Genomic DNA, 144,179 nt, shown 5'->3' with positions numbered 1-144,179 from the left:
GCTATTCTCAATTGCCAATTTTCGAAGTATCACATGGACTACAACATTGAAATGAGTGTGATTGAACATATGCACGCATTTAACAACCGCATGCTTCTAAAAAAATGCGTTCGAACAATAAATAAATGTGGTGTGTGTGTGTGTGTGTCTGTGTGTGTGTGTGTGTGTGTGTAGTAGTAGTAGTAGTAGTAGTAGTAGTAGTAGTAGTAGAAGAAAGAGAATGTGCTTTTTAATGTGTATTTGCAAGTGCGCGGGTTTGTGTCTGAAAAACGTAGCTTGCCATGATGTCATATTGCGTTGAAAGTATTCTGATAATGTGTGTTATCATGTGAAACATCGTGCGTTTACACTTGGATAAAAACTAAAGTTTGCATCGACAGCAGCGCTTGTTCCTCGGACGAAAACGCAGGTGTGCTGTTTCATGAATGTGAATGCGACACCGGTGCGAAATGGACACGCGCTCAATAGCAATGAACTCGGCATTCCCTCACAGGTGTTTCTCCAGTGCACGCCATAGAAATGCCTGCGTGCATCTCTGCGTTGAACGTTGTGTGCGCATGTTAAACTTTGTGCGTGCATTGAGCTGGCGCGCAGTTGTTCTTTTCAATGGGCGTTTTGTTTCATGAGCGCGGCAGTATTCGGTTCTCGATTTTGAAGGAAAGACGCTTACTCGCGTACTCGTTGATAGTTTTTATCCATGCGATGTTTTCGCTGCTCGACAACGATGTAATTCATCGCGTATAGAAGTAGAACGCAGGCAGAGCACGGGACCAGCCGTGTCCAAGTTTTTTACCAGCCCGTTCTTGACGGTCCAAGCAAGCAATGTTAGTAACAATGTGTCGAGGTAAACATTGTACCGATTATCAGCGCCATATGATAAAGCGAATGGCTGCTGCTGGCATTAAGCGCAAAAGGATCGAGTTCGTAATGGAACGATCGCGCACTTTTGTGGCAAATGCGCTTCGGACAACCGAAACGTGCTTAGACAACTGAAACGCGCTTGGACAACCGAAACGCGCAAGTCAACCGGACGTCTTCAGAAGACCACGCCGAAAGAAGACCTTAAAATTGTTATTATATCGAAAAAAAACTGATCGCGAGGGCAGTGGTCCTGCTTATTACATCAAAAACCAAACCCAAAACACAAAAAACTACTAACAAAATTATCCGAAACGGCCTACTTGTGAAACAAACACACACACCAATACACATTCACACATACATACATACATACATACATACACACACACACACACACACACACACACACACACACACACACACACACACACACACACACACACACACACACACACACACACACACACACACACACACACACACACACACACACACACACACACACACACACACACACACACACACACACACACACACACACACACACACACACACACACACACACACACACACACACACACACACACACACACACACACACACACACACACACACAGTCACACACACACCAACATACAAACACAAACACACAAACCACACATAAACCTGTCCCAACGGGACATTCGCTGTCGGGACGTTGACGTGATCGGGCGTGTTTTTTGCGCTCTGTGCTCGTTTGTGACCTTGACGATTAAAGTGTGTGGTGTGCTCTGCTCGCACCAACACATGTGTAAATGAGTAAGTGGCGAACTGTGCCATATCATGCCGGCCCCGCAGTTCGAAAGAAAAGAGTGAAGCGTACGCCGGATTTACTTGCTGAAATGAGAAGAAGAAAACGCGAGGAGGCTCAAAGAAAAAAGGGGAAATAAAAATCACGCCGGCGACAGCTGGCGACGTAGCTGTTAATGCAGCGATGGAAGGTATTGATGTACCAAATACTGCGGAGGAAGAAAACCACCGCAAAGAAAAAATCCCGCCAATTGTTGTCTCGGGATTAAATGAGGAGGAATACGGTTCCCTTTGTGATGCCACTCAGTCAGGTGCCATTAAAGCCTCCTTTAGTTTCGCTTCTGGAAACACGTGTCGCATAAATGCGGCATCAAGAGATGACCATGATAAGGTCAAAAAGTTACTTGAAAACTACACGAAAGAATTTTATTCTCATGAATTCAAGGCTGATAAGCCTTATCAGGTAGTCCTGAAAGGACTACGATTCGGCTCGGCTGAGCAGGTTACCGTAATGTTACGTGACGTGAAATTACAACCATCGCTTGTACGTAAAGTTAAAATTGGTGAGGGCCGGGGACTCTCATCAAAACTCTTTGTTGTCTCCTTTCCAAAAGGAGCAATCAGCCTAGAGGAGTTGCAAAAAATAACCCATATTAACTACACCACCGTTAAATGGGAACGATTCCAACCGAAACACAGAGATGTACTACAGTGTTTGAACTGCCTAAACTTTGGACATGGTGCTAAGCACTGCGCAATGTCACCGCGATGTGCTAAGTGTGCAGGAAATCACCGCTCAAAGCAGTGCACAAAAGAGATGGGAGATGTACATACGTGTGCAAACTGTATGGGGGACCATAGCCCCTATAATCGAAACTGCCCCTCGCGTAAGCAGTACCTGCAGAAGCGTTACTCAACACAAAATGCTCCAAGACGATTAGTCCCGGCGCCAATACCAACTAGATCATCGTGGGCGGAACCATTACCTTGGGTTGGACAGTACCGTAAAGATTCTGTCTGCACTTGCCACGGTTGTCCGCATGGCCATCAGCAACAGAACCAACAGCTTCAGCAGCAGCAGCTGCAACAGAAACTGCAGCAGCAGCAGCAGCAGCAGCAGCAGCCGCAGCAGCAGCAGCAGCAGCAGCAGCAGCAGCAGCAGCAGCAGCAGCAGCAGCAGCAGCGGCAGCAGCAGCAGCAGCAGCAACAGCAGCAGCAGCAGCAGCAGCAGCAGCAGCAAAGCCTACAGTGCAAATATCAGATTGCATCTGCTAGTTGTTCGTATTCAAATCCACGAAAAACCCATCGGCAACCAGCCCAAGATAAGCTGGATCAGCTGCGATCCCGTCTTTCCGATGAGGAAGATGAAGAAATAAAATCACAGTTTGGTGACATTGTCCGCTTATGGGTGGAATTCAAGCGCTTATCAAAACAGTGCCCGCGTGATCAGATTCTAATGAAAATGGTCGAATTTATCACAGCCAACTTTTGAGATGATTAAGTGCGCAACGTGGAACGCTTGCTCCGTCCTTCCAAAAAGGCTGGAGTTGATTGACTTTCTGAATCATGAAAAAATCGACCTGCTTGCTGTGACTGAAACGCACCTAAAGCATAACAAATCATTTTTTCTCCCTGAGCACACTGTAGTTCGACTGGACCGTCCTGATCAGCCAAAAGGGGGAGTTCTAATTGCTATCCGTCGAACTTTAGCGTTCAAAGTACTCCCCCTTCCTAACACCCATTACATTGAAGCTGTGGGAATCGAAATGCTCAGTGCTGAGGGCAACTTTCATTTTTATGCGGCTTACTGCCCGAGACAAGTAAGCGACACTAGTGGTACCAGCAGGCTGTTGAAACGCGATCTTCAACTGCTCACCCGGGCCTCAAGAAGATTCATTGTAGCTGGCGACCTGAATGCCCGTCACCAGGAGTGGGGAAACCTTCGCGCCAATAGGAATGGAATGATTCTGAGAGAACTCACACAAGCCAGCGCATGCTCAGTGTCATTTCCATTTCAGCCTTCGTTCCAGAATGGCAATTCCTACTCTACGATTGACATATTCATCTCGAATATAACAGATCGTCTTGACGTCCCTTCCACCATCACGGCTTTGTCATCTGATCACTTACCAGTGGTTATGAACATTGTTTGCCCGGGGACGCATGCCACTAGACAGCAGCGAAATTATCGAGAAGCAGACTGGCCACGATTTGAGCGGTATATAACGGAAAACATCAGTTCGGCACCTCCTCTTCTGACCATCGAAGACATTAATACAGCAATCATTAATGTCGAAAGCTGTATGAAGGAAGCAGTAGATCGTTTTGTTCCGCTGATCCAAGTACGACACAAGGTAACTGAACTCGACGCAGATACAAAACGGCTTATTGCGTCAAAAAACTCGTTGAGACGGACATACCAAAGGACGAGGAACAGGACTTACTATTCTTTATACAGGCAGGTAGCTAAGATTGTTGACGCCAGAATGGTTGAAGTAAGAAATAGACAATTTTCAGATCGTTTAAAAACACTTCCTAAACACTCTCGGCCCTTCTGGCGTCTAACGAAGGTGCTCAAAGATAAGCGTCGACCGATACCAGTCCTAATTGATGGTGGAATCCCTGCCTTTACACCTAGGGAAAAAGCAGTGAAATTGTCAGTCAATTTTGCTCAGGCACATAGATTGAGCGAATCCATGACTAGCACATATGAGAGTAGGGTTGCTGACAGCATCAGTTCTCTTGTTTCAGAACCTATTGAAGCGACAAATATTGAGCGTATCTCCAGCGGAGAACTCCTAGGAACCATTAAGTATCTTGTTGGCTACAAAGCACCAGGAGCGGATGGTATCTTTAATATTATGTTGAAACACGTCGGACACAGCACTGTCGTGTTACTGACCGACGTGTTTAACAGGTGTCTGGAGCTAGGCTACTTTCCACACTTGTGGAAATATGCAAAAGTGGTTCCTGTTTTAAAACCTGGTAAGGACCCTAGCTTAGGATCAAGCTATCGTCCGATTTCACTCCTTGGTGCCTTAAGTAAGTTGTTCGAAAGAATAATTTACACTCGTATGATGGCTCACTGTGAATCGAACAATGTCATCAGTGAAGTTCAGTTCGGTTTTAGAAAACATCGGTCGGCAGCCCAGCAGCTTCAGCGCGTTTTGGACGTTGTCGACTCTGCCAAAATGCGTGGAAAAACCACTGCCATGGCTCTTCTTGATGTGGAAAAGGCGTTTGATAACGTCTGGCATGATGGTCTTATACATAAGCTGAGGGTGCAGGGCTTTCCTCTGTACATTGTTAGGCTTGTACAAAGCTACCTAAGTGGACGGTCTTCGGCTGTCTACATTGGATCAGAGAAATCTGACCCATACGAAAACAATGCTGGTGTGCCGCAGGGGAGTATTCTGGGTCCCCTGTTGTACAACTGCTACACTGCTGACGTCCCTACATTGGGGGCAAACGCGAGCCTGGCACTGTATGCAGACGACACAGCCATCCTGTACTCGGCAAAACCTCTGAGATTCATACGAGCAGGTCTCCAACGAGGGCTTGACAGTTATGTGAATTTCCTCAAAGAGTGGAAGATTGTGGTTAACAACACCAAAACCCAAGCATTAATTTTCCCATATAAGGTTGGAATGACAGCATCCAACATAATCGCTAAAGTGGGCAGTTTAAAAATGGAAAATAACATCATTCCATGGGCTTCAGAAGCTCGCTATCTAGGAGTCATTCTGGATAGGCGTCTAACTTTCAAAGCTCACGTAGGCTATATAAAAACCAAAACAGGCCATCTTTTTCGAATGCTCTACTCCCTCTTAAAATATAATTCAGGATTATCGATAGAAAACAGATTGGCCATTTACGGTCAGATTGTTTTACCATCAATAACGTACGGTAGCATAGCTTGGGGAAGGTGCTCTCGAACAAATATGCAGACTATACAAGTCATACAAAACAGATTCCTGAAAACCATTATGGGACTGCCAAATAGATATCCCACCAGGGCCCTTCATAGCGAAACAGGTTTTGTTCCTATAAAAGATAAATTAAGTGAAATCATTGAGTGCCTAAAGCGCAAATGTCGAGACTCGGAAGTTGACATAATTAGGAATTTATTTAGCAGTTAGGAATACGATGAAAATACCAATGAATTAGATTAAAACAAAAATAGATTTTAAGTTAGTTAAGTGCCTTGTAAATAATCTAATCCTTTCCCATAAAATTCGGTAATATTAAGCCGATAGAGAATTGATCTCAAGTCACAAGGCTCAGAAGCCTTGTAAATTTTTTGCGAAGGACTGCTTGTTCTTCTGCTCCAAGGAACTATAAAGATACATCTCATGTAACATGTACCTAGTGTAAGCGCCAAAACGGTAGGAAACCTAGCGAGGATTAAAAACATCTTGTCTTTCAACAAATTTATATGAATAAATCATAACATCTTTTTGTGCTTAAAAAAAAAAAAAAAAAAAAAATGTCCCAACGGGTGCATGCTGCGTTGAAAACACTAGGGTTCTATCATTCTGTCCGATACTGTATGAATTAATTTGTTTGCATTGAGACATTTGAAGAGCTCAGAAACCCTGACAGGCAGCAAACTTTTTTTGTATCATTTAAAAAACCTTGCTGAGGTGGAGAGGGTTTGGAACAACAAAAGCTCTTACTCTCAAGACGATTAGAGAAGATTGTGCACCGCTTGGTACTGCCGATGATCTACCGTTCGCAACAGTGCATCAGAGTAACGCTTCTCCTAAAGCCCTTGGCGTTGGTCCGTTCTTGGCACCAGCATCGTGCAGTGAGCTTTTCCATCCAAGTTCGATGCGGTTTAAAAATACACCATCTACTTGATGCATGGAAATTGGTTCCAATTAGGCATGAGCAATTCGGTTCGCTTCCATGAACGTGAACGTACTAGTTCTTTCATTTAGATGAACTGAACGTGAATCGCGATTCATTCGTTCATTTCAGTTTATAAAAATATGGCAAATGGTTTCATTTCACAAGAAGGATTACTTTATCGCACCTTGAACTTTATTTGGCAGACCAGTACAGTCTTTATTTCGACGGGTAGAACGTTCTTTTTGTGAAGGATCTTGTCATACGGTTCACGTTCATATTTGTATTGGATGAGATGAACGACCTGGAGACGTTCTTCATTTCGACGGATAGGTCGTTCTTTTCATGAACGTCCTGGTATTATGGCTCACGTTCATATTTGTATTGGATGAGATGAACGGCCTGGCTTTGTAGGACGTTCTTTATTTCGACGGGTAGGATGTTATTTTCATGGCCAACTCAGTACACTATGATTTTTAAAGAACCGATGAACGGAGATTAGATGGACGTAGTTCGTTCGTTCTTTAGGATGAATTGAATGAATCGTACAGTTCTGGTTCTTGAGGCACAACTCTAGTTCCAATCGTACTGGCTCTAGCTCACGCAAAATTCACATACACACAACACATACATAATCGCACAGTTTGGATCTGGTTTCCTGTCCTGCCAGTTCTCTTCGATGCTCTCGCCTCAAGGGCAACGATTTGGCCATCTCTCGATACTTGAGCAAGTAAATTCCTATCCGGCACACGGATTTTCAATCGGGCGAATGGTTTGGACAGAAAATTTCCCTACAGGTAACGTTCGATGGTTTGCGATTGACAATGCAGCGTTGAGCAGAATGCACATGAGATCTGGTAAATCTCTAACTGAAATCATTTCATCGTGAAATGAGATTTTTGTTCTCTCTCCTTCTGTGTGTGCATATGAGACTTATATTATTAGATTTTGTTCTATAAAGTTATCAAGTCGTCTTAGGCTAATATAACAATATCAATTGATTACATTTCAACTTAAAATATCTAGACTGGTTGCAAAGGAACAATATATGACTGAAAAAGACGATATTGAAAAAAATGAAAATATCATTGCATGTGCTACCATCAAACAAAATGCGCATTTTTCATTTATTGAAACTTAAACTGAAATTGACATCACTTTTGAATGTGCAATAAATATTGACCATTTCAATCAAAGAATCATTAGTTAAAAACTTGTTGTTCTGAAGTCCGAAGACTGAAGGGCTAAATAGAGCCCTGGGTCTCAGTACGTTTGTACATACAACGTCACGAATAAAACGATGTTTTGTGGCTCTTCAAAATGCAAACCATTCGAAGTTCGAAGTTCGAGAAGTAAGTGTTTTGGTGGGAAACGAGATGTTTTTTCACCACTGTAACATTCCACTGCTATTGTAGTAATTGGTTTATTTCTCGTCTTTCCCAATCAATCCGTATCGTTCATAAAAGCTGCATAGATAAGTATGGCGGAGATAACGTTTGAAAAAAGACGGGTAGCAGCAACCATTTCATCCTCTTCAGCACAGTGAAACGTGTCCCTAGGATTATGGGATGAAAACGTGGTAAAAGTCTATGCAAAAGAACATGTAACATTTGCAAACAAGGAAAGCAAAGGTATAGCACGGTTGAAAAACAAACAACTTTTCATAAACTAGTTTAAGGGGTTTTTTATATATAGCAGTATCGTTTTGAGTGCAATACATGTGAAATGGGGAAGAGTTAGGGGAATGTGCGCGAGCGAAGGAATGTGCGCGAGAAGGAGATAATAAAGAGAACGTTTGAGAATGAACTAAGAAGGAGAACGCGGGTACGGCGGGTAACGCGGAGCGAGATGGAAGATGGGCAGAAACTATAAAAGCGGTGCGCGCTTTGAGAACGGGGAGTTAGTTTGGGGAACGATACGGGAACGGTTGAATGTGAACTACGAAACGAGAAATAAATCGTGTAGAACTAAATTTTCCGGTCTTCTTATTCACTTTCCATAAACAGGCTAACTTCACATACATTCTTTTACGATTTGTGGTATTATCCCGTGATCTATACAGCTGGACTAAAAGCCCTTGCGATATTGTTGGCACTTTATGTTACTATGATGCAAGCGGAAAAAAGGAATGATCGTGCTTCTTTTCCAAGTCGTATTTAGCGGTATGCAAAATGAATCGTTTTGAGCATTTCAAACAAAGTAAATTAATGAAAAAAAAACTCAATTACTCTGCACAATCGATCCATATTTCGATGAAGTACAATATTCATGCCGCTGGAAGTAATAAAATTAAGTTTAGGTTCGCGTTCAACTCGAAAAGCAAGTAAGTTATTATGTTTATAAGCAAAAAAAATTGAAACAATGTGAAGCCCTTTGTTTTACTAATATACTATTGAATCTTGTTCTGCGATTTTTTATACATAAAATCGGATTTTAGCATTTATTTCTCGTTACACTGTTTTTAATTTTGAATAAAATTGTAATTGATACGTCATACTAGAACTGATGCTATGGGAACATTCGAATCAGCCGGGAGGCGCCATTTATTCGAGCACACCGGAAACATCAGACAGAATTTATGACATGATTTTGAATGATCTGTACATAGTGTCCAATCCGTGGCGTTACATTGCTTCCACAAGCACAACAGACTGTTCACCCGCAGCACGACAAATAGAGCAAGATGTTGCAACCAGTGTCTCGTGAGCCGGTAGATACTTTGGTACAGCAGTTTCAGCTTCACTGGAATTGAATCAGTGCCACAACTTGCACGGTACCACACCATGGGACAACGAATACAGGCATAAAGCAACTGTTGTCATTAACACTTGCTTTGCTCTCTCCCATTGTTCCATCGATGATCAGGCTTCAAAAGAAGTCGTTAGGTATGTAAAACAGTAAAGCACTAAAAATCGCAAATGGTAGTGAAAAGATGATTTTTCATTATTAAAAAGTTTTACAGATTTTTTTTCCATTGCGTTTACTTTGGTGAAACATACTAGTTCTTTCTTTTGTGTTCTGGTAGCAGCCAGTATGTGTGAGTATGCTTAGTATGCTTAAGCAGCTTTTTTCTATTCTGAGTCAAATTAAAACTAAAAAATCAGCATTGCATGTCAGAATAACCTTTACATATGAAGAACCTTAAAGGAATAACCTGAATAACCTTTCTATGCAAATTTTCAAGCTTTTCCCTTGCGTTAGTCACATTGTGCTCGTTGCGAACATGTTACCATTAGTGCGAAGCGTGACAATGATGATGTCATTTAATTTAATTGTGGTTCCTCACTACCGGACTCAAATCTACATTCGCTGCGCATAGACAAACCATCCTAACTGTATGTGTGAAACGTTTTATGGGGCATAGGATCAATATTCAACGAAACTAAAATAAAGCTCATCGTTGGGGTCACTGAAGCAATGAGGCAAAACGAACGCAACATCATCCTGTGCGGGTCACATTTCCGTGCCAATGGTGGTTAAATGGCAGAAAGTTGTCGTGCCATTCTTAAACTCTTTCAGTTGCATAACTTTAGCGTGTTTAATACACGGTATGTGCCATTTAATAAACGATGTCATGGATTCAAAAGATATGATGGTTATCCAGAAGCCCGCGACATGAAATGAGAGTTGTTGTTTGGGTGCATTTACTGCGGTATGTTGTTTTAATTAAAAGTCTCTTTAGGCCGTCCACAAGGGCAGAGGAGGCGTGTTGAGCCCAAACTGAGATGGCAAAATGGCGTGGAGCCATCCGCCATTAAGGCCTGGATATCGGACTGGCAGACGAAGGCGCGAGACCATGAGCGGTTTCGGACACTCCTGAGGCAGGCCAAGACCGCAAAGCGGTTGCAGCGCCTGATAAGAAAGAAAGTAAGTTGTTTGAATTAACCATGGTCAGGGTCATCCTATGCTTCGCATGTCATCGGAATTCAACGATGAATTAGAATTTTTCGATTTCTGTTTGCCCACGTCAGCGTACAAGGAAAGATTGCGGTTTTGTGATGTGTAATGTATATGTCTGATGTATGTGTAAATTATTTTATAAACGATTAGACCAATAGGTCCATCTGTTTTTAATAAATAAATAAAAATAAATAAATAAATAAAATAAATTGTGAAATGTAGGATAAGATAGGATAGGATTAATAATAAATTCAATAATGCGATAGAATCAATAATTGATGAATTGTGTGTATTGTGCATTCTTCAGCCATTCAGCATGTCTTTTGGGAAATATAAACTTTATAAATTCAATCAAAACAAAAAACATGGTTATTCGAACCACCGTTGGCAACACTCTTTGTGTTTCTTCAGTTTAATTGAATAGATTGAAACGACAAATGGTTTCTATACTTCTGAAAATTGCTATTAGGCCGCATGGTATTCTATCCGATTAATCAAGTGAAGAGACCTTTATCACCTCACTTTGAAGGATTCCACTTGAGGAATCTGTTTGATGAGTTGACGACAGGGACTTGTTGACCGACCAGAGCAGATAGCAAATCCCCATAGACTCATCTTGACAATGATATACGCATCACCTTCCTCATCGGGTTGTGTAGAAGATTTCTGTAGTGTGTCATAAAAAATAAGCAAAACAATAAGTTACAGCCGTTGTATGTGTGTACCAGGTGTATTCTGCAAAGTTGGTTGATTTGAGGCATACTTCCATATAAGTTAATTATCGTAAAAATGAAGTGGGCCCCGGAAATGGACAAAGAAAAGCTAGCAAACCTAAACCAGGAAAGCTCTTAAGCTTTGTCCATCTTTCTGACCAGTTGTAAGATGTCATTGATCATCATCGCTCAGCCGGGTCGGGGGTCGGACACAGGAATGAATCGGTGTATCGGCAAACAGAATTGTGGTTCTACAGAAGTAGTATTCATTCGTGCAATATATGGAAGGATATCAATTTAGTCCAAAACCAGAATGTAGCAGCACCGAATTGGAAACATTGATATTGATTCACCGAAAGCACACAAAGGTAGATTTTCCTGTGCATTAGACCAATAAATTTTCCTCTGAGAAAGGTTGCTTTTCAATTGATTATACCCTGCAATTAAAAAGGGATGAAGATTTTTCTTTGTTCATTGCTCGTTATTATGGATAGGAAAAAAATTGCAAATATTAGCGTAACCGCTTCGGTGGCAATGCTATTTTGGCCCGAGGTGAAAACATGTCAAAATAACTTAACCTTTCTTGGGAAGTCAGAGCCGAATAAGTGGAAAGGTCGCTGCACAACTTTTCGATCTTTTCAGCAGTGGGCTCGGTTGGTTGGTTTTCCATTTTTGCCTCTCTTTGGTCACCAGCATCCTTAGCCATGGCCATTTTGCATCAAATCATTGTGGTATAGAGAGGAGAAAAACATCCGTGGGTAGACAGATGATAAAGGTGAGTTATCGATGATTCGTCCGACTACTACCCAACATCCAACCAAATGAATGTTACGTTGGATAAATTGAATGATTAATGAGCGAACATAGGTATCCGCAGGATGGACGAGTAATCCCATCGCCCTCTCATTCAACAGTAGGTTCTCCTAAAAAAAGTACACAAATACCTTTCTCGTACGGTTTCCAATACCGCTGCAATCCAAATGACAGGTCTGAAAAAGGGAACAATTGACGGAGAGGATAGGAGCCATCCCAGAGAGCAAAAGTTACACAACAAACCCTTCGTACCGTTGCGATGTTAGAGCAAGAGACAATTCATTCGAAAATATAAAATTCGATTTAATCATTATCAGCAGCAGCAGCAGCAGGGACAGCGTTTCGATTCCTAAGAGATAGGTGGTCACCGAAATGGTTGGTGCGGTATCGTAAAAATTTGACTTTTACTGACTTTTAATAAGAGTAGCTTTAGAGGAACCACTTGAAACTTCCGTTTGATAAAAAGCCTACTGGAGCATCGTCCAGGGACCAGCTGATGTGTGTGTGTGTGCTTATAAAAGTAGGGGAAGGTAGGTAAAGACGGACACGTTAAGGGAAATGTTAAAAATCTAGGGATATATAAGTGCAACGACCATGAAAATGTGCATACATTATCTTACACTCATGTTTTATCAGAAAATGTTTTAAAACTTTTAAGTTTCCATCGATTTTTGCGTTTTTTCATGAATGAAAAACATTTTTTTTTTCGTGCAGTTTTGAAATGTTCAAAAATGTTTGAAAACCTCAGTATTTATGAGGGACTTGTTAATAGTTTAATCCATTTTCCACCATGTCAAAATTTAACATTGGATTTTTGTAATCCCATAGAATTTCTCATCTATTCCTGAACAATGTCGTATAAATGCCTCATCTTTTTATTGCTTAAAGTTGTCCAAGTCGTGAGAAGATATTGGATTTCGTGAAGCGCTTCATCAGCTTCGAGCGAGTAATAGCATAACGAATGGCTACTATTTTGACCAGTGTTTCATTTCTCGCTTATTTCAATACTTTCTCAAGTTGTTGATTGGTTTATAGCTTCGGAATACCCGTATTTAAGGTATTTGAAGAAATCTATTCATCACCAATTGATATAAGAAGTAAAAACATCAATAAATTCGGTGTCCATCTTTCCCTACAACAAGGTGTCCGTCTTTCCCGCTTTGGTGTCAGAATGTTTAAACCACCAGAAAACAATATTTTGTTTTGCTTTTATTCTAGTTCTTTCGCCAGTTTTTTCATTAATGATTACGACAACCCATTCATGAAATAAAACTTCCGGAAATATAAACAATACAAGTTGTAGAGCTTAAGATCGGCAGTAGTCAAATTAGATCTACAAGAGTGCACATGATTGAAAATTTGTTTTGTTCGTGGATTTAACCAATTTTATATATATTATGCCAAAAATGTTCTCAAATGTGTTTTTTTACCTTCAGTTTGGATTCTAAATTGTTGAATTACTCGAAAATAACCTTTTTCATGCATTTATGAGAAGTGTCCATCTTACCCGCAGTGTCCGTCTTTACCTACCTTCCCCTACCATTTAACACCGACATAATCGTAAAAGAAAGACCTGTCAAACGTTGCTCACTGTGTGTAGTGAAACAAAATGAGGCGATGAAAATTTAATGTTTCTCTGCAATGTGTTTTAACGCTTGAGCGTGTTTGGCGTCCTCCGTTTTTCGCAATCAGCAGCATTGGAAATGCAGAGGTTTTCTAAAACAGCAGCTGGAATCATGGAGAGCTGGTAGTGCCATGATTGATTTGTACCTGCATGCTTTAAAGATTGGAGTGCGATGATGTCGAATAGGAAAAAATAAAAAAAGCTACATATAAACAACAATAACGGAAATTCAAATTTCAATGACCATAAATTATTCGAAAATTATCTCGTTGGTAATGCTGACACTTGCAACAGTTTGACCGACTAGAGAAGTTTCAACCATATTCTTTAACGAGCAATTCTCGGAATAACACATAACACATATGTTAGCCATAAGTATACAATTAGAGCAACAAATGAGAATAACGATCCTTAAAACAGCATATGCAGCATCTAGGAAAATAATCACGTATCCGGTAAAGGAAAATTCATTTTATAACACACTTAAGCAAAGGAGCTGGTCTTTTAGCCGGGCTTCTGCTACAGTCGTCAACTCGTACAACTTAACAACATGCCTGTAATGGGTTCAAGACCCAAACGGACTGTGCTACCATACGTATACCTACTTAGGAATAAGAAATAAGTAAGGAAATCAATAAGTCACTAAAAGCCAAACCCACAAGTGGTACAGGCAGGCCTTGACCGGTAACGGTTGTTGAGCCAAAGAAGAAAAAAAAACATAGGAGAATTAAAGCATTCGTGAAATGCGTCAATCTAAAATAAAATCTAGCGAGCAGAAACATAATAGACACAACGCACTATCGTCCCACCATATGAGCGCGGTGCAATAAACAGCAACTTTAAAATTCAAAATGTAGTACATAAAATTTTGAGCGACAGCACATCTCGCTCGTTCCATCGAAATGGAACAATTACTAACGTGCACAAATAAATTTGCTCAAAACTATCCCTCTCACCCTCAATAAAATAAATTTTAAATTGATGATAAAATTACATGCACAGCTATGATATTACCTCTTCAATAGAGTAACATCACCGCCTAGTTCAGGTTGATTAAGTTTTTCATTGCGATCGACAACGTAAATGTTCGACATTTAATGCAATTTATAGTTTCAACCCGTATTGCGCTCGATTACAGTAATGTGTATCGTAGCTTTTTCGGCGGCTGTATGGGTACCTGTTTTATGTATGGAGGAGCAATGCTGCTAATGCACTTAAAAGGGTAAAGTGCATTTTTTGATACTCTCATATACTCATAGGCAAAACAAGTGAACTTCAGTGAACTGATTCAATGAAATAAAATTGAGTGAAAGCAAAGCATGAAAAGGGATTGCTTTTATACATGAAACATTGTATGTGGCAAGGACATGAATGTCAAATGTAATAGCCAAGCGATTGAACATACACACAAATACAAACCAACCGAGTTAATTGGATGGTAGATTCTTATAATCTGAAAAATATTGCTGCCTGAATGGGTTGATCAATTGCGATCCTATTCAATTCGCTGGGCATGAAATTAAAAATTTGATTGCATGCAGTACATTACTCCTTAATTCCATGGACTACTCATCGCCACTCTGGTTGAGATGACTTTTATTTATAATCGATGTAATTAATGCTAGCGTGGAAAAGAAATGGTATTTTTAGTGTCCATTAAACAGTTCAATGCTTAATTTGATAGGATTAACTGTTTATTTTTCATACGTGAAGTGCCACTAGCATCGTTAAGAGAGTAAACATATATGAATAGAACTTTCGCTTTAAACTTTTTTTTTTCTTCATAAAACAAATAAACCAAAATCACACTTTCTGCTACAATTATAATAAAAAAAACTTTCGTATGGAGGGTTGTATACAATGCTTCAATACTTCATATATCTTCGTCACTTTCACCATAAAAACCCCAAAATAGGAAAAAAGAGGAGAAAATACAATGCTTGATTTTTTCCACATATCTTCGTCAACTGCACCGTAAAAGCACAAAAAGAAAAAAGAGGATAAAATAAACAAATAAATGTAACAAAACATTAAATCATATGCGAAAAGATACCGGCAATTGCATTTGCTCAAAACGATGCTCAACGAAGAACTTTTACTGACATTGAGCGCGTTCCGAGACGGACCGTTGCCTTGCGCGTCCCTTGATCCACTGGTTTGCGTCGGTTAAAGCTTTTTCTTCATCCGTCATGTACAGAACCGAATGTTCTTGCCCGTGAACCGAATAATATAGCATGATGAATTATTCATACATTGATTTCAATACTGGTATGGTGACGCTGAATCCTTTTTTTGCTCTTTTTTCCCGGATGCTGTAGCGTATAGGTTACGGATAGCTCATTGCAACCCTTTTGCATCTACAGCATTTTTGCAAGAATACGAATACGTATATGTATACGAGTGTGTGTGTGCTGTTTGCTGGAGCGGAACTCTTCTAGCATCAAGCACCCTAGATCTCTATTCTCAGCAGTAAAAACTCTGGTCTGCTGGAGTTGAAAAGTTTTGTGATAACAATAAATTTAGCAATAATATTCCACGCCTGTATGTGTTTGAATTGCGAGAATAGTGAGCGCGATAATACAGAGAAGTGAATGGCGTGTGTATGCAATGTAGCATCAAGAATGATAACAAAGGTTCTAAGAGCACACTCCGTCCGATGCTACCTTTGCATATTTAAATAAAGAAGATTCCTAGCTCTTCCAGCTTTTTCTCGTTTTGAAAAATTATTTCGTAGCATTCTTTCCTACACATTACATTTGACTGAGAATATTCTGTTAGTGATAAATTTCATCTATTTCTTACAATCATGTGCCGAATGAGAGTTTTAAGGATGTTGAGGTGTAAAAAAACAAATATTTAAAAGATTTGTACGATTAGCGGTTTTCTCAGACATAGGTTGCCTCGTGGTACAGTCGTCATCTCGTACGACTTAACAACACGTACGACTTTCAAACTGTGTTCGTGTTTCACAATTATTCATTTGTGTTAGGAGTGAATGAGGAAAACAATGTAGCTAAAAAAATATTATGATACAAACCTGCATTATGACCTGTTTCAATATCTTAACTTCTGTTTGAATAAAATAATTTTATTTATCTTACTCATTGATATGAATATTTAAATATTTCAGATTGAACGGTTATAATTTCTATTTAAAAAAGGATGCCTAAATGTTATGTTACTAACATAAAAAAGTTATTTAAGCATCGTCAAAAAAACAAAAATGCTGTCTCCAGTTAACTGCTTTATAGTAAGACTAGATTATTTACTCAAATTTTCCTCTTTTGATTGTTTGAGAATAATTAGTTGGATTATTTACGCTTCAGCAAATTCTAAAGCTCATACTTTATTTGCTTAAGAAAACTACTATTGGATTTTCCCTGCATAAATAGAATCAAATTGGTTCAGTCGCGGAAGTTGTGTGTTATTTTTCAATGTGGTTCGATCAAAAGCGGAAACAGTTTCTAGCGCTACAAATCAAATCAAAACCAAGCGCTCCGTTGCTTGCGGATGGCTGCTAATTTTTGAGCTGCCAGCCCCAAAGTAGGAAAGGGTCGTTAAGAATATAATACTAATAATAATGAACATAACACTAACAACGGATCAATTTACACCGAAATGATTTGGCTCCCTGACTCTTGAGTCAACAGATTCTGTTCTAAACGTTATTGTCGATTTTGTTTCGGATTTCAATGAATTATTGCCATTTGATTAATAGTATTGTGTGCGCGACACTCGAAAGATCCATTTACTCTGCATTCTATAGTAATAATGCCGAAAGCTAAGATGCTCGGAACGATAAGATGTGAATCGCGAGAGGAAGATTAATGTGCTTACTCTTATTCATTTCTATCGCTATCATTCAATCAACTTCTTGTTTATTAAGAAAATTTAAAATTGATTGTATGAAGCATCATCCCTTCCCGCACGAAACAAGCTCCCAGGACGCGATTCCATGAAATTACTTGCTCGTACATAAAACATACACCCACTTTGATTTCTCAAGTGGTCAGATGGCCTTTTCTCGTTTCGGTAAATGTTTGCATATGTTTGATATAGCGCATTGCAAACAAGGGGATGTGATATCAAATAGCATGGTTGAGCTATGAAGAGGAGATGAAATAATAAGTTTAACTTGGAAGGAAGAGGAATGAATTTAATTAGATGGTTTTTACATCACGATGATCGTTGATTGGAATCAGAAGCGAGTACCATTTCCCTTGCAATGTGTGTTTTATGCCAGCTGTGCTTTTTTATATTATTTATAATTTATAGGTTATGGTGTGCTTTTTTTTTTTAATTTGCGGTAAAACAACTCGAAAGAGCTTCCGTGATTGGTGCTCATGATAGATATGATCAGATGTATTGGGAGCCTCATTGCTATAGCAATAGGCAAATCATTTTTCAAGCATAGATGTAAGAATTGTGGCAGGATAGTATTGTCTGATGCACGCAAGTAAATTATCATAAAGGGGAGAACTTTGACCACGTAAATAATGACCACGAGAACTTTGATGGGTGATTTCTTGTTTGCTGTGCGCGAATCTCCGTGCTTCCGTACGTTTAGCTTGGTAGTAGAACGTTAATAATGATGCGCCCTCTAAACGTCCTTTCACAGAACATGGCCCAGCAGAGGAAACAAATGGAAATATGTTTGTGCGTGTCTGCCGTGCCGGGAAGTAATGTTGAATTTAGCGTTTGCTGGAAATGTAAACAGGAAATATGGCTCGTTGTTCTCTACGTTTCACTGACACGGTTGCTTTCAGCATCAATTTCATTTTTTATTTATCAGAAATCATTATTTATGGTATGGTATAGGTAGGATGCTTGATTTATTGCACACTGTGGGAGTTCTTTACACGTATAAAAAAAAAACAACATATAAAAAAATCGAGGAATTGTCATTAAAACGAGCGAGGAAAAAAATGCCCAAAACAGACAAAATGTAGCGTCATTCCATCGTTTTATTTGATTTTGCATCAACAGTGTTTGTATTTATGGTTTATATTTGAGTTTGAACAAAAATTGTCAGCTTCATTGTGAGCAATCAATTGTCATCATACACGTTTAGTCCATTCGTTTTCATCCAGTTGATTATTTTCGGCTTTTTACAATAAGTGTGCTGATAAATTAGAACACAATTCCTTTTTTTTTCTTTCTGAAGGCTGTAGGCATATCAGGAAATGGAAACCATAACCGCAAAAGTGTCGTTGTGGTTGCAATTTTTTGTTTTCACTAACCCTCTCCTTCTTTATTTTTTTTATTTTTTTCCTCACTGTTTGTCTGTATTTCCTGCCCTGCTTTAGTAAATCTGTCTTCCACATCAAAACTTCGCTAAGTAATATTTCCCCATACTTCATCGTCTTTTGTCTTGGTTTTGATGTGGCAACAAAATTGGACACCGGAATCAGGAAAGCTCAAGCCGGAAAGCGTTCAGCCTCCTTTGTCATACTAGATACTTTCAGTCATCCATCTGAAAAATTCATTTTTCTTTTCCCTCTACACCCGCATGATTGCGCGTTGGGACAAATAGTAGGTGCGTTCGGTTTGCAATCCCAGCCCTTCAAACGGTCTCGTTAGCAGTCGTTGACAATTAACACCAATATTAAACGTGCTGAGATCAATACTAAATGATTGTTGTCTGTTTTTGGGAGCGAGCGGAAAAGATTACATACATTGCTCGGTGACTTGGCTCAGTGTCAGAGACGATCGTCAAGGCGGCGTTTTGTGTCATATCAGTTATCGTTTGATATTGTCAGAAATTCATATATGCGGAGAAAGAATAATATCCCTTGCTTAACATATTGAAGAACGGCAGGGAATTATAGAAAGTAAATGTAGGAAGATTTAACAAGGAATTTAATATGTACTTGATGTATGTGTATCAATCCAAAAAAGAATTGCATTTGGTCTATTCCAGTGGTGGGCAAACTTTGCTACCGAAAGAGCCACATTCTACAATAAAGTTCGTAGAGTTTCACGTGAAGAGTCAAAATGTTAAACCAAGAGCAAAAATGTATGAATGTTCTATGAAATACATGAACTGTTAAGGGCCGCCATATCAGTACCAAAGAGCCGCGCTTTCCCAATCGCTGGTCTATTGCATTACGTTAACATTTGTATTTTTTACTTTTGATTAATTGAAGCGTGTAAGAGTTTTCAGCGTAAACAATATCTTTTTTGAAATTAGCGGATGTTACTTGCTTGTATTTCTTCGTTTGCTTTCCATTGTCAGTCTTTTCAAAGTCCTTTTAACATTAAAATTTCACATAGAATTGATCATCCAAGCGTTTGAATATTCATGATTACCACAATTCTATTGGCAACCCAACTATAATCGAAAAAAAAATTTGAAAACAAAACCCTGAAACAACCGATAGCCACCTGAAATGGACGGTTTCGTGGTCGTCGATTATGATGTGACAAGGACATTACCCGCGCATGATTAGCGCGTCCGTCTTATTCGTATCACAACTCAAGGAACGATCCACTTCCGTTGTGGCACTTTCGTTCCTAAAATTCTGACCAGGATAGCGACCGTTTTTGTGGAATACGTCGAGCTTGTTCGGATGAAAATCGCTGCTAGTTGGAACGAAAAAAAAACACCCTGGACTCGTTAACCATGTTACGAATGTATGCTGGTACCGTGAAAAATGTCAAGGAAAAAGTAGAAATCAAACGGTAGAGCCCGTGTTTGCGCTTCAGCTCCCGCAGAAGCACAGCCGAGAGATTGCTCCGTTAATTGATTACGTCGTCATCAGGAAAGATTAGCAGCGCGGGTTGCTAATTTATGGAAAGGGGAAGCCGCGTTTCACGAACCAACTGTGTGCTACATCAACTACCGGTGCTAGTAACGTTCTGGGCGTTGACCTGTGCAGCAGAATAAAATGAACCGTCCATATTCTGTGCCGTTATAGCTGCGGTGCGTCCGAAGCGGTAACACGCTCGCTCTGCCTTTCAGTCAGGAAGTTGTCCGAACCAATCGTTGACTTTCTGTGCGGACCAAAACTGGTTCCAAAACTGGTTAATGAAGAAAAATAAATTGGTTCGGTGCAACAGCGGGATTTTTGGGTGTGATAGATAGCCTGCCCGAAAACCGTGGTATTAAATCTCAATTTAACGCTAGTTTATCATTAGAACTGTTTTCCACATAGCACTGACTGGTAAATCCAATGCAGATATTTTAAGGGTTCTCGTTACACACCCTCCTAGAAGTTGTTCGATTTCTTGACGCATTGTCTTGCACGTGTAAAGATGATACAAGATAAGACTTTCGCAGAAATGGTTATGTTTGATTGATTAAAGTATATGGATATTCTTCACTTTTAGAAAAGCAGCGGAGTAGCTTGCTTAGTATGAATCATGAAAAAAATGAATGAGTCAATTAACCTACGGTTCGATCTCAACCTACGTGGTATACATGTTGAGTTCATTCGTATTCCTCTTCTCGGTAGCTTATGTTTTATTTAATATAAAAAAACGGTAAGTAGCTTAATCCTCAGACATTCTGATTCATTCGTTTTACTTAACCGAAACCCGAACCGTAAAACCCAGACAAAAGACTTACATTTAAATCCGGCTATTGGCGAGACTGGAGACTAAGTAAGTGCACACGGTAAAATACAAAATCAAATGAAGTAATCTTTTCAGGTCGTTCGATGAGGACGGATTTTTGAGGCGGTTTGGCCGCCTGTTTTGTGTGCACATTTTTGTTCACTCATTTTTTTTAGGCGACTTTAGGATCACCGCTGAGGCTGGAAAATTAAAATTTATGTGAAACACATGCTCTTGGTGAGGATACTTGGATAGAAATTAAGCATTTTTTACGTGTGCATCTTTTTTCATGTTTATGCGGATTCAAAGCAGTTTCATCCCGGGTTTTAAACGAAAGATACCTTTCCAGACAAAAACATTAACGAAATAGAATTCTCGGAACACTTCTTAGAAGAATGGTGCGCAATTTGTTGATTTGTTTCCGTAGCATCAGATGAGCGACGTTTTGGTTGTTTTTCGCCAAAACTGACTGTATGAAACTGTTTCCATGAAGTAGTTAGCATTTGAAATTCTTTCCCATGAAAATGGAAGCTCCAGTGAAAACAAATTGGAACCAGAAAAAAAAGACAAAGTTGAACAATGGAAACATTAGTATGAAAATTAAAACAAACGAGAATTACGTAAACATGAGCGAACCGGTGTAAAATTTTTATATTTTCACGAGCGTTTTCCATTCGCAGAAACATCCTTTCATGTACTTGCGTGAGATATTTTTCAATTTTTATGCACAATCGATAAAACGGTGGTGTTCATAAATATGTTATCAATTGCGCTTTGGGATGGGGAAATTATTTCGCATGACTTATGGTATATTAATAATTAACAGCGTTGAAAAAGTACTGGTTTTCCTTCCTGTATTGTGGATTGGAGTGAGCTGAAAATTGAGCTTCAACTAAACGCTAAATCTTTCACACAAACGATCTCCTATTCGTGGGCAGTTAATCTTGTTCGGAAGTCTACACATTGCCACCGTCCCCGGTACTCTATGCATTGCAAAGAGCGATGGGAAGGCGGATCTCGGTTGATATACTTCGCTTCTGAACGACCGATAAAAGCTAAATGATCGCAAACATCATCAGGCATTAGCTTGACGTCCAAGTGCCCTCGCAGGACCGATCATGGGAAGGCAATGAGCTTTCGGCGTTTGGCTGTAGCGACATGCGTTCTGTGTCATTGCACCACGTTCGATCTACAGTGCGAAACCAAAATTTGCTAGAAAGTAAATTTGTTCTCCGACGTTCAAAAGTATTATAGTGTAAAGTATGTGAAAAAGTGCTGAACAAAATATACACAACGTGCAGTGGTCGCTTCAAATCAGTTCGGTACCAAAACCCGGCGCTCACCCGCGCCTCGTCTTGTGTCACTCGATTCTTCCGCAGCTCTCTCCCATGAGTGTAGGCTTGGGCAATTCGGTTCATTTCCATGAACGTGAACGTACCTGTTCTTTCATTTAGATGAACTGAACGTGAATCGCGATTCATTGGTTCATTTCAGTTGAAGAAAATATGGTAAATTGTTTTATTTTGAAAGAAGAACATAATTAGTGTATTGCATCTTGAAAATTATTAAAGAGACTAGGAAGATCCTTATTACGATTGGTAGTTCTTTTCATGAACGTCCTGGTATTACGGTTCACGTTCATATTTGTATGGCGGGAATGAACGACCTAGCGTACTAGGACGTTCTTTATTTCGACGGATAGGTCGTTCTTTTCGTGAATGTCCTCGTTATACGGTTCACGTTCATATTTGTATGGGGGGAATGAACGACTAGGACGTTCTTTATTTCGACGGATAGGTAATTCTTTTTGTGAACGTCTTGGTATTACGGTTCACGTTCATATTTGTATGGGGGAAATGAACGACCTGACGTACTATAGCGTTCGTTATTTCGGCGGGTAGGACGTTATTTTGATGACCAACTCAGTACATTATGATTTTTAAAGAATCGATGAACGTTGATTAGATGAACGTAGGTCGTTCGCTCTTTAGGATGAATTGAATGAATCGTACAGTTCTGGTACTTGAGGCACAACATTACATGAGTGCAATAAATAGTTGTGCAAATGGGTTTTCGCTCGGTACACACGCACACATACATTTAAAGCATGCCTTAACACGCCAACTGCATGCGATGAAATATGTTTCCCGTTAAACTTTCACATCAACCCACACCATAAACCGACACAGGATGTACCCATGCAAGCATTTTTGGTGCGAATAACAGACGTTAGCTCTCTCGGCTAGGGATTGGAGGCTGTTTTTAAGGATGACGCCTCTGTCGCTTCGCGTATTCCACATCGAACCGACCGGTTCGATAAGACTTTTGGAGGTGATAAAATCTTAAACCGGCGACAAAAAATATCACCCTGCATTGTGGCAGCGTTTCGGTTTTGGACACAAATAAACAAGAATAGGAAAAAAATGAAAACAAAAACGAAGCATTCTCACTCTCAGGAAATACATTAGTGGCGCTATTTTCTCCAGACTAAGAAGCAGAAGTACCAATGGCTACGAGAAGCGTAAACTCGCACAGAAACACAGACGGAAAAGAAACAGAAAACAACTTTCTAAAGGGAAGACCTTCCAGCTTTAAGCGAGCATCGTAGGGAATAGAGCTGTTCCAGAACATGTCCGTTTAGCGCTCTATGAAACAGCATTGGAATTTTTATTACATCCGTTGATAAAGTTTTATCAGCAGCAGTGCCTACTGATACAGCAAGAGAGCGAGATAATGGGAAAGAAAGGAGAGAGGTGACAGGAATGCACTTACAGCTAATAGTTTCCCGTACGGGTGGAAATAACTTGGTGTCGGGAACATGTGAGGGAAAAGATTGTTTGGAAAATACGCGAATGGATAAAGTAATATGAACGAGTGGGAAAGAGTTGCTTTGGCCGGAAGACTCTCGAGCAGCGGCACATCTTGCAGAAAATTTAAAGTGTGTGTGCAGTAGTAGTAGTAGCAGTAGTAGTAGTAGTAGAAGTAGTAGTAGTAGTATAAGTAGTTGTAGTAGTAGTAGTAGGAGTAGCAGCAGCTGTAGTAGTAATAGTACTTTCCTTTTATTTCCTTTATTTTTGTCACTCCACCCATTTCTGTTTTTTGAAGAAAAATTTGTTTCGCAGCAACGGATAATCGTTAACCAAATAATTAAATAAAAACATCGTTTCTGTCGTCGTCACCGAACGGGCTCAGAGTTTTTTGGCGATAGCTGTTGATTTACAATTTCAATTTAGCCATTCTTGGCCGATCCGTTGGAGCTAGTCGGCTGTGTTGCTGTGAAAAAGGAAGGCAGAAGGATGGAAACCCATCAGGCGTCAACGACATGGAAACAGATGCTTTCATTTCAAGCCAGTTCGAAGCTAAAGCGGGCGATGGAACGGATTCGTCCACGGTCCACGGGATGGGTTGAGCCGATTATTGAAAGATTCGATTTCCAACGGCCGACGGCAGTTCATCTGCTGTTGCGTTTAAGTTGGGTTCGTTGTTGTCTTCAGTTGTTGTTTTAAAGGATGTACTTTGATATTTTGAACATCGACAACACTTGAACGAATTATGTAGGAGCTGGTCAATGCTGTTTCCTTTCGCAGATGCTGAATAGAAACCAATTAGCATTCCTTTTAGAAGCACTGACAACGAACCATGCTGAATCAACCGGTACTATATAAATACGAGACAGTTTGACGAATTGAATTTTGTAAAATTTCGCGCCAACATATGCCAACCGCAATCACTTAATCTAAAAGGCACATGGATGCTCGTTTGAAAGCAGCAGCACCCTTGCTAAATCAGTTGTAAGCTCAACCATGAATAGATTTGCTTCGGGAGAGTGTTCTTCATTTATGAAGTACTCCCTGCATAAGATTTTAATTAATTTTACTTACAAAGTAATAGTTAATGAAGTAATTAACATTTTAAATCAGTTTTCTAATTTCTATTCGGTGAACCGCAGTTATCTTCCCTTGATCTCTCCTTCCCTCGCATGTGTAATAGAATCGGGAACGAACTATGCCAACGTTCTATGCCAAGAACAATGGAAGCGTTCATAAAAAGTCGGTGGAGTGATCGGGACCAAACGAGCGATGGTAGAAATGCCCCAATGGTGTGTCACTGGCGTTTTTATCACTAGCTAAGTTTGTGTGAAGGTATGCTTGTCTTATATGTCTATTATACGCTTTCTGTTGAGAGAAAACTGTGTTCACGAGGAAGAGTATTTGCGCTAGCTTTAATTTTTCTGGTTAGCATATCAACGAACCATTCGTTGACAAAGGAAAGTGTGCTTTTTAGGATAAGCGCGAATCTCAATTTTCAGGTAGGTAGAAAAGCGGAAAAGAGCACGTAAAAGCTGATGAATAAAAAAACCGTGTCGCTGAGAATCTTGTTCTCTGTGATATGATGAGAATAGGAAGGAGAGTCAATCTGTGCCTGTGTGTGATAAAAAAGTGTTATCGTTAGCACTTTACCTTTACGGGTGTCGTTTACATTGCGTGTAATTAAATTTTATAAAATACATACATACTGCCCGTATGGCATGCCGACCATGATAGAAGGACAATTATGAGACTTTTTGGTAAATATTGTGAAAAAAAGTCGCCTATTAATACTTGATACATTGTCCCTTGCTATTGGTTAGAAGGTAAGACTTACATTTTTGTAGATGAAAACGATCGTTTTGTGTTATTCTTGAAGGTATACAATTCACCAGCATGCATTATGTGATATGTGTTTTCCTTAAAAACAACTAACTGAATAGCCCATTTAAAGCAAGGAAAGATGTGCGATGACATGCCGATAAACATTTGCTCGTTATTTCGAACCACGTGTTCATCAACAAGCTTTTCATTCCAAGAATTTATATGTATGGACTCTTGTAAGGGGTGCATACAAGGCATGTTAGGCATGTTTTTGTTTTTTACTCCTGCAATGGTTATCCACCATTTGCTTTTAATTTATACCATGCATACCTCTGCTATCAGGCTCCTCTTCTACCCGTGCCCAGTTTTAACTGGTTTGTACAAACGTGATAGTGAAAGAAATGCCGCATGGGAACGGAAGCAAAACCAGGGGCTTCAGTAGCCAACGGGCGCTACTAATTGCATCGTCTTTTTCGTTTCGAGTGGAAGGTGGAGCCTTGTCCGCTCCAGGGGCCATCATCCTTTTTCCTCCTTTCGGAGATGCGTTCGCATGGCTCTGAGGGAGTTCATACAGCTTTCGTAATTATAAACATTTCGTAGTTCAAAAACGGACCCGCTCAGAAATATGGCAGACAGACGCTTACCCAAGCCATCCAACTCCTGCTTCCGATGATGGTTAAAATGTTTTGTCTGTTTTGTTCTCTTCACCGGAAGACGGGCAGACCCGAATGAACGCCGCAACTTCCCACTTGAGACTATAACGTTTAATCTACTAAACCGAGCTGAGATTTTGCCCAGCACAAGAAAGTAATTTTCCTCGATTCTTTCATGGAATTATCCAAAGCGGTACCAGTTGGCATAAGAGCGCGTGTTTGGTACATGGCAAATTAGAATCCCAGAATCGAGCGGAGGCCATGCTTGACCATGAAAACCATAAGCGTGTTCATGTGCTCGAAGCGGAAGTTGTGGCGAGGCAACCGGTTTCTTCCTTCGGAACCGAGTTCCAGTGTACTACGTGGACAATTCTTGCGCAACCGGCACTGGTATCCTACTTCCTACCAACTAACAAACTTCCAAAGATTACAAGTGGTACAAGAACTGATACGATTACTCTAATGACATCACAAATGCACAACTTTTGATGGCAAAATGTTATAGCGTAAGTGGATGTGACGATTATACTAGGGGAAGTATATGGGAATTGATACTGCTAGGGTAGGTACGATGCTGAGCAACCTGATCCATTTCGAATATGACCCACGGTTCCTAGAACACCAAACCGAAACACCGGTTTGGTGATGTTCCGAGGTGTAATGAAAATCGAAATGAAAATTTAGGTACCCAACCTGGGACGGGCAAGAAGCAAGACAAGAGTTAGGATAGAGTCGAAATATCTGGTATACGTCTATCGTAACACCTTCCAGTTTTGCTTTGAACCTTTGCCCCAACCTGTTCAAAAACATCAAGACTCGACATTACTCTCGACAATGATTTGTTTGATTTCTTAACGGTGGATGGGTTTGCAGCTAACGAGCAGAACACGGACGAGGATATTTACGGCAGCACTCGATGTGTGTATGCCTGTGCTCACACAAACACGCTTTGAGGTGGTGTACATGCATATTCCTTAAATCAACTGAAAATACAATTCAAAGTACACCATTGCAGACGGGTTCACTGATCAAATGAAATATGACGGTGGCAGTTAAGTTGAGGGAATATAGCAAACTAATTATGATGTAAGGTTGCAGGAAAACTTTCTCCAGTGCAGGATAACAACTATGACGAGGGAAGTTATTACATTCAGTTTAATTAAAATATGCGTCCATCTTCCGCATGAGCGGAGATGTTTGTATACGTACCGTGAGACTCATTTCATCGGAAGCAAGCACCAACGCATTCAGTTTCCAGCAATTCAAAAGCCGGTGACGCTACCTCTTACCTTTATGCACAAAACTAAAATTACAGCCAAAAGTACCATCAGCGGACTTCAGTGTTGTATCGAAGTAATTTTATTTAAGCTGATACTTAATTCTTTAGTTACCATTTTTCCCAAGCTTTGCTTTCTGGCGTGAGCATCTTCACAGAATTGAAGTGTGCAAATAAGAAAAATTTGATATTTACAGAGGGGAGCTTAAAAAAATGCTCTGTAGCTGTACTATAGCAACTTTTCGAGCTTCTTTCGCTCTGAGATGTTGCTACAGCCAATTTGGGCATAGCTTGTGAGGGTGTTTGCTTTACTTTCAACTCGAATGCTTGGAACAATCTGAAACATACCACTACAATACTGGTACATAATTAATACAACCTGCGTATTAATGTACTGTGTTCCGAGTGTGTGCTTCCTTGTGAACTGAACATGCTTTGTACATCTTTGTCCCTCTACTCAAGTTTGTTTACATTATCTCCCTTTGCTCTGCAAAGCGCTGCAGAACGGACTGTGCATTAACGACCAGAACCGCGTGTATACGCGCATACCATCTTCGAGTCTGCCTTTTGCGTTCGGCAATGAAAACTTCTGGCATCTAGGAAGCTTGTAGTGTGCTAAAATTATCCACATATCAGGTTTACTTTTGCTGATGCTTTGCACATATACATGTCCGCTTCTCCAGGTACTGATTTGCCTTGTTGGAAGTTGATTGGATGGGTTTAGCGTAAGCACTCCGGTTTCTGTACTGTGCCTTAAAGGCAAGGGTCTTTTGAGCAAAACTGATCGTACAGTGCTAGAGCGTGTGTGTGGATGTAGGTATTTGTGTATGTGTCAGCTGCCTTCATTGCAACCTTTTCACCCCATAAAGTAAAATGATTCCACACTTTCTAGAAGCTATTACATCGCAAACAAATCAGATAAGCGTGTTTGATGGCTGGTACGTTTAACAGGTTGTAAAGCTAAGATAAGATCTGGTTAATTATACGGTCATTAATTTGCGTCGTTCTATGCACGCACGCGAGCTCCAACACAAAGAAAATGGTTATAGGTCAAAACGCTTCACAAATTAAGATATTCACCTGTCACAAAGCATACAGATCAAAACGGAACCTTACTTGTCTCGTCGCGAATAGACAACTTGTTTGGATGGCCCATACAGGCAGGAATTCTCACCGGTCACACCCATTTCACGTTGCGTGAAATGATAACTGTTACAGGATTTTGTTTATTACCAGCGAGGAGCTCGTACTACGTAATTACATTTTAACCCATCCCTTTTCCCAATTTACGCACCAATGCTCTGTACAACCGCGACAGGAGAAACGAAGCGATGCTTGGCATCAATTTTCGTTATTTCCTTTGCATTTATTCGAATCACCAGCAAATTGGTTAAATCAGCCAAGCTTAACCGAGAGCCGACGGCACATTAAATCGCTGGCTCTGTAATGGCGGTGAAGTGGATTGAAAAGCTACACTGATTGAAAAATCAGCTTGTTTGCTCCTGCGTGCACACCATGGTCATGGCCTTGAGCGACTTTCGTAAAGGGATTAATTTATAGAATTGATACTAATCTTAACGAGCACCCCACTCTTGCTGGTGAAAACGGCACCGTTTCTTTAATATCGTGTCACCAGCTTGATTTCATTTATCGATTTACTCTTGTTTCGTGTTTGCGAAAGGAAGGCAAGCAGCAATACTACGGTTATTACCAGAAGGTTTTGGTGATGGTGGAAACACAGTCAGACCGGTATTGGAAGAAATTGTATTGCTGGCTGGGTGACATTTTGCGTTCGAGTTTTATGTGGTTGCACTAGCCTGCGATAGAGCTGGTGCCTTCTTGGTATCAAATTGAATCTTGTTTCCTTGTAACCCGTTCTATTGCTTACTAGGGATAAAATCCAAAAGGAAAAAAGTCGGTTGAAGTGTATTTCTCGTTATACTTGCGGGCGTGAGGTAGTTTGTTAGCTCAGCGTAGGAAAGTTGCTCCGAAATTCAAATGAAATCGAAATAATTTGATTCAAGCGCAAACGAATAAAAGCGTTTTTTCGTGTAGCAGTTGTGCCGTTATCCTACAAGCAGCCTTCATTGACGATTCGATTTAGCTAAATTACTTTTCTAGTCTGCTTTATGTTTATAAGTTTTTCTGTTTATCAGAACTGAACAAAAACCTTCTCGTTCGTTTGCATTTGTGGTCGGTAGAAAGTATGAATTGTGTAAGCATGTGGCCTACTTTTGAAATCGATTCGCTTGTTCAAAACTAGTTCATGCGTAGCGAAATGAAACGTTAAAGCTTAAGATACCAGCTTCTACGCTAGCAGAAACTGTTCTTTTAAATAGCAAAAAAGGATTCCTCAGCAAACATTCTATGCAACTGATTCGCAGGTTGTTTGCGTGCAAGATGTCTCAGCGTATGCTGTACCCCTTGGAAGAAGTGGAAATTGCTTCTTTTTTCTTCTGAGATAAATATTTGCCTTTCTTTTTCTGTGGTAGTGTAAAGAATGCTTTTCAGAGAACAGTTTCTGTCTTGTGGCTTTTTTATTTCAGAAGTCAACGGATAACCTTTGTTTTTCCAGCATAATATGTAAACACTTGATGCATATTTCACTTTAAAATCTTCATATGTCAAGGAAGCGTCTGGCATTACGTAGAGAGTGTTTGACTTTCAGCTATTAGGTATCGTATTTGCGGATGATGTTCGATGCAGAAAGGATAAGGTGAACCACACAAGGTCTGTCTGTTGTTCACGGTTCAACAAAAAACTTCAAGTGGTCAAGTGGCGACGGTTTATGTTAGTGAGATAGAAAATGTTTTAATTGACAAGGCTTTCAATTAGCTGGCTTGTATGATAAGAAGCGAGAGTGTAATGATAAACTTTAAGGGGTGATAACGGGTGACATGATGGTTGATCCAATGCTTTTTCCCTAAATTTGTTACAGTACCCGAGAGAGAAAAATAACCTTCTAAACATGTTATTGTGCTTTTACAAACAATTGGTTTGATGCCAATAACATTCAAATAATAAAATGTGTTTCAGATGAAATCGTAGGGTTTTTGTACAGTTTATCTTCGTTACAAAGTTCACAACTAGAAACATCACAAAAACAAATACGATGTAAAAACACTTCCTTCTCCAAATTGCTTTGTTTTCCTGTTCAAGTTCGTTTTTATCTGGAAAGAAACACCACCCACCCAAAAGGTTTCAAGCTTCGACCATTTAAAATGCGTCCAGACTCCGAAAAGTGAGGTTCATTTTGGTGGGGAAAAAAGTAAACATACTGTTGAGACACAGGCACGGAAGCCCTGTCATTTAATCGTATTTATCGAAACACGAAGATTGCTTTGTTGAGCTTTGAGCTTTCGGCTCGGGCGATTAGTTTATAAGTATAAGTGTAGTTTTTCAAATAAACTCTCATCTAATTATGCAACTGAACAAGCCACAACTGCCGGTAAATATCGAACGCTAGAAAAGTTACACCGAAACACGAAAGAAAAGATTATCCGAAATCGTAAGATCGAACACATACGAAAAGATGTGTTTTCTTACTACAAAGTTTTTTATACTTGCGAAAACGGTATGTTACCTTCGCACACATATCAATAAACAAATCCACATACATACCTACACATACATCCACACAAACAGAGGAAAGTGACATGCATCATGTAAAAACAGACGTACACGATTGCATTACTCCTAGAGGCTAATCAGGAAAACGGTTTCAAGAGAAGAAAGGTGCATACAAAGTGTAAAATAACATGACTTCTTGCACAGGTCGGTCTTGTGTGGGTACGAGAAAACCAACGGTATTTGAGATAAAGTGAGGTATGCTTTTTACTGAGACTGAGGACTCTCCGTATATGTTCAAGGTTTCTTGTGTACATGCGCTTATCAGAGTCAATAATTATGTCAGAAGATTATCTGAAATAATAAATTTATATTTGATATACCATTTTTATGTGATTTTTCCCATATCTTTTCAAGATCATGCCTTTATCTTAAAAAAATAAAGAATAAAATACAATTGTTTTGAAAATGAGTCTAATGGTTTCAAGTGCCTAGGTTTGGGTTGAGGAAAATTTTTAGATTTGTTTATATTATTTCATTAGAACAATAAACAGCTGTTTATTTTTATAAGGACATTTTTTGAGCAATCCAGTATGTTGTATGATAGTACTTACCCTCACTGTACGTCTTTGCGCTGACGTTGAGAAAGTTCTGATTGATTTCCACATTCTCGTCGATGTCCACCTCATAGATAACCTTCTCGAAATAGAGTGGGTATTCGTTTTTGTCACCGACCCCTGTTTTGATGAATTTAGAAACTGAAAGAAAAGTAAAACACACACAATGTACTTTTTATTTAGTTGTTTAAAGTAGTGCTCATAAACTGCGCGCCTAAAATACAGGTACCGATGCATTCACTCAGAAAAGTGCTATAATATCAGATTTTATCAGGAAATAGCAAATTAAAAGGAAAATGAAAGAATGTTCAAATTATGTTCCTAATGGAACACCCATCCAGCATCTAAACAGTAGTCGCACAGGTCACTCATGCAACCGGTTATGGACCGGACGCTCCCGAGCATCAGTGACCACTAATTGAGAACCGGTCACAATTAATTTCGGTTTTTCTGCTTCCATTACGGTCTCCAACCACGGTAATTGCAATGCAAAGTTACACAACGTATAAAAAGTGGATAGACCAAGATGTCGCATCAGCCCCGGTAAAGAAGGCAAACATGCATAAGAAAAAAAAGCTCAAAGTAGGAATGGAAAAAACCACATACATTGTTCACTAGTTACCAAAACCCTTACCGACCCAGCCCACCCACCTCCCAACCAATCCAATGGCTCTCTTCGGTTTTCGGAGGAAATGCATTATAAGACCTCGATTTTAGATTTTCTCTTGTAGTGATTTGGAGAGGCAGAAAGCCAAAAGAATGTATGTTTGTATGTATGCGTGTGAGTGTGTTGGCGTCCTGAACAAATCAGGAATCCAAACATGGAATCGTGAGCGAATGGAACCGTCGCGTGTTCCGACTGAGCTTGTGATTTGGTGCAATTGCAATCGCCGCACGGAAGCACCACGGTACCATAACACACAAGGTTGTTTTTGACCTCCCGCTGCCCTCCTCATGGACACTGTGTGCTGAGAAGTGTAGCCGCCAGCACCATTTGAAGCAATTTAAAATCCATTTTCTACTAGCATGATTTCTGACTTCGATTCGTACGTTCGTTCGTACGCTGGCCATGTACGCCATACGATACCATCAAGTGAAAAAATAGTACAAAGCAAAGCTCGACGGTAAGAAACCATCACCATTCGGGTTCAATTTGTACCATCTTGTTTTAGTTTTTCTTAAATTTTGATTTTGCGGTTAATTAATTTACCATGATTTTTTGCAACTTACTACAGTTTTAAATTTAAAGTTAAAAATATTTTCCCCAGCACCGTTTGTTAAATTTTTGCTACCGAATTGTTGTGTTCTTAACGTCTTGAGGTCAGTTTTACGCAAAAAATACTACAAAAGCGATCATGTGTAGAAGGATAAACACATCTTGAGGAATTAATAATTGTTTTGGTATTAATATATAGATAAAATATATGTTATGGTATATTTCAAACTGTTTTGTAATCTGATTTTTGTTATATTATGAAAGTAAGTAGCCCACTTGATAGTGATTTTTACACTTTCTTTTTTAAGGCGGATTGATTGATTTTTTTGAGTTTACAGTCTTACAAAATAAAATATGGATTATGGTTATAACTCTGGTTAATTAAAACATATTTTCATCATTCATAACATATCAATATAATTCTGCCTCGTGATGCAGTCATCAGCTCGAACGACTTTGAAACATGCCCAGCATGAGTTCAAATCGCTCTTATGGACTGTTCACTCGTAACAAGAACTAATTATCTGGCTGTGTGTTTCGAAATAAATCTCAAAAATCTATATAGATCGACATGACCTCGTAGACTACTACACCAAAACGAAGAAGAGTAGGATGAATTCTTTTTATATTAAATAAATTTAAATTTAAAATATATTAACGTTTATTTAAACTTCTTAATACATTGAAAACTATTCCGATTTAAAGTGGTTATTATTTGCAGTCAAATAAAAGTAAAACAAACGATTGAGAACGAACTTCCACTTTTTTTATTCTTCTTCTTTGTCACAACAACCGTTTTCGGTCTAGGCATGTCTGTACTCACTACTTCACCAACATGGCTTTCAGTGATTTATCGTTTCCATAGTACGATACTCAGTCCTACGTACAGGGACACGGTCTATTCAGGGCTTGAACCCGTGACGGGCACGTTTTTAAGTCGAACGAGTTGACTACTGTACCACCAAGCCGGCCCTAATGTATACCAAAAAAAAACGACATAAATTTCATAAGAATGTTGATATTTTGGCCTTGAATGATGTGTTAAAAAGGACATTTTTGTAACATTATTATCATATAAAAAGGAACATATCAAACCAGCAAACATTTCAATTGCTTTTCCAATTCAAACTCTATTTGAAACTCCTTTCTGAAATTAATGCCTTTACGAGATTCTATCACCAAAGGAGGAGAAAAGGAAATTGGGAGTTTCATACAGATGCTATCAAAACAAGTGTGAAACGATATAAACCGTTCTGTATGTTATTGATTCTTCGGTATCTCTTTGCTCGCTGTCACATTCCGATCGATTGAACAGCGCAATGCCAACATCGAGGGCACTGTGAAGGATTGGTGAAATAGTTGCACCAATCCGAACGTACGGTCTAAAATGCAATTTATTATTTCGTCAAATATGACTTCGTTTGCTGTATGCCTGCTATTTTTCAATTCTTCCTTTAACTCGAATCCGAATGGCAGGTATGCATAAACGTATGCAAGTGCAAAAACGGTATTGCTACCATTCCAAAACTTTTGGCTTCCAGCAAGCCAGGTTAAAATGGCAAAATTGATTTACTCGCTTTTTATCGCGGGAGCCAACAGGATACGTTTGTATCGTGTGTCGTTTCTCTTATGCATGCGATGTAGAATGCTAGTTTTTTGCTAAAACCATACAAACGCTGACTGCATTATGGAGTCAATGTTGAAAGATTTGAATAAATAATGCATTGAAGTGGAGTCAAAATAATTTAGTAAAGTCCTAAATTTTCGAAAGTTGCTTTGAGGCATGAACTTTGTACCTCAACGGAAAAGAGTATTATCAGTTTATAATGTATATAATGTTTCGGATATAATTGTTGTGCTATTTAAATAGTATGATAAATTTCATTAATTTTACAATGGAAATTTTACTCAAATAATTGTTAGTTTGGTACAGAAATAATCTTTGTGAAAGATCATTGCTTGTATAAATTATTACGTGTTAAATATATCCTTCTGCGAGCCATCATGAAGCTTCTACTTTTAGCTCAAGTTTAATCAAATAAATGGGTAACAGCAAAAGGTGGTGATTGGTTTTACAGAATTCCATGAACCATTCCACGACGTTATGAAAGCAAGACCTTCGCTATTCGTGCAATATATTGCATTAGGCACGAAACATTGAAGAACCATGTATTGCCAGTCGTTTGCATTGAACACAGGGTTATTACGTTTTCTTTATTGTCTCTCCACATACACCATCCATTTCCTTTTGCATCGATTTACTATGTTTGCTGTCCGCGATGGAACCGATCGGGGGAAGCAATACACCCATCACCCGTATGTGAGGATAAAGCACCAGGCGCCTCCATGACGCTATAAAGTAATGACAATCCACAGACAACGCTATTTGTCGCCATTGTATCGTTCGTTGAGCACGAAATATGAGGACAAAATATAAAATTGTCACAGGAACAATCTGCCATGCTTTCTGAGTTTTCAATCAAACCACTCATACCACAGCCGGCCCCATCGATGTCCTTTATTTCTTTCGCAATGTAGCAAGGATAGCTGTGTTAATGGTAATAAAAAGCGTGATCTGGCAGATAAAGTACCTATATAGGCGGGTGGTCGCTGCACGTCAAATTAGATAAAAATATATCTTGGCCAGCAGGGCGAATGATAGCGATGTGTGCACCATGCCTTATGGCCACCCGAAACAAAGACATTTTATTGACGCGAGATAAAATCGTTTTAGACCATTCCTGGATGATGATGCTATTGAACGGCGGGCAGTACACTCTCTGGTATGTTTTAAGTGGTCTTGCTTGTCAGCACCCTCTATCACTTTCGCTGTTTCTTGGATTATCTTTCACTTTCTCTTTTTCTCTCCTTATGCTTTCTGAAAATACGGTTCACCAATTATTGAAAATGGTTCCCTGGGTGGGCATAGTCGATTGGCCTAAAACTCATCTCCTTCCCTTCATGCCACCAATGCAGAAACAAAACACGTCGAGTTCGAGGCTAATTGATTTTGGGATGGAATAATATTTTGTTTTACGACCATCCATTAAAACGAGCCCTAGTGGCTGTGTCTGTAACTTGTGAAGTGATGTGTGCTTCTGCACTTGCTCCCTTGCTGATGAAGATTTTTAAGGAGTCCCTGAGATGTGGAACCTTTCCTGCCACTTGGAAATCTTCCTGGATGACACCCATCTACAAGAAGGGCTGTAAGAATGATGCTGTAAACTATCGTGGCATAACCTCACTCAGCGTGTTTGCAAAGGTGTTCGAAATGCTAATCTACGAGCCATTGTTGGCCTCGGCCTGCAACTATATTAGTGTGAATCAACATGGTTTTGTACCCAGGCGATCTACAACGACTAATCTACTTGAATTTGTTAGCAAATGCCATAAATCTTTCGATAACGGTTTACAACTAGATGCTATTTATACGGATATCAAGGCAGCATTCAACAGTGTATCGCACTCCATCTTGCTAGCGAAACTCGACTTACTTGGTCTCCCAAACCCTATGATAATGTGGCTTAGATCGTACCTTACAGATCGTCAATATTCTGTGAAGTTAGGCCCGTACATGTCAAGTCCAGTGCATGCATCTTCTAGAGTCCCGCAGGGCAGCAACCTGGGTCCTTTGCTGTTCCTTCTTTTCATCAACGACGCGACATTGATCCTTCCGGCTGATAATCATCTACTGTACGCAGATGACGCGAAAATTTTTCGTGTTATTCGTGAACCAGAAGACCACGCCCGACTGCAAACTTCCTTGCATGAGTTCCAGTGTTGGTGCAACCGTAATGCTTTATCCCTATGCACACATAAATGTGAAGCCATCACTTTCAGTCGTTCTCGCTGCCCATCATTGTATGAATATGCGCTTGATGTACCGTTCATGGCGCGAAAACTATGTGTTAAAGATCTAGGTGTTTTGCTCGATACAAAACTATCATTTAAGGATCAGCTGGATCACGTAGTAGCCACCAGCAATAGAATGCTAGGACTAGTTATCAATATGACTCGCGAGCTTTATGATATACCTTGCACCAAGGCGCTCTATTGCTCATTTATCCGGTCGTTGATGGAATCGTATAATGTAAATATCGTGCAAATATCGTATGGTGGCCAACTGCAGCGCGTCCGTTAGCTCGATTGGAATCAATCCAGCGCAAAATTTCACGATTTGCACTTCGCTCATGGAACCAAAGGCTCGTTTACCGGACTAGGTGTTTACTACTCGGGCTACCCACCCTAAGTGAGCGAATACGAAAAGCCAGGTTGTCGTTCATCACGGGACTTCTCGACGGCCGTATTGACTCTCCGTCACTACTGGCTGCCATCAACCTGTACGTTCCGGCCAGGCCGCTCCGGACTCGGGCAATGTTGGCTCTCGACGACCGTAGAACGCGATTTGGCTCCTCTGACCCGTTCCTACTCATGTGCCGTGCTTTCAACGCAGTCAGCGACGCTTTTGAGCCGAGGATTTCGCCAACTGAGTTTAATGATCGTGTTTCTGCGTTTAATTTGGTTCCATAGTGCAAATTTTTATGTTCTATGTTATTGTAATCCATTGTAAAGAACTCATTGTAAGACATTGCTAAAATGGTTCGAGAGGGCATTATTGTCCATCTATAGACAAATAAACACAATGATAATGATGATGAAACATAATGATAGTCGGGACTAGGATTAAGATATAAGAAACTTTTTGGAAAGACGGCAATCTTCCAAGTTCGTTGGGATTTAGTTTTTTAGGCCCAACTAACCTTTACAAAATAGCAAAATTCAAATGATTTTTACGAAGCACTAACAAAAGCGTTCACTATCGTTCCCTGTAACTTGATATGATGGTTATAAATTTCAAAAGCATCTAATCTAGGAACTTAGCCCTAGGCACCTCGTAGCAGTCCGCCAATTGTTCTTTAGTTTTCCGTTTTGTCGCGAGATAAGCCACCGTCCAAGAGCCTCCAGTTTAAAAAATAATAACCGAATCGAGCACAACGCTCTCCCACACGACAGCTGGAATTAAGACATGATTCTTTATTTTTATAAGCTGATGCTGTGTGTGTTGCACACCGCTACAGCCAAAGAAACATTTTCATTTTTGTTTGCTTAGCTCCCCACAACAAAGATGCAACGTCGTGTCAAATGGAACAAATCGTTCAGAAGAGGGAGAAAGAAAAGAAAAGAAAAATATTCTTAAGCTTACTTTCCACACCATGGCAATCCCTGGGATCCATGCTCGGGGGTTTTCATATTGGTCACGGAACACCGAGTGGTTGTTCAACCAGCGATGACATTTTTGTGCAATAAACAAACATTAAGTGGAATTAATGAAATAAAAAATTGCATCAATTTGTTGCAGGCGTGCACAGTTTCGTCCGGTTGAAAGTTGGGATGGAGTTTTTGTGCCATCTTCCTTCAATTTCCCGAAACTCCACCGTTTTGTTTTTGTTTTCATTTTTTGTTGAACCAGGCGTCCCAAGAGTGGTCCTCAATTTGTGTTATTGTAGTGTTTTCCGTCTTTATATTTCTTTATTAGCTACCGGTATGGTGGGATGGGTTTCTTTTATCGCGTCCTAGAGAAATGAGCATAGCCTTGAGGACGAAAGAAGAGAAATACAAGGCAGCCCCTGAGCCCTGGGGGTTGAAAGCATCCTTTACCATGGACGGGAAATAGTCAGCGGGAAAATATGTTGCCATTCTGGTAGTGTTTCCATCACTGGTCGTGAAATGGTGCGATGGTAGAAAGAAAAATGCGATGAAGAACCTACCAATTTCCTTTGGTGTGAGAGCTTTTTGGGTTGTTTTTTATCCTTACTTCCCTTTGCTCCACTTCAGTTTAGAGCAAAGGAAGAATATATGTTCAACTTGTGCTGGTGCAATTGGATTCAGATGCAATCATGTGCGAACGAAAAAAATGCCGGCGAATGCTTAGATCTGGTTTCTGGAAAGATTGCTTTAATGACATGGTACCACACTCCTGGTTTTGCTCTTTTTGTGCACAGACTTTCTCTCTCTCTCTCTCTCTCTCTCTCTCTCTCTCACACACACACAAACACACACAAACACAAACACACACACACACACACACACACACACACACACACACACACACACACACACACACACACACACACACACACACACACACACACACACACACACACACACACACACACACACACACACACACACACACACACACACACACACACACACACACGTTAAATTTGGTACCGTAGTGTGACAACGACAGACTGATGCTTCTCGACATTTGTGTGGGCGGTTTTTATTCACTTGCTCAGACGATTTTCTCCTAGCTCCGGGTGCTTTCTTGTCACAGTTTTTAACCATACGGTCGGCAACAACGTTTGAATTCACCGCGAGCCCTTTCGTTCAATTTAAAGAGGTCAGGCTAGGGTGAGAAGAAACATAAACGGGCAGCTCATCATTCCTCCCAGGAATAGGTAGTGATGAGTGGGTGTACAGGATGAGAATCTGATTGATGATGGTGATTTATCTTCTGACGGTAATTTCAATTTGGCTGTTGGTATTTTTTTCCCTTTTTGCACAAATTGTTCTTGATTTAATGCACTGTAGTGCCATCTCTAATAACAGACGGAAATAAGTTATTGGTGTTCGGGACTTCGGTCAGGTTGTGGATGCTTTTTATTAGACGAGTCATTGCTTTCATTAGTAGATATGGAACTTTTTTACGCAAAATTTTAAGCAAATGTTTACTGTACATGTACTTACTTATCTACTTCATTAAACTTAAAAAATAAAGAATGTTTTAAAATATGATAAGACATTTAAAGGAAATGGAAAACATTAAATTACATTGAAAAAATAAAAAAAATTAGTAAAATTGCATAACATAGCTCTGTGGTGATCAGCGCCACCTACATGTGAAACACCATGCGTCAGAGCTTTAGAGCTTTAGCTTTAGGTTGAGAGCTTTAGGTTAGCGCAGGCGTAAGTAGTGCAGGTGTCAGTTAGTAGTAAAATGAGTGTCAAGGAATGAGAGACTAGACGAGCGAGTTAGGCTAGTTAAGAAAGTCAGGAGAAAGGGATTGTTCTATTTGTGCTAGACCGCCAGGCCGAACGGACGCGAGGAGCACAATAGCTCCTTTGGAAAATCCTTAAAGTATAAATTTAAACCAAAAATTCGATTACGAACGAAGCCTCATTCGAGTGGTCTCGGGAACGACATACATAAGGTTGCCCTGCACAACGAGTATTTGTCTCAGGTCAGATTACTGGAAAACACCAACCTCGAGTGGAACAGTGGAAAGGAGGATTACTAATTAAAGCACCCGCATAATCTGGTTTCATTTTGATCGGTACAGAGGAATACGTTAAAAAAACGAGAAGAGCGAAGACAACTATGCAGTTCGTCCGATGGTAAACAGAATCCAGCAGATCGTCACCGATGAAACGAAACAGCGAGTGAGAAGACACGGGCAAAAGGCGGGCTTCGTGATGACAAGCTGGTGTTAACTGCCCAGGGAGCAGGGATTTATTTGACGGCTATAGCAACAGTACTGAGTCGTGGCTGTGACTTCATTCTTCCTCATCTCATTCGTCTACTCGCATCAGAACAATAAATGCGGGTCGATTGGTAGGTTGCTTCCGAAATGTCAATAGCGAAGCCGCTCCGAAGAATGTGGCTCGGCAATTTGCAACTGTGGAAGGAGTCCCCAAGAGTGGCTTGGGTGACTGGATTTTTGAATACAACCCAGGGTCAAAATTCGCCCGAAAAGGTCGGCAAGGATCATTTGGGCTCTGATTTACCAGAGCGGTTACGGTCGTTGGTTATGCATGATGAAACCAATGTCGATGTGCGGTGTGGAAACTTTTTTTTGTTTGTGTGTGTGTGATATTTATCTTCTTCTTTTCTGTATCGACTTTAAAGCAATCAGTTCAGTGGCGCGTTAAACGGTGGGCGGACTGGGCGGCCGCCAGGGGCCCCGTCGATCTAGGGGGCCCCATCATTGTGATGTTCGACTTCGTACTGATTCTACCCCCCCCCCCCTCTGGATGGGACTTTTACCATCTATTGCAAAAAGACACATTTTTAATTAATTCATTTTTCCCATCGCTTTACTCACTGTATTTTGTCGAGGGCCCCGAACTGCAGAAAACCGGGGCCCATACTACTCAAAGCAGCACATTAAATGTTCTAAGAAATCTGCCAATACTTGCATCAAAGCTGCGCTGCGACACGCGCGCACAGCTCAAATCAATACCTCATCATCGTTGGCGCAAAGTATTGGACAGAGCGAGAAACCGTCAATTTTTGCTGGTGTGGGTGGCCTGTGCACGAGACACCCAAACCCACAACCACGCAGAGCAACTTGCTGCTAAAATGGAATGCACAGAACGCTGCGCTTAACTACCACCGAAAACCCGTTACACAACACAAGCATACAACACACCCAAACAAAAGTTTAAAGGCCCCGAAACACAATATCAATACATCGGCTCGTAGCCGGTAAAATTAGCAGGAAAAATTGACTAACATCAAGCAAGCAACGGTGCTCCAGTGGGTAGAGGTTTCATTCGAGAAACGATTCCATCGATATCGATGTGTGCGCTTTTCAATTTGGCTGGGATGAAACGTGCCTGCGCTTGTCTAGGGGCCCCTATACTTGTTTTGCAGATGTGTGCCGAAAACAGACAGCTGTTTTCACGCGAAAAATGGTATTCACATCTCAAGCCTGAGATCGTAGAGCGTGCCTGCTTTTAACGCAAAACCTTAAATTTTCACGCGGGGCCTTACTCAACTTTTGTGGTCAACTGACAAATAGGGGAAATCGGGAAGGGGTGGTATTTATATGTCCAAAAAGAAACTATGCCATGTTAATATTAAAATGATGTTTTATCACTATTTACATACAACTTTTTGCGTGAAGACAAGATAAAAAACCGTTACAGCTATGCTGAAACTAAAACTCAAAGGTGGTTTACGAGGCCCCAACTATTATGTGGACTCTTCGATGAAGGGGCCCCTTCGGTAAGGGCCCCCGTCGGTAAGGAGGCCCCGTCGATAAGGGGCCCCGTCTATAAGGGGCCCCGTCAATGAAGGGCCCGTCCATTTGGTGTCTTGGTGTGGATGGTCGATGCACGAGCTCACCAAAAAAAAAACGCGGAGACACTTGCTGCTAAAATCCAATGCACAGCACACAGAACAGAACGCTGCGTTTAACCACAAAGAAAACCCGTTTCAACAGCCACAAGCACACATCATACACAGACAAAAATTTAAAGGCCCCTAAACAAAATTTCAATACACCGGCTCGTAGCCGGAGAAATTAGCAGGAAAAAATGACACCAAGCTCGCGTCGCTTTAAAAAGCCTAGGAAGGTCGTTTGGTCAACGGTGGGTTCAGTGGGTTGAGGTTTCATTCGAGGAATGGTTAAATCGATGTCATTGTGTGCGCTCTTGGCTGGGATGAACCGTCCTGTTGTTGTATACGGGGCCCCTGCTACCGCTTTGCGATTCTGTGCCAAAAGCAGACAGCTGTTACACACGAAAAATGGTATTCACATTCCTGGCCTGGGGTAGTGGATTGTGTGTGTCTTTTAATGCAAAAACTAAAATTTTCATTCTTGGCCCTAATCGAACACATCCAGTTTGTGGACCGAAGAGAAGGGGAAATGGGAAAGGTTTCAGTTAGAAGAAAGGGGGGGAGGGTATAAAAATACTCAAGGAACCTATGGAACATGTTCATTTATATATGGTTTTTATCGACTATTTCAAGTTTTGCGAATACAACAAGACCAAAAACCGTTACAGATGCATCTACATACAGCCATACACAGCTATAATACGAAGAACAATCTCCATTGCCGCGTCCATTTGGGGCCCCGTTGATGATCCCGTCGATTGAGGGGCCCCTTCTATTTGGTGTTGTCAACCCAATATACCTCCATTTTCCCCCCGGGGGTTATGTTTACAATCAGATTTATTATTACTACCAGACCTATCAGAAGCATATTTATTTTATTTATCATAAGCATTTTACTATCAGAAGCAGAAAACATTTGCCTTTTTAACATGTGCAATATTTTTATTTAACACGTGCACCTTATTTGGAAGCGTAGAACGCTGCGATACATGCCCACAGCTCAAAACAATATCATTTCATCATCGTTGGCCCAATGCATTGAACGTTACGCGCGAGTTGGGTAAAGCGAAATCCGTTACAAGAGATGCCTCACGCAAACTACTTGCACATACGACATTAAAAGGCTCCGAAACCGATCTCAACACAACGGTTCGTAGCCGGAGAAATTAGCAAGAAAAATTGGCTGACACCAAGCACGCTCTTTTTATCTGTTGAGGTTTCGTTCAAGAATCGATTCCGATGTCGATGTGTGCGCTTTTTAATTTGGCCTGTTTCTATGTTATCACGCAAAAACTAAGAACTCGTGCCCCTGCTATCTTTTGGGGACTGGACGAAGTGATGGTGGAAAAGCAAGCTGTTGAAGGGTTTGGGTCAAATTTGGAAGGGTCGGCGGAAAGGAAATATCGATATGAATGATCGCGTAAAATTTGACGGCAGCGGTCGGCAAAGTCCGGCCCGCCACAATATGCAGTCAGGCCCGAGAAAATATTTGCGCGATTTTGAAAGATAGGAAGATCCTATTCATTACAAATTAACTGAACATATTTTAATATGACAATTCATATCGTTGAACTATTCCAAATTTGATCACCATAATATGGATTGTCGGACCAATTAATATGGTCAAATTTGAGGAGCAATTAGAAAATAGAAACGAATAATTCCATAAAAACCTGACTGTTGATTTTACGAGAACAATGGTTACACACTATTGCTTTTTAAGGATGCAACGATTTTCTTGGAGCTTTTTTTAAAGAAATGCACTATCAATTGGTCTGACCTGGCCTTACTTGTCCGTGGCCTCATAATAGTACTGAACGATTGTACGTTTGTCTCGATAATTTTTCAGCTGTTAAGGTTTTTGTACCATCTTCAGATATATCCTGAAAACATTTTGCAACATGGAAGGAAGGATACATTCAGAAGCGATATTGCGATTTTGCTTAATTGTTTTGAACTTTTTATGACTTTTGCACAGTATGCTGCAGACTCTTAATTGAAGAATCTTTACAATCAATTTTAGTTATTTAATAAAATGAATTTGAAACTTGCTTGGATGATATAATAATTTAAGAAAACCAATAACCAATCGCATTGTTTAATATCATAAACCAGTTATTTGGGTATTAACTGTAATAATATAATAATATATGTGTAAAAAAATGCATTCTCCTGGCCCTCACCGCTCGACCTGTGGTCCGTGGATTACTTGAGACAAACATACTGCAATACAAGGTATTTCCAGTTACTTTCGAATGAAAATATTGTTTTTCCCGCGTGCAACAAGTTATCGCTCTGACCGATTGAAAATGAAGTGGCCGTAATTCGAAGCAAGACGGTACTTCAGTATTCATTGTAAAAGTAAACACCAACGTAAAAGCAAAATATTGTTTTCATGTTATGCTCACGATGACGATTTTAAATCAAATCGTCCGTATTATGAAACACGAGCTAGAAACTGTAAAGTAGGAAAGAAAATATCGTTTAGAACCATCGTTCTTGTCAATAAAAGACAAATGTAACTAGCTTAGCGAAAACGATAACTTTCCGACCTTTAACTTCTTTTGAGTATAGATAAAACCAACTCCGATCATGGCAGGTCAGATTTGTTCGGATTGTCAGGATAGGACTAAGCCCATCCATCATCTATCGACTTCTCATTTAAGGAGTTTAGTTATGTCCTCCTACCCAAGGTAATCCCTCTAAACTCCAACGTCCGAAAGGTTTTTATGATCGCCTAGACGATCAAGTGTCGAAAGTCCGCTTCGAAACAGTATCCACAGTACCCAAAATTTGAACATACTACAAAGCCTTTCTGATATTACTGATTGTTTAGTCATTGATATCGATTAAAAATTGGCGAAAAAAAGTATTGAAATTGGAGTTTTTATTGATGCGCGGGTGGCAGTCCATGCTGCTCTTGTTCATCTCTGTTTCATAAAGATTTATACAGATGTGAACTGTATTTTGTCGAAACAAGTTTGTTGATTTGGTACGCACTCACGGTTATCATGAAATTTCAGCAAGAACAGCAAAGTGGTGTGAAGATTTTTCTCAACCAAAACGTTAATTCCGCAAGCCGAATACGCACCTAAAATTTATCGGGGTGTAAGCGGTTACCAAATCAAATGTTTGTTCATCACGAGCAAGTGGGCATCGCATTATGTTTTCTTTTGAAGCTCAGAAATGTCGTTTTGACAGAATAAATAGCTGCATTTTCAGTAATTTGTTTTACTGATATTCAGTGAAACGAGAAAACCATGTATTACTCAATAGCTTTCAGTAAAAAATGTAACTGCAGCAAACTTATAAAATTTGCAGTGTATGATTCGTACACCAAACCCCCCCCCCCCCCCCCCCCCCCGTCGATGGATTTGGTGAAGGGGCCCCGTCTACCATAACGCCTAGGGCCTCGGAGAGGCTTGACCCGCCGCTGAATCAGTTTCATTTTGCTTTTGTTAGTGCTTGCCTGGGAGCCGAAACTGGATTATGTAAATAGATAAATTTCTGGGGCGGTGTTTACAGAGCCCAATATGTTTGACATAATAATAACGGTGTGTGGTCCGGCCAAACCTGGGCAGGGACGGAATGCTAAGATATCCTGGAGGTGTGTGCCTTTGCTACACTAACGACCTTTGCATGTTATTTATTTTAGCGCTGAGCTTACCGACATGTTATTGAAAAAATCATCAGTAGCTCCAGTATGGTTGATGATATTTTACTTCAAGAAACCACACCCTTACTCTTAGCAGGTAAGGCATGAGTTACATATCATAACATATCGTTTGGTTTGCCGACGGCAATGGGATTTAATAAATTACAGTTTATGGCGAAATGGGTTTAAATGGTTTTTAAATGCGAATCTTCGTGCAATATTACCTTAAACATGGTTTTAAATGTAGAAAAAGCGTGTTACCCGTGATGTAGAGTTATGGCAATAATTAACCCAATACACAATGCAAAATTTTAGCTCAGCTCTTCTACGAAGGATTTTTCCCATTCCCGGGGAAAAGATAATTACCAACAAAATATTCGTTGGATTTTCCTTTGCTTTGAATATTTGAATACATTAAATATCGCTTAAACTACAAAGAATTGCAACAATGGACTTATAGTAACTTTCATTCCCGGCCGGTCTGTGGGCATGCTGTTAATTACGACGGTGTTAAGCTTTGACCGTCGTTGTCAGATACCACGGGATTTTAAAAGCAAATGTGTCTGAAAATCGTTCCGCTTACCACATTTGCTTTTGACTATTGTTGAAGATTTTGAAGCAGCTATCTAAAATGTAGCATAACATTTAGGGAAATCTTTTATATTTTAGATTTGCATGGCTTATATCGTACTTTGAATCGTACAGAGAACATTAATACACGTGGGGCTGAATATGCTGCGTGATCCTTTGAACAGCTCAAGAGTGACGATGAATCTATGCCTCGGAAGTGAAGGTTTAGTGTGGTCGTTGTTTGACCCGGAAATTATTGCACACAATCTTAACGAGGAACATCCAACCCTTTTGCGCGATACTGTACTTATTCTCTAGGAGCGTTCGTGCGCGACTGAATGACATATATTTCAAGGCTTGAAACGGACCCGAGGCTAAAACGAACAGTGTTATATTGCTTTCGAGATTTTGGATTCACTTCTCGCCATCAAATAAAATAATTTTAATGTTTGTGTATTGGCTAAAGTATGCTCTAAGCAGTCGGCATCTGCTAGGCGTACCTTCGAGTTGGTACATGCAATGAGCAGTGTACTAAGCTTGTAGGGTGCTCGGAGTGTATTGATAGTGGCCTGTTAGGGAGCGATATTGGGTGTATTAACGGAGATGGGTGACGAATTGCAATAAGCTATCCAGTTCCATTTTCCTCAAAGCTTTCCATCCCATCAAGCATAAAATTAGCAAACTAGTCGGGCTAGGAGGGATAGGTAGGGATAGGCGGATTATATCCGGCTAGTATGAGAATTACTCGATCGATCGAGAGGACACCACTCCCTGGTTCGAAGATTGACGGAACAAAATGGCAAGAGCGCTTGCATGACGTGAAGAAGCAATTGAAAAAAGCGCTATTTAATCCTTGCGAATGTACACACGCGAACATGCATACAGTGACTAACTCGGACGCAGGCACGCACACATCCCTTCTTACATTCCACTTGCCTAGGGAAGAATTCCTCATTCATCGGACCACCATTCAACCTCATTTTTCAGAATCGTCAATCATTCTTATGTCGGTGCGAAAACCGGGCAGACGCTTTCTCGCTCATCGATGGGGCTCAGTGGTAGTAATCCACGGTACTGTAATTGAATTATGTGCGCTATCGTTGTTGGTGCTGGGAATCGCACTGTCTGCACCGAGTGGGAAGTGGATGGGAGGAGGCACTGCTAGCTGCTCATGTCAAAATCATAAAACAAACAATCATTTCCAGCTCATTCGTTATCTCACACCGGACCGCATCGGAAGTCCGTTGTAGAGGTCAGGGTTGGACAATCATTGCAGAGGGTGATAGTATAATGTCGATTGAAAGGTTGCTCGTGACCATTGGCCGCCGCTGCACGCTAAAGCTACGCCAGACTGGCAAATGAATTATGTGACGCCTGAACCTCCGGTGATCCATGGCATCAGCGAGAAATACCCAGATGACGATAATGTTGTAGCGCCTGCTCGCTACTAATCAATCATTTGACGTTCATGGGGTCAGGTGACTTTGGGATAGCTTGTACTGTGCTGCTTAGTGGAAAGTAGAGCAAAACCAGAGGCTTTCAAGAGGCTTTCAGCTGTAGTCGGCGGTAAAGCAATGCTACTTAAGTTCATGCTCCTTTTAAGAATGCTGCCAGCGAAGCTAGTTTCTAGCTTCCATTTCAAAATAAATGTAATGCAATAACTTTAACGTACACTGCATTTAAGTGAAACTTTCGGAACAAGATAATACCTGGGATTAATTTTGATCCATCAGTTGATTTGTCGCTTTAACATTTCGTTAAATTTGACACTTTTTACCAGCAAGCATCATCTTCTTTCTATACATCAATTCTTTATCCATTATGATTCTTAAAATTCTTCATTCTTCTTGACCAGGCATGAACAACGTCCAACAGCATTTCTGTCATGAAATTTCTATTTTTTTTATTCCTGTGCTTGAGCTCACTACGAACCCTTTTCCACATAGCCGTTAACCGTATCCTACTCCATACACCATAGAAATATAGTGAGGCACCATAGAAATAGAGTTCAATCGAACACGATTGTACTGAAAGATGCAGCCGATGTGTGATGTGTGTGTGTACGTGTCTGGGTTTGCCCGGAGTGTGACTCTTATCTGTTTTCTGATGGATTTATAAACCAATAATACTGGAATGCACGGTAACGGACAACACATAATGATGATTGATTATTTCGGATAGCAATGCGCAGGGTAAAGTATGTCTTCGCCTATCACCGTCGACCTGGTTATTTTGCAGCTTGTCATTTTCCAAATCCAGTCAAAAGCGCTCCAGCAGACGCGTCGTCGCTGTGCGAATGAGTGGCCCAGATATCATCAATCAATAAGGCGAGACAGAAGTCGGTAAGTACGCCAAATTTTCAAAGCAGCATAAAATATTTGCCCATAGTTGACAGGCAGACAAAAGAAAAGAAAATACATTCGTTCAATGAAGTTTTACGAAGTTTTACGTACACATTTTCGTTAGCATAAAATATTACATCCAGTGTCCTTACAGTGCAAGGAAAAAGGTATTAAGATAAGTGTTAAATATTTCGTTGAGAATCTACTCCACTGAAGCAAATACTTTCTTTGATATAAAAACAGGTTTCCAAAACGGCCCCAAATGAGTGCAGTATAAGATGTTTGTAAAAAAATACACTGGCGAACGATTGGACCTTTACATTTTTCCGCATCCGCCATTTGCGAATAGAATCCGCATTTTCATCAGGAACATCCTGTGATCCGAAAATGTTCTTCCGAGCCGAATGACAGTGATCGATGGTGACGAGATGCCTAAAAAAAGGCAAAATGATAGTATTTTCTATCGAAAACAAGGAAAATACTAGTAATATACTAGTAATACTGGATTTAGTGATGCAATCATTTATGGAATGTCCCAGGAAAGTGTGACTTTCCCAAAAATAGTCATTATAATGGTAAAGGTTATATTGGGATGTTAACGTAGAACAGTATCATTAATGGTCGGCAGCCAAGTATACCTTACATTCCTAACGAAATTTGTGTTTTTTTTTGAAATCATAGGCCACAGACAGGCAGAAAGGCAACGGATTGGAATGTTCATAATGTGATCATTTAACAAAGGTCATTTTTCCTTTCGTTTGCACAACTTTTTCACCAGCTGGCCGGTCTACCGTTCTTCGCAGCAAAACGATACACAAACTAAAGCGAACGCATCACTCCCTAGTCCGTACGCTTATTTTTGGATAACTTTCACAGGGAAGCTGTAATCTGCGTGATAATCGGACAATCCTGAGAGTTGTGTTTCTTGCCCAAGAGCCTCACCAACGATACAGGCCGGCCTCAACGAGAAACGATTACGACGAATCTTCTCATTGAAGTCGTGTGCCCGAGTTGTGGGCTGCATAAATTTGCATAAAATCAATCGGCTACCGTCGTCTATTTCAGTGCCTTTTCTCAGATTGTTTGCGCTCGTCTCCCATTTTTGCCAGATGGTGGAATGGAAAGATCCCAAAAAGTACATCTCATTTGTGTCCAGGAAACGATGTGGGAGAGGAAGAAGGATTGACCAAAGCCATTGCATTGGAAAAGCAGACAAGGACTACAAAATGGCCAACACACATTGGTTGTTCGAGCAATTTTCCTTCGACCATGCGTTGTGAATTGATGAGAATTTCATTTGTTCCATACGTCCCAGTGAGACCTGAGCGTTTAAAGAGTCGCATATCCAAATGGTTTACTGCTCTTAAAGTATTGTGTAGTCCGTACTGATACAAATTTATTTTTATTTTTTTTTTTTTTTATTTTTACTACAAAGTGGTGAATGAAAATGGAAATCACGATCACGAGCACCACCCTTGTGGTTCGAAACACAAACCGATTGTTCCTTCTCAACTAGCATTTCTCGATTTTGCAGTAGAAAATGTGGCATGAAAAACGAAACAGACTCTTCTCGCAAACTCATTCGCCAGCTGCTGGTGATAACTGCCACATGGAAATTGTGGACTCGTAACACGTTTTTTACGCTTTTGTGTTATTCAGCAAGTGAATTTTAACTGGAAAAGTTGCACAATGTCACAAAGGGGAAACGGGTATTGGTTTTTACCTGATTTTTTGTAGAAATAGATCGAATCTGATATTTGATCATTTACCCTCCAGTCATGCTATGCAAGCAATGCAGAAGTCAAAATAAATGGTTGAAAATTAACCTTGTTTCAATTTGATATATGAGCCGTGAAGTAGGCGTTTGATTGAAAATCAGCAATGATAGCAGTTACCATGATCCCCAAGTAGCAGATCAATGGTCGGTGTCTAGTTAATTGAAAGTTTATTTACGTACGACAAGTTATTTTTCATTTTTTGAACTGCGAATAAAATGATTTAAATTTGAGGGAGGATGGTACTAAAATAGGTTTTTTGATTGAATACTTTCTCTGTGATTGCTGTAAACAATAATGTAAGCATACTTGTTTTCACACAATTTAGTCTCAGAAAATACCCATCTCAGAGGACATCGATGACGAATGCACTCAGACATTTGTTGATTTTTGCCGGTGTTATTAACACTCACAATTTCATAATTATATTGCTGAAGGTCTAACAGTTATCTTTACCACAGTGCAACTCCTACGCATTCTCTTATACATATGATTCTTGCTGTATTCTTATTTCAACTCAAAGCTTTGACCGACGAGTGTAAAAAAGGAAGATTAAAAATTGGAAAAGAAAACACTCCCTATCCTATAACCACCATACATACGAGTGTTAGAAACTGTGCAAACACAGAGCCAAATCATTAAAAATGTAACACGTAACACACAAACGATTTCACGCCGGGCGTTTCCTCCTGGCTGTGATGATGTGTATATAAGTGTGGCAAAGTGTTGCCAATATGGTTACCTTTTTAATGCTGTGCTGAATGGTTACTAAATAAACTAGCTTCCTGTTGAGATGGTTCATGTTTTTGCGTACCATGTTATTTTGTGTAAAGCTGTTATAAGCTTATCTGCTGCTTTGCTTGTTTTTGTCGTCCGAACGGACAAAATAATCAAATCGAAAGATACAGAACCCGAAAGCTCATATCTCCTCCATCTAGGAAAAAATTTTCAATGGTACTCATACGGTGGTAGTGGTGGATACAAATTATGCGTACCTTACAGGATAAAATGTTACATACAAGCGTGAAAAAAAGCACACGTACTGTTCAGCAAAATTCAATCAGTGCTGGTTGTTGTTTTCGCAGCGCTAGAGCTCTCTAGGCCGGTGTATCTGCGCGGTACTTCAGAACACCGCAACCGTTGCGTACGGCACTCTTTGCTACTGATGAGCTAATGTTTGTAATGGCTCTTATGCCGTCCGTTACTCACTCCCTTGGCGTTCAGTGGCATTCCTTCTCACGTCCCACATATTGTTCTCTCCTCCTTCTGATAGCTAAACGCACGGCTGATAAAGAACTTCAGTTCGATTCACTCACAAAAACACCGGTTCGCTCCAGGTGCTTTGGAACTTGCCTGTGGCTGCTGTTGGACGCAATGCTTTGACCAGCTTTGCAAGGTTGCTAACATCAATGGCAGATGTTTCGATCTCTTTATCAATATCAAACCCATCAATCGGTGTTTTCGAGCCTTCTGAAAATCCTACTTGGCATGCCGCTCGTACGCGTACTGTGAGTTGCATGGTTTCATTTGAAAGAGGTTTATCCAGTTTCTGTTCAGCAGGCATTTCTGCGAATGAAACGGTGTGGCATCATTTTCGCAGCGAAACAAAACCCGCTTTTTAAGTGTTTTCCATAAAACCTGTTCCTGTTTTTGCTCGTATCAAATAGACTTTCTGCACACGCAAACCTTTTGCTAGAATGCCAAACCCTTATCATACAGCTGGGATAGGCGTCAAGGATATACATGTTATGACAAAAGAAGACGCAAAATGGTGCTTGTTTTCTTTTCTGTGTATCGCTGTGTGTGTATTTTGGGCATTTAGATATTCGATAAACGTTTTCCCAATGGTATTGACAAGATAAGAAAATGGATTTTAGGAGACGCTTTGTTGCGTGGATGTAGCTTTTAAGATAAATTATTTATTAATATGAAATGGTCTATTTCGGAAGAAATCCCCTTGGAACACACCTGAAGGCATACGAGTTTCCTGTTGTCGTCCGATTCGCTATTTTTTATACCGAAACTAGTTGCTGAAAAATGCATCAACTTCGTCAACTTCCTAGATGTGTCTTCCCTTCTTGTTGTTTTTTCCCCAGAATAAAAGTCTGTTGAAATCTGAGCCACATCTTTTCAGAACCGCGTTTACAGGTCAAGTTAAATGCTGCTTTATTTCCATTCCATGGTACTAATCCCTTTTACCCCTACGACGGTCGGTTGTTTCCCAATGAATTGTCATCTCATCTAAATGTTAATGAGTCGACAACTTCTTCTCCATTTGTGTGTTTGTGTGAGCTAAAACGCGCCATCTTTCGTATCAATTGACACGCCTGACAGCGGTGGCCTACCGGGTTTTTTTTCGGAATGTTTTTCCCACCGATAAAAAAGCGGGCGTGCATTAGAAACAGCACCTGGGTCTACGTCACAAAAAGAGGAAAATGATACAAAACAATATAAATAGATTATAGGAAAAGCAGGTTAAGTATTGATCGGTGTTCCGGAATGCGTGTCACAAATTCCGTGTTTCTGTCACGCATTCCCCATCCCTGGTAATGTTCCGGTGAGCGAATTCCAAATGCAAAACCCACCCAATCGTACTTTACTCACTCACTGTTTCACTCGCTCGCATAATCAAATCAAACATAAATTCACCGACGTTGCTGTGTTCCAGATTCAATGGTTTTGTTGCCTTCCATTTTCAACTCTGGCTTTATATTTGCGATTCCGCGCACCACATTACCTGACTGTACCAAATAAATTGACCACAACATAGAAAACTAGGGATTCGTTTGACATCTACCGCACCACCAATGTAGGGTCACGGTGTGCTGATTTTGGTTTTGCACTCTTTCAATCGCGTTCAAACAAAACTTACCGTGAAGCTAACAAATTGTATGTTTTTGTACAAATGTTGGGTTGTGTCATCGTGGAATAATATTCAAAGCTGTCATTAAACCTCAAACACACATAGCAGGAAAGGAAGAGAGGAGTCCCACACAGTGCCTGAAGGCATCGGCAGCGAGCATCGTAATCTGGCGCCACATATATGAAAATATGAGATCAAAGTATCACTCTTTTGTTCTAGATTGTTTAGTTTAAATACTAGTTATTAAGATTAACGAATGTTATTCTAAATTGAATGTGAGAAACATTTTCAGTACCTTAATCGGCGTCAAGTCGAGAAAAAACTTTGGTTTTATTCCTTATCTAAACAATAAAGGTACATTTTCCCAAATACTTACAGATATTTGAAAGACTGTCTCGACAACCTTAACTAGGCTAATGGGCTAATGGGATACCACTAAAACTCATTACCGTATGCGGTTCACACTGTGTTGTGAAGTAATTTTAATTAATGCATCATAAATTTGCACACTGTTACGTGCACATTCTGTCACCTTGGTCGACATGCTTTGACTTTTACACCCTATAAAACGTTGGTTGTGGAAAGTCGAGGCAGTTAAACACACACGATGAAAACTGTTCCAGCCGCAGTATGTGCAACTTTGCGGTTGGGTCTTGTTTAAAGTTGACCGAGCCGCGGAAATGTATGTTCTCGTTCATCTGCACACCGGCCAAATTTACTCGCAAGTGGCAGTTTTAACCTCTGCGACATGGCTCCGAGCACGGTGGACATAACACGGTGTGACCTGTATCGGTTACCTGGAGGCATGAGATCATGACGTCGAGTGTGCTAGCGAAAATCAGCTGCCGTTTGCGAGCGGTGTTCTCATCAGGATTGTCCTAAATTTCATCCTAGTTACGGGATACGGCCCGAGTAAGGAGATCTTTCCGTTTTCGGTCGGTGCCGGTGTTGTGAGATACGTTTATTGTTTGTATGGAACACGCAAGCATCCCTGCCTTGGACAAGACATTTGTGAGAGAAATTCTTTTGAACGTGCATTTTCTGCCAACATGATATCCGGATTCTAGATGCTTTCGGAAAATAATGTTTTATGGCCGCAATGGGCTTGTGACCGCAATAAGCTCAACAGGACACACCACTATAGTTGAAGAGAGGAATGGCCGTTCCTCAAGGCGAGGACAGACACGACTGATTGCTTTTTGGATATACTTTTTTAGTATTTATCACAACGTCCATTTTCGCCATTTTATGTGCTCTTTTGCTGTAGGTATATCTTGTTTTTGGTAAGCCGATTAATTTTTGTCATTTATATTAAACGGAAAACAAACAAAAGAAAGGCCGAGACAGGATGGTTTCTTGAGCGCATGGTGGAAACCTAAGCAGTGCTGGACTTAACAATTTCACGGTGATGTTCTCGGATGACCTAAGCGGTACAGTGCTATGCTTATATAAGATCACTTCTCACAACAGCAACCTTTACTATTGGGCCTCGCCTCGGGGGAACTATCTTTGTGCCATTTTTCCTAAATATTTTCTTCCCACCTTGAGGACGTTTCATTCCATCCTCAGGGGTATAGATACTCTCACTCATCCATCCACATACCTTCACAAACGTGCCTTAGAAGCAAGATTGAGCGGGAATCGTTTGTTGTTGGTTGTGGGAGTAATTTATCACCATGTCACCAGTTAGAGGACTCCCTGAAGCTGATCGGAAATGCACGTGATCTGCGTTAGGTGACTGATGGTTGGGAACCGATCCGTCCTGTCGGACATGTTGAAGAGATTTTTTATTTGAATTCTACAACACTTCATTGGGCAGACTTGGTGATGGTGGTGGTGGAAGTGATTGGTTTTGTAAAATTTTTTAGACCGAAAGCCAAACTGTGAATCTGAAAGCGATCATAAATCTTAGGCTAATCAGTTCGAAAAACACTTTACACTTGTTGAATGGGCCAGTTTGGGTGCGTGCTTTGCATTAATAATCGGTCTGAACAGGGGTGTGTATAAGAAATGTTAAGGTGCCATCGTCGGTGTCACCTGGCTAACACAAACAGGTTACGCGTAACGGCAACCACAGGTATCGTATTCCTTAGAACAAGAGTAATTGCTGGTGGAGTCAGATTAAGAAGGATGTATTTTTTATTGATGCTCATTTTTCTTGATCTTTGCTACATCATCGGGTGCTGCAAGGACTTTTGATAGCAATATGAAACTTTTAGAGCAATAAATGGAGGTACGCGATAGCAATGACGCACACAATCTTGAATTACCAGCGCCTTTACTCTAAAGCAATAAGAAATAAAAAAGAAAAGCATAGGTATTTTCCATTCCATTGCATTTCATTCCAAAAATCATTCAAAACGCACAGGAATTGAGAATCAAAAATCAACATTTCCGGCTAGACCGAAAAGTTTGGCACTTGGCATAAATTTTGAATTATACTACTTTTTTAACTCGGCATTTTTACTTTGAGGGTCATGAAATGTAAGCACGCCGTCTTCAGGCTATGCTAATAAACTCTTTTCCTAACGATTTCAATTTTAACTTTCACTCGTTCCTGCGTTATACGCAGGAGTATTACGGCGTGGAGCTAGGTGTATGTCTCTTTTTATTAAAAAGGTGACCTGTAATTGAATTCGTAGCACCTTCCACACTCCATTGTGTTTTTCGATCATAAGGTGTGTTTTGTAGAAATGCTGTGTAAAAACGTTATTTCAACTTTTGCACCGGTTCTTAATTTTCATTCTATTTTTCACGCTTCAACGGCAATCGTTTCTCAGTAGTGTAGGGAATTTTATAACTTTCATGGGGCCGTGATAAGAAAACATCATGTCTAGCATTTCTAAAATTTCGGGGGAATACATTGTCATAAGAGAAAAGGGAAACTGAATTTTTGTTCTGCAGCTTATCAGTCTTTTTGTAAGTTGGTGTGTGTATTATTTCGAAAATTGCATTTTAGTTCTTTGGTGTGTTTTTAAGCAACAAAATGAAATTCAATTACCGTTTGCACGGAGTCGTGCAAAACGGGACCACAATTTATTTGTGATAACAGCAGTACCGAAAGAAACGCCGTGCGACTCGTTTCAAAAGTCTATTCAAGTGGAAAATCCTCCTGAATTCATTCACGAGGAGATTTTTGGCAGAACATTCATAAACATTATTTAACTCAACAAGCAGTAAACAAATTTGATGCCTAATTGACAAACTCAATATTTTTTTCGATACCAACCAATGTCATACCGTGACCAACTTTTCAAGTCTGAAGAGAGCAACTGAACTCTCTGTTTGGCTGTATGAGAGTTCACACAACGCATGAAGATGTTACATAATTGCTTAATGAAGTGGATTTAACAAGTTGCACGGATTCAGGCGCTGATTTCAGTGAAAACAAATTGGACGTGGATGCAGATGAGAAATATGGCATCGGTGTCCAAACTTTTGAATGGTAAGCTTCGTTGAACAAACAACACAAGCAAAAAAATTGTCTTAATGTTTGCAGTTAGAGATAAATTTGATCGACATTTACCGAAAACATTAGCTGCCTGTTTAAACGAGAAAAGTGTGATTTTTAGTTTATTTCCATCCTTTCGACTCCACCCGTACCGGTAAGGCAAAATCACGCTGTACTCGCAATTTTTTGCACAAGACTCATCCACTTTCCGTTTACTAAATTTATGCTGTGCACGTCTCTTCCTTGGCTTCGGTGACGGTAAGAGAGCGACGAGGCTCAGTGGCCGCGGGCTCGACCTTTAGAAAGCTGCCCCAGGTTGCAAACGTTTTCCTATTCCTTTTGGTTCGTTTCGTTTGCCTCCATTCTTTGCCGACGCGTTTAAGCACGAACCTACATTTGTGGAGCCGTTGGCACTGTAGATGACCTTCAATCCCATGCCACATCGCACACACGCTCCCAGCGCTTACCCGGTCGCGTAAATTGGGAAGCTTGGTATGAGAGAGTGTGAGAAAAATGTGCTTGCTGGGCAAAAATTCGATACGGACACTTTGAACTCTACCACACCCGTATAGCCCACTTTGCCACCGTTAGTGCACCGATCGAAACCCATTTCCCAAAAGACGATTAAGTCATGAAGCTGATTTCAAGTGGTAAGAAGGGAAGCGAAAAATTCAATTCTTGGCATGCTCTGGTTTCCCCTCTAAGCAGAAGGAACAACGAAGGAAGAGTGAACAATTTATGGTCTATTTCATACAGTGGTTGCAACCTAATAACCGCAATGAAATGAATTCCTCGGTACAGCGAGGTAGTGTTTCGGATGTTAAAGATGATGTTTTGTGGTAAGAAATGTCATATTGTATCGCAATATTTCAGACGTAACGATAGTCACTGGCACAAACCTAAAGCAGCGAGATGAATGGCACAGTGTCAAAGAGCGACTATCAATCCGGCAATGTTCCGAGGTTTTCACATTTCGAGCAAAACGTATACATGAACGCAATTTTTTTAAGGTATTGATGGATGGCTTTCAAAAACACATTTCAAATAAACTTTCGGTGGAACAAAAGATTAAAAACAGTTGCCAAAAAAGCACTAGTATCCGGACTCAACTGTACAGACGTAATTGCACATTGTACCGACATTTAAAGCTTCTTTTCTGCATGAAAACAATTAAACATAAAATAATTACAAATATTTCAATCAATTGCCTTCGGAATCAGGTACATACATTTAAACGCATAAATCCGGCATAGCAATTTATCAATACGAGCAAATATTTCAGTTTATTAATTTATTTATTAATTCACGATATTTAGCATACCAGTTGGCCGGTCTGGTGGTACAGTCGTCAACTCGTACGACGAAACAACATGCCCGTCATGGGTTCAAATCCCGAATAGACCGCGTCCCCATACGCAGGACTGACTATCCTGCTATGGTAACAATAAGTCACTGAAAGCCAAGCTCACTTCACTAGTGGGTACAGGCAGGCCTTGACCGACAGCGGTTGTTGTGCCAAAGAAGAAGAAGATTTAGCATACCAACACTTGCATCTCCATCCAAAAGAAATACGGAAGAAAAAAGTTTTTAAATTAAACTGACACATCTAACTGAGTATAGCACGCGCTAGAGCGTTAGTTATTTTTTAAGTTATTAAATGTTTAAATTAATATCTATGCCGAATTCTTGTATGTTCTGTATACCCATTTAAAATGTTGTTAATGAAAGTATGAATCAGAAATAAACGTGTACCATACTTAAAACTTTATAAATAACTTGCATCATGTTACACATATTTAAATTGGACTTTTGTTTTGTGATCTACTACCTGAGACACTATATCAAGTGTATATCAAGCAATACGGTTCCCCACCACGCAACTCATCGGAAGAATGAATCGGAATGAAGCACTCCAGTGTCAAACCAATTCTTCGCCAGCGGGAAACCTTTCGACCGTTAGATGCGATTTTCCCAGGGATACAGGTATTTCCCATTGATAGTGTGTCGATATTCGAGCGTTTCGTCTGGTTTTAGAGTATCGCGTAGTAGTTTTTTTTTAAAGAGGCTATCAAAACGGCGCTGATAGTACAATCGATGAAACGATGCGAAATCAAACAAAAGAAAAAACTGCCATTGAAAATTCTCGCGACGCGGGACGCAAAACCATAAATCAACATTCAGCCAAGTTGCACGTTGTTGATTTTTGTTCTTTCCTTTTGCTGACAGTATGTACATTGTGTGCAATGTTGAATTGGTGGATCTTTATTCTCCCCTTGCAATTTCTCCCAGTTTCGGTTTATCACACATTCAGCATCCACGAATAAATAGAGACGGTTGTCAGTGAATTATATCGATACCATTTAACAGCTATCTAATCCCTACCCGGGCACACACATTGTCGACAAAAAGCTGACCTAGTATACGGCTGTTGGGCGTTGATAAACAATTGTCGATGGCTGTTAAAATTGGTAATACTCTTATAAAATACAACACAAATCAAGTAGTTTGTATTGTGTGCGATCGACAGGCAACGGACAAACTGTGAGAAATTGCAGCTGTTTTCCGGCATTGAAACTATATGAAGTCTATGGAATGCTTTTCCTGTTCACCTACTAGAGAAAATGTCCATGTGTGTGTTATTGTTTTAATCTGAATATTCATTAATACCAATATTTGAATTGGAAAATATTCCTCCCCATCTGCGTTACGAATTCATTGCTTCCGAGCACAGAAAATAGTAGAATGCGATCCTTCCGCTTTCCGAGGCAACTTCTTGAACAAATTGATTCAAAAAATTCTAAAATCCCAAACGGTTAGTCACTTGCACTACCCACTGTGTATGTTCTTGTGTGGATTCATCTGAGTCTACGGCAAAAAGGTCTAACAAATCCGTTTCCATACCTCAAAAACAAGTGTATTATGAATGTAATATGGCTAAGACCTTAGTATTGGTTCTTAAAGAAGGTAAGTATTAAAACATGCCATTGCATTTGAGATGAAAAACAAAAGGCAACAAAAAGCATTAATATTTTAAGCTTCAATAAGAACTAAAGTTACGAGAAGAGCTAAAAAATTTTCATCTTAATTAGTTTTCCACATCTTGCAATGTGCAAAATATCTTGCATGGTCTAAAACTTGCACCTTGTCCGACATCATCACCATTGTCAAGACAGAGTGAGCGCGCGAGTAAAAGAGAGAGAGAGGAAAAGATAGAGCGCAAAACCATAGAGGAAAAAAACTACCCTTTCGGATGTATTTGATCATATAAATTGGGTTCTGATAAATGGAATTGTCTCGTTTCGGAAATAAAACGCACGGATCCGCACTCATATCCGGCAAACATCTTGTGCACCACAGTGCGACTTGCGCTGGGAAGGAGACAGCAAGGAGACGCTACGCGTGCCTGGCTGTGCGTGACTGTACTACCAACAAGCGTCGGAAGAACAAGAGTCGTCACAGATACCACACATCACCCCTTTTGTCGAACGGCACTGAAGGATGAAACTAAAAACAAAACACCAGTACGCCCGTTTTGTCCGTTGCGTTCCTTTTGATTGAATGCGAACACAAAAGGCCATGACGACGGCCATGTTTCCTCCTTCCTGGGTGTGTGTTTGTGAAGGTTGAGCTTTTGTGGTAGTCCTTTAGAAACCCCTTTAAAAGCAGCTATCTCCACCACTTTCACGCCCTTCTAAGGGCTTGTGTGAGTTAAGCTCAAACGACAATCAGCAGAGGACGCCCCTTGACGCCCTCTAGAGATGATTTTTGACATTGCCATGGTGGTGCTCTCGCCTGGCGCCTGGTTCAGCGCCTGGTTTCAGGGTGGCTGATTTGTCTACTCTTAGGCAGCGAATGAACCTTTCGTTTGAAAATGGATTTGTTTATATAAGTGCCTCCATCTTTGACCGAGGACGTATTTTTTTCCAAGTGCCAAGGTAATTGTAACCAAACGCTGAACAAACTGGCAACAGCCAGCAGTATGAGTAAAATCTAAGGCAACAAAACCAACCTCACTTCCCTCACTTACAGGACACCAACAATAAAACATTTCCTGCTCTACGTACACATCTTTTCGATACAAAAGCACATCCAAGGCGCAACATTGTTCTCTCTTTTGTCGACATTTTGTGTTTTTTTTTTCACAACACACAGTGTGTTTTTTTCACATACCCTTTTGGCCCGGCTCCTTTCATGGTGTCATTTCTGGGTTCTGGATTCTAATTTTCACCCGAAACAACAAAAAGGCTTCTCATCTTCTGATCATCTTGGGGCGTTTCGTGTGTTGTCCCATTAGCTTGCCATCTTCTCGCATCCATTATCTGACGGTACAAAAAGGCACAAACATCAAGCGAGTGGATTTTGACACAAGAATGCGTTGCTGATGTTTTTTTCGTACTTCTTCTGTTTGTTCGGTCATTACCTTTTTGGTAGATTTCGAAGCCTCTTCGTTTGGAAGAGACCCGGAGGGGAATACAAATGGGCTTCTCCGCCCGATCGCATGCGTCCACAAACATCAGCAACGGTTGAGTTTTTGTTTGATGTGTCATGGAACTTTTGTTCGGCAAAACACACTGGATACGACGCATTGACTAATGGAAGCGGCGCACATTAGTACTTAGTTTCAACCGCCGCACTGCTAGCCTAATGCTTTAGAAATTAGTACTTCGGCCGATTGTCCGTACGAAGGATTCTGTTTCTTAGCTGGTCAGGCCGGGTTTGAAACAAGCTCAATGGAAAGTAACCAAAAAAGCTTATTGCAGCAATTCTTAGTAATTTTGAGAGGAAAAACACACATCCACACCAATAATTAATTTGGAAAAGATAATCGACTGGTAGCATTCATTAGTTGAGTAAGCTTTTCCGGCAAAGAAGCATTTGTTTTAAGAAAAGTATCGCTAAATCGTTTTACGGTTTGCCATGTACCCAGGCTGTACGATATAGAGGGAATAAAAGAAAACAAGCCAACACACCTGGCAGTTACATGATTCCTGGAATAGATGCTGTGAAGATTGCTTTGATAGGGTTATTTTGCATCCGATCCGAGATGTTGAGCAATTTACAATAACAGTTCATGCAATGCTTCGATGTCTTACTAATAAACGCTAACCCGCAGACCAACCCATCATTACCTTCCATTTTGACTTTCCACCCACGAGATACGTTTTTTGTGAACATGCAAAAGCGAAATTTCATGAAGACCGATGGATTTATTAGTACTAATTACACGGAGTGTAGTTGTGGTCTTTTGGCTTTATATGAAACTGAACCCATATTGTGTGCTGAAATGCAACATATCCACAAGAAGCTGCAAAATTTTCGTTTATCTACGCTTATACATAGAGAGGAAGTTTTGAGCTAGCTAGCGATCTTCTTTCGTCAAACAGCAACTTGGCTATCAACCACCATCAACGCCACGTTGGATTCGCCAAACACTGACGGAAGTACTACTTGAGCCGAAGGTAGTCTTGGAAAATCCGTCAGTGAATTGGCGGCTACTTTGGCGCAATATTCATCGTTCCTGTTTATCGTCCCTTCAACGCAGCACACACTTCTTGCTGGTAAACGGCAAGATCAGCCATGGAGAGCTGCTGCATCGAATGAACCGCGTCCCATCTGCGTCATGTTCATTTTGTCCTGCAATAGATACCCTGGAACACAAATTCGCTGCCTGCAGAAGAGTTGTTGATGCTTTGCACATTCTGCACCAGCGAATTAGCGTTGTAATTTCAGGGTGTCCGTCTTCGTCAACGTTATTGTTCGGTTTGTTGCGTTTGCCTGTACTAAATGGCATTAGTGCAGATAAACGCAGCCATATCCTAAGTTTGTTTGCGAATTATGTCATCCACACAATTGGAAACAATGATGCTGTGATTGACATAGAATTTCTGCGTTGTTCTTTGTAAATATTAATGTTAAATAGAACCTAAGCACGTTTTCAATAAAATATTTTATTTAAAAAAATCTCATTTCTCGCAGATGCAGGCTTCTTCCCTGCTTCTGAATCCCTAGGACCTCCTTACCATATCATATCTCACTATCAGTGTTTGAAATACGTACCTCGCCGGCACGATTACAGGAGCAATCCATGAGTGTGAGTCAATCAATATGCAAATGATATTCAGAACGCGTTGATTGGCAAATTCCGCGAAACCACATACTCATACTTTGCACCCATAACTCTTGTTCTACGCGGTCATTAGTGGCAACACACACAAGCTCGCACTAAAACATCGATTGAGTGATGAAAAAGAAACAATAAAACTCCCGTGGTTCCTTTTTCGCGTTTAAAAGGATGCTAAAGCCCTCCCGCAACTCGTGGCAGGTTTTGACTCTGCTCTTCTCATCACCACCTTTGCCTCAGTCATCCCGACAGTATTCTGGAGTTGAATAATTAATACCGTTATTGTCATTTGTTATTTGGCGATTATCGTGTGACGATCGTTTTTCGGTCGGGCCGATAATTTGAATTTTAAAATTTGCTGCATTTGAATTACACGTCGGATAATTGCGCTTGTTGAAAGGGCGTACAGAGTGTGAAGTTGTCTCTCGCTTCTTGCCCCGTTTACGCGTGTGGTTTGGCAAAATTTTAGGATTTCAATGATAGCTGTCAGTTGAACCCAGTGTCAGGTAACGCAAAACCTCAAAGTTTTAGGCCCAACTTGCTGTGTAACGTCGTGTTTTGTGAGGTCTGGTACTGATAATGACACATTGAGACAGTGCCTCCGAGTCAGCCGAACTATGTGATGGGATAAAATATTCACCACAAAATAATAATGATAATAAGAGATTAGGTAAATTTACTGTAACGTTGAACTCCAGCTTCGGGTTATCTGAGCGCTTTTCAATGATTTATGCAGTCAAGGGGTTTCCTCACCCTTTGTGTGAAGGGCGTAAGTGTGTGAGGAGGATTTGTGGTTGAAACATTGAAAACAACCCATTGTCGTTATCATTCTACAGGCTGAGCTGGGTGGTGCACAACGTCAGTTATGTGCTGCCAAGTCATGTGCAAAGAGTATTTCACCCACAATGGACAGCAGGTCCTTTGCTGGCGAGATACGCTGGGCGCTACAAATTGTTTGGCATTACCATGGTCCAACACTGAAGCTGTACGACCGCAGATGGCTAAATAAGACATCTCGTACAGGGGACAAGAAGCAATTCGATACTCGGCATCCCAGCCACAAAATATCTAGCCTGACCTCTTCGGAGATGCTGGGGCATCGATGGTGTCGCCTGCTACCAAAAGTTATTGTGATTTTGGCGGAGAACACTTGCGAACCCTACGAAGCAATAGTTAAGTTTAAAGGCTTTGCTTGTTCGTTCTTCCGTTTCTGAACTATTATGGAATCATATTCTGATATTCCAGCCCTACCATGCCTTTCTGGGCTCGATATGTACACTGAACGCAATACACCGCATGGGAAGAGCACATTATCATAAACATAATAACCAATCTTCCGCAAACAAGCTTCCCATTTTTCGTTCCACCAAAACACCCACCATCCTACACCCTTCTTCTCCGAGGGGCCGTGTCCAATTGTCGACCGGACAGCAATGAATGTGCAAGAATAAATTACCGATTTACCTCCGAAAACCATTTCATACGAACCGGTTTTGAGCAAGTTCTGATCGAAATGCTGCGCATCCGGACCTCGTGTTGAGGAAGATACAAAAAAAGAAGCAAGAGGCACGTTGTTTGTGTGTGAGAGAAGTATTGTTCAATACCCACGACACGTACACACATCGCTCCTGGCTTAACAATATGGAAAGAAGGCCATGTAGAAAGCATTAAGTTTCATTTTTGTTTGGCGCCTGTGTGTACGTGTGTGCGCACACAGAAATGAAAAGCACCACGAATTTCGGGAGTAAAATTTTAATCAGTGCCCCGATCCGCCATTTGCTTCCGCTTCGATTTTAAACCACTCTCCCACAACTCTCCACCGATCCGGTGCGGAAGATCCTGCAAATGCTCTCCGGATGACAAAAACCGCTGGGAATTGATAAGCAGGTATAATAAATGGTACCTCACTGTTCGAGTTTCATGCGGATCAGGCACGAGTGACGTTACGACTTTAAATAAGGTAAAAACGCACAAAAAAAACTGCTCACTCGGCTGTTAGGGAATCATATAAGATCACGTCAAACCGTTTATATTACTGTGATCATTTTTGTATGTGTTAAATGTTTGTCCTTTTCATTTGTAGAAGTGGGATGTTCGCGACAATATTGGATACCGTTCCAGTGGAAGTTAAAGTACTTTCTGATTGGAGATATGCAATGGATTGCGACAAGAATATGTAATACAGCAATAAATCAATAGATGTACAGAAAAAATATCCAGTTTTGTGAACAATGAGTGCATCGTACGAACATTTATAAGTTGTATTCGATAACTTTTGACGAAACTTTTCTGTTATCAATCTCATCGTGGTTGTAATACGAAAGAATATCGAACTACGGTTGTAATTTTGAAAATTCGGCCGAAGCCGTTAGAATGTAAATTTAAAAAAAAATGAATATTTTAAAACCCGTTTTCAAACTTCCATAAGAAAACCCCACTGGTTGGTGACATTGCGATTGTCCTCGCCTGTGTTCTAAATATCAGTAATTTGTTTAAAACCAAAAGATGGATCGAACTCAATAAAACGAAAGATGCGGATTGTGTTAAGCGTATTTTCAAACCATATTCATTTCTAAACAAGAATTATGGTTTTGCGGAAGGGAACTTTAGCGGAAGCTTGCAATTGCTTCATATTTTACTCATACTCCCACCTGCCTCTTGGAAATGGAATTCTGTCATTTCCGTTTCGTTTAATTTTTTTTCTCGTCTACCGAGTCTAGTTCTAGTATATAGAAACAGCAGCAGTAGTAGCAGCAGCAGGACTTTTCTGCTATTGATATATAAGCTTGGGCCTGGTGTCGGTGCCGGTACCGAAGAAGCATAAAACCAAAAACGGGTGAGAAAACGAAGCCGTGAAACAAACGTAAGAATGCTGCTATAGAGCATAGTTTGTCTCGGCCTAACTTCGGTTTCCCTTAGTCAGGGATGGCAGATTCCTTAGTAAAGTGACAAACGGGGTTTACAGCAAGCCATCTCGTTTTGGAGGAAAATAAAATAAAAATTTCAACAATTAAGAGCACAGAATCTTCCTGTAGATAGATAAATTTGCTGGTCTGTTTTTGTGTTTTAAGTTATATGCTGTTTCTTCGTATAAAATTTTTTTAAAAAAATGGTACTGATCAGAACAGCGCATACGTTTGAGGAGAGAAGAAACACCATCCAACAACAACTGTTTTGGTCACGAAACGAGTTTATTGCAGATCGATAAAATATTTATAATCCCCCAGTGAAGGACCCGCGTTGCAGTTGTTGCTTAAAAAGCAGTTCCGGCCCTCTCTGGTGAGTAATTAACTTGGGCGCCACTTGAAGAAACTATCTTGAGATGGTGGAATTTGGCTCCTCGATCGCACAAAGTGAGACCTTTTTACTTTGAAATTTCATTTCGACCCAAAAGCCGGGTTTTTATCAATTTCATCCAGTTCTCCAACGGCCTTACGCGGAAAAGGTTGTGAAATTCGTTTCGGTCCGATAGCACCGAAGCATTTCTCTCTCTTTCTCTTTCTCTATCTCTATCTCTCTCTCTCTCTCTCTCTCTCTCTCTCTCTCTCTTTCTCTTTCTCTCTCGTTCTCTCTTTTTTATGGGAACTTTTAGGTTCGGAAAACGTGTTAAAAGACGAATGAAATCAATTACACTTTCGGATACTGCCGTAAAGGATCCTTTTCACGTGAAGTGGTGACGTTTTTGCAGCTTTTTAACAATTAGCTGACCGTAGAGCATGAGGTTGTCAGGGTGACAGCAGAATAACAAAAATGGTAATATACGCGATCAAATAGCTAGGTTGAAGTTAATTTAAAAATGCTTGAAACTATGAACAGGTCGCTTTTGTTACGTTGAATAACTCGGAGCTGTGTGTGATGCATTGCGTTACACTGCGGGCGGTGCTTTTGCTACAGCAAAATGAAGTGTCACTAATACGCTCTGCCGTTTTGAAGTTGGTATTTGGTACTTTTTTTTAAAAACTTGTACTTTTTGGCTGAATTATACGCTTTAGGCACAGTGCTCCAATCATCAAATCAACTCCAAGCGTTTTCATTTGAAATTCATTTCCTCTTTTTAGTGTGTTAGCGATAGATGAATGTGAGAGCTATTCACTGTGTTTTTCATCTATTTTTTCCAATTTGATAACGGTCTAAGAGTGAAGGAAAGCAATACCAGTGGAAGCCAGTAAAATCTTATCGAGGCGGGTTTCTCCAGAAGTTTTCGCTGTTGTCCAATTCTCGCTTCCTAGTTGCGTTGATCCTAGAAGTGGCATGATTCATAATGCAGACAGAAGCATCCGTTTTCCGCACCATCAACTCTTGTTTTGACGTAATGGTTTTGCTATATTTTCTCCTCCAGTCTATCCTTTCCTGCTCATTGCAAAACCAGACTTAAGTCTCCAGCAAAAAGGTTCAGTAAGTGTTTCACACTTAGGTTAAATCCCATCTCCCCGGGGATCGTCATTTCACCAGTACAAGAGAATGTAATAATCAAACGCACCCGGGTCCTTCGCATACCTCAGCCGAGCATGGAGGCACCGTAAGTTGTGTAAAAGAGGTAGCAATGGATGAAAGAATTACATCCTCGATAAGATAATGTCTGTAAGCACCTGGATAATTTTTATAAATCGTCTTGGATCTATTGCAGATGGGCGTGGTGTAAGGTGTACTCTCCAAAAGGTTCGGTTTCCAGGACTATAGCCTTTTGGCTTTGGCATCCCGTTGCCCCCAAAACCCGGCTCAATGGAACCTGATTGCGGTCGAACATGAATCACGTTAATGGTAGTTTTTGGGATGTTTTAACTGTATTAAATACTGTTAGCTGAAGCATCGAAATGGGCTTGTTTAGGGAGTATTACCATCCAAAAAGTGCACGGACGCCCTCACTTCATCACTCATTACGGATACGGATCGCTGTTTTACGTTGAAGTGATGGTAGTCCTGGTGAAAGGGAATGTTTTGACTTGGATGAGGATGAGAGTACCCAATCATACTAAAGTGGCAGATTAGGGATTAGAAGTGTCTTTATGTTTTCGTTCCAGAAAAGACAAACAAAGAGTCATAGGAAAAATAGAAACAACTTTTCCCATCGGTACAAACGGCACGCGCGTTTGCACTTCCCGCGCACGTCTCGTGCAGTGTGTTATGGTCTCCATCAGGTGAAGCAAAGTCACAACCACCACTGGACAATGCCAGCGATGACAGTGTGGTAGGTTGGGCGCGCACTTTGCTTACCAGAACCGTGTGCGGTAAGTCGAAGCGAGGAATGTGGAGGAAGAGTGCAGAACGAGGCGGAGTATCGAGGCAAGAACGAGGCAATGAATTGTATCATTCGTTCACTTCGTTAGGAAAAGATGGTCAAGTTACACTTATGCAACGGACGGGTGGAATTACGGAACTTTACATGCGCGATGGATCGGATTCCAGGTGGCATTAAAACGCTGCGGGAGTATTAACCGATTAAGGTGCAAACTTTCCCTTCTTCCGTAGAAGGGGTAATGCTGATCGGTCAACCGACTGAACAGCTGATAACCAAACGTGGTTACCAATTGGGCAGAGCCTTCGGCGGCATCTGCTAATGGGGAGAAACACTAAACACGAGTGATCTACGTGTATGAAACTAGTGAACTGTCTCACTGTTTCGAATAAGCTTTATTTATAACGCATTCTTAAACAGTGATGACACCATGTCTTTTTACACTTATTTTATGTTTACGACTAATATTGACCTATTTTCATTATGTGGTTGCTAACCTTCCTGCTTTGAGGTTCGTTCATCAAAATATAAAGTCAATGTCCGGTTGTTTGTTTGTCACTTTTTTTTTTTTTTTTAATATAAATAAGCAGTTTATTAGTTCCAATATTCATTCGTTCCCAACTGCTTGCGCCTCCCAGTGGGAATTACCCGTTAGGGATTTACCCACCAGGTTTAACCGTCCATACAGACCTTCCTTTCTTTATTATTGATAAAATTAATTTAACTCGCAAACAAATTAAACGATACTGTGTCGTATTCCTTCGATTTTTTTTTTTTTTCCCGTGAGACCTTACTGTCCTTCCGTAACTCTTCTAACCACCCTACCTACTGCGGATTGTTTAACGCCCCGATGTTGCCTCCATGCTGATAGCAGCTTCCTCATCTGCTGTTAGTGTAGATCTCCTTTCTTGCATTTCGTCCGATGGTAATGGCGAAAAAGGGATCGTGACGGCCTGACTATCCCTCGCCCTCCGCTGCCGTTGTCGTCGGGCTCTCTCCATTTCTCGTTGTCGCTGGCGACGACGCTCCAGCTCCTCTGCAGAAGGCACTGCTCTACCATTCTGTTGTCTGCCGGGGGGCATATGTGCTCTGGCCTGCCGCTGCGCTTGTCTCCGACGTCTGGGAGAGAGATTTGGTGATGACGGTGATGACGGCGGCGCCATTCCGGTGGTTGCTGAAAAGGGTGCAACCTCAGCTGCTACTCGTGGTGCTGCCGCAGCTGCCGATGATGTTGCTGCTTCTGCTACTGCTACGGCTGCTGCTAATGGTGTAGGGTCTACTGTTGCTGTTGCCTCCAATAGCAAAGGCACTGCTGCCGGAATTGATGATGTCGCATCGCTGGCTGCTGGACCGTACAACTGCCTGAACGCCGACGCCAATTCCACGTCCCCAAGCTGCTCCACGCGTTCCTGCGCTCTCCGGGCCCTTGCTTGACGGTTACGGGCCGCTCGTCGGGCTGCAGCCGGGTCGTCCTGCATCTGTTCAGCGTTGACTGTCGCCTCTGCGGATGTGGAATTAGCAAGCGTATTCAGCGCCGCCTCATCTTCTCTCCAGCGCACTTGCAGCACCGTGGTGATGCGGCATGCTACTTCCTGAATGCGGATCCAAGAGTCTGAACTTTTCAGCAACATTTGTCCGAGGTTCTCCTCTGTTATAGAACCGTCCACTCCCATCTCCAGTAGGTCGCGCCGAACCTCTGCAAACCTCGGACAGTGGAACAACACGTGAACCACTGACTCAACCGAGCCTGTACATTCCGGGCATTCTGGAGATGGAGCGAAGCCGCATACATGCAGAAACTCTCGGAAAAATCCGTGTCCCGAGAGTATCTGGGCAAGATGAAAGTCCACCTCACCCCGCTTCTGTGCCATCCATGAATGCACCTCAGGGATCAATCTGTGTGCCCAACGTGCGTAACGGCTGGCTCCTGGATTCGATGCGTTCGCATCCCACTCCCGTTGCCATACCTCCAGCGTCACCGCGCGTTCCTCACGTCGGATGACAGCACGGCTTGCTTCCGGGTCGGCGAAGTACCGTTGGTGGCATCTCGCGTCTTCCTTTATCAAAAGGTGATGAGGGATGAGCCTTGCCATGAGTACAGCTACGCTGTAGCTCATGGATCTGAATCCGCATACGACTCGCTGCGCCAGAGGTCGCTGGACGCTTGCCAGCATCCGCCGGCACCACTGGCGATCCGTGGCCTCGGCCCAGATGGGTGCACCGTAGCGAATAATCGCTTCAGACACCCCGGCAAGCAATCTTCGCTTAGCTACCCGGGGCCCGCTGTGGTTCCTCATTACGTTGGTCACGACCTTCACAACGCGGTTGGCCTTTTCCACTGCCATCGTCACGTGTGGTCGCCAAAGAAGGTGGTCATGAATCATGACCCCCAGATAGCGGATCGCCTGCTTGGAGCGGATCTCAATTCCACCAACCCTTATCGGGATCTCTGGATGCCCTCGACGGAGGCTGGAAATCATGACGCATTCCGTCTTTTCTGGTGCTAATTGCAGGTGATGTTGTCGCATCCATGCGTGCACTCTTTCTACTGCCTCCTCTGCAATTGCTGCCGCGTGTTCTGGCGTGGTTCCTGCCGCCAAAATTGCCAAATCGTCTGCGAACCCCACTGCCTGTGCACCTTCAGGAAGCTCCAACCGTAACACGCCGTCGTATCCGACGTTCCAAAGCGTAGGACCCAATATAGATCCCTGTGGACAGCCGGCCGAGACCCGACGCGTTACGGGACCATCTGTTGTATCGTACGTCAGTTCCCTGTCAGTGAAATAATCCTGCAGAATGTTACGCAATTGCAGGGGAACTCCTTTATCCCTGAGGGCCTCAGCAATACATTGCCAGCTGGCGGTGTTAAACGCGTTGCGCACGTCGAGCGCGACAACCATGAGGCAGCGCCGATCACGGTTGTTTGTGCGCCCGAACGACATGGCTCGTCTGCCCGCATTTACCACCTGTTGGATTGCCAGCAATGTCGATCTCCCACGCCGAAAACCGTATTGGTATTCAGACAGTTGTGGATTATCTGAATCTTCCAGGTGCTCATTCAAGCGATTCAGCAACAATCTTTCGAACGTTTTGCCCGCGTTGTCCAGCAGGCATATCGGGCGAATGGACGATGGATCCCCCGGTGGCTTGCCCGGCTTGGGCAGGAGTACCAGCCGCTGCTTTTTCCATTGTTCTGGGAAGCATGACCTGTCTAGGCACTCCTGATACACTTGTCGAAAGGGTCTTGGATAGTTCTTAATGGCAGACGCCAATGCAGCGTTCGGCACGCCGTCAAGACCAGGGGCTTTCCTAGGTTGCATACCGCTGGCGATAATCTGCAGCTCCAAATCAGTCACCTCACGAAGCGGCGCCCTGTTGCCAACTTCATGTTCGTCCTCAGTTGGCCACTCTGCTGGAGGATGATCCGGAAACAACGTCGATACAACGCTCTCCAATACCACCGGATCCCGTTCTTGCGCTGTCCGAGAGGGCTGTAGGCGATACAGGACCTTACGGATGCACTGTCCCGTCTCATCATCATGCAACGCTTGAAGCATTCGGTCAAAGAACTGTTTCTTGCTCGCCTTAATCGCAGTCTTCAACGCATGACGAGCCTGTCGATCCAATGCTGAAATATCGGGATCGGTGGGTGAAGCTAATCGCCGCTGTTCTGCGATACGGCACTCGTTCACCAACTCTTCAATGGCCGGAGTCCACCAATACGCTGGCCGACCGGTGTGGTCTTGTGATGGGAACACGCGCGACATTGTCTCATCGCAGGCTCTTGTCAGTGACTCAATCAGACTCTTCGCATGCGTAGCCCGGTCCTCAAACCGGGTTGACTGCAGTGCTGACTCGAAGAGTGTAGGGTCGAACTGACGTGTGTTCCATCGCGTCCCGGCCAACCGCACTGCTGTGCGTTGTCTTCTCGCTGTCCCTGATTGCTGTTCCCTCGGTGGCTGTTCTCCAACTGTGTAGCGGATGTACACATGGTCAGAATAGGAGTATCGTGACAGGATCCGCCAGCAGGTTGCAGGGTTTGCTGCTAGGTCTGGACGGCAGATGGACGGACTGGCAAAAGCTACGTCTATCCTACTGGGCCGTGCTGATCCACAGCCCCGGAATGTGTGGGATGTCCCGATATTCAATACCTCAAGTCCCAGATCATTAACCAGCTGTAAAAGCGCAATGCCTTTCGGCTTAGTGCGTTCACTCCCCCACGCTGTGTGCCAGGCGTTGAAGTCACCTGCCAACAGCACTCTCGGATGGCCACGGATAAGTATGTCTATCCTTTCCATAATTTCCTCAAACTGCCGGACACTGACATTTGGTTTCACATAACAACATACAATTGTTATCCCGTTCACATCCGCTACGACGATACCAGGAACTGTAACGCTGCGAATACGTTGTATTGGATAGCGCACCCCACTCGTCACGATGGCCACCGACCTGTCCCTGTCAACTACCCAGTTTCCGTTGTTCTGAGGGACTGCATATAACTCTGACAAAAGCAATACGTCCGCCTTCTCTACACGCATGGTATTTAGCGCAAGGTCCTGCGCAATCCTGCACTTATTAATGTTTATCTGCAAGATATCCATTAACAGGGGATTGATGTAACAGCGCAGGAGGCGGCGGCAATTCGATGCGGGCCGCCACATAACAGGCACTTAACGTCATTGGTGCAGTTCACCGCCTTGTGATCGGCTGCACCGCAGCGAATACACAGACTAGATCGGTCCGTCCCCTGACATTCTCGGACCATGTGGCCGCGTTCAAGGCATCGAAAGCATCGACGCGACTCGGCAGATGGCTTCGGTGCTTCGCGCACCTTGCAGCTAGAAAAACCAATTATAAGCCGCTTGTCGATGAGATAGTTGGCGTCACTACGAGGCAACTTCACACGCGCACGTAGTGAGCCGTCACGCTGCTCCCAGACATTGATTGAGGCCAGTATCGCCTCTTTTTCCAAGGCAATTTGAAGCGCCTTGCGGATATCTGCCTCCGTAGCCAGCATGTCAATGTTTGGTATGATTACTTCCCCCATATCTGCTACGACACGTGCAATGCCGCTTTCGCCGACGGCCTCTTGTATTTTGCCCAGGAGGGCTCCAGCATCGGCACCATGTTTCAGCAGGAGGCGTAGGTGATCCCTTGAGGAGCGATTTCCCCGACGAATCAGGTTATTCTCCTCCACCAGATTCGGATTCAGCCGAACCTTCTGGTACAGGGTAAAGTACGTCACTCCAGCTGCCGGCGCCACGAAGATTTTATCCGGTTGTTTACGGGCTGGACGATGCTGCTCCTTGTTAAGCTGCTCGCGTCTCTGCTGCTGCAGATTCTTTTGCTGCAGTGGCTGATGATCATCAACCGATAGCCGTCCACCCGCAATCGAGGTTGTCTGCAATTGCTGTTGGTGCTGCTGTTGCTCTCGCCGCTCTGCCCGAATTTCTTGCCAGCGACGCGACCCTCGTTTAACCACCTCAGTAAATGGGTCCTCAACTATACCTGCCGACGTTGATGCTCCTTCATTCACTTCGTTGCTCACTACCTGGCGGTGCGGCTTTTGTTGTTGTGACGATGGCTGTGACGATTGTTGCTGACATTGCTGATCCTGCTGCTTTCGCGTTTGCCGTTCTTGTGTATTCGGCTGCTCACGCTGGCGCTGCATCATCTTGGCAATGAGTTCTCGATCTTTTCTTGCTTCCTCACGCATTTCCTTTGCTCGCCGATCTACTTCCTCTCGAAGAAAGTTCTCGCGACGTAAGGAGTCTTCGCGTGCTTCTTTGGCCTGTCGGTCCGCACGCTCCGAGCTCTCTACCAACTGTTGGCGCATGGATTCCAGTTGAGTTTGGAGCTGCAATACGAGAGCCTGCAGCTCAGCTTTCTCCCTGCGCGTCTCATCGAGCTGTAGTCTCAGCTCGCTCGCCTCTGTTACTCGCGCCGTGCTGCTGGTGTTAGCTCGGAAAGACAGTGGCTGTCGTGACTCCCTGCATGCCACTGTAGGCATTGCCGGCTTCTTTGGCCTTGCCCCGAGACTGCATTCTACCGGGCCTGCACGGGATCGGAGTTCCATGATGTTAGTGGTAACCTGAATTGAACCTGATGAGCTTTTTTTTATTATTATGATTATTATTGATGTAATATAATAATATTTTTTTTTTTTTTTTTTTTTTTTTTTTTTTTTTTTTTTTTTTTATTTATTTATTTATTTTTTTTTTATTTTATTTTTTTTTTCCTTTTTTTATATTATTATTATTATTATTTTTTTTTTTAATTCACTTCAACTCAGTACTGCCCCACACTTATTGATCCCGATGCTCAGAAAGATCGTTGGTGCCGCTTGGACGAGGTTAGCCTTTGGTCGGAAAACACTTCCATTCGAGGGTAGATTTAAATCGCGCTTCATGCATTATAATATGTTCAACGGGACGGCCCTGCTGTCATTATTATTCACGGCCCTGCTGTCATTGTCATTATTATCGTCCACTCGCAGTATTGCTCGCTTATTTCATACGTTTTTTCTCACACTTTTCCAGCGTATTCCCAAGAAACTCCACTTATTTGTTATAGTGTTCCATCTTATTTAGCAACAAATACTACTCCCGTTTGTTTGTCACTTGGCGTTATTGTTGCGCAATCGTTTTGCAGCCGTTCTTAGTTCCGAGGCGCGTTTCATATTACCGTCGCGTTATGTTTTTATAAGCGGTCGGTTCGCGCTTCCTGTCCTACGGTTTGTGTGTGCTAAGCATTTATTGCATGGTAGGTTTTCTGTCTCACCTGATTCAATTGCTGGTTAATTTGGATGTGTTTTTTAGTTGGATGGTTTTGGTTAGCAAGGATTATGTTGAGGTGGCTTTTTGAGTTGGTTCAACTCTTAATTTCATGTCGTCCGGTTTTTGGTTAGTAACGATTTTATAACTGCTAAGGTGGCTCAATAGGTTGGTTGAACTGTTAGCAGTAAATCTGCTACAGAAGCGTGACAGCAATTAGCAAAGTTTACGAGTAGTGTAGTCAAATCTGAAAAAAATTATCAGCACAGCAATTCGTACCAGGTTTCATAATCCATGGGGCAGTAAGTCATAATTTGACACCGAGTCCAGTGTAAGTTGTAAGTTGTTGGTAGAACTCAAGTGTAGAATTAGGATTCTAACACATCCTACACACTCCATTTCTGGCATCCTCGGCTCCTAGTAGTCACAATACGGTTGATGGTGCTCATGATAAACGTCCAACTTGACTAGAGCTAACCCGCTGAGAGATGAAAACATTTGTTATTTTTGAATATTTTTGCCACGTTCGACGGTCGCAAACGCGCCTCCCGTGCTCCATTTGTCGAAACTCATAATGAATGGCTTACTTTCACCGCAAATATACGTTGAACTTTTGTCATGTGTAGGTGGCCACGGCAATAGAAGCCTTCTCATACCGGGAAAAAAGATAAAATGCAAAAGAGAGTGAGAGAAGTGGAGACAGAGCGAATCGAAAAAGTTTTCCCAGCCTCGTATCTGAGCAAGCGAGTGATTTGAACCGTGCACAAGTTGGCAGGTGTTCGGTATTGCATGTTAATGAAATGTACGCCTTACGCACCGGTGCACTCTGATGAGGTATTTAGCATATGTGCCCTTTGTGCAAAGGATCTGTGACCTTTGGGGGCCAAGAAGATGCGTGAGAGATGGCAGAAGCAGCTCCTTGCTTACTCAAACCTGCAATCACAATCCGGAAGCTCGTCGCACGCACAAACTCCACGTGTACCAAGAACGATAGTCATCATGAAGCATTCGTTCTCGGAAGATGGTTAAATTTTCAAGCCAAAGGTAAGCATCATAGGCGTACATTTTACATCGTGGCTGATTACAAGTTGACATAGCAGGGCCATGTGCTCAGTCAACGAGCCAACGGAAAGCCACATAAACGGAAGCCTCCTGAAGCGAAGGCGTGCGCGCTCGCACATGCTTCTTCGGTGATGTCAGTGAATGGTGTCAAAGTGGTGAGTGTGAAACGCGGTTGGATGCAATTTTGATGCTTACACGTTCGCTTAGCTTCAAACACGGCTGCAAGAGGGGCCGTGTTCGAGAAAAATTCATTTCATCGTACCCAAACAAGGGCTCAGGCACCTCATTTTACCGCGTTGCGAACACATCTGTCACGAGGACGTTATATGCACGGTCATGCATATATGTACATGACGGTGTCGTTTCATGGCCTACCAAACGGTCTCCTGGCGCGTTCTTTGCAGTTATAACGGAGGTTACAGGGAAAAAGCGACACTTCTTCACATTAAATTCTCGCAACACGGTACAGTTTCCCAGTTGCCTGTACAAACGGAGTATTCTAAGATCCTCATGCTCTGGGTGGGCGCAAAGTCATACGATAACGACACGTTATAAATTTGATGTTCGTTTATTTTTTATTTTTCATTTTGATTTCATTTTTAAAGCAAACTCGGTCGAAAAAAGTGCTTGATCATACTCACTTCACGCCTATGTGTCATACTGTAAATATGCCGCTAAAGAACAGAACAGTGCTTCAGGCAGATGCACGCGTTCGTGCGAAGAATTGGCAATTTTGTCGCTGTTTAACCAGCCTGCAGGGTTCGTTGACCTCCTCGTCCCATCCCTGCTCCGAAGCGAGACAGCATTCTTTAATCAGCATTTGCGGCATCGGCAGTGTTCCTTAATGCGATAAAAGTTATGCCGGAAACTTCGACCCACGATCGATATTGTTCTTTACACTGTGTTGTATTGCTTGTTTTCTTAGACGCTCAGGGTTTGTTTCCTCCGTTCAAACAAGGATCGTCAAGAGTGTCTGCGTTAGGTGTGGTGTTTTCGTAATAAGAACAACAATCAAACACACGGAGCGTACAATGAGCATCCAACCGTAAAGCACTGGACGGTCGTCACAAATAAACGGATTTTGAGTTGCACGGTTCATAGGACAGGGAATTAAACCATGTCGGATACAGTGGCTCGTGATACACGTGAAGCTACATTAGAATTCATGCCTTTTAATCGCTAAATGGAACGGGCGTGTTTTGCTTCGATGGAAGAAAATCAATGAAAACTTTCGGGGAAAGTACTCGATCCACTTGGCGCTCATTGCTGGCGGTGATGAGTCGAAAGTCTTGTAGATTTGTTTTTTCAAATGACACATTGACTATTATGCAACTTGTTGAGGAAGATAAAAAGGAAGAAGTTTCTAATTCACTGGTAAAATGCTTTGAAAATGCTTATTCAGCAATCAATTCAAATATTTAGTTTGTTTAAAGAACATTTTAAAGAATTTTTGTTTTATGAAAATCTTTAGATTCAATGAATTCATCTCTCAAGTGTATTTAAAATAGTTATAACACATTTTAACATGATGTTAGCATTTTATCATTAAACTTGGTTAATTAACATTTGGCGTTTGAAGCAAAAGCATCTGAGATAAACTATTTTAACACTATAAAGTTGCGATTCATTCGCCTTTTCATTTGTTGTTGGTAGAAGATGCCGTACAAAATAGTTTAATTCTCTCCTAAAGATCAAAGCTTTCCACGACTGGTTATGAAAAAGCAAGGTAGAATATTTATTTTAACAATTATTAAACAAAAGATCTTCTTCTTCTTTTAGCTCAACAACCGTTCTCGGTCCAGGCCTGCGGTACCCACTAGTGGGGTTCGCTTTCAGTGACTTATGGATTACCGGCCATAGCAGGATAGTCAGTCGTTTGACGGAACGGTCCATCCGGGGCTCGAACCCACGACGGGCATGATGTAAAGTCGTACGAGTTGATGACTGTACCACGAGACCGGCAAACAAAAGATAGTTCGGTTAAATTTAAAAAAAATCAAAGAGCTTTAATTCAAAGTAAAGCATTAGGTTTTTGATAGTATAAGAAAAAATGAAAAACACGCTTATATATTAACCAATTTATATGGTTGAGATTTAAATATCATGTTTTCGTTAAGATATTTCTTGTTAGGAATACAATTTACCCAGGTTAACTTGATCAAGATATTTTGACTTGTTCAAATGATGTTTATTGTTCAGCAGGTCTGGCCATATTGATGACTTGTTAAATTTAACTTTAAAATAATTGTTTTATAAATTAGTTGGTTCGTTCCACATAAGCTAAATAACATTGTCCTGTATAAAAACTGCTTAGTTAGTCCTGGCTATGAGCGATAATCTCAATAACATTACAAGTAAACTCAGTGCAACGAGACATTCAAATGAACAATTCGATTCAAAGGAAATTTGAATGGAGATTTAAAGTGATTTAATGCTATTATGCTCTACCATTTTTTCAGAAAAAGCTCGATGATGTTTTCTTCTTGAATGTCACAAGCTTTTTGTTTTATCTCACTTTGCCATTCTCTTTCTATTTCTCTCTTATTGAATTTCAACGACTAGTACTATTAAGTCGCAGAGTCTGGTCATTGAACTACATCCACTTGAACGTCCAATACGACAGCCATCTCGAGACGGTTCCGTTTCGAGCCATCCCCCACTTACACTGCTCACCTCAGCTTAAAGCAAGCAATGGAAACTTTTCAGGCATCGCACATCATCATCGGCGTAGCAGCGAAAGATCACCAAAAGGCGATCTTGGGCATTCTTCAATCGAGCCAAAAGTCAGCGGGACAGTCTGTGTTGGTGTCGAGTATGTGTGAGTCACTGACGACCGTTTACCGCACATGAGTGACTCAGCGCCAGTGTCCTGTGAGAAATGTGGTAGATTCAATTTACAATAATTTCTTTTCGATCGAAAATAGCGACACCGCCTTTGCCGGGAGCGCGCACGTGCCATCACCAACCTGATCCATCTTGTTCACGGTCTGGATGGACCGCTTTACCATCCGCCGTTGGCAAGGGAAAACAATGAGAAAAGTGAAAAACTGTTGCTGTTGTTCATCGGGCATTGCTGTCAACCAATACCGGACAGCTCCGGGAAGGATATTCGAGGGCACATTTTGTGTTATTATGGATGAACAGAGAATTGATGGACGCGAAAAAATTTGTCTGTAGGAGTTTGGAACCTGCGATACGAGAGCGTATGAGCGTTCAAAGGATGCAACGATGTCCGGTGTAATGGGTCGTTCGAGACAGATAAGTGATTCTGAACACTGTAGATTTTGTAAAGTAACGGTTACGATGGTGCTTGTTGCTTATACGAGTCGTTTGTTGTACTGCGTGCTCTTCCTCGGGGTGTGGCGTACACCGTGAACCAAAAATCTCATTCGAAACATTAGCACATCGTAAGAAGATGCATCAACTGTTGTTTAAAATTAATGTTCACTGTAGGTTGCGTAGCCATCCTTACTTCCTGGTCCTGTGGTATGCAATTTCCATGCAATTGTTTGTCCATTGGGCTGCTTCGTTGGTGGTTTTTTGTTTCTGTGGGAAGGTTAAATATCGGAATAGAAAATCTGCTACCGCTGCTGGTAAATTTGGCTGCTCACAGACATGCAACAAGTCGTATGTTCATGATTGTTTTCACCCATACCACGATAAAACCACTCGAGGTAGTTTCCAGTCCCTTGCTAGTGCGGACAGCTGTGCGCTTCGAGTACCGCTAATGGCACGACGGTTTGCTTTAAGTCACTGCGCCGTTCCGTTGTACACGGGGCGTAAACTTAACCGAGTGAAAGCAACCGCCCTCCGAAACCCCGAAAACTGCCAGCAGCAAACGGTACAACAAAACGCAAATATTTATGCTCACTTGCTGGTTTCGAACGGCTGCTGGTGCCGTAACATGATCCAATACTCGATGTTGTGTGAGACTGTGGTTTGGTAAAACCAACCAATGCGCGTACATACTGTGCTACTGAAGAACCCTTCAAAGTATTCGTACGTTACGCAGACACAACATAAAGCTTGTGTGTGTGCAGCGAATAGCCGGTCTCGTAGTACAGTCGTTAACACGTTCGAGTTCATACATGCCCGTCATGGGTTCAATCCCCAAATAGACCGCGCCGCCATACGTAGGACTGACTATCCTACTATGGGGGGAAATCAATTAGTAACTGAAAGCCAAGCCCACATGTGGGTACAGGCAGGCCTTGACCAACATCGGTTGTTGAGCCAAAGAAGAAGAAGAAGTGTGCAGCGAATGTGGCGATGGGATTTGAATAAGGCCATCCAAGCAATCTTTATTGCACTTCGGGTAGCAACCCCGTGCTAACCACAGCTAGTGCAGCCACTGGAAAACAACTCACCGAAACCATAACTGTTGACATGATTATGCAAAAACACCAAACATTGGAGCCAAGTTTATACTGTATACTGTGTGTAACTTTTCAGCCTCTGGAACGAATGCAACTCCCATCCGTCCTAGAAACACACACACAAACACAAACACACACAAACATACACACTCATACACACACACAAACACAAACACACACACACACACACACACACACACACACACACACACACACACACACACACACACACACACACACACACACACACACACACACACACACACACACACACACACACACACACACACACACACACACACACACACACACACACACACACACACACACACACACACACACACACACACACACACACACACACACACACACACACACACACACACACCACTTCCCTCATGTTTAAATTGGCACAATTCCTGAAGTCCTTGCGAGGCCTCAAGCGTGGATGCGCGCATTAGGTTACACGAGAATGATGAAAATTTTTCGATGCGCTCACAGAATAGCGGCGGAAATTTCCTTTACTTTGTCTTCACATGACATCACGGCTAATGCCAGATTACAAAGACCTCATACACACACCGACACACACACACACACACACACACACACATACGCTTAGATCAGTACCTTTCGCCGGTAGGAACAATGCATTGGTTTAGCACCACCTCAACGCACATCTCGTATGCTTTAGGTCGTAAATCCGACATAATGCCATCAGACAACATGCGGTTAGGAGATTCAATTTCGCGGAAGCTGATTACCGCCAGCCCGGCTCGCACTGGGTGAATGTGTACATCATCCTGGTGCAACGGCCCGGTACATGATATTTCCCGCATGTCGTAAACAATATTTTACTGCTTCACGAAACGATCACACCATCACGCCGTTGAGGAGGACAAGAAAACATAAGACGTTCAACGCAAAAGTCCTGTCAGCATGGCTTTGAAAGTGTGAGAATGAGGGGTGTCACAATTCATAAGGGGTATCGTTGACATCCGTGATCTCCCATGAACCCGTGCGGATGACATATCTAATGCTAATTCGAAGGGAATATATAATTTTATGAGATATACACGACCTTCATGGTGAGAAAAGGGTAAAAGTACGGCTCAGCCCTCTACGTAACGCTAGCGTTACGCGTAACGCCTGTTAATCACAAACCCAAGCAACATTTTTGAACGTTTGTTTTGACCGCCGTGGATGAGCAAATTAATAGATAATCATGTCTTATTATTTTTACTTTTATATGATAATTAGAAAAGCTTTGTTGATAATTAGAAAAGTTGTCACAACTTCAAGAATTATAATTTTAACAATCTTATAAATAAAAGATGTAAATAATAAAAAAAATGATTCAGTGCTGCAAAATGTCATGAGTATCACGAGATTTTCACCAACGAAAACAATGAACATATCCGTGGTAGCTTGATGCTCATTGCTGATAGTCAATAAAAGTGCGCCATGACATGTTGAACACGACATGTGAATTCTTGAGTCCAACGCGATACTCTGACTGACAAACTTAGCTTAATGCCGGCGCAAGCATTATCATGATTTTTTTCTGGCTGTGAACAGTGCCAAATGCAACTGTTTCAATCATCAACACTCATGACTGAAACGATACTCAAATCAGATCACGTACACAACTGAGATGATCAGTGACTATAATCAAACAGTTGGAAAATCAATCACATGCTTGGTGACATTTAGTTTAGCACCCAACTTTTGGTCACTCACTTGGTCACGACATATTTGTCGGCGATAATCGCGACATTCTTGGAATATACTTGGCGCGTAGGCTCTAGCAACAAAATGAGCATGCTTTCTCCCTCCATCTGCTTTGATGGTCTGTTAGGTCAAACAGAGCGAGAAAACATGCTCATTTTGTTTCTTGGAACCACTCGCACGCACCGCATATCTCCCGTGACCATCGCGATGATCACCGACTGAAAATGTCGCGACCAAGTGATTGAACACGAGTTGGTTGCACACAATGTCACCAAACATGCAATGTTCGCACCAACTGTTTGAGGCTCGCCTCTGATCTTTGCAGTAGAGCTCGTGACGCTGAGATGATTTTGTTTCAGCCAGAATTTGTCATGACTATGTAAGTGACATTTTGCAAAATTGATCATAGCAAAAAAAAGTCGTGATATAGTGACTAACCAAGCGATGGTCGCAAACATGTCATGAGCATGTATTGGTCACATCAATCGATCTGAGTATCACCTCTGATTGTCACAATTGAGTACGTGACGCTGATATGGATTTTGTTTCAGTCAGATTTTTTTATGACATTGATAGTGACATTTTGCAGCACTGAAATGATTATTTATTTATTTACCCAGTTATTGATGAGGTAGTATAATGAAAAACTTACAAGTATTTATTAACTTCATTAACCTCATTTTAAAAAGAGCCCTTGCATCTAAAGTAATTTTTATTCCAAATGACCAGAAACATAGATTGAAAAGGTAATAGTTATTTCATATATATAATTTAATTAAAAATAAATTAATATTTTATATTTTCTAATCATAGAAAATGTTACTCCAATTAAAAGCTTTTGGGGTGTTCATGAGCTTCCTTCTTTCAGACTTTTTTTCATTAATCATAATGCAACGATGAAAAATATTAAACCTGTTATTTAATTGTTATTTAAAAATTAAATCTCCTTGAAATCGGTTCATTTTACAGCAATTAACTTTTTTTCATATCAATTTAAAATATTTTTTATTCAAATAATGTACACTGGTCGGTCGCCTGGATGACAAAACTGTAGTAAATATGCTGCTTGGGAATATTTTAAGGGAAGTAACGCTTCTCCAATGTAACGTAGAGGGCTGAGCCGTACTTTTACCGAGAAAAGGCTTTTTGTTTCAACTCGTATGATGGTTTAACATTATGTAGCAAGCGTTGTGATGTGAAGTATGGTGAGGCTTTCAGCGTTTCTCCTGATTTATATGCTTAGACATCTGACAAACTTCTTAAAACAGGCATTGAACATTGAGCTGTTATGATAAAGGGATACCATGAGAGCTCTAAGATAAGAAACAAGCCACTCCTCGTGACATCTCGTGTTTCAGTTGAGCAGAGGATATGACACAGATATAGGCCAAGGCATGATTCCCAAAAGTGTTACCCATGTTTCATCCCGCGAACTTCTCCCACGGACTTAAATATCTTCCAATGGGTTCTCATTCGCGGTTTACAAAGGTTTACTTTTTATCTCCGCATAAGTGTCCGTGTAATAATAAAGTGACATCACGAAATACCATTGACATCAAGGTTGTATTGTGCTCGGTTGAATGATACTTCTACCCTATTCTACTGGCTGGCTGACATACACGAGCACGTATCGCGCAGTCGAAAAACCTAGTCTCGCCCTAGGCACAATGTAACTAATCGACAAGTGGACACCATCGACACGCGTGACTTCTGGTAATCGTGGCAGCTGTTTCCCGGTACCTTGTGAAGTTGCTTCAGCATAGAATGGATTCTACGTTCTTTTCTTGTTCAATTCTTCTTAAGTCATCAGTACTGGAACAAGAGGCTTCATGAAAAAAGTCATTCAAGTAAAACATCGATCTGTGCCCAGCTGAGATTTTGTCACTACCTAGAACGCTCCAGCATCAGCTACTAGCAGCTGGATCAGGCTCGGAAAAAAATGATAGATTAATTTAGCTCAACACCCGGACATACAAAAAAAGGAAGGCCGAATGGCCCTTAGGGATGCTGCCGCCAAGTTGTTAAAGTGTTTGCTACCTGCTCGGTACATGGTTACCGTTAGTGGAAGCGATGACAAATTGCTACAGGCGTGCGAAAACAATAGATTCCCGCTGCTGGTAAGAACTTACGATTAGGAATATAACAACAAAAAGAACCGAAAATAATAACCAAAATTTGATAAGGACTACCGATGACAAACACGGAGCTGGTTTCAATAAGCGAAGATGAGCGACACATACTGTACGTTGAAAGGTGGTTGGGCCGCGTGACGATTGAGACGAGACTAAAGCGCTTGTCATCAAATCGATATTTGATGGGAGTCGGCTTGTTTGCGGCACGAAACGTCTATCGGGACGTTAACACTCAAGCCGCACTCAAATCTAAAGTGTTTTGTGTGTGTATATGTGAGATTGTATGATTTGAAATTAAACTGTCAGCGGGTGCTGGTGGTGAGATGTGTTAAATCACCTTTTGGCACTCACTACGAGGCTCTTGACATCAAGAAGCATTAATTAAGTAGGTTTGTTTCAAGTAACTAAACAATAGTGCATTAGTATGTATTGTGGAACGTGACATTAAGTTTGCTTAATGAAGGTTTCCTTTATTTGATTGTGGAGGATAGATTTATGTTATTGAATATTTCGTTTTTCATATCAACGGTTTTCTCTTTCCCTATTGTTGCCCTGCTCTTAAAAAGCACGTCTTAGCAATACGGCTTGGTCGTATCAACGAAGGATGTGCTTTAAGCAATAAGTTTGTTTGATGGGGACGCCTGGTATCTCACATAAATTTACAACAAATAGTTTAGTTGGAGCAAAATACCGTATTTTGCGTTTTTTTAGCCATTTGAATATTAAATAGGTTTGACAAAAAAGGTTTGATAACCTTTAATTTTACAAAATATAAAAAAATACTAATTTATAATTTACGTTACAATTACAGTCTGAACTCACCTGTTGAGCTTTGATTTCCTGGCAACTATTAAATATGTAGTTTTTAGTTAGCCAATTTTTCCATACGAAGTAAATGTGAAATTTTTCTCAATAGGCCATGAGATTTTTCAAAAACCCAGTTTTCCATATTGATGCTTTTTTAAACTATTATTATTATTACACGTTTTTTAATGAAGTCGCTTACTTTTGGCTATGAAAATGTAATGCTCGTCACATCATCGTGTTTTGCGATCATTATTCTCACCAACTATCTCAAATGCACCGTACGGAAAGCATCATAGCAACCAGCTGATGTGCAATGTAAACAAATAACGTGCACAAAATCGTTTTTAAATCTACTAGTTAATTTGGCCCGGTTACAGGGCTATGCGAGATAATTTCTGGGGTATATAATAACCTAAGAATGCGTGCGACGGATTTCTTAACAAACAACGCAAATTTATGTGGTTTTAATTCCAAATGATTAAAAGAAAATGATTTGTAATTGATATCGCTTTTGGGACAAATCCCGAACTCTGGGACAAATCCCGAAAAGTCCATTATAGTGGCAGAAAAACCACATATTTTGTGAAATATGTTAACATTTTCCTTATTCCTTAGGATTTCATAAGGAAACTCATATTTTCTTTAACGCTTTAAATGACAACATTACAACGAAATTGTTTTTGTTTTAACGATGCCTTGGTGAAATGTTATTGATTTACTAAAATTCATTGCCTTTTGATAATATTTTCGCAATTTTATGATTTTTTTGCCATAGTGCCATTATAGGTACGCAAAATAGGGATGTTCCTATAGTGGCCATAGTTATGAAATTAGTAAAAACAGGGCATTTTAGATATTTTCTTGTTATTGTTAACACTTCGTATTATTTTTTTTTACAAAAATAAGCAACAGAAATGAATTTCTTGCAAGTAATTTACCAAAAAACAGGCCAAAATTCGCATATCTAACTGAAAATTTGACTTTGAATCAAGCACACTCATCTGGCTTGGGTACACGGCAGTCCTAATACTGTTTTTTGTCGATATTTTTATCACTCAAATTTATGCATTTTTTACTGTCTAATTATTTAAGTAATCAATATTTTATATGTGTGATTCTTGCTATAGTAACACAATACAACGACCATACCATCATTATAGGAACAACGAAGTCGTCACAAAAATATGCTTTTTCGTAAATTTGTTGTGTTTGATGGTGTGATTGCAAATATAAAACATATTCCAATTGCTATGTAGTAAAATATTCATAAATTTACCTTCCTAACAATTTAAATCTATTAAAGCACATCTGCACTCCTACAAATTGCACCACTATTGCTATAACTATTGTATAACGGCTCCAAAAACCGTACCGGCCTTGGAATTGATCCCGAACCCACACCAGAACTTACACTGAACTCATAACGGTCCTGAAACGGATCCTGATTCCATGCAGATCCTGCAAAATATACCTTTCGGTACTGAAACTGAACCCCATACTGATCCTTGAACTAATTAAGATTCCTTAGCAGTCATGCAAAAGATCCTGGTTCCGGTCTCTGATACTGCTCCCTTTTATATTTCGGGACCTGAATAGTACCTGAATCTAACTCACTAATGGAACCATCCATGATCCATCCATTTAGTCTAGTTTTCCTATGTTTATTTCTTGTTGCATTGGGTCCCGCGGTGCTATCGTCAACTCGGACATCTTAACAACATGCCCATCCCATGGACCGTTGCTTTAAGGAAGGATTGACTATCCGGCTAAGTGGTACTAACTATCGGAAGCCTGTATAGGCCGGCATGACTCGTTACTCCTAAAAAAGGTTATTTCTTTCAGTCACTTTTTGTATGCATGTTTTCGCTACGTTTTCATACATCTGGATTTACAGTGGCGGCTACCTAAAGTAAGCCACCTCTCTTCTGAATGTAAGGCTTGCTAGACAGGTCTTCGGACCACTATTTGCAACATTTTACTGACACGCCTTAGAAGACCACGAAAAAAACGTTAAATTATTTAATTCTGACTGTAATTTGTATCATTCTTCTCCATACCTTTCAAAACACTAAAAACTATATTCGTTTTCTATAGTCGATGTGGTTGCCATTGTATGGATGTAAACTGAGCAAAAAAACATCAAAGCTAGCGCTAGAAAGTAACTCTCATCAGCCTTTACTAGAATTTTATAATAGAGATTAAATAACTTCAATATCAAGTACTTCGTCAATTTTGAGTCAACAGTTAATAATTTATTATAATTAGGGAATGTTATGCTTAAGAAGATATTATTTTTAGTAGAATTTCGAAAGCAGATGTTGTGTCGCCCCCAACTCTTAACTGAACCTGTCCGATATTTCACCTGTCAAATAGTTCATTTCACTGTATATTTTATTTTTTTTTTAATTGCACTGTCAGCCAATTTTCGAGCGTTCAACATTCCAACTGCATGCCAACAAAAAGGCGTTCAACCATTGAATTCCGACTGTAATAGAAATGCTCCTTTTATGTCATCCTCATTAATTAAATCTTCATGAATTGCATATAATTTCCATTGAATTGCTTTCATACGTGTATAACATCCTCCTATTGTTGATAATTTTTTCACAAGAGTCGTTAATAAATGATAAATAACGGTATTGTCTAAAAAAAATTGCATTTTAATCGATTACATCAACTCTTTTCAATACTGTTTTTATTTTTCAAATAGAATACTAAAAAGAAGGAAGTGTTTTTTTTGTATCAATAAACTTCTATATAAGAATGGTAAAAATTACTTCAAACGAAATAAAGCTCGCATAGATTCGCATAGAACAAAGTAATGCCACTAATGGAAATGCCACGAGTAACATAAATTTATAATGAAAAAATAAATAAATGCTGATAATAATTTTCGTTTTCGTAAGTTTTCGCGAAAATATTTGAATTTTATTAAGACAAAAAAAAAACCTGTTTGACCTCAAACATTTCTTTTTGTTTGTTTTTGTTTATTTTTCAGTTGCCTTTGCATTGCAAAGCAAAATGACATCTCAACATTTCTTTGAACTTCTTTTCATAAAGAACTTACCTAAAAACGAAAAAAAAAACAAGTTTGTGACAATAAGTTTCTATAAATAATATCTTTTACTTTTAATCATTTGATAAGGCCATTTAAATTATCACAGCATTACAAACTCTCAAAACTCTACTAAAGCAAGCACAGACAGAGCGAAAATAAAAAGAAAACGAATTATCAAACTAGAACTCAATAACAAGAGAAATAAAAATAAAAACAACGATTGTGATAAGGGGTAGCAATTATGTTTGTACGTCATTACAAATCATTTGCACATTCATTATCTTCCTTCCGGGAGACAGGACGCTGCTTTGCCTAGAAATATTTTAGTCACGCTTCTCCATACCGGGTGTAGCGATGTTATATCGCCGTGCTTCGGTCTGGCAGGTTATTGTGTTGCCCCGTGGCTTGTGCTTGATTAAGACGCAGGCGCTCGATGACAGGCGATGATTTATATTCGTCACGCGATGCAATGGCGTCCTTATCGCTTGGCCATCGTCCGTTTTGGTTCTTTATGTGTGGAAGCTTTAAAGGAGTTGCTCGCACTATACGAAAAAAATCAGTTATTGATGGTCAGCTTGCAGATACTGGAAATCACAGTTTCTGAACGATATATTTAATACTTTGACCGCCGGCCTGACGTCACAGTTTTTGAATGAGCACGTAGCGCATGGCAAGAGAGCGATGAGAGCGACAGTTTCTCGTGCCATTGTTATCACTCTTTTGTTTCATGGCGATAAGCGGCGTAGCACATGTCGTTCTCGTTCTCTCTTTCCTACCTCATTCGTTCTCGAGAGAATCACTGAGCGTCAGATGCAAAGCTGAACGGTTAGCAAAACCGTCATGCGAATTTATATGACACGGCGCTTAAAGTGTTAATCCTTCCGCACGTCCGTTGCGAACGTACGCTTGTCGCTATGCGAGGGAAATCTTGACACGTAGCTTCTTAAATGCCATCTATTTCCGCGATACGCTTGCCGAATGTACGGAGTAATCTACCCAAATAGCAATTGAGCGACTATGTGCCTCTCGCTAATGTATAGCCATTTTGAATGCAACGGGATGAATTATTTCCACCGGGCCTTGTTCGGGATCGTCTGCACAAACTTATGCTTCCAAAAAAAGAGACCAACACTAACCTTACTCGTTCCCTGGTTTTCACCGGCTTATGCACGCAATTACTTCCAAAGCGTTTCGGTTGGATGGCCGACATCTCGCAGGGCGTTGCGACGTGCTCACAAAAGATTGCCGTTCGTTACGATCCTTACAACGGCAGCTAATGTGAAAAACCTGCCACCCCCTCCCCTTCTCTATCTCCTTCTACTTCATCACATCCACACGTTGTGCACGAAGCAAAAGAAAAGATGCGATCGGTGGATAAATGGCTTAACTTTCTTGCTGATGCACTATCATGCATATTTGCCTGTCTGTCACGGATCGGCTTACAGCCCCCTGTCTTTTTTTTTTTTAACGAGAAAAGAACGAGTGCTTCCTCTGGGCCGGGCTTTTCCTTTTTCTCCTTTTTTTTCTTCACATATATCGTTCGACTTTGCACGTGAATTCAACGAAAGTTGCGTTAAATTCTGACAATCATCGTCGTCGGCAGCCAAAGCCACCGACGAAACACTATAACGACGGCGCATGGCTCAGCTTGAGCCCTAGAAAAATGATAAAAAAAATAATATAAATCTGTTTGCCATATCGTCCCGTTGCTGGTATAGCGATAGTAACTATAGGTGAAGTTTTTCTTTCCGTAAGCGTGGCGAGCTTTGATTGCTTTCGGAAAGTCGAGGAAAGACCTTTCCAGCTCAACCGACTGTCTCTCGGAACGAAAATGTGTAAACAACAAAATAATGCAGGGCCATACGCCAACACACGCAGAGAAACGTGTGCAGCAGGATAAAGAAAAGCAGCGTTGATGGCTGTGAAAATTAACTACGTGTCGAATATTCGTGATTCCGGTGGATACGGTAAGCGAACGCAAGGATGGTCCATTTTTTGCTGCCATTCTATTGATCAATCGATTGCTTCAGTTGCTGGGTTGCATATAATGTATAGTAAATTAAGTTTTATTCAGTACGAGATGACGATGCTGGCGTGCAAGAAAGAATGTAAACATGTTATGCATTATAAAAAAATAAACCGGTGCTGCACGTCTTGCTTCCCAAGTGTGGCATGTTTCAGCCATTGCCGTGCCGCCTACAAAATCAATACATGTCACATACCATGGATAATTATGTTCATTATGGTGGAATAAAGCTGCACACGCAAGCATACTGGACAAAAGGCGGAGCAAAAGCAAACCGAGGAAAATCAAAAAGCACAAACACGCCATTATGTGATTTCAGCCATTGAACCCATTCTCCGTATTTACTAATGACTGTCTCAGAGAAATACAATAGTTCGATTTTTTTGTCTTATGGAAGACGCTTTTTGGACTACGTTTGCCTCTTCTCAAGTTTTTTTTTGCGTATGGAGGGATTTTTAAATTTTCAAGTTCTAGAAACAAATAGTTTTTCTACTTTTTTTGAAAGCAAGCATGCACATATATCTCTTCCGGATCAGTAAATATAACTATCAATATAATAAATATCTTGATCTCCGAGTAGAAAGCACAGCACTGTGGAATGTTTAAGAAGATTCCTGAGAATGAAGTCAGAAAACTCCTGTTAAGCTTCCCTTAATCGTCCAACCGTTAAGACCGTCTCATAAAGCACATCGTTAAAATGTTTAAACCCGACTCAAGCCTGACTGCTACGGGTGATTAGAAGGCCGCAGCAAAGTCATTGCAAATCTGATCTGGCTGCTAGTGTGCTGTATAGTCTCCGTACTCTAGGGTAGCCCAACATGATGAAATGTGAGAAATTAATTTCATTAGAATATTTTTCCGGCTAACATATAATACGGTTTATCTCCTAGTCAGCAGGAAGATGAAAGTTTTTCCCGTTCTGAGATGAAAAAGGAAGATCAAACGAAAAACTGTAGTTCAACTCGGATCTCAGACAAATGTTTGCTAGTCTGGTAGTAGAGTAGAGACTGTGTGATAAGGGCAGACAGAGAAAAAGGAGCGTGAACATACTGAGACATTTAGAAAAGGTAACATTCCAATCTGGTACGCATTCCTTACTGAGAGCCACCCGGAGGTACTAAACATTCTCATGCCACATGAATAATTAATGTTGTGTAGGATCTTAAGCCGGTTTTGTTTCGACCCAAGGAAAATGTCGCTCAAAATCCATGGCTGGTATGATGCGATACTGGGAGAAGTTACTCATCATAATTGAATCTAGAATTAGTTTATTCATATTCACATCATATTCCATATTGGTAAATCGAGCACGCAGGAAGGGTTTTTCGTAAAAGCTGCTATTACGCCACAATTGAACAGTAATCCCATGCAATCCATTCGCCGGCACTCGATCGATAACGTATAATGGCGTGTATTTGTATTTTATATGCGGTCCATTAAATAATTACAATAAGTTGGTGGGCGCATGCCAGCACAAGCAAACTGCCAGACCGTACGAGCTGTGCGGTTAATCAAACTTTAATCCGATTTGTTCCATACTTTATAACTTGCTGGCGCAAAACGGTTAAAACGGTTAAAAACGTTGTGTGATGCGATGGCTTTTTTGCTAATTAAAAGAGCAATTTATATTTCGAGAAAAACTACTTTTCCACTCTGACATTCACTTAAAGCTTAAAAGAAAATGATACAGTAAAGACATAATCCACTGAAGAGCTTGTGTTGGCACGATATATAGCTCGCGATCAATAATTGCGAGGGTTGCGAGTAGTATAATCTGCTTGAAATCTTATGGTTTTTTTAAAAATAATCTTAATTTTTTATACACAATTTTTTTTTTGGGTGCTGTTCGTCGAAAAGATAACTTTATCAATTTTTGTAGATTTTTGCAAATTAAATTGCAAAATTTAGATGTTTTGCATGCTACAAATTGCACTGTTATGTTGTTGTTTGTTGTTTGAATAGTTTATAGAGGCTTTGGCTCCAACGGAGTTCTTTCCCCTCTAATCGCACAGTTATACTTGCTCTCGCAATAAAACCCTACAAAATACTGAATACGCCGGATTCAAACTTGACAACGACAGTTTCATATTTTACAACATCAGAATAAAGTTGACTGCGTCCAATTGAGGGTTTACAACGCAAAATTCACAATTTGACGAAAACCGACAACTTGTTTACAACATCAAATTGGTTATGAAAACCCTGTAATGTTGCGCTTTTTACTAGCCCTCCAAGGAAGCGATCGTCGGTCGGTTGGGCGTGCCACCGTGGGGGAGTGAACCATGTAAATGGCAGATACTTTTTTAAACTGTACCTCGTCACCAGATGTATCAAACGCAATAAAATACTCTAATGAAAGCAAACAATACAAACAAGCATAAAAAAACACCCTTAACTTGGTACAAACAACCCATTTCTATCAGGCTGTGATTTGCGGTGTGTTTGTGCTGCCAAAAACAACAAAGACCAAAGCTTCCTCAGGCTGAAAGGCACATAAAAGCCACCACAAACCACTCAACAGATGCCCAAAGCCCTGCACCGGTAGCAGGCCCATTGTGTAATATATCCAGCGATCTCCACAGCCCATCCAATCATCTTTAAGCGCCTGCTGTAGGCCTGCAAGCTTGGCGTCTGCTCCTGCCAAAACTCTCTATCTCTCTATATTTCATTAGGAACATTTTACGCTAATTGTATTTGCACCAAGAGTGTAGCTGTGAAGAAGGTTAAATTTAACACCAGCAAACGTGTTTAGCGCGTCCTAGTGATCTTTGACTACGTATACTAATGGTCGCTACCATTAGTATACCTTTTCTCGTGCATTGTGCAAAAAGACAACAAAAGCCAAGAATCAAGAAAACCCAATTATTTGCATACAATATCATTTTAATATTTTTGCGTATGAGTTTAACGCGTGTCGGTAATTCTTGCTGACTTTTATGCGATCGTGCGACCGAAATCTTACCGTGAAGAAAAAAATCAAAATTTGCCAACCAACGAACGCAACACCATGAACCACTCCGTTTTGATAGTTTTGTTTTTTGTTTTTATCTATCCATGAAGATTAATATGCTTGCTGTGGGTTAAAAAGCAGCGTGCTAAGATATTCCATTTTTCAACTCACTTACCACAGTTTAGAAGCCAAATGGGAGATGTCAATGGCGAATTTCGCAGCTCAGATTTTTCCAAACGAGTTATGAAAAAAGCAATGCTTGGTGCGTTGGGATAATTATTTTAATTATAACCTCTTCCTTTTTATCCCAGCTCACTTCCAGCGATGGTCAGTTCGTGGCGATCGTTCTACAACATTTTGTCTTGGAAGCGCGCCTTTCCTAACGACTGAGATGGTGTTATGGTCAAGCTCTGTTACGAATAGTGTCTATCCATTGGTTAACATCTTCACAACGAATGAGAAGAATGAAAACGTAACATATGATTTAAAAAAAGGGAAAAATCCTCTCCCTCAAAGATGTATGCGATGTTTTCACATTGTTAAGGTAAAACATTTACGCCGTGATCCTCGGGTGACCTTTGCACCCCTAAAACACCGATCCGCACTTGCTTGCTTGACGAGGGTATCGGATGGACAAGGTTTTCCCACTACCCTACCAGGAACAAAGATACTCCAATACAGGTGATAGGGGTTTGTGGAAGTGGAGCCCACGGTAGGCCTAATGGTTTCCTGACAGTGTGCCCAACGAGGGTTGATTTTCTCTGCACTGGCTTTGTGAGGACGAAAGGAGGAATTTTTAACCAGAGATTTGTGATAAAATATGACGCGTACACAAATGCAAAAAATTAGCAACATCCCTGGCAATCAATCATACGGAAAATTGAGGTCGAAGCAAAAATGCATAAATGTGGCGAACCTCTCTGTATGAATACATGTGCTACATGTATTAAGCATGTTTTCTTATTTTACTTACGTTTTATTCTTGTTTTACTATGGGGAAAAATAACATCTTGCGAAAAGCCGCCAATCGATCGGTTAGCAGCCGCTTGTGCCGACCCTTTACTCAGTTGATAAAGCTTATTTATGTGTTTATATCACAATAGCAAAATTAATCCTTGGAAACATACAGTTTGATAAATGTTATAAAAATAGCTTCTTTAAGGAAGTTTATTTTGTTGTATAATATTCCCATAACACGATTGGCCCAGCAAATTGGCAGCAAGTAACTTGATCGAATTCTTTGTTCCATTCACTCGAGGAACAAGATAACAAGTAGTAAACTTTAACCCGAATCATTCTGTCCTCAACTTTCACCTTAATAACTTGCTTAGCAACCTTTCAAATTCCATGTGACCATTGAAAAAATGATTATTCACGCTTTTTGCCCCGGGAACGTTACGGTCTGCTTAGTCTGCAAGTAGCTTTATCAAGATGAGCTCATTTCAGCCACAAAGCGGGAAACGTTCTTGGTTCCTCCCGGCCCATTGATTTTCTTCTGCTCTTATGGCACCCAAAAACAAGTTGCTTCGGTTGCGGTTCATTCAACATTAACACTTATGACCCAAAGCTGGTTCTGTTTTTGCTCGCTCGTTCCACCTAACCTCGAAATAACAACACACAGCAGCAGCAGCAACAACGCACTACACAATCCTTTTGTACACGAGCGGCGGAAGAAGCTTGGTCGTGGGAATATTTTTATTAACTTGGCATTCTTTCTCACCGTCTTGCATTGGCTGCCAGAATGAGTGACTGTTGTTGGATGATTAATTATCTTTCCAGGGGCTGTGAAAATTTCCCGGTCAAATCACAGGAACTGAACCGTACATAGCGGGTGTGTGTTTTTGTGGGTTTTGTTAGGCTACTGACAAATAGGGCTGAAACGACGACAACCAAATTTTCGGTAATCCTGTAGCTACTGGTGCTTTGCGATAACAATGATTGCTGTCCACCTCCAATCAACCCACCAATTTGACCAGGATGTGACCCTCGTAACGTGTCATCTGTGCCCAAACACAACTGCGTTGTTATGCGGTGGTAGTGGATTTTATTTCCAGCTGTTTTCTGTTGGAATATTTATTCAAATTTGTATGATCTAAGCAGTTGCCGCACAGTTTAAATTACGCAATGGAAAGATACACTGAAAATGTTACGATCTAAGCAACCCAATCCATCATCAAACACCACCGAAAACCCATACGAAGCGATGAAGGAACAAAAACGTTGAACATATCCACTTTCCTAGAAGCAATCTTTCGGTTGTCTTCAGTGGTTGCTCGAGAAGGAAGATGGAACAGATGGAAGCTTACAACCCTTTACCCTGTCCAGACGATGTGCCGCAAGAGAATCGTGAAAACTTCCTCGCCCTCATGTACGCCGCGGATTGGAGAGAGTTGGCAAGAGCTGCCGTTTCAATCATGCTACGCAAATGGACGCGTGGCGGCGATGGTGGTCCATCGAAGGAGGAGGCTGGTAAGTTTTACGGGCTTGCGTTATTATAGGGAGATCGTAGTTGTAAGCGGCAACCGAATGTTTACGTTTTTCTTAAAAACAATGTACAATCTCTTTAGTACCTCGAAGCATTTCCCTGTCCATGCAGCCATTGCCTCCGAGCGATTAAATTGAACTGCCATATGTGTGTGTGAGTATGTGTGCCGTAAGCATTGGGACAATCGAGGATTCATGTGACGGACGGTGGATTTACAAATTCGTTCAAAAAATAGTCATACAGACGGAATAGAGCAATAACAAAAAATGACTAGTCTATCATTGGATCAAAATGGACCATAATTGTCTATCATTGATCTGTACAGTTGTCTTCTTAGTGTGAATGTTACAAGAAAAAAGATGCAAAACCCGATTAACTAAAAATGGAAATGCAAGAGCGCTGTCGTCGAATGGCTAATGGCAGCGATACTTGGAATGGACTGAGATTATCAAGATAACTGAACAGTGAGATGGACAGCCGGAACACATATGCTTGCTTTTATTGCCCCCGTCATTTCCAAGTCCATTAAGCTTGTTCGGAGAATCTTCTCATTAAATCGGAACATCGTTTTATGGTTCGTTACAGCACTGACGGTAGCGGTTGAAGCCGAGGAGTGTCTAATGCTATTAAATCATACAATTGGTATAGTATAAGCTTTGTTAAACGAATATACACAGCGTTTCATAATTTCTATCCTAGTTTTTGTTTATAAAAGTTAATCAAAAATTAAAGGATGATTTTGAAAAATATACAAACGTTTTCAAATGTGTTTGAACAAACGATTGCCGGAAAAAATACACAAAAATGTATTCTTACTACGGGCGATATTTGAGACATTAACCACGTATTTTTCAAGACCAAATACGAATGATGGTTCTAGTTCTGTAATGATATGGAGTGCATATAACAATCATGGAAAAGGTTAGTTAGTGATTGTTGCTACTTTGATGGGCAGTGATGGACAAGGAAAAAATATTAATTTTGGTTTCGATAAAGTCTCCGGGTATGAATCTTTTCATATCATGAGATACTTTGAGTGCAGACAAGTTGGTCATACAAGCACAACGTGTGATAAAGAAAAACGGTGTTTCAATTGTAGCGGTAATCACAAAAGATCAGATGGTAGGTCGTCATCTGAAAGATGCATTAACTCATAATAGGCAAAGGGAGTTAAAACTGAATACTGCTCATTCAGCCTTCAGTAAATAATGTCCAACGTTTAAATGGTCGAAATCAAGAAAACATTAGTTGAGTAAGCTGCAATTGCAGAATAAACCAAGTAACAATGTTGGAATCTCGCGTTCCAACTACCTGTCATAAACGGGACGTTTTAAAACGAGCGACCAGTACACGAACAAGGCACGAAGCGTAACAGGAAAAAAGCGTTAAAAAGGGCCGCAAGATAGGAACGGGCCTTTTCTAAACCAATCGCGGAAAAACGGACAAATTTTTTGGCGCGTAATAAGAAAATAAATCGTTATTGGCAAGAGATTTCATCCGCTTTGGTTTTAGTTCCCAACAAACAACATGCAAATGTTGTGCATGAATGTAGCTGGATCATTGTCTAGTCACATAATGTTGAATCAAACTATAAAAAAAACCATTAAAACTTGGATGGTGCTTGTAACCGAAACACAATTTGTAGAATCTGAAGCATTTGAACAGTTTGAATTTCCTGGATTTATAACAGTTTCATGCTTATCCAATTCTTGACATACTGGGGGTGTGACTTAAGTGATCGAGAAGTCGATCATATACACAAATTAAATTAATGGTACTTAAGATGGTCATTTTATCAATTTCAGCGACAATAAGTAAAAATTTATTCATATTTAGTCTAAAGTACCAATCACCAATTTCAAGTATCATGCACATATCTAAAAGCATTCCTCCAGAGGACTTCTTATTCACGGCACTATTGATTTCGATATTTTCGTTTGAAGTTTAGTGCAAAACATTAATAGTTAAATGTTTTTATCGTTATCGGTCATTGAACACTTTTTGATTTTCAGAAGGATAAATGAAAAATAGGGCCGGTCTGGTCGTACAGTCGTCAACTCGTACGACGTCACAACATGCCCGTCATGGGTTCAATTCCCAAATAGACCGCGTCACCGTAGGACTGACTATCCTGCTATGGTAACAATAAGTCACTGAAAGCCAAGCTCACTTAACTAGTGGGTACAGGCAGGCCTTGACCGACAGCGTGCGTGTTGTGCCAAAGAATAAGAAGAAGAAGAAATGAAAAAAGTATAATTTTAGAGTGCTCATTTACTGTCCTTACCTAAATAAGTGCTGTTCGTCAGAACCCAAAATATTTGCAGCGGATCCACGATAAGGCCGATTAGTTGCAGTAGCACTAGTCAAATCCACAACTCGTAGTCACTGCACATGGTTTGCGTGGCGCACTACTGCTATTTCTTTCTTGCGCTTGTGTGACACACTCACTCAAGCAGCTTTTTATATCTTTATTTTTCCACTATTATTATTCACTGTTATATATTTTGCCACCGTGAAAAAACACTATCTTTCACTTCCGCTAATTCTCTGGTACACCTATTTCCAGCAGCGTGGAATACTTGGTAAGAAATAACACGCAGAAGAACTTATGAAATGCAATTTCACTTCACGTTCAAACGGAATCTGGAAAAATGGAAAGGAAATCAACATTATTCTTAACTAGCACAACCAGATGTGCACTCTAAAGCAACCGCTCATTAGTATTGAAAACACTTTGCACCACAAACCACATACTTTTTGCTCTTTTCTTTTCCACCTGCAGAGCAAAACTTTAACCTGAGCCGTAGATGAATGTGTGAGAAGAATAGAGCCCACTATCGTAATGCGTTCCATTACTCTGTTGGAAGGCAAAGAATTACTTTTATTTCTTCTACACTCACATACACAATTGATCCACGTGAATGCGGGTATGCAGTAAGAACCAAAAGTTTATTCATAGCAGGCAAAAATTACCATGCAAATCATCCTCACCACACAAACATTGAGACACTAAATGCTTTTTTCCCAATTTTGGCATGGAAATGCAGTTATAATTGAATCATTTTCTCCGATTCTTCCCTTTCCCATGCATATGGTAGGACTATGAGCACAACACAACTACACAGACCCATCACCTCCCATTCAACAAACATACAAACGTTGACGTCGTTTCACTCCGGTGAAATTATTGGTGAATTTTGCGGGTTCCCGATAATCCGCTTGCTGGTGGCTGGTTGCTTTCCGCACGTACTCTGCGTATATGTTTACCACGCCGCAAAAAACACCACCTTTTGAGCGCGTGTATCCTGTGTATGTTGGAAGAGCATCCAGTGGTTGAGGCGCTTATGTTAAGAGGCCATTTGTTTCCGTACCACACAATTCACACGGTAAAACACTACCGGGTTTGGAGGTTTGTAATAAACATTTACACTATCACGGGTTATAGCTGACATTGCAGACTAGTGATGGGCAAAACGGCTCCGAAGCCGGAGCCGGCTCCGACCGGTCGCGAGGATGGTGTTTCGGTGCCTCATTGTATATGTATGTATAAGAAGGCATTCCTTTTGAATCTACACACCAGCCTCACTGAAAGCATGAAGTGAAACACTTCCACGAAACGTTGAAGCCTTTTTCGCTTTTGCCTTCTTCACTATGTACGTTAGAGCTTTTTAACCTTAAAAAATGAAGCATGGGTGCATACTTCTTTGGCTTTTTCTTGACACACACGCATTGAAACACACTCTTTTACAAGCACTTAGTGGCCAAGGCTGTTTTCTTTCCCTTGGTGTAATTATTTTACTAACTTCCATCAGCATGTTATAGTGCATTGTTTAAAAGCGTGCGATACAAACTGATAAGAAACGGAAGCTGTTAGCAATAAATGACACCGGTCTGTACCACCGTAATTCACCGGTATCAGATACCAAACTATTCAAAAACCATTAAAATAGATTACTTTTTATGAAATAACAAAACTAAATCTCACTTTTTTTAGGAAAAAACCTTAGAAGCATTAAAACTCTCGCGGAATAAAGATAGATTTTGTTTACGATTCAAATAACATCGTAAAATCGATCCCCTTTAGACAACGTATAGCCTAAAACCAGTCCTGACTGCGGTCAAAGACAAACTAACGGGTAGTAACGACCACCAGGCCAAAACCTGAATCACAGAGTTCATTTCATTCCATTGTTTTGGTAGATTCAACGCAACGTTCAATCGTGTGAATGAACAAAGTCCGATATGGCAGCCGGAAAAAGCTCCGAACTGGAATGTTGGGAAAGTGTTTCGTGCTTCACTTGTAAGTGTTCATTTTCACTTCGGCTATTGTTTCTCCATTTTCGATGGCGCAGGCGCATGTTGAATTTCCCCTATTGAATGTTTTGGTTGATGCACCCGATGGTACAAGATACCCCTTTTCTTCCTGTCACGCGGCTAATGCTTTTCGTGTTATGGTGAGCGAGCTTTTCCGTTTTCGATTTTGCATCGTCGTACCGTAGCGTGGTGACCGTCCATCCTAGGACAGCAATATTTATCATCAGAAAGAGCAATCCAATGACCACAAAAAACAACAGTCTGATGCTTGTCCATTAATTGGCGCAAAAAGAACGAAATAGGGGGATTAACAGCGCTACACAAAAACTGATTTAATTTGCAGACGAACGTTTTTCCACAGAAAGCAAACGTTGCAAAAACAAAGGAAAAAGACGGGAATTGCATTGTGTTGTGTTTATAAGTAAAGAGTTTGAAAGGGCCCAGTTTCTGGATATAATGATGTATGGAATGTATTTTTTGATATTTCAATCATAATTGAATACACTCAGTGCTTCAAGGAACGTCTCCGGCTTCTACCGTTGCCACAGTGAATTGCGATACAAATCTTGATTTTGATATTTATTTTTTTATTGTCTACTGTTACCAATCTTAATTAGGCCATTCGGCCCATTAAAGATAAAGAAAAAAAAATGATAATAATAATAATAATAATAAAAATAATAATGAAACTAATAATAATAAAATATGTATTAATATTGATAATAATAATAATAATAATAATAATAATAATAATAATAATAATAATAATAATAATAATAATAATAATAATAATAATAATAATAATAATAATGATAATAATAATAATAATAATAATAATAATAATAATAATAATAATAATATTAACAACAATAATAATAATAAAAAAATACTAATCATAATAATAATGATAATAATCGTAATGCTAAACATAATAATAATTATTATTATTAATAATAATATAATTATTGTTAGTATTATTTTTATTATTATTATTATTATTATTAGATATGTACACATGCGCTACGCGCTATGATACAGGTGCTGAGTAAGAAAACGGTCGCAAGCGAGCCATTGATGTTACTCTACGCGCGGAGTCAGGTTCCAACGGGAACTCCACTGGAAGCAGGTTCCCACGACCAGGTGTGGTGTCGTATTTTCGGACGGCCCGAGTCAACATTATTATCATAAACGTGGATGACAACGTGACCGGCAAACCTGGCAGCACCGAAAACACCAGCCTAACTAAATAGCACTGAATCCAGAAGTTAGCTTTAGTCTTAGTTTAGCAGTTCGCCAATAAAGATCCCCAGTAATATTTTTTAAAACTTACTCCGGGCAATCGTAAACAAAATTTATTATTATAATAATAATAATAATAATTATTATTATTATTATTATTATTATTATTAATATTACTATTATTATTATTATTATTATTATTATTATTATGATTATTATTATTATTATTATTATTATTATTATTATTATTATTATTATTATTATTATTATTATTATTATTATTATTATTATTATTATTATTTTTATTATTATTATTATTATTTTTATTATTATTGCTATTGTTATTATTATTATTATTATTATTATTATTATTATTATTATTATTATTATTATTATTGTTATTATTGTTATTATTTTTATTATTTTTATTATTTTTATTATTATTATCATTATTATTATTTTTATTATTATTATTATTATTATTATTATTATTATTATTATTATTATTATTATAATTAATATTATTATTATTATTATCATTATTAGTAGTATTATTATTATTAATTCTACAATTAAAATAATAATAATTATTGTTATAATAATAATAATGGTAATAATAATCAAACAACTATTTCCCTTCTTTTCAAAAAAAAAGAAAAAAAAATATTTACCAATGTATGTGACGAATTCAATTTCGTTTTAGTATTAAAAAACCAGAAAAAGATGTCATGGTCTTATTTGTAGTGTAAATTATAAAAAATAACATACATTCACCAACTCTTCTTTCAAATATGGGCTTTTCTGTCCCTGTACCTGTCCTCTGAATCTCTGGCTAAGAACAGTAGAACACAACTTTAGGACTGCATTGAGTAGTCGAATTCTATTAAGCGCAATTATTAAAGTAATTCAACAGCTTTATTTAATCATGTGTTAATAAGTGTTTAAAAAACACTCCTCATGAAACTTACAACAAGAAAATGAAGTAATAATTTGCTTCAATCAATGAAGTAATAACAAACTTCTTTTTTATAATCATTCTTCAGGATTATAAAGGTAAATATTAATAAATGTGTAATGTTGATTTTGTTTTTATATGTACAATCAATACATTTTGTTGCATATTGTAATGACTTTTCGTTTGGTAAGAATATCTTCCATCGTTTTCTTTATTGAACTGATAAATTCAATTAGTTACTTCCTTAAATGGCTTCTTATTTCATCTTGCTAAATTTTTAAAATATCCATTTTCTGATCGAGCTTTTTTTTATAAAAATATATTTATTTGCGTGTACAGATTAATTTCTATTTACTAGTGTGGAATTTTTACAAAAAAAATATACGTATTCCCAGACTAACTCCTGCTAGTTCTGGAAATCGCAGACTATTGAACAAATAGGGGCCTGCTGGAGCTATTGAAACTATTTCTTGCTGTAGCAGTGCCCAAGCCGCCGCTACTCTACTACAGCAAGCAAATTTGTGTTCCAGACTTTCCATTTGGGGACAAAACGAACATTGATTGCAAGCCCTTCTTCCCATCCGAAACAAGAGCTCTCCATGTGACACTTTACCATTTACTAGCATGTATAGAGTAGCTCGTTGTTGTGCTGATAAATCAAAGCTTTGCATATTAGCCCAGATTCTGGTCCAACACTTCAGTTTTGACAGTTGTCAACATAGCGTGTCTACTGCTATCGCTCCGCATTTATCCGCTGTTTTATTGGTGTATTCTGGTTTTGCTATAATCAACACGGGTTTTAGTGTGTCCATAAGTGTAGTCTCGTGACCCTGCCATCGTGTTCCTGACGAGAACCACCGTGTTCGCGATATATTTGGATTTTATTTGTGGCTCCTTCGACGTTCATCTGCAGTGGCATCTAAAATGGAGGATGTGTGTTATGCATGTTCGGAAGCACTGGGCCCGGTTGAAGGGTCAATTACGTGCCTATATTGTGAGGGTACATACCATCTGGCGTGCACTAAGGTGCCTGTATCGGTCATCGACGAAGTGAAACGGATGGCCTCCCTGCACTGGAGTTGCATTGGGTGTACTAACGCCATCGGGAATCCGCGTAGCAAGGCGATCAAGGGCATGGGTATGCAGGTTGGGTTTCAGGCAGCCCTCACAGCTGCTGTTGATGCCATGAAGGCTAGCTTGGTCCCACCGGTAATACAGGAGATTCGGGATGGCTTTGCCGGAATCGCCACGGCCCATTCGGCATCCTTGCAACATAGCAATCAATTGCTCCCAGATGCACTACCAAACGGAAAAAGACGTAGATTATTTCGTGATGCAGTTGCATCCTCAGATGCCGTGTTTGTTGACAGTGCAGCAATCTCAAACGTCACAAATACAAACAACACTCACCGGATCGATCGTCCTTCACTACCACCAATAATCACAGGTACTAATACAACCTCCGCTTCAATACCAACTGTTTCACAGACACCAAGAACCGATTATTTGTGGCTGCATCTTTCAAGGTTGGCTGCGTCCGTCACCATATAGCAAGTTGTCTCGTTGGTGTGTTTGCAGTTGGACACTACAGACGCAATTGCTTTTAGTCTGCTAAAAGCAGGAACGGTTCCTAGCCCATTGAGTGCTGTATCGTTCAAGGTCAGAATCCCTGCTGCCCTTCGTAGTAAGGCACTTAACGCAGCCTCCTGGCCGGTCGGGCTCGGTGTGCGTGAGTTCATCTCGCTCCCGCCGCGATCTCTACATTCACGAACACAACACACGAACACTTACACACCGATACCGCAACAACCCCGTAATCAGCAGACACCGGCACCACTACAGCCTCGCACTCAGCACTCACCGGCACCACAGCAGCCTTGTACCCAACGCAATAATCCCCACAATAATCCGTACTCACCTGCACATATCCATGAACCCGCACGAACACAAACCGAACAATCACCAACCGATATGAACTGCACTCTCCCTTCACCCACTCTTCCGTCCACGTCACGTTCAAAAACACTTCAAACTACACTGGTTCAATTTTTTCCGAAGTAACCGCACTACAGCAGCGCACCCATATTTTGCGCATACGGCTCGAGCAAATCCTTCGACAACAAACACAATACACTCACCTTCTACGATAAGCTCGCTCAATTGCAACACCACAGCGCTTACTAACACTATGCAACAAGCACCCACTGATCGAGCGGCTTGTATCACTGTGTACTATCAGAATGTGCGTGGCCTGCGTTCTAAAGCCGATGAGTTCCGTTTGTCGGTTCTTGAGACGGAATACGATGTATTGGTACTCACTGAAACTTGGCTCGATCCCTGTATTCCCACCGCTCTCCTCCTAGGAGATGAGTATCGTGTTTACCGATGCGACCGGGATGCCACTAACAGCTCTCACTCTCGTGGGGGTGGTGTTTTAATTGCATGCAACGTTTCTCTCCTCTCTTATGTGCTTCCTACGTTGCCGCAACTGTTAGAACTCACTTGCGTATGTATTCAGTTATGCGACCACCGTTTGTTTATTGCCGCTGCCTACCTGCCTCCTAACCAAAGCATGAATGAGGAGAAAATAAGTGCATTGATCGACTTCGTTGCTAATATCAGCACTACTCTTGGTCCGAGAGACAGGTTCATGCTTATTGGTGATTTCAACCAGTCTACGCTATCGTGGACATCGGCATCAGAGGAAAATGGAGCTGCTTTTGATTTCTATGAGCCTCATGCACGCTCCACGCGCAGTGTCCAGTTCGTTGATGGTTTGCATCAGAGTGGACTATACCAGCTTAACTCCAATACTAACTCATCGGGGCGAATACTTGACCTAATTTACGCAAATTGGCCAGCTGCATCTACATGTTCTACAATACGTGTCTGTGAATATCCCCTTACTACTATCGACGAACACCACCCTCCGCTTGACTTTGACTTGGACAACGTAGCCCCAGTTACGATCGCTACAGCCATTGATGCTGATAAAAGGCTGAATTATGCTCGTGTTGACCTTCCAAAATTGGAGCGATTGATTTTATCTTTTGACAATTCTTTTAACTGTTCGGACTATTCAACCATTGACGATGCCACAGAGGCTTTTTGTGAGTTCATGAGATCTGCTATATGTGAATGCACTCCTGTTAAAATTCCTCGTCGTGGACCACCATGGGCTGATCGCACACTAAATGCATTAAAAAAAGAAAAAAGAAAAGCCTATTCTGATCAACGAGCAGAACGAAACAGCACGTCACGTCTTTATTACAACAGAGTTCATTCTCTCTATCGCCGATACAATAGATCCTGTCACCGAAGTTATTTGAAACAAACTGCACGTTCCCTCTGCAAGTACCCTAGGCGCTTTTGGAGTTATATGGACAAAAAACGAAAATCTGCTGGGCTACCAAGCATTATACGTTATGACGGTGACAGTGCCTGTTCCCTGCCAGAAATGTGTAAATTGTTTGCCTTGCGCTTCAAGGACAACTTCGCTTCTCAAACTACTGGTCCAGAAGATGTGGCCGATGCTCTCTCTAACACACCTGTTGGTGCACTGCTCCCTATGCTACCAGTCATCACTGTCGATACGATCATCTCTGCCATCAAACGTGTCAAATCCTCATATACCCCTGGCCCAGATGGTATACCGGCCGTTATCCTAAAGTGGTGTGCTTCTGCGCTTGCTCCCTCGCTGATGAAGATTTTTAAGGAGTCCCTGAGGTGTGGAACCTTTCCTGCCACTTGGAAATCTTCCTGGATGACACCCATCTACAAGAAGGGCTGTAAGAATGATGCTGTAAACTATCGTGGCATAACCTCACTCAGCGTGTGTGCAAAGGTGTTCGAAATGCTAATCTACGAGCCATTGTTGGCCTCGGCCTGCAACTATATTAGTGTGAATCAACATGGTTTTGTACCCAGGCGATCTACAACGACTAATCTACTAGAATTTGTTAGCAAATGCCATAAATCTATCGATAACGGTTTACAACTAGATGCTATTTATACGGATATCAAGGCAGCATTCGACAGTGTATCGCACTCCATCTTGCTAGCGAAACTCGACTTACTTGGTCTCCCAAACCCTATGATAATGTGGCTTAGATCGTACCTTACAGATCGTCAATATTCTGTGAAGTTAGGCCCGTACATGTCAAGTCCAGTACATACATCTTCTGGAGTCCCGCAGGGCAGCAACCTGGGTCCTTTGCTGTTCCTTCTTTTCATCAACGACGCGACATTGATCCTTCCGGCTGATAATCATCTACTGTACGCAGATGACGCGAAAATTTTTCGTGTTATTCGTGAACCAGAAGACCACGCCCGACTGCAAACTTCCTTGCATGAGTTCCAGTGTTGGTGCAACCGTAATGCTTTATCCCTATGCACACATAAATGTGAAGTCATCACTTTCAGTCGTTCTCGCTGCCCATCATTGTATGAATATGCGCTTGATGGACAGTCCTTGGTGCGAAAACTATGTGTTAAGGATCTAGGTGTTTTGCTCGATACAAAACTATCATTTAAGGATCAGCTGGATCACGTAGTAGCCACCAGCAATAGAATGCTAGGACTAGTTATCAATATGACTCGCGAGCTTAACGATATACCTTGCACCAAGGCGCTCTATTGCTCACTTATCCGGTCGTTGATGGAATATGCAAATATCGTATGGTGGCCAACTGCAGCGCGTCCGTTAGCTCGATTGGAATCAATCCAGCGCAAAATTTCACGATTTGCACTTCGCTCATGGAACCAAAGGCTCGATTACCGGACTAGGTGTTTACTACTCGGGCTACCCACCCTAAGTGAGCGAATACGAAAAGCCAGGTTGTCGTTCATCACGGGATTTCTCGACGGCCGTATTGACTCTCCGTCACTACTGGCTGCCATCAACCTGTACGTTCCGGCCAGGCCGCTCCGGACTCGGGCAATGTTGGCCCTCGACGACCGTAGAACGCAATTTGGCTCCTCTGACCCGTTCATACTTATGTGCCGTGCTTTCAACGCAGTCAGCGACGCTTTTGAGCCGAGGATTTTGCCAACTGAGTTTAATGATCGTGTTTCTGTGTTAAATTTGGTTCCATAGTGCACATTTTTATGTTTTATGTTATTGTAAACCAATGTAAAGAACTCATTGTAAAACATTGCAAAAATGGTTCGAGAGGGCATTATTGTCCATCGATAGACAAATAAACATAAACATAAACAAAGTTGCTGATTTTCAAGTGCTACTTTGGCATCTGGTAGCTTGTCCACAAGTATGCGACGAAGTTTACATGAAGAGGGGTTTGAGACATATTCAGCGGGTAAATATGCCAGTTGTCTTACCACGATTTTTAGGCAGGGATACCAGGTTGGAATGGTGGCCAGATTTGGCGGATTACCCGCTTGGACGATATGAGGCTCGCTGTATTTGAGGGAGCTGCACTCTGCTCGGTATCGGTTTGTCAAGAGGGCATATGCAATTATTCCTGGTATGTGCAGGTTCAATCCACTTCGCTTCCGTGGTAAAGCCAGTTGCAGCAGTGAAACTTGGATTCCTCAATTGCCATGCCAAAGAAATCCTCCTATTATGCTGGAGACTCTTGCCGTGTCTAATGCTCGAGCACCACATATTGAAGCCACATACCATAGCTTGGGGAGCAGAAACGAGTTCAAGAGTAGAACTTTTTACACGATGTTTAAATTCCTCATGCGATGCAGCCAAACAAACGAGGCGAAGTGCTGGATCACAACATCCCAATTGTGTCCCATATCGTCATGGATATTATTAGAAAATAATATACCGAGCAGACGCAATCTTTCCACGGTATTCTGCCATGGAACAGATATCCTTGATGGTATGGTCAGTCCTATGTCGAGCGCTGTGGTTTTCTGCACGTTGAGACGGGCTCCAGAGACACAGCCAAATGCCTCAAAGAGTTCTCGCACACGCTCGATTTTGTCAGGAGAGGTTGTCACCATAGAGATGTCGTCGGCATATACATTGACCAAGTCATCCTGATCCCAACAAATACCTTCTAATCTTGTGATGAGGGGTTAAAGATAGAGGATAAAAAGGTGCATGGAAAGGGGATCTCCCTGACGGACGGAACGAAGGATCGGGAAGGAAGGAGACAGGATTCCATTGATAAGGATACGGGAGGTAGACCGTTCACCAATAGTTCTCAAAAGCCCCACTAGCCTCGAATTGAAACCCCAAGAGAGCATATTGTTTAAGAGAAAGTCTCTATTGACGCGATCAAAAGCATATGAAAGATCGAAGGAGACAAGCTTACCACACTTTCGTTTCCTCTGCAAATCTACCACCCTCTCCTTAACGGAAAGAACAGCCTTAAAAATTTGGCATGGTTTATTACAACACTTTTGCGCTGTCGAGACTATCTCCCACCTTCCGATGATGCCATCGATTCTGTGTTTGACAATCCGCAACAGAAGCTTGTAATCTACGTTAAGGAGTGATATAGGTCGAAATGCAGACATGGTAGTCTCACCTCACCTTTTCTTAACCAGCACTATGACCCCGTCAACGAAACTTGGAGGAATCTCTCCTAAGAGAGCCTCATTGAGCACCAGCAGAAGCTCACGCTGAATGGTGCTGAAGGCGCGGATATAAAACTCTCTTGGTATTCCATCCGGGCCAGGGGACTTCCGCGAAGCTGTTCTTTTAATTGCATCGAGAAGCTCACAAGAAGTGATCTCGTCCATGCAATGATTGTTGGTTTCACTGTCCTCGGGAATAACGCGTGTGCTTGTGAATGTGTTGTCTGTAATTGTGTTGGGTGTATCGTGTGTCGTGTAAAGATTTCTAAAGAAGCCCTCAATATGAACATTTATTTCATGAGGCTCAGTTAAGTGCGAACCGTCATCTAATGTAAGCTTGTCGATCACCGTTCGCCTCTTCCTCTGCTCCTTTAACTGGAAAGTTGAAATACTTTCGTCACATAGACGTGTTTCGTTTATGCGGGCGAAGTCCTCAGAAAAACGCCTCTGGAGCATTAGCATTTTTCCTTTCACATGATTGATATTTACTAACTCACATGGGTCAGAAAGATATCTCTCGTATGCGGACTTCAACTCTCTGTAAAGGAGTTCATGATGCAAGCGGAAACTTTGATAGCGTTCATTTGTTTTCCACCGGAAAAACGATTTTATTTTAGGCTTCGCGAGCTCAACCCACCACTGCATCCACGAGCCGTAATTTCTTCGCTGTCTGGTCCAATAGTTCCACTTGCATCTGAACTCCCCCAGATTTTGTTCGGATAGCACGTGTGGTCTCAGTTGCCAATAGCCGTTGCTGCGCATACGACTCGGCGCGATTGGTAGGCAGAGACGAACGGTGAGAGCCTTGTGATCCGAAAAGGAAAGGACATGCATACCGGTCGCTCTTAACTGTGTTTTCAGTGAGGAAGAAACATAACACCGATCGATACGTGATCCAGAACCACTGGTGACATAGGAAAACTCCACCTCGTTTCCTCGGAGAGCCTCCCAGCTGTCACACAAACCCATGTTATTTACCGCGTTTCGCAAAGAAAGGCTGAAATTTCTCGCGCCCGTCACATCCTTCGATTCCAACACACAGTTGAAGTCGCCCGCGAGAATAACATGATCACATGCATTCCGCAGATAGAATGGTAACGTTTGTCCGAAAAAATCCTCCCTCTCCGCTCTCCGCTGACTCCCTGATGGAGCGTAAACATTGCATAGGGTGGCATTACTCTCAAGCCGAAGACAAATTAGACGTGAATCCAAGCTGCGTTCAACATGAGAGAATTTTAGGTGGTCACGTAAAGCAATCGCCGTACCCCTCTCCACCACGTTAACATTGCTAATAACATTGTATCCAGGAAGCGAGAGATCTGTACAACACACTTCCTGAAGACTTATGATGTCCAGGTCCATTGTCCGAATAAATGTCCTGAGGGCTTCTAATTTTGTCGCATTAGATATTGCATTAATGTTAATAGTTGCTAACTTATAGCTACCATTAACATCACGATTTGATTTGTTTGCATCCATTGCGACAGAATTAAAATCATGGTTGTGTAGTGGTGAGCCGCTTGGGAGGCTGACCAGGCTTGCGCTTGGTCACGCTCGTAAAGCTAAGTGTTGATGAACTTCAGGCGTCACTCTCGTTATCCGTCTCCGGAAATTGTTTGCGTTTTACCGCAAACTGTTCATCTAAGGAGCAGATGGGAAAGGAGGAGGAAGGAATTATGAGCGATGCTTTGAACATTGCCGCCGTGCAGTCCACTCTCATGTGTTCGTTTGCAGTGGCGGCTAGAACGGTGGCTTCAGTAACGGCAGCGGCAGCAGAAGCAGCAGGTGCAACGGCAGCAGAAGCAGCAGGTGCAGCGGCAGGAACAGCGGCAGGAGCAACTGCAGCAGCAGCGGCAGGAGCGGCGTCAAGAGAGGGCGGCAGTTGTCAGTTTTATTCTTCAATGGGTATGTTTAACTTTCTGCAAATTCCTCATTAAATTTTTATTTTAATACCAACTGTTCACAACGATTCAATGTGCAACTTGAAATCGTCTGAAATATCCAAAACACAAAGAAGGCATTATTGCACTACATGAAATACCATGAGCAACAAACCGTATGGTTATGATTCAATCTGATGGCATAGAAATGGTTTCATTAATTCAAGAATCATTCGACAGTTGTTCGGTTACATTCCATTGGTCGTTAAATTGTCGACAATCGGTTCGATTAGCCAGCACTGTCGCTTCAGAAATGTTTATTTACTGCCTCCTGTTTTACCTAGCAACGTAAGAGATGCCATAGTGAAGAGTGCCGGTATAAAATATTGTAAAATGTTATGCAGCCATAAGGATTTTTTATACGACACCTTTGACATTGAACGAAGGAAGCTTATGTGTGCCGTGAAAAATCATCATGAACAAGGGAGCAGGAGTTTTTATGATGCTCATAAACCGTTTCTATGTTAGATTCTGAGGAACCTGCAAATTGGATCAATGATTTCGATTGACTGGTACAGTACATCGACGTACCATTAAAAGGAAGCTGCATGGCAATAAAAATCATCCTGGGGGACTTCAACGCAAAATTCGGTAGGGAGCCAATGTACCACCAATACACTGGCTGTCACAGTCTGCATGAGCATAATAACGATAATGGTAGTAGATTGGTCCAGTTCGCCGCAGCGAACAATCTGGTTGTAGGAAGTACCAAATTTGCGCGGAGGGACATCCACAAAATGACGTGGGCGCACCCGGATGGTGAATCCTTCAACCAGATCGACCACGTGTTAATAAGCCACCGACGACAGTCGAGCCTGTTAAACGTCAGAACTTATCGAGGAGCCAACATCCTTTCCGATCACTACTTGGTTGGCTTAGTGATACGTTGTAGAATCGCCCGCCCCCGTGACAATGGAGGCGGAGAAAATACGCAGCCTCGGCTCAACACGGACTCTCTAAGGGACATTACTGTCCAACAGGAATTCAAAGCCGTTTTAGAAGAGTCTCTACTACCAGAAGATATGAAACTACGAGCGAGAGGTGGAACGCTCGAAAAACAAAAATAATAAACTGTGAAAGAAATATACCCCCACCACGTCGTGGCAACACCAAATCTGGCTGGTTCGACGATGAATGCAGACAAGTGACCGAACGTAAGAATACTGCATACCGAACAATGCAGCAACGGCATAGAACGCGGGCATTAGCAGAGGAATATTCACGGCTCAGACGCGAAGAGAAACGAGTTCACCGCTCCAAGAAGCATGCTTTGGAAGAGAACATGCGGGAACTCGAGCAAACCAGAGAGGCATACGGACTGACACGAAAGTTTTACCAAACGATAGCAGGTCACCGAAACAACGTTGTACCTAAGGTAACCTGCTGTCGCAACAAGGATGGAGATCTGGTTAGTAACCAGCCAGAGGTCCTCTCGCGGTGGGCTCAGTACTTTGATGAATTACTCAACGACCAGTTAAACGAACAGCTAGAAGCGCCACTAGCAGATAGTGTCATGCTACTGCCACCTAGCATAGATGAAACACGAAAGGCTATCCGTCGGCTGAAAAATAACAAGGCACCCGGAACCGACGGAATTGCAGCCGAACTGGTCAAGAATGGAGGTTACGACTAGAAAACGAGATTCATCAAATAGTTACTGAGGTGTGGGATAGCGAATCGTTGCCTTGTGATTGGAATCTCAGCATCATCTACCCCATATACAAGAAGGGAGACAGGTTGGACTGCAACAACTACAGGGGTATTACGGTGTTGAATACCGCCTTTAAAATATTCTCCCTGATCCTTCAGGATCGCCTTGTCCCGCACGTCGAAGAGATAGTAGGAAACTATCAAAGAGGATTCCGAAACGGAAAATCAACCACTGATCAGATCTTCACCATGCGGCAGATCTTGGAGAAGATGGCTGAATACAGAAACGACACATACCATCTCTTCATAGACTTCAAAGCCGCATACGATAGCATAGCCAGGGTAAAACTGTACGACGCTATGAGCTCATTTGGAATCCCGGCCAAACTGATAAGGCTAGTTAGAATGACTATGACTAACGTCACATGCCAGGTGAGGGTGGATGGAAAACTCTCAGGGCCTTTTGCTACCACCAAGGGTCTGCGCCAGGGGGACGGGCTTGCCTGTCTCCTATTCAACTTGGCGCTAGAGAGGGCCATCCGCGACTCGAGGGTGGAGACTACGGGAACCATCTTCTACAAGTCAACCCAGATCCTGGCATACGCTGATGATATAGACATCATTGGTCATTGGGCTCTCCTATGTAGCAGAAGCCTACCAAGGGATTGAGCAGGCGGCAGAGAACCTCGGATTGCAGATAAACGAGGCAAAGACCAAACTGATGGTGGCAACATCAGCGGACCTACCAATAAATAATCCGAATCTACGTAGGCGCGATGTACAGATAGGTGAACGCACTTTTGAAGTCATCCCAGAATTCACCTATCTTGGGTCAAAGGTCAGCAACGACAATAGCAAGGAAGCTGAGTTGCGCGCAAGGAGCCGATGTAATGGCGATCTATACGAGATGTACGGCGACCTCACTGTCGTACAGCGTATCAAGCTCGCCAGGCTCCGGTGGGCTGGCCATGTTGTACGCATGGAAAATGACGACCCAGCCCGTAAAGTCTTTTGAGGCCGTTCACAAGGACAGAGGAAGCGTGGTATGCCCAAAAGATGGCGTGGAGGCGTCCGCCATTAAGGCCAGGATAACGGACTGGCAGACGGTGTGAGACCGTGAGTGGTTTCGGACACTCCTGAGGTAGGCCAAGACCACAAAGCGGTTGTAGCGCCGGATAAGTAAGTAAGTAAGCATGGCAATATAAAAAGTACATTGATTGATTCCAAGTCCTGCACATACCGTGTCTAACAGTACTGTTTACAATACCCAAACGTCGGTATGTTCAGTGTACGGGCCGAACCATTGGTTGAAATAATTGAAGAGTTGTACGAGTTGTTTAAATTACCACTGGACGTGTTTTAGATGATTATCAATTGGAGCAAATCGTTCGGTGATTTAAGTGGAGGATGGTATGCATAAAATGTGTTTTTTATCGTTCACTTTACAATCCAGTATAATTCGCTTATTGGTGAGAGGAACTCGCATGCCCATCTATTATGTAAATATATGCCGAAATGGATAACTGGAAAGTGTTTTCTTTGAAAGTAAATAAATAAAAAAACTCTGAATGGAGCCCATGCAAATCCGGAGCCAAAATCAGTGTGTATGAATGACATTGTACATATTCTCTCAAACAACATTTGAATTGGCTTCTTGAAGTTTTTGATAATCACCCTAGGCTTATGCTTTAAGTTGTGCTATTTTTGGCCACTATTACAAAAACTTTTACTCAGTGGAAAATTGAAAATGCTAACCGTTTTATGAAGGAAAAAAACAATTTCCAAAACAATATCACAACTGTCAGCTCAGTGCAGCTGCTGGCCCCCCATACTTGCATCATCGGACGCTAGTATCCAGCAAAATCAACCATAATGGATGCTCAGGCAAGTAAACGAATGACCGTAATAAGCAAAGCAAGATTGAACCTAATTTAAATCAGGCAAAGTAATTTCCGACCCTCACAAACCATTGCGGCTGGTGGCGGTTTTAGAACAAATTTTGTGGACCCTTGAGAAAAATGCTAATGAGTGAAGAACGTGCAGCACATTCAACAGCTTTATCCAAAAGACGAATGGCTGTTGGTAAGAAACAATTTAATAGGAAAAGATCAACATGCTATGCGCCCACATTTTTTGAAATTATCTTTTGTGGATTTTGGTTCATTCGTAGTTGGTAGTATTATTGTGAAAGCAATAAGCTTGTCTTAGAAGTGAGTTGATGTGAGAAGATGAAAACTTATCACATTTTGTGCAATATTTTGGAAACTTACTTCGTCGTATTCAGAACAAATAGTGTTGCGTGGTATGATTTTTAATACACATAAAGTTTGACACGGTCTGCTGAATTCTAGTGATTTTTTTCAGTGAAAAATTAAGCGATCGCATACAATTAATGGGAAACTTCCAGCATTGAAATTCCATCAAAGAGAAAGACCACAATACAAATGAAAATAGGTCAACATAATCAAAATGCTGCATACTTTCAGCAACAGATGTCTAATATTCTGCTCACAAACGTTAATTGCATACCTTAACAGTATGTCAAAAAGATTTATGAACCCTTCGCACCCAACTCTTGTTACAAAACACAACCTACAAATAAACAACCAACACTTTGGTTCTATTTGCCCAGCAGCTCAAATCGTTGAGTAATTTGCACTTTCTTCTGGGACTACCGGGGAACATTTTCAACTGAATTGTGTGGTAAAGCGGATGTGTGGTGGCAAGAATTGTTTGCGAAATCCATTAGACCTTTCTCCTTTTAGTTTCATCACGGGGTCCGCGTTGTTGGTGCTGGGAAGGAACGGAAACTAATTCTCAATTTTTCAATCAGCAAAGCTACCAACACAAGGCTGAACGGTCGGCGAGAGCTGAAGGTTGTTGTTGTTCTGACCCAACCCATGTTTTGAAAAAATGTCTGTCTCAGTGGCAATGATTGCGATTTTTATAGTTTTGTTTTACTACCACGGGCGGAAACAGGCGGCCAAATGATGGCGGAAAAGGGAGAATTGGAATGGGAATAGAGTGATTTTATTTAATTTTCTCGCCCATAATGCAAGGCCTCCCTTGCTCGTGATCCCTAAAACAACCCGAAAACAATCTCCTGCTTGTTTTCTTGCTAATCGATGTTAGCACCATCATTGTATATCCCCCATACAGCAATAAGGTTTCAGTCCCTTCCCGCGAGCAACATTGAACCTGACAGGTTTATTTGTTATCTGCATTAGCCATTTGCGCAAGGATCGAACATGAAGCGACTGCTTGAGAAGAGGATAGAGCCATTTTCCTACCCGTTCACTCTCTCCAGCAACGCTGAGAGGCATGGATGTTTCGATCTCTGTTTCGATTTGATCATATTCCCAGCAGTCCGCGGTCTTAAATGTCAAGTGCCATTAAACTTAATAAACCAAACGAACTGCTAATTATGTAATTCGAGTAATCCTGAGAGCAAGTGGTGTTTTTCATGTCTTTTCTATATCCAATTTTCCACTTGCAGCGTTAAACGGGTAAAAATGCGAATTTCGCGTACAATCGTTATCCGATATACGCTATCGCACGGGACCGAGCGCAATAGCGTACCTCGAGTTTTCGTGTATATCGGATTCCTATGCAAAAATAGTTAACACTACCGGTTCGAGGGTTGAAATATATCGCCACAGAATTTGCATTAAAGTTTTTGTTATAAAACAGGTATCTTTTGCACAAATTTAATGCAAAATGCATTAAGAATATTAAAGAAATTCAAAAAGAGTATAGAATATTTCAAAGAGTTAAAATATTTGCAAAAAACACATGGAGCTGTCAAATTTAGAGGAATTGCGTACTGCGAATTCGCGTATATCGAGTATCGCGTACTGCGGATAATTGCTGTTCTGGCAGGACAGAGCCGTGCCGTTTCGAGATGCTACTTCATGGAACCGATACCAGCAACGGTAGAGCGTAACGGTTAATATGGGACAAGGCACAATTCGTTTGTGTCGGGTAAGATTTAACTTCGGGAAACAATGGTTGGCAATTTCCTTAACGTCCAGTAATTGAAATAGCTAAGTCTAGTTCAGCCCAATACGGCTGATAACGTGAGTTGATTGAATTGGTTACCCTTTGTTCTCAGTTGTGCTGGCTGCATAATGTTACTATGATAATCATTCAATTTTCATCAGTAAAGTAGTAGAAACAAGGAAGGTGAGTCATCAAGCTTGAATTAAATTTTAATTAAAATGTTTCGAGTTTCTTTTTCTTTGGGTTTTTCCTCTCAACTTTTCATTTGATTATTTGCTCATAATTTTTTTACAAATCAGCGTTGTTAAAAAATAATAAAATGTGGCTAATTTATTTTCTAAATAAACGGTTGACTTTGGTTTGCATCAATGTATAGTTTCATATTTCAGATTTCATATTTGTTGAGGACAAAATATAACAATAATCAATCACTTCAGAAACCAAATCAACACGTAATCGCTCAATACAAACAAATATGTGAACAATAAAATTAACCGGGTGCTAGTACAATCTCTAGCATCTATCACGAAACCTTGTTAAAAAAAAATTGACTGTAATATGCAACAAACAAAGGTTGCTAAACGGATTGAACTTAGAATGCAAGACCATTTTTGGGGTTGTTTCCCGGGCGCCAGGTAATTTTTCTTAATGTTTTTGATGGGTATAGCCATGGATACTGGTAGACTATGGACGTACTATGGTTTCAATTAATCAGTCACTATAAACGAGAAAAAATAATATTATTTGTGCAAACCATCTTCAACATAAGCTTACTGAGCAGTTTGTTGTTTATTTTAAACTAAATATCATGATAATACAACTCATCTTTTATAAGAAGTAATTTTTTAAAGTCAGTAATCCCTGGTCGGCTGGTCTCGTAGTAAAGTTGTCTACTATTTCAATTTAATAACATGCCTGTTATGGGTTTAAGCCTCGATTGAACCATGCCTTCATACGTAGGACTGATTATCCGAAGAGGCAAATGACAGGCAAAAGGCCGAAAGTGCCTATAAAAAAGCTGACTATTCTGCTATGGGTAATCAATAAGTCACTAAAAGCTGTGCCCACTAGTAGGTGCAGGCAAACCTTGATCTACAACGGTTTTTGTGCCAAAGCAGAAGAATAAGAAGAAGAAGAAATCCTGGTTTTCCTATATGCAATTGAACTGAAGGAGTTAGGTAGAACTACAACGTGAGATATAATTTATTTATTTTGCTCATTTATCTCAATTAGAAAGAAAAGAACGAACACGATTAGACTCATTGCTATTATTTGATTTTTGACTTATTTTGCAAATTTGACATTCTAACCAACATTAAGCCGGTCTCGTAGTACAGTCGTCAACTCTTACGACTTAACAACATGCCCGTCATGGGTTCAATCCTCAAATAGACCGCGCCGCCATACGTAGGACTGACTATCCTGATATGGGGGGGAATCAATTAGTCACTGAAAGCCAAAGCCCACATGTGGGTACAGGCAGGCCTTGACCGACATCGGTTGTTGAGTTAAAGAAGAAGAAGATGAACTAACATGAGCTAAATCATTGCATAAACCATTAGCATACCATAAAAGTCACATCATATCTTCCGCCAACATTGCCACTGTCGAAGAGCAGCCGGAGATAGAATGGGCATTTGAAATTTAAAATTTCCGACATTGGGTACTCGCTATGCTTGCTCATCTCTTTATCAAGCTTTTATTATTAATTTGTTACTGCATGTAGTAGAGCAGTGGATGAAAAATAGCGCCAAACGGACGCACGCTGATCTGCTCTCCTTTTTCTTTTGTGATTATCGCTTGCGCCTCAATATCGCCGTTGCACTTAGAGTGCAACCCTGCCACGTTTGCTGCCTGTCAGGAAACAAAGCTACCGCTGAACCGTCAGCGGTGATGCATCTAAAAACAACGCTCCACAAACCAATACAATTCCTTCACAGCATTCACTGCAGTTAAAAGCCGCCTGTATCGAAGCAGTCAGGTCAATGTTTGAGGAGCAAACGAAAGCAAACATCAATCTTGAAATGAATTACGGTCGCTCCACCGCCGAATGACGGTGATGGTGATGAATGGCAAAGTCGCGCCATGACGAAAACACGACACTTTTGACAAAAACTAAGTGCAAAGCCTGCGACCAATTCCATCACGGACTAATGTGTTCAGAGCGAAGGCGAAGTTGCTGGAACCACCATGCGAAGGGCAATACAGAAGAGCATATAGGGTTGCGCGTAAACATTCCTACCGGGATTGGCATAACCGGAGCAGTTCGGGCCAGCAAACACACGCTCCAGCTGTCCACCATGTCCTCGGTGGTTCTCCAATCAAAAGTCAAACTGAGCTTCCTTGTGGCCTTCTTCGGTAAGCTAGTATCGGTTGCATGGTGGGAAAACTCAGCGCAATATTCGCCTATTCATTGACCGGTGTGTGTTGACTCCGGGACAATCACGAACAAGCTCAATCAAACCAATAGTGGGAATGGGGATGAGAACATGAAGCGAGACGATAAAAGGGAAATCGCATGACCATATTTCGGAAAACCTAATTATTTTCCCTGAATCCGGTGATTCAATCGAAATTCATATATATTTGTTTTCAAAAATTCATCCATACCCTGGACCGATTTGTTCATACATTTTGGAATATTTCATTTCATTCATTCGCTGCTCCTGGAATTCACTGCACAGCGATTCAAACCCGTTAACAATCGGGAGAAAACTTGACTGAGCGCCCAGGAACAATTCCATTGTTGCTTCACTGTCCATCTCAAAGAAACAGCTTGCACCTGTATGCAATGAGGGCTCCGCTACGTGTGCTTTATCACGAACAATAACAAAAACTAGTAGTAGAGTCGGCAATTGAGCCAACTGTTTGTGACGGAGTCATCAACTTTGGAATAAAATGCATTTCATCCATGGGCAACTGGTGTATTAACAAAATGAGAAAATAAAATATCCTTACAGAATCTGTGCTAGTGCAATGTAAAACAAACGAATACGTTTCGTCGGTTTTGGCAATAGCGTGAAAGCTAGGCATCGTTAACCTGTGTGAGGTCAAGGTTGCATGGAATGGAAAATACCATATCAATGGAATTATAACGCTTAAAATAAAATTATATGTGTTTACAGTGGCTTCCTATTCCTCCTACATACCCTCTACCATTTTCCTTATCAACTTGACTAATCGTGTTGCGTTAAAAATAGTAACCGAGTACAGCGAAATCCTTTATCGTTTCAAACGATAGAAAGGTTTTCCAGCGGAAAACGCATTCGAGTGATCTATAAAAATTTATCTGCATCTACCGGCATTGTAGTGCAGGGACTTACCCATGGTTTAGGGACACGACGATTTATCAAGCGTCAACGCGCCATCTTAATGCTTTCCTGTGCACGAGCGCAAGAAAACGAATATGTCAGTGGGTCGGTATGTTGCGTACGTGTATGTGTGTGTGTGTGAATGAAAAATGAAGGCTGGCATATGCAGGATTGCATCAAGCAGTTATATCGTCGTTAAAGCGTCCATGTTCACTTAGGATATGCACGAGTGCAATCAGTGGCGGATTTACAGTGTCAGGGGCCCTAAGCAGTAAAAATTCTTGATGCCCTCTGTACATGATTTCCGGGACGTACCTATTATCCGTCTTGGAAAATGTAATATTTCAACTGCCTAAATTGTGTTACTGCCGCGGGGGGGGGGGGGGGGGAGAGGGGAGGGGTGCTCAGGGTTCGACTAGCACGGGGCTCCAACGTCCATCGCCCACGGGGCCCTCCTTGCTAATACAGTCGCATATTCTATCAACTGTTATAGTTGCTGGACTTGTGATGTGCTGTATGGAGCGCACCCACGACTCCGATCCGACTCCGACTATTGTTAGTCCGATTCCGACTCCGGCAAAATGGAACCACTAAATCCACCCGGAGACGGAGTCGTTCGGAGTCGTCCAGAGTCGACCGGAGTCGTCCGGAGTCGACGACTCCGAACGACTCCAAACGACTCCGAACGACTCCGACTCCGGACGACTCCGGACGACTCCGAACGACTCCGAACGACTCCGGACGACTCCGAACGACTCCGAACGACTCCGGACGACTCCGACTCCGGGCGACTCCGGACGACTCCGACGACTCCGAACGACTCCGAACGACTCCGAACGACTCCGAATGACTCCGGACGACTCCGACTCCGGGCAACTCCGGACGACTCCGAACGACTCCGAACGACTCCGGATGACTCCGGATGACTCCGACTCCGGGCGACTCCGGGCGACTCCGGGCGACTCCGGGCGACTCCGGGCGACTCCGGACGATTTCGAACGACTCCGGATATTGAAGCGCGGACCTACCTTCCGGAGTCGATTCCGAATTTATCGGAATCGGATCGGAGTCGACTCCGGATTTTTGCCAACTTTACCCATCACTTACTTTACTTACTTATCCGGCGCTACAACCGCTTTGCGGTCTTGGCCTGCCTCAGGAGTGTCCGAAACCGCTCACGGTCTCGCGCCTTCGTCTGCCAGTCCGTTATCCCGGCCTTAATGGCGGACGCCTCCACGCCATCTTGCCACCTCAATTTGGGCCTACCACGCCTCCTCTGTCCTTGTGGACGGCCTAAAAAGACTTTACGGGCTGGGTCGTCCGTTTCCATGCGTACAACATGGCCAGCCCACCGGAGCCTGGCGAGCTTAATACGCTGTACGACAGTGAGGTCGCCGTACATCTCGTATAGCTCGTCATTATAGCGGCTCCTCCATTGTCCTTCCACACATACGGGGCCAAGTATCCTTCTGAGCATCTTCCTCTCGAACGCGGCTAAGAGGGCTTCGTCAGATTTGGACAGTGTCCATGTCTCAGAGGCGTATGTGAGTACTGGTACTATATAGGTACTATATAGTCCCAGCTTCGTCCGTCGCGACAGGTTCTTTGAGGTGAACTGCTTTTTCAGGCTGTAGAATGACCGGTTGGCAGCCAGCATCCTTGCGCGCAACTCAACTTCCACACTGTTGTCGTTGCTGACCTTTGACCCAAGATAGGTGAATTCTGGGACGACTTCAAAAGTGCGTTCACCTATCTGTACATCACGCCTACGTAGATTTGGATTATTTATTGGTAGGTCCGCTGATGTTGCCACCATCAGTTTGGTCTTTGCCTCGTTTATCTGCAATCCGAGACTCTCTGCCGCCTGCTCGATCCCTTTGTAGGCTTCTGCTACATAGGAGAGCCCAATGACCAATGATGTCTATATCATCAGCGTATGCCAGGATCTGGGTTGACTTATAGAAGATGGTTCCCGTAGTCTCCACCCTCGAGTCGCGGATGGCCCTCTCTAGCGCCAAGTTGAATAGGAGACAGGCAAGCCCGTCCCCCTGGCGCAGACCCTTGGTGGTAGCAAAAGGTCCTGAGAGTTTTCCATCCACCCTCACCTGGCATGTGACGTTGGTCATAGTCATTCTAACTAGCCTTATCAGTTTGGCCGGGATTCCAAATGAGCTCATAGCGTCGTACAGTTTTACCCTGGCTATGCTATCGTATGCGGCTTTGAAGTCTATGAAGAGATGGTATGTGTCGTTTTTGTATTCAGCCATCTTCTCCAAGATCTGCCGCATGGTGAAGATCTGATCAGTGGTTGATTTTCCGTTTCGGAATCCTCTTTGATAGTTTCCTACTATCTCTTCGACGTGCGGGACAAGGCGATCCTGGAGGATCAGGGAGAATATTTTATAGGCGGTATTCAACACCGTAATACCCCTGTAGTTGTTGCAGTCCAACCTGTCTCCCTTCTTGTATATGGGGTAGATGATGCCGAGATTCCAATCACAAGGCATCGATTCGCTATCCCACACCTCTGTAACAATTTGATGAATCTCGTTTTCTAGTCGTGCACCTCCATTCTTGACCAGTTCGGCTGCAATTCCGTCGGTTCCGGGTGCCTTGTTATTTTTCAGCCGACGGATAGCCTTTCGTGTTTCATCTATGCTAGGTGGCAGTAGCATGACATTATCTGCTAGTGGCGCTTCTAGCTGTTCGCTAAACTGGTCATTGAGTAATTCATCAAAGTACTGAGCCCACCGCGAGAGGACCTCTGGCTGGTTACTGACCAGATCTCCATCCTTGTTGCGACAGCAGGTCACCGAAACAACGTTGTTTCGGTGACCTGCTATCGCTTGGTAAAACTTTCGTGTCGGTCCGTACGCCTCTCTGGTTTGCTCGAGTTCCCGCATGTTTTGCTCTTCCAAAGCATGCTTCTTGGAGCGGTGAACTCGTTTCTCTTCGCGTCTAAGCCGTGAATATTCCTCTGCTAATGCCCGCGTTCTATGCCGTTGCTGCATTGTTCGGTATGCAGTATTCTTACGTTCGGTCACTTGTCTGCATTCATCGTCGAACCAGCCAAGATTTGGTGTTGCCACGACGTGGTGGGAGTATATTTCTTGCACAGTTTATTATTTTTGTTTTTCGAGCGTTCCACCTCTCGCTCGTAGTTTCGTATCTGTCTTCTGGTAGTAGAGACTCTTCTAAAGCGGTTTTGAATTCCTGTTGGACAGCAATGTCCCTTAGAGAGTCCGTGTTGAGCCGAGCCTGCGTGTTTTCTCCGCCCCCATTGGCGCGGGGGCGGGCGATTCTACAACGTATCACTAAGCCAACCAAGTAGTGATCGGAATCGATATTGGCTCCTCGATATGTTCTGACATTTAACAGACTCGACTGTCGTCGGCGGCTTATTAACACGTGGTCGATCTGGTTGAAGGATTCTCCACCCGGGTGCGCCCACGTAATCTTGTGGATTTTTTTGCGCGCAAATGTGGTACTTCCTACAACCAGATTGTTCGCTGCGGCAAACTGGACCAATCTACTACCATTATCATTACTGTGCTCATGCAGACTGTGACAGCCAGTGTATTGGCGGTACATTGGCTCCCTACCGACTTTTGCGTTGAAGTCCCCCAGGATGATTATGAGGTCATGCCTGGGGCAAGCATCTACAATCCTAGCGAGGCGGCTGTAAAAAAGGTCCTTCTCCTCTTCCTCTTTGTCTTCGGTAGGGGCGTGAACGTTTATGAGGCTTATATTAAAGAATTTGCCTCGCATGCGCAGGGTGCATAGCCTATCATTTATAGCCTTGAAATCCATGATTGCGGGTTTCAACCGGGGACCTACGGCGAAACCCGTTCCGAGCACGCGGTGGCGGTCGTGGCAGCTGAAATATATGTCGTAGCAATGCTTACCACGCCTGTTGTGCACACCGTTCCCTAGCCACCGAATCTCTTGTAAAGCTACGAGGTCCATGCTCAGTGTGGCTAGGGCATCATCAAGTTTTTTCAAGGCTCCGGCTTCGCTTAGAGTGCGTACGTTCCATGAGCCCATTTTCCCATTTACCCATCACTATGCTGGACTAAAACTCCGCTGGGCTCCTCATCGACGGGGCCCCCCGCAATTGCTTACTTTGCTTACCGTTAAAATCGCCACTGAGTGCAATGAATATGGAGATAAAACTAACGTTTCTCACGACTGCTGGAGGGTGTTAGCAAGCATTTGACAAGGTTCGAAACGTTTGTTTTATTTTTCCGGCCCTTTTTCGTCCTTCAATCGTACTTGCGTAATGACGCTCAGCGAAATAATCGAGAAAAATAGATTTAGCTCTTTTTCTGAAATTGTTTGCTACAGAGAAAATCTACGATGGAAATTGTTTAATCAAAACATGTATCAATAATTATTTGACGTTAGATTATCGTTTTGATTATGATCTTTTATTTGATTATTTATTTTTTTATTTACATAGTTCTTGTCCGCGAAAGATGACCCCAAAAGGTATCGCCAATTCTTATATATTAATATAGCGCAGACCTTCACTAATAGTAGAAATGGATGTGTGGAAGTCAACTCCTGCATAGAACTGATTAAAACTGCGTGCCATTGCTGATATCGGCTTATTTGCCGCATAATTTGTGTAATCTACGTACAAAAGGGAAAATGAACGAACACTAGAGAGAGGAACGTGTATGTTCACTTTGATGGCTTGTCAATTTCTCCTTTTAGCAGTTTGGCCATAAATATTTTTTTAGCCTTTTCACGACGCTTTTCTAATGTTCCTTAACCTTACAATGACCATCTTGTTCTATAGGGTAACGCGTCACCATTTGGCCATCTAAGAACTTGAATCTTGAAACGAGTCATTTTTCTTTGAACACTTTCAATGCGTTTGATCCAACGGTAAGTATATAGACACCAAACAATTTACACGTAGTATCTATGATTTATCGGATAAATCGTTTACTATTGAATATTGTTCCTCATCATAAGGCAATCATATGTGATTTTGAAGTAACAATAGTTTCTGGTCGACCTTTGTGCCACATTTTGAAATTTTATTTAGTAATGCTGACAGGTCATAATGCCATATCATGTCATGATTGTTCTGTGATATTTTTTTTTTTGTGTACATTTAAAACATTTGGAGTTTTTCATTACATATCATAAAAACAAACAATATTAAATGATGAAACAATGTGTATTAAAGTTATTTATTGAGCTGATTTTCATTGACTGATGATTCCAAGAACTTATGGCTATCTGTTTCGCGTGTGCTGTGTCACTGGATGCTGCTGACTGTATCGTCGGCTGTGCGTACTGTGAGGCTACTTTTCACCGCGGTTGTTGCAGGCTGCCTTCCGAGCTGATTGATGCGGTCCTGACTCACATCGATCTGCACTGGAGCTGCACTGGGTGCACCAATATCCTGAAAAATCCGCGCTGCCGATCAGTCAAAGAGATCGGGGCTCAGGTCGGTTTTCAAGCTGCTCTCACCTCAACTGTTGCGGCTGTGGGGAAGCTTATTGAACCGATTATCGCCGAGGTGCGCAGTGGATTTACTCTACTGCAAAATTCACCCATACCTCAGCTTTGCAATACCGATCCTCGGCCCGTTGCGGGTAGAAAGCGGCGGCGTATCATCGAGGATTCTATGTCCCCTGATGTCAACAAAAACGTAAACATTCGTCAAAATAACATGTTTGCAGCGTCATCGCCAAGCGCGTACACTAACACTACAGTCGGCATCCCACCCTCGTCTACGCTACCGGAAGAACTCATGGGAACCGATTCGCTATCGTCACCGCTTCGAGCAGCGTTTCCCCAGCCGGCCACAGACAGAATATGGATCCGACTATCTCGCTTGTCCACTGCCGTCACCGTGGAGCAAGTGGTCGCTTCTGTGAAACGCCGTTTAGCCACCGATGACGTCCTAGCATACTGCTTGCTGAGGAAGGGAGTCAGTGTTGACAGCGTAAACTGGCTTTCTTTCAAAGTGAGAGTACCGGCCGCCCTTCGTGACGCCCCTCCCGACAATGGCACTCAAATTCTCTCATTTTCTCATGCCCTCTCTGTCACATTCGTAGCTCGATCTCCCTCTTCTGGGACTTAGCGTTCTGAGCATGCGGTTTTTGCAACGGTCATTTCGTGCCACTTCGATCTCATCACCTTCTTTCCCCTCCCACCCCTCTTTTTGATCCGCGCTTTGGGGCTTGCAAATTTTTGACATGTCAAATGAGAGTGAAGCTAAAATGTAAACAACAAGTGTTCGCGTGTGCCGTGATTTTGTAAGTATTTTATGCAAATTATATGATATTTATCATTAAAAACGTTTTGTTTTGTAGAATAAACATAAAATCAACCACGGAAGTATGATTTAGTTGTGGTGGAAGCGAAAAAAAATGCTTGGAGCATGGAATAAAACCGGATGAAATTTCTAGCCTTCACGCACGATGCCGACGCTGAGGTAAGGTGTGCTTGTGTTTAATTTCGATGATTGTTTCATTTTAGGGTGTGCTCCACAGCTAGTAGCTCCCACATTCGAACCGCTCATGGTAACCTGCAATTATGTTATTTTTAGTTTTTCATTTAGTTTCAATGTAAAGTAATAGTTGAAAAACATACAATTTGATTTCATCCAACTTACAGGTTTTACAGGTGAACAACAATTAGCAACTCCCGATCGAATTGCACACAACAACCACCCACAATCACAGCTGTAAAAAGTAAGTATATGAGTTTTGCATGTCTTTAAAATGTCTTATTTTTAATATTTATCTCCATACTTACAGGTAACACGGATAGGTAGCAAGGAAATCAAGCTTGTACACAGAAATCTACACAAAAACTGGGTTTTATAAGCGTACGAAAAGCGACGCGGCTATCTTTGAATAAAAAGTAAACAAAAGAGTTTCGTTTTAATTTAATTTTGACAGCGGGTGTGGTGATGGCTTGAGCGATTTGGAACAATCATTCTCCGGACAGGATTCGATCCAATCCATGACGTCACTGAGTGCCGGTTCATTTTATGCTTATTCTCCGAGTTCTGGTTATACCAAGCAGCAGAGAATAAGCAGAGAATAAGCATAAGCGGTTTCCATACAAAATCTCTCTGAGATTGTTGAGAGGGGCAGCACTCGCCCCATCGTCCTGGCCTGTCGGTATTGGTGTACGTGAATTTGTACAATCCCGTCAACGAGAGCATGGACACTCATCGTCACCAATCACCACCCTCTCAACAATCTCAGAGAGATTTTGTATGGAAACCGCTTATGCTTATTCTCTGCTGCTTGGTATAACCAGAACTCGGAGAATAAGCATAAAATGAACCGGCACTCAGTGACGTCATGGATTGGATCGAATCCTGTCCGGAGAATGATTGTTCCAAATCGCTCAAGCCATCACCACACCCGCTGTCAAAATTAAATTAAAACGAAACTCTTTTGTTTACTTTTTATTCAAAGATAGCCGCGTCGCTTTTCGTACGCTTATAAAACCCAGTTTTTGTGTAGATTTCTGTGTACAAGCTTGATTTCCTTGCTACCTATCCGTGTTACCTGTAAGTATGGAGATAAATATTAAAAATAAGACATTTTAAAGACATGCAAAACTCATATACTTACTTTTTACAGCTGTGATTGTGGGTGGTTGTTGTGTGCAATTCGATCGGGAGTTGCTAATTGTTGTTCACCTGTAAAACCTGTAAGTTGGATGAAATCAAATTGTATGTTTTTCAACTATTACTTTACATTGAAACTAAATGAAAAACTAAAAATAACATAATTGCAGGTTACCATGAGCGGTTCGAATGTGGGAGCTACTAGCTGTGGAGCACACCCTAAAATGAAACAATCATCGAAATTAAACACAAGCACACCTTACCTCAGCGTCGGCATCGTGCGTGAAGGCTAGAAATTTCATCCGGTTTTATTCCATGCTCCAAGCATTTTTTTTCGCTTCCACCACAACTAAATCATACTTCCGTGGTTGATTTTATGTTTATTCTACAAAACAAAACGTTTTTAATGATAAATATCATATAATTTGCATAAAATACTTACAAAATCACGGCACACGCGAACACTTGTTGTTTACATTTTAGCTTCACTCTCATTTGACATGTCAAAAATTTGCAAGCCCCAAAGCGCGGATCAAAAAGAGGGGTGGGAGGGGAAAGAAGGTGATGAGATCGAAGTGGCACGAAATGACCGTTGCAAAAACCGCATGCTCAGAACGCTAAGTCCCAGAAGAGGGAGATCGAGCTACGAATGTGACAGAGAGGGCATGAGAAAATGAGAGAATTTGAGTGCCATTGTCGGGAGGGCATCAAACACCGTTCTCTCACACGCACACCTGTTGTCATCGATCGCCGATCGATGCCTCGCACACCAACATCCACTGTCTATCACGCACCGGCACACGCATCAACTTCACAGGCTCAAACACTAACATCACCACAATTGGGAGAACACACGCTGAACGACACTACTCATGGTCCTAATTCAACACTCATTGACGGCCCGCTTTTAATTCGCCGCACTTCCAACACCAACTTACAACAGACCACACTTGACCGTTTCTTTCACGAATAGACGAACCTCTGTTAAGTCTGCACAAACACCTACCTGTTATGTTCCTGCTGCTAATGCGCTTCGCACTGCCCGTTCCACTGCCTCTGTTTACTATCAAAACGTGCGGGGACTGCGCACGAAGGTCGATGAGTTTCGCCTGTCGGTGTTGGAATCCAATTTCGATGTAATAGTGCTTACGGAAACCTGGCTCGATCCTAGTCTACCTTCGGCTTTGCTGTTTGACGATAGCTTCCGAGTCTACCGATGCGATCGTAGTGTTGACAACAGTACATGTTCCCGCGGTGGAGGTGTGTTGATTGCGTGCTCTCAGTCTCTGACGTCACGGGAGCACACAACGGTGCATCCATCGCTTGAGCTAGTGTGCGTTGTAATACAACTAGGCAATTCCCGACTATTCATCATTGCTGCATACCTCCCGCCTAGACTTGCCGCAAATGCTGCCACGCTCCGTGAAATCGAAAATTGCATTCGCTCATTATGCTCAACTATGCATCCCGGAGACGGTTTACTCCTGTTAGGAGACTTCAACCAACCTCTCGTCTCCTGGTCAGCCGCTCAGCATGATCCGGATTTGCCATTTCTGCATTATGAGCCACGTACGCGATCGGCTCTCTCCGCTCTGTTTATGGACGAGATGCATCATAGTGGACTCTTCCAGATCAATGGTCATCTTAACACCAGCGGACGCGTCTTAGACCTGGTGTTTGCAAATAATGCTGTTGCTTCTGTTTGCCTTCCGCTTGAACTTTGCCTCACCCCGCTGTTAGCAATTGACACCTATCACCCGGCGCTTGAGTTGGCCATCCCGCTACCACGAGAGGAATCAGCCGTTCCTGCGCTAACATCACGCCTTGACTACGCGCGGACGGACTTTAACAGGCTCCTGCCGATGATCGCCTCGTTCGCGAATGTCTTCGATTGTTCCCATTACGCCACTCTTGACCTCGCTGTGAAAGATTTTGAGCGGTTCATGTTGCAAGCCCTGAATGAATGCACGCCGGTGAAACGACCTAAACGAGGCCCCCCTTGGGGTGATAGAACGCTGCGCAGGCTCAAAACGGCTAAAGCTGCCGCGTATCGCGATTATTTGTTGCGTAGGTGTCCCGCTGCATTGCGCAACTATAACACTGCGCACTCTCTCTATCGGCGCTATAACAGGTTCCGCTACCTGGGGCACGTACGGCGTACGGTTTTGCGCTGCCGCGGCAATTCACGTGTACTGTGGAACTTCGCAAACAATCGTCGGAAATCCTCTGGTTTTCCTAGCTCCGTCAGTTACAACGGGCGCAACGGCAACAATCCGTCTGCTGTATGTGATATTTTTGCCTCGCGCTTTGCCGCCACCTTCCTTCCAGCTGTAACTGATGAGAGGCAGATAGCCGACGCATTATCAAACGTACCGGTGGATGCTATGGCCCCAAACTTGCCGATCATCGATGAGTATTCAGTCTCGAAAGCGATTGACAGGCTGAAATCTTCGTTTGCTCCAGGGCCTGACGGGATCCCGGCTTCCACGCTTAAGCGTTGTGGCACCACCATCGCGCCTATCCTGGCCTCGATTTTTCGCGACTCGCTGCGTTCGGGCATCTATCCTGCCTGCTGGAAAACTTCGTGGCTTGTTCCAGTGCACAAAAAGGGGGACAAATCAAATGCATGTAATTACCGTGGCATTACATCGCTTTGTGCCTGCGCTAAGGTCTTCGAGCTCCTGGTGTACGAACCTCTCCTCGCAGCTGCCTCGAACTACATTAGCACAGCTCAACATGGATTTGTCCCTCAGCGTTCAACCACCACCAACCTGGTTGAGTTCGTTAGCCTCTGCCACAGGACCATCGATGCCGGCTCGCAGATCGACGCAGTCTACACGGACATCAAGGCTGCCTTCGATAGCGTTCCGCACGCCTTGCTGCTCGCAAAGCTCGAAACGCTTGGTCTGCCTGTGCAGCTGCTGGCCTGGATGCGCTCCTATCTTACTGGTCGCACATACTGCGTGAAGATGGGACCCCATACGTCGCGCCGTATTGATGCTTCTTCGGGGGTGCCGCAGGGGAGTAACCTTGGACCGCTGCTGTTTGTCATTTTCCTGAATGACGTAACACGGTTGCTCCCTCCTGACGGCCACCTACTGTATGCAGACGACGCGAAGCTGTTCCTGCCTATCCGCGACCGGTCAGACCAACTCCGCCTTCAAGCCACTCTAAGTTCCTTCCAGTCATGGTGCTCTTTGAATGGTCTTGAATTGTGCGTCGAGAAGTGTGTTGTCGTTACGTTTGCGAGAAAGCGGTGCCCCTTAGTGTATGACTATGCGTTAAATGGATCCACCATTGGTCGCAAAAGCTGTGTCACGGATCTAGGAGTGCTCCTTGACGAAAAGTTGAGCTTCCACGACCAGCTAGAGCACGTTGTCACTAAGGGTAACCAATTGATCGGCTTACTAAAACAAATAGCACGAGACATCACTGACCCGATTTGCATCAAGACGCTATACTGTGCTTTGGTGCGACCAGTGTTAGAATACGCTTCTGTAGTATGGTGGCCTACAGCTGCTCGTCCCCTAGCTCGTTTAGAGTCGATCCAGCGCAAATTCACGCGGTTCGCTTTGCGCTCCTGGAGTGTCCAACTTGACTATGAGGGACGCTGTGCGTTGCTTGGCATCGAGACGCTGAAGCAGCGGAACTGCAACGCTCAGAGGCTGTTTGTCGCGGGACTTCTTGACAATCGGATCGACTCGCCCGCGCTTCTTTCGAGGCTCAACATGTATGTCCCGCCGAGATCGCTCCGAGCTAGATCGCTACTTGACGTGGAGGAACGCCGCACTCGCTTTGGCTCCTCTGATCCGTTTATTCGTATGTGCCGTGAGTTTAATGTCATTTGTGATCGTCACCAACCTGACATGTCGCGCACCGCATTGTTGTATAGTATTCGTGTCGTGCGACCTTTTACATGTTAATTATGTTACTTAAGACTAAGCGTGACAAATGAATGACCGTAATGTGACTATGTTATAATGAATGAATGTAAATGAATTCGCTTCAAGTGGGCCACTTGCGGTCCGTTGAATTTTAATAAATAAATAACAAATAAATAACAAAAGATTCCACCCACTTTGATAAAACACACATCTGGTAGCAAACCACTTCGCCACCCTGTCGATGGCCACTTCAATTAACTTCATTCAGAATGATAATGGCACCACTTTTATGGATCGCTGAAAGGAACGTTAGCCATTCATTGTGAGTGGTGCTGGTGCAGGCATTGCAACGTTATTGATGACTCAAAATTATATGAGTAAGTCACCTTCTGTCCAAATTGTACCATTTTGTCATTTAAAACTACCGTTCAGCTGCGATTTTCTACGAAATAATGTTCCACGCACAACCATTTTTAAATTTTCGTTTGTGTTAGTTCACCATTTCGATAATACCACACAAAATATGCTGCTTAATTTGCCCGCACCAATGCAGAAAATGCACCATTTCATATCGTTGTAATCTATAATGATGATTGATTGTGATGATTGAAATTTATTGCAATACCGCAGGAAAGCGCATATCACAAAATGTTTGGTACGTAAGGTTTTGGTGTTTCTGGTAAGCAGCCAGACGACTCAAAGCCTTACTCGTATAACTGCTTACAAAATGTTCTTAATTGTTTCTCTTCGTATTTTATATCTTTTTTCATACCCATTTCAGTTCATTCAAGAATAAATACACTCTCGTCGATCAGCAAACATCGTTACAAGTAGGGAATGAATTAATCAACAACTCGCCACGAAAACCATTGATGACCAAACAAACATTTATACCCAAACCCACACGTCCGATTGGAAATAACAGTATGGACAGTGACCGCAATAAAACAACAACAGGAAAAAAACAAAAAAACACGGAAAATACACATTAGAAGGAATGGCAAGCGAAAAATAAAATATTTAAATTATAAGTAAATATTTTTACTCCACTTTCCGCTGCAAATACGCACAAAAAAGACTGATTTGTCCGGTCTCAACACCGGTACGGTAAGAAATGAAAACGATTCATCACACTGGCCGGAGCAATTTTACTGCTTTAAATGATCACCCTGCCCTGGTTGCTCCGACAGTGCCAGATAATTGATAGCGGACTCATCCTACCCGTGGCTCCGTACCGATGGACGGTGAGCAAATGGCACTTATAACCACGAACAGGTACAACAAATATTAAAATAACAAACAACCCTCGTCTTAGTGCGCCCATCTTACGGAGAGCGGCGCGCGTCAGAAATTGGAGTAATTGGCAAGAAAACGGATAAATCTTTTGCTGCCACGATAAAAAAGAAGTCCCTTGGACGGTGATGTAACCAATTCAAAAGCTTGTCTGAAATAAATGTTGCTGTCGGTCAAGAAACATTTTCGGTGGAACCCATTTTTGCGCGGCGTCGGTGTTTTATGGCCTCACCTGCAATAAAATGGCGCATCTTTCGAGTGGACCGGTATATTGGGAGGTGTGCGGTGTGAGGAATAAAGATACCTTTTCGTCCAAGCGCTCAACTAATGCCAATCATTGACAGCGGTGTAGCCCTTCCGGCAAAGATGTATGGCGCTCTGCGTGTGCCCGTGTCTCTCGCGGGGTTTTTTTAAGGGAACATTATGGGACGGTAATTTCGATGATCCGTTAGCACTCTAGTTAGCATAAATTTGCCAGCCGTCGATTTAAACCTTTGATTCGGCAGTAGGCAGTTTTGGTTTTGGTTTGCTGACCAGCAATTCAACGATATTTCACGGTATGACGGTGTAGTAAGTTTGATTTTAGATATGGATGTGATGATCGTACATACGTCACAACTGGATGTCGAGGTCAGTGTTTCGCTTACATGAGCCGATGTGGAATTAAACCTTGATCGAAGCGGAATTTTGGTCGTCGAAGAGATCATAGAAACCTATGAATGATTTAACTTACTAAAAAGGTTGGAGTTTAGAAACCTTACCTTGAGTATGCATGGAGATAGGGTAGGATGAAAGAAGGGCATTGGCCTTTGTTGTTATGTTTATGTTTGAGTTATGTTTGTCTAGCATCGGCGATTAAAGTTAACTCATGAGAACAATTTTACAAAACTAGTATGGATAGATGTTTGAGTGATCAATAAAAATAGACGACAATGAAAAAAGTCAAATATTAATGTTTATGTGTATCTCGGTGTACCTCTTACACAATCGGAGGAAAATTATTTTTTCCACATTTGTTTGTCTGTGAAATTTTAATAAATAATCAAAGAATATTAAAAACTTTTTAAAGTTTATTGTTGCGTTTATTTAAAGATATCTCTCTTAATAAAATATTACTTATCCAAATGCCTCAAATCATTTCACTAGGAACACTTTCCTTGCAGCACTGTTCAACATCCCGCCATCCAAAATTTCCACATTTATATTCTCAGCTTTTCATATGATGGGCTCATGTACGTTAGACATAATTTCTCAAAATAATTCCAGCTTGCTTTTCTTTTGAACTTGAAGGTAACACACAATCATAGTTTCATTTCCTAAGAAACAGACAACTTATGTTCCATCCAACTATCCGTTCAAATTTCTGTGGCATCCAATGGAACAGTAGCTTGAATGATCTTGTCTCATTTTTCACGAATAAGCGCAATGCATGGTTACAGGGGTTTACCACTTTTATATAAAAATGTTTTGCCCAAACAGTGTAGACAAGGTGACCTTGATCTCAAGAAAGACATCCACCAGCAATGCAGCGAGCTGCCACATAACGGTTTAATCCGTTCCAGTGACGTACTCGTTATGCTGGAGCCTCTTTTCCATATAATTTATATGAAAAGGAAAATAATTGGTGCCAGGACTTCGTATATGCTTGTGTAAAGGATAAATATGCATCTGTCGATATGAAAAGAGTCATCTTAACACTAATATCCCGGATGAAAATTGTAGTCAACTGTTTTTACAAATAAACAAATTAAAGAATCATTAAATTTTCCAATGGATCCAAGTAAGAAACACTCATCAACCACAGCCTTGTGCAACATGCGTTGACATGACGTTTTTTATTAAATTTTTCCTTGTATAAATACTCTCATCTGTCTGAGCGATAGACATAAAAAAACACTCTATTTTGTTATTCAGAATTGCCCATTTCACTACCCGTTTCCCCTACTTGCGGGGTTTCCTATGCAAGAACCATGATATCGCAACCTCACTGCACATTGCATCATTTGATTAACACGCTCTTGGCCATGAAAATCATGTCATTTTGTCATCAGCCCCGAAACATGAGGGAAGCTTCATTGCAAGGCACTCTCGGCAACTTCGTTTGACACAGTTCAGCTTTAACTCTACAGTTCCGGACGTGTCGTTTATGCGTGTGATGACACCGTGCACGCGTTCACATAAAACAGCTTCCATAGGCCTCTGCCAGCTTTATAGTGTCGTTTCAACCTTCCCCCCCCCCCCCCCCTGCTTAAAAAAACAAATTCGTGTGAAAATTGGAAACGCTTGGAAGGTATTTTTCAATTCCATATGAACTGTGTTTTAACGTCTTCTTTCTGGAGCAGCTATCGCTCATTGCATAAGATAGTGCCCGCGGATGGTTTTTTTAGGTTTTGTTTTTAGGAACGGAAGAAGCTTTTTCCTTACCATCAACCATAACCGTAACAACAGATTTCACTACACAGTCAAACAAAAAGGTAGATAACCCAAAACCGGAAGCAGGATGGTAAAGTGGTGCAAGTGTTGTAAGGCACTTTGGCGAGACACATGACGTTGATCTGGCGTCATGTAGTTCCAATTCAATCTAGTAGATAAAATCTCTACACATTCTCACACTGACACTAGCTGAAAGGGTAACGGTGAAAGACGAAAACTCCGGGGAGGGAGGGGGAAGCGTCATTCGTGAACTGAAGGCGCCATGCAATTTGCTGGAAGCCGGGGAGCAGTAGGAAACTCGCGATCCAGTCTGTCCCAAAAAAGGAGGAACTTTACAATTCAACACCACCAAAGGGCACACTAAAGAGTTGGTTGAATTCGCCGACACAAGTGGTCCCATGTCTGGCCTCAGTTTGCCTGTACCTACTCTTCATAAAAAAACAGGAAGCATGCCCAGCTACGCTTGCACGCGACAACATGGAAGTTGGGTCAGCTTACGGCTATAAGTGGAGCGACGGTGTACCATTTTTCAGATTTGGCTACATAAAAGAGATCATTCAAATTTACTCACACACTTCCCAAAAGGAAGGAAAGCAGAAGCACAGCGGAAACTTTTTTCCCTCTATTCTTTGACTCCAGTTTCACTTCAGGACGGATGATGTGCCGCGAAAAGGCATATATCTGCCGTAAATAGAAGAATAGAGGGAAAGAGGGCTTTCCTGCCGGGTTGTGCATTCTTCTGAATGACATAATTTGCTTCATCTCGTAATCATTCGTTATCGGAATAATGGTGAAAGAAAAATTTAGCCACTCTTTTATTTTTACCCAGTTAATCGTGCTCCGGCCGGTGCACTCGCGCTTTCGGTTGGCTTGCGACTTGCGTTTTCGCTATTGTGTGAAATGCGGATTAAGATCATGTGACTCGGGTTGAATTTTACTGTGGGTTGTAAAGAATTTTTCCTGGTTTGTTACAATAGCCTTTTTCCTCGGAAAAGATGTATTGGTTTCTGCCCATTAATTAATTTGTTTAAAAAGTTTCCAGGCTGCGTAATGAATGGTTTTTAATTTATTGTTAAATACTTTTTGTTTGTATATTTGGGACAAAATCACAATTTGCGATAAGCGTAAATATAAATATATTTGCGACAGACGTAGATTTTGTTTTTCGAAAACCAGATATTCTTGGCAAAAAAAAAATCGCACAATATTTTTGCGATAATCGCCGAATTTTTTTGTGACAATCGCATAATATTGTTGCAAAAAACTGTAGAATACTTTGCCAGAAACGTAGCAAAATTATGCGAAAATTGCAGTTATTGTGTGCGACAATCACTGATTGAATCTCAAAGCCTCATAAATTTACTGAGCCAGTCCATAGCAGTCATCAAAGCAATGATCACCGATTATGTTTCCATTTATTTGCAGCATGCAAAATAAGATGGAGCATTCAAGCAAATAAACGAGCAATACATCAAACAAGCGATGACGATTTTGCCAGCGTCAATTTTCAATGGGAACACCGCCACCGTCAAAACGTGGAAAAACGTGACAAAACGAATTCTTTTTAATAAAGTTATAAAAATAGTACCCATTCGACAACGGATCGCAGGGAAAGGTGGTAGTGTATTGCGGTACCATTGTTCATCATAACAAAAATTAATAATAAAAACAGCAGCCTGCACCACACCATTGCAAGGAGGGAGACTGAACTGGCTGAGCGCACGCAATCGATTTGCATGGATTTCAGCATTGTAAAATGGGAAGTTTTCGTAGTTTTTATTCAAAAATAACATCTGCTTAATCACCAGTCCATAAAAAAATTCAATGGTAACCATCAAACCGAAAAACACTTCGGTTGTGGACGGCTTACGGTTGACTAGCCCAGGGTACCCGTCTGATCTGTTTAAAAACAAAGCGAATGAAAGTTTCCGATCTGTTGTCATCCTTAATCGAGTAACGAGTCTTTTGACAAGAACTGTAACAACTGGAAAAATATTATCATTACGTCATTTGCACCAATTGCCGGACTGTCTTCTCTTAAGGAAAGTTTGTCTCGATTTTCTGAGCAAGGAAGCACACATCAGGACAATTACGTTGGCACTACGCTGACAGGCAGACACACTCGTACAAGGTGAAACAGGTGAAATGTACTCGAAACAGAACACCGGAATGAACTCAAACATTGCGGTAGGTCCTGCAAAATCAAAATAAATGTTGGGTGGTAAAGCATGTAAAAATTCAATTTCTGTCAGACAGATTTGGTCTCTCTTTCTCAGAATGATAGAATAGTTATCAAAAAGGGAACACTGGCGGAACAGTCGTAACAAATTCACGATCGGAATTTGTTACGATTAAAAAGTGAAATAAAAAACTATAAAACTTAAATTTTGCTGCCGCATTTTTGTCAATTTTTAAATACATAGAAGCATATTGTACGTACTATCAAAGCCAGAGACAATGTCGCAGAAAATGTTCAACTCGCCACTTTTTATACTTTTCCGTGGCTTAGTAAGAAAGGGTCCAACAGGTGTTTTATCGCTTCATTTTCACTGAATACAACAATATGGTTAATGGAGATAGGAAAGTTAATAATAAAACAACCCCAACCTAAATCAAAATTTCGGAAGGGGTTTAGTGGATTATTGCATTGTCAACTACAGGTCCGTATAATGAAGTCATCTTCTTGTATTTGCACAATTTTCACCATACCTCGTTTCCACTTCCACGACTGTCTAACCAGTTCCTTATCCCTGTATTTTGTTACGCAATTTAGGTTTACTTTGAAGAAAAAATAAAGAAGGACACTAGGAACAACCAAAAAACGAAAAAAAGGACAAATACTTCGTCCGGAGGTGTGCGTAAAACATGACGGGGGATTTGTTTGGATACAAATTATAAAGTATAGTAGTTTTGAAAATTTGTGTAGTACGTTTCTTTTTTTGTTATTTTGTCGTTAATAGTGGTTCCACGTTCCTTATTCCACGTGGGGTTTGACAAGATCAGTCTTTAGCAAAATTTGGTGAAAACAGCTAACTAAAAATATATCAGAAGGACTGGAAGGAATGCATTCCATAAGAAAGATAAGCTCCTATTGCTTTAAGATTGGATTTCAAGTAAGTGTGGTGAATATGAAGCACCGATTATATACTTCAGTTTTCATTTATCAGTCTATATCCTAAATGTCATGGTTGATATTTGTAAAAAAAGTAGTAAGTTTATGAAATTTTAAATCATGATAGATAGGCAGCCACTTTCCCAAAATCGATCGAAGAGGAACGATAGTTGCTGTTGGTTAGATACAACGGTTGCTTTATTTGATTTCATGAGTATCCTGCTTAGTAAAACGTACAATTTGGCAAAATGATCATAAAACATAAAAAGCACCATATAATGTCTTATTGACAATCGCTACGATCGCTTCCGGATTTGGTCGAGTTTAGGAAAAAATGGCTGTAGGCTTGTCTTCCTATTTTCTTGCCAAAAATCATTTCCATACTGAGATGATTCATTAATACTGACTCTAAATCATCTACGACATTTTATTAAAGACTTTTTTAAAGACGACGTTTACTGTTAACACAAGATTGTCCTTGTGATGTATTAGACATTTTTAAATTATTATCAAAAAAGAAAAAAAACATCTAACGAGGATCAAATGCCTTGTGATTTGAATAATAGAATCGTATTGTATCCTTTATTAAATTAGATTTTACTGTAGCAACTAATGGAATATTTTATTTTTTTTCTTATTGCTCAACAACCGATGTCGGTCAAGGCCTGCCTGTACCCACTTGTGGGCTTGGCTTTCAGTGACTAATTGATTTCCCCCCATAGCAGGATAGTCAATCCTACGTATGGCGGCACGGTCTATTTGGGGCTTGAACCCATGATGGGCATGTTGTTAAGTCGTACGAGTTGACGACTGTACTACGAGACCGGCCTAGTGGAATATAGTGGAGTTAATTACCCCCTACATAAACTGCTATCCCATATATCATAGTCGGGTTGTCTTACACCGGGAGTGGGATAGATTGACACTAACACTCTGCCCAAATGGAATATCAATTGCTGACAAACATGAACCATGAGGCAGATCTTGCAAAGTATCCAAGTACTAACCACGTATGTAAATCTCTTCATAGGTTTGATCCAGAGTAGGTTTATTCAATATTTTGATTTTTATTTGTTGAATTCAATGGGCCGTATGGGACCTTCTCATAAATTATCATAGAAGAAGCCACTTATAAAAACTGTTTTTCATTTAAACGCGTAAAAGAAGAATTTATACTTTTCACTGCATTAGTGAATATTGCAATTGATTCAAAATAAGTTTTCACAGAACAGCCTCGGCCATTGCGTTCTCACTACCTTAAATAGCGCAGGTAAACGCATGACCGAAAATAATTGCCCGCATAAATAAGGTCGAACAGGCTATCGATAATGATATTGACTACACGTTAGCTTGCAAATTGAATGGAAAGCACAAATGAATACCTTCTGCCGATGCCGGAATGTTATTGTTGATTGATTACTGATGCAAACACTATTTATTCGTGCATAGCATCAGGCTCCAAGAAAATTCCCGCACGTATTAAGACGCTTCCGAGTTCGAATGACCGATCAAATTCGCATTATTAGATTCCCGATTGTGCATCTCTCTACGGTACACAACAGCTGCGGGTTGGAGCATGGCATGCATATAATTGTGCATTCACACATCTGCTGCTGTTGCTTCTGATGCATCGGAGCATTATGAACGAGCATGATTGTCATCATCTTCATCGTCAACATCTGCGCTTGGCTCAAGGTGTAGGTTTTGTTTGCACAGGAATACAATAATTTCCCCATGAATCGCTCCATTAGGCAGAGATGATAAAGGAGAGGAGGAGAGAGTCTCATTGAACTGTGCTTCCTGAAGCGCTGCTACGCAATATACCGACTTTCTTCTTATCCTGGTTCCTCTCCCGCTCCTCGGAGTTTAGCGGCATTGTCGACGCATTAGCAACGTTGAACAGGTAGCAATTCACGGGCGCCAAGCTGCGTGTGAGTGTAAATGTGCACGCAAGCCACAACCGTCGCGTTGAGCAAAAGACCCCAAGCAAAGCAAAGTGAATTTGATAACTCGCTAGGCACTACCATCTTGTGGAAGGGGGTAGTGTTACTGCACACAACCACACACAAGCAAGGAGTGCTGTTAAGAACGGTGACGCCAAGAATGTTGACGCCAATCGGCTGATGTCTCTCCGATGCGTACCAGCTTTTCCAGAGGACCGAAATAATCATTGTAGCTAAAACAGTACTTACTCAACATAATTTTATCAACAGAAGTTATAAAAAAAGAGGAAAAGCTTGAAGCGAAGGTCATTTATATTTATTGTTAATATGTCTATTTCTAAATGATTTTCATGAAACATCGAGAGTTCAGCAAATCAAAGAATCGAATACATAGCAATATCCTTAATAGTGCCATTTGGCCACGCTTTTCCTTAACACTTACCCCCGTTCGCTACTTCAAAGGCATATGACCGTGGTCGTGTGTGGTACGTGGTAGTACTAATTGAATTATGGGTCACTGGGCCCTAGGCTGCACCTCGGTTCGCTAATGTTGATCGCTACTGGTTAACGTTCGGCCTTTTGCTTCGTTTTCAATGTGGCTTTTATCGGTATTTTTACACCTGAGCACCAGCACCTTTGTGACATTACTGAATTGAGAAATGCTAATGGATCGTGAAACATCGAACGTCCCGAGCTGGTGCCACCAATCTCTTCTGCACGACCATGCCGACATGGTCTAACGAATGGGATCGGAACCGTTTGCACAGGTACAGCACAGCCAAGGGCAGTGGGAAATTGACTTTTAATCTATCCGCTTAGCAACTGGGTGTGCGCCACGCGATAGAGCGTGCGGGTCGCACTAGGCGATCTATTTCCAGCGTCGAAAACCTTCTCTCAGCGGACGCCAGCAGCCGCCAGCGGGAGGAATGTTCGCGAAAGAATTGCCTGCCACGTAACTCAGTTTACAGCAATCAATCGGAGATGGATAGGCAGCTCGCCCTCAAGCAGCATCCGGAGCCACTTCCGGAAAGTCCAACAGGCACACCGGTTTGCTGAGGATGATGATGATGATGATGATTCCGCCCGCACTTTACGGCAGGAGGATGTCGATGGATCTCGGGGCTCGGTAAGCTCGGTATCGGTCAGCAGTCAACTGCTCTGGCACAATGTAAATTTGACGAGATATCATAAGCACATGGAAAGCGTGGGCCTCATAAGGTTGTCGTTCACTCGTGAAGCTCGCCTGTTTACTCTCTCACCTGGACGTGCCCAACTCCAACTTTTTTTCGTTCTTGCTTCACCGCCACTCATACAATTCTGGTTGGTGCGGGTATTACTAAACCAATTGGTAGCACAATAGATTTGTTTATTACTCGTTCAATGGATAACAATGGATCCGTGTGAATGTTCTTAAGTATAATATTAGATTAAAATAAGTAGTAAGATCATCTTAATAATTCGCTTCTAAGGCAGTTTTTAAAGGATTGCACTGAGGTTCCAAAATCAAACAAATGACGAACTTCGTTAAACACCCTAATCATGGAGTTGAGGGGGTCTCTAGATCCATATCCAGTTCGACTACGGTTCAGGGCAAGTAACGGACGAGAGCGAAGCTGAACAGCAGGCGCGTAAAAGTTTAACTGCTGGAGTAGGGAAGGACAGTCGATGTTATTTTGCAGTAAACCAGCCACAAATAGTTGTTGTGCGGTACGGCGTCGGATGTGGAGCGGTTGCAGTCCGAGGAGCAGAAGTCGCGATTCATAAGGTGGTAACTGACTGCCAGGTGGCCAAGGTAACAAGCGTGTTGCGTATCGGGATAAGCGACGCTGTATCGATTCCATTCTCTCAGAAAGTCTTTGGGTTGAGGGCTTCCAGACGACACAGGCGTATTCGAGTACCGGGCGGATAATACCACAGTATAACGCTTTGATGCAGACTGGGTCTTTGAAATCTCTTGTTATCCGAAACAACATGCCAAGCAATTGATTACCTCGGGTAATCACCTCCTCTGTTTGCTGGTCAAATGACAGCTTTGAATCAAGTATGACTCCGAGGTCCTTCATAGTATTAGTGCGTTCTATTGGTAAACCGTTAACTGTGTAGCTGGTATTCTTAATTTCTCGTGCGCGTGTGAATGAAATGACTCGGCATTTTTCAATGCAGAGGCTCAGGCGGTTTCGATTGCACCATTGGTGAAAATCGAGAAGGTATTGTTGTAGCTCGGAGTGGTCTGTGTCATTTTTTATCGTCATGTAGATTTTAATGTCATCTGCATACATTAAATGATTCGCTGCTGGTACTACATACGATAGGTCGTTGATGAACAGTACAAACAGTAGTGGACCCAGGTTGCTACCTTGTACGACCACTACTGTTAGCACCACTTGTACGACCACAATATACGACCACTTCCCGACCGACTTTCTACACGGCCGGTTCTTGTGCAAGCTGTGCCAGAAACTGCTACGCGAACCACGTGTGCTAGACTGTATGCACACGTTTTTTCGGGCGTGCTTGGAGCGGGTTGCCGCGACGGTCACGCACGGTTCTGGTAGCACGTCTATTAAAATGCCACCTTCGATTGGGACCGTAAGTTGTGAGCCTCATTGGTCAGTGAGTGTATGTGTGTGTTTGGTTGTTGTACAAAGCATATCAGTTTGCCGGCTGGTGTACGACCTCGATAAGCAAAGATTTATAGAGGCCACATGTGGGTCACGTTTTGTGTTTTCCTATGTATGGCTTCGGTCGCTCACTTGTCTGGTCGTGGAGCAGAGTGCAACGTTGTTGTGTGGGTATTTTGTTGTGCTGTTTGCGGCAACTAAACAAACGAAATCCTGAGCATTGTTTCTTGAATGAAAGGATCTTTAGCTATATTTAATTAGTTACCTTAAAGTGTGCTGAACCCTCGACTCTTATGAAAGAGTGTCGAAGTATTTCACGCTGTATATTTTAAAACAACTATATTATAAAAATTTTTTTAGTTTGTTCAATTTGCACTTCAGAATCAACAATAAAAGTACCAGTTTTCTTCTTCTTCTTCTTAGCTCAACAACCGTTGTCGGTCAAGGCCTGCCTGTATCCACTTGTGGGGTTGGCTTTCAATGACTTATGGATTACCGGCCGTAGCTGGATAGTCAGTTTTACGTATGGCGGCACGGTCCGTTTGGGACTTGAAACCATGACGGGTATGTTGTTAAGTCGAACGAGTTGACAACTGCACCTCGTGACCGACTATTCACGCGCTCGCTTCTTGTTTTCTTCATTTCAATTTATTTCGATGGAAAGTTTATTTATTTAATTGCTATTTTCTGCATGATTTCTTATGAGGCAAAAGACAGTTTAAACTTTCGGGCATTATTGATATACAATCAACTTGTCTACAGCTGGTTTCTTATTCTAATTGGCGTAACGTCCTACGCGGACATGCCGGCCTATACAGGCTTACGAGACTGAATTCATTACCACGCAGCCGGATAGTCAATCCTTGCTACGGGGGGACGGTCCATTATAGGCTTGAACCCATTACGGGCATGTTATTGAGTCATTTGAGTTGACGACTGTAACATGGGACCGCTGCCCTACAGCTGGTTTATCTACAGCGATTTATAACTTAAATATGTATGATTTCTATGCTTTATTTTAACTTTGGCAGATGAAGGTTTAAATGAAAACACTTCAACACACTTAAATAACCGCATAAATAAAATTTTACTTTCATAAGTCAAATTTGAAATTTGACATTAAAACTGAAATTTTTAATGAAAACTTCAAACAATACTACTCTTTATCAAACACGTTGGCGCTACAGATGTGTATGCCACTATTGATATGAAATAGTAATCAATACAAAAAAAGATATAATTATATCTTTTTCACTATCAGCCTCTGTCTCTCAACCATCAGTGCAAACAGGCGATCAGGATACAGATAACAGTATAGCAATAAATCATAATGTTTCTGCCATGTTGGCGTGCCTCCTTTCAAAGTTTTCGTCAGCAGAACTGTTTGCGATCGCCGGTAAAGTCAGACAAGGTAAAGTACTTATGCCCACCATTGCCATTGAACGGTAGCAACCCCTTTTCTTTAACTGCTTGCTGTTGCATATGTAGTAAATCAATAATACTTTTAAAGGAGTGAAGTATCAGAAATAATCACTCCCTTCACTTTTAACTGCTCCAATACTGTAGTGAACAATGTAAGAAAGAAAATATTTAGTCTTGTACTTGGTTGTGTAACGGTAGCCTTTTCATGCTGGCCAGAGCATTAGCACCAAATATGGAGAATAACTGCTTGTGTGAGATGGAACGATCCCTTTAAAGCCCATCCATACAAAATGAAACGCT

The 144,179-nt window shown here is 41.6% G+C and overlaps 5 long non-coding RNA genes across 7 annotated transcripts; 2 read left to right on the top strand and 3 right to left on the bottom strand.

The window, feature by feature from the left end:
• Positions 1 to 31,849: 31,849 nt before the first annotated feature.
• Positions 31,850 to 99,729, bottom strand: LOC133393233 (uncharacterized). The gene is made up of 3 exons (XR_009766033.1): positions 99,591 to 99,729; positions 97,890 to 98,248; positions 31,850 to 31,987 (listed from the first exon to the last, which is right to left on the bottom strand). It is a non-coding gene; the product is annotated as an uncharacterized LOC133393233 (long non-coding RNA).
• Positions 99,730 to 125,576: 25,847 nt separating this feature from the next.
• Positions 125,577 to 126,460, top strand: LOC133393888 (uncharacterized). The gene is made up of 4 exons (XR_009766459.1): positions 125,577 to 125,840; positions 125,898 to 126,019; positions 126,202 to 126,278; positions 126,345 to 126,460. It is a non-coding gene; the product is annotated as an uncharacterized LOC133393888 (long non-coding RNA).
• Positions 125,834 to 126,432, bottom strand: LOC133393889 (uncharacterized). 2 transcript variants are annotated; one of them, XR_009766460.1, is made up of 3 exons: positions 126,343 to 126,432; positions 126,200 to 126,269; positions 125,834 to 126,112 (listed from the first exon to the last, which is right to left on the bottom strand). It is a non-coding gene; the product is annotated as an uncharacterized LOC133393889 (long non-coding RNA). The 2 variants fall into 2 exon arrangements; XR_009766461.1 differs by having other exon boundaries at positions 125,834 to 126,269.
• Positions 126,461 to 126,993: 533 nt separating the features above from the next.
• On the bottom strand, positions 126,994 to 127,861 carry LOC133393564 (uncharacterized). The gene is made up of 4 exons (XR_009766253.1): positions 127,614 to 127,861; positions 127,435 to 127,556; positions 127,176 to 127,252; positions 126,994 to 127,109 (listed from the first exon to the last, which is right to left on the bottom strand). It is a non-coding gene; the product is annotated as an uncharacterized LOC133393564 (long non-coding RNA).
• LOC133393565 (uncharacterized) lies at positions 127,022 to 127,620 on the top strand. Of its 2 annotated transcripts, XR_009766254.1 has the most exons (3): positions 127,022 to 127,111; positions 127,185 to 127,254; positions 127,342 to 127,620. It is a non-coding gene; the product is annotated as an uncharacterized LOC133393565 (long non-coding RNA). The 2 variants fall into 2 exon arrangements; XR_009766255.1 differs by having other exon boundaries at positions 127,185 to 127,620.
• Positions 127,862 to 144,179: the final 16,318 nt, after the last annotated feature.

This window comes from Anopheles gambiae, chromosome 3, assembly GCF_943734735.2.
Source record: "Anopheles gambiae chromosome 3, idAnoGambNW_F1_1, whole genome shotgun sequence".
Lineage (NCBI taxonomy): Eukaryota > Metazoa > Arthropoda > Insecta > Diptera > Culicidae > Anopheles > Anopheles gambiae.
This window is presented reverse-complemented; position numbering and strand designations above follow the sequence as displayed.